Source organism: Schistocerca cancellata, chromosome 1, assembly GCF_023864275.1.
Source record: "Schistocerca cancellata isolate TAMUIC-IGC-003103 chromosome 1, iqSchCanc2.1, whole genome shotgun sequence".
In the NCBI taxonomy this organism is placed as follows: Eukaryota; Metazoa; Arthropoda; class Insecta; order Orthoptera; family Acrididae; genus Schistocerca; species Schistocerca cancellata.
Window position 1 is genome coordinate 861,567,735 of NC_064626.1, and position 111,927 is coordinate 861,679,661.

At 38.9% G+C, this 111,927-nt stretch overlaps 1 protein-coding gene and 1 non-coding gene across 2 annotated transcripts; one reads left to right on the forward strand and one right to left on the reverse strand.

Moving 5' to 3' along the window:
• Positions 1–15,347: 15,347 nt before the first annotated feature.
• On the reverse strand, positions 15,348–93,235 carry LOC126189329 (RING-type E3 ubiquitin-protein ligase PPIL2). The gene is made up of 11 exons (XM_049930934.1): positions 93,092–93,235; positions 92,774–92,984; positions 92,501–92,644; positions 92,188–92,353; positions 74,658–74,794; positions 69,418–69,541; positions 68,934–69,082; positions 31,317–31,468; positions 30,911–31,100; positions 25,189–25,325; positions 15,348–15,730 (listed from the first exon to the last, which is right to left on the reverse strand). Exons 1-11 carry the CDS (start codon positions 93,121–93,123, stop codon positions 15,646–15,648), a joined length of 1,527 nt encoding a protein of 508 aa, XP_049786891.1. The 5' UTR covers positions 93,124–93,235; the 3' UTR covers positions 15,348–15,645.
• Positions 93,236–109,428: 16,193 nt separating this feature from the next.
• Trnal-caa (transfer RNA leucine (anticodon CAA)) lies at positions 109,429–109,503 on the forward strand. The gene has a single exon. It is a non-coding gene; the product is annotated as a tRNA-Leu (tRNA).
• The last annotated feature ends 2,424 nt before the right edge of the window (positions 109,504–111,927 follow it).

A 111,927-nucleotide genomic window follows, 5' to 3' on the forward strand; every position in this document is an offset into this window, starting at 1 on the left:
CCAGATATGTAGGTACTGCAAAATAATAATGAATAGTAATAGCTTGCATTAATTTACACAGCAGTCTTGCAGACATAAGGAAAGTAGACAAGTTATACAGGGTGTCCATAATTAAAGTTCCAGTTTCAGAATGCTGTAGAAAGAAGAATGACACAAAATTTGAACAGCATATTATCAGTAGGCAAAGTGTCATGGAACAAAAAAAAAAAAAAAGTTTTTAACAAAAATTTTACCACTATATGGTGTGGTAAGCAAATTAATGCAAATGGTATTGGCTACTAATGACAGATGAATCACAATGCCATGGCTATGGTTTGAGTTACACATTACACCATTTGTACTTTTGATTGTGCACGACTGCACAAGCTCAGCACTCAACAGTTGTGGCACTGGTAGTTAGGTAAGCCCACCAATGCAAGGTTGCGCCACACTGGATGGGAAAAATCTTTTTTTCTGCCCTTAGGCCAAAACCTGCATAAAAAGGCAAAGTAACATTTTTATTTGTCCTAGAGCCAAAAACTGCATAAAAAGTGATATGGCATTGGTTTCTAATTGTTGTGAGACTGATGCAAGACATGTTCAGTATGCTGTCATTTTCTGCCACAAGTTGAAACTGAAAAGTAGCATGTTCCACAACATATTTGACAGTAATTATATTTTTCCATATCTTTCTCTTGTATATCTACTTATTTTGTGCTGTTAGTTGTAGCATTTTTATTGCTGTCTTTATTTTTTTAACCTTCTATTTTCTTTGTCTCTCCTTTCTTTAATACCCTTTCTACTTTAAGCCGATTAAACTTAAAATTCTATTCATTCTTTTATCACATTCTGTTGATCACATTACAATGGAAAATCTTTAGGTATATTTAATGAGTTACTGAATAGAGTAGACATAGCAGTCAGATAGTAGTTCTCTAGGCTCTATAAATAGTTACCAATTTAACTGCTACAAATCAACGGGAATGACAATACAGGGTGTACATAAAGTCCGATAACACTTTCAATTATTTATTGCACGAGAACCAAACGTTGCAAGATATCATACATATGTCATGTTGAAGAGAAACTCTGAAAGTTTTTTTTTTTTTTCCATGTATACCGCCACAGCGTAGTTTGATAATTTGTCGATAGTTAGTGCTAGCCGCAAACATGGCGAGTTTAGGTGTGGAGCGAGATTTCTGTGTGTTGGAATTCGACAAAAACAAGTGTGCTACAACTATTCAATGGATGTTTAGAACCAAGTACAGTAAAAAGCCACTAACAAGGAAGGCTATTTACAATAAGCACAACAGATTCGTTACGACGGGTTGCTTGTGCCCGGCAAAGAGAAGTGGATGTCCCAGTGTGAGTGAAGTGAATGTGGAGCGCATACGAGAGACATTCATAAGGAGTCCAAGGAAATCGGTGCATCGTATGTCCCGTGAACTTGAAATGGCTCCAATGACAGTGTGGAAAGTCATGCGACAGAAGCTATCTATGAAACCATTCAAATTGGAGCTAGTGCAGAAGCTCAATGTCGACGACAAAGACAAGGGTTTTGAGTTTTGTTTGCAGTTGCAACAATTGAATGAGGATGGGGATGGCATTTTTGAGTACTTAAGTTTTTAGCAACAAAGCCACTTTTCACTCTAATGGCAAAGTGAACAGGCATGATTGTCGAATTTGGGGTACAAAGCATCCACATGAAGGCCTCGAATTTGAGCGTGGTTGCCCATAGGTAAATATTTTTCGTGCCTTGTCACGTCGAAAACTGTACGGGCCATTCCTCTTCGCCGAGAGCACTAACAATGGATATATGAAGATGGTATCTGTTCTTTCGGACAAGTCTGAAAGAACAGATACCATTGGCGACCGTGTAGCTCTCTAGAATGAAATGATAATTAAGTCAAGACCCTAAGCTGCCGACTGGCATTGAAATACATCAACGGGGACAGTTGAAAATGTGTGCCCTGACTGGGACTTGAACCCGGGATCTCCTGCTTACATGGCAGACGCTCTATACATCTGAGCCACTGAAAGCACAGATGATGTGCGACTGCAGGGCTTATCCCTTGCACGCTCGCCGTGAGACCCACATTCCCAACTTAATGTCCAAACACTACATTTGTAGTGCCCCTGCCCATTACACTCATTACTCGTGGCTAACAATCTGACCAAGTCCCGTAAGAGTTCGGGCAATGCGTGCGCATCCGCACAGGAGGTGGTCAATGGCCGCTTAGCCTTAACTATATGAAGATGGCATCTGTTCTTTCGGACACGTCCCAAAGAATAAATACCATCGGTGACCGTGCAGCTCGCTAGAATGAAATGATAATTAAATCAAGACCCTAAGCTGCCAACAGGGTTCGAGTCCCGGACGGGGCAAACATTTTCAACAGTCCCCGTTGATGTATATCAACACCTGTCAGCAGCTTAGGGTCTTGATATAATCATCATTTCAGTCACTGGATATTTCTGCTTGGACATGTTGCAGCAATGGCTTATGCCTCAAATGCAATTGGACTCTCTGTTCATCTTTCAGTAGGATGGGGCTCCACCCCATTTTCATCTTAAGTTCATGGGTACCTGAACACAGAGCTGCCGCATCGATGGATCAGCTGTGCTACAGAAGGGGAAAGCTGTTTCATGAAATGGCCTCCTCAATCACCAGATCTCACTCTGTGTGACTTTTTTCTGTGGGGACACATTAAACATCTGGTGTACATACCGCCTCTACCACGTGATGTAGCAGAGCTCTGGGAGAGAATATGGGAAGCGACTGCCACGGTTGATGATACCATGCTGGGACGGGTATGGCAAGAATTAGATTACCGTATTGACGTCTGCAGGGTCACTCATGGTTCACATATCGAATGTTTGTTAAAAATACTTCCAGTTTCTCTTCAATATGCAATATGTATGACATCTGTACAATGTTTAGTTCTTGTGCAATAAATAATTGAAAGTGTTCCCGGACTTTATGTACCCCTTGTACTTTGGACAAAAAGCTGCTACTCTTTCAGTTATATTAAGTAGTTTCAGTTTGTTTGCTGTTCTTACTTAATACTTATATGAAAGCAGTGATAACTGTTATAGTAACACAATTAGCTACATGGAGTAAGAACCCTCTTAAGACTGGAACATTGTTACTTGTCACATTGCCAATAGCATCTTTCAGTTATTGAATACAGATGAGAGGATGTGTTGAACCAGTGGATACCAAACTTCATCTCTGACCCTTGGCATAATTATGTTGTCACACATGGCACCGTACACACAAATACAGATATATAACAGAGAACTGACAACATTTATCTTGCTTCTACATTGTTCTGTAGCATATCCAGAGGTGTGTAGGTCAGGCTAAAAGATGGCAGTTTGTTTGTGAGTTGTTGAAGCCAACAAATGTTGTCATGATATTCCCGTTATGGCATGTATTTCAGGCATATTTGTTTTTTATGAATGGTAAACCATGGTTTGGGACACTTATATTGATGTAATTAAAGAGTACCAGTACAATGTTGTTGTTTGAACATCTCTACAATCAGAAGCATTTAACAACAAGACTTGCAGTTAGAATTTTTAAGAGTCAAATGTTACCACTCTCTGGGGATCTTCCATGCATCATAACTGTATGGAGGAGTACTGGGATGGTGGAATTAATACATAATAGAAGTTCAAATGATCCACACTTCAAGAGGATAATTAATAAAAGCCAACTATATTTGGAAATCTGTTTTACTATCTCACACATCTCATGTAAGCAACATATCCATGTACTGTCCTATTTATCAATTACGATCTGTGCTATGTCATAACAGACTCCAATTCTAGGCTTTGCTATTCTGAACTCAAATACCATGAAAGTATATGTTATGACTTCAGTTCAACAAATCCACAACTTTTCTCTCTCATTGTCTTCTTGTAATATTTGTATGAATGAACATATTCTTACTGTCCTTGGTAAAAATAACTTTTCAACATTTTCATTTGTAAGTACAGCTCTAATAATATAAATAACAAGAATCATCTCTATGGCGAATCAACATCAAAGCTAATCAATGAATACTTTTATGGTGCAAAACTATAGTCTTGTTTGTTTGCCTAATACATTCAGGATACAATTTTGGTACAGTACAATTCTGTTGGGTGTGTATGATAGAAGAAGGAGGCTGGGAGATACAATTGGCTATTAGGAGCACTGACCTAGATGATCATATCTGTTGAATGAATCACCATGAAAAATTTGTTAGACCCTTACCTGTGAGATAGGAAAGAAAAGATTTTATACTGAGCCCATTATACTTCTGCACAGTTTATTAATGAAGACCAAAACACATCATCTCTCCTAACAAGCACCCATAAACAGATTGCTCTGGTAGAAAGAATAATGTACATCAGAGAGCCTACAGCTAAAATAATATGATAGTTTAGTGACCTTGGTAATAGAAACAGAAAATGAATTAATTACACCAAGAAAATCTAGACCATTTCTTTATATCAAGCAAGTGAGATACAAAACAGTGGGTATGACTCCTAGTCAAATAAGTGTTTCCCCACTAACAGAATAAATGAAGGAAGAGTAATATTTTGATACTTTTAAAAATCTAGAAAAATTGTTAACTTGGTAGTGCTTTTCCTGGATATAATGCGCCTGAAAACAGGTGGAGCGCATAATTTGACTAGAAAGGAAAGCAGAAGTGGGGATGTGCATGAAAATGTATTTCATAAAAGCCGCGGAGCACAACTCACAGAAAATTTAATGATCTAGATTAAACCAGTAACCTCCATGTGATACTGTTGATGATGATCAGTCTTTTGATATGGATGGAAAGCTTGTCAACCCTCTTGGTACTATTAAAGAGGAACAGAGTATGTGTCACCACTGTTTTCCTCCTCTTTCTTCCTGTCATTTGAAACTCATAAGAGCAGAACAAACATGACACAACACTGTGCAACACACACAGACATCCACACAAAACAGGTACACACCTGACATTTTGATGACATTAGAGGATGATGATGGCTAACCATTATCATTATGATTATCCCTAAGACAGACGTTCACAGGACTTTGATTGCAAGTGAACAATACAGAGACTTGATACTAAACGAAGATCACAGCTCACTTCTTGCCCTATTAATTGTAATCTGAACAAAAGATGGTTTAGAGTTGTATGAAATGCAAATGTTATGCAACATACAGCTAATGCCTGTGAAGATAAGAGCCCATATCTCTAACAAAATTATTGATAATTTTTTCAATAAAAAGTCTGCCAGAATTCGACTGAATTCATGTGGAGATGACGTGAAAATTGTGGAACAAAAGATGAAACTACTGACACGTGTAAGTGACAATTACCACAAAAGTATCACTTGGAAAATGAGAAGGAAGAGAAAGAGCGAAACAAGAGAAGAGTGGCTGAACTTCAGGGACTGTAAGATTTTGCAAATGACTTTTGCTCTTGTACTCCAGAAAGTTGTAAAAAAAGTTTCCCAAAACACACACACAGCAAGCACAACGATGTTGTTTCCCAAAAACGAGCTTGAAATCATGAAGACGGTAAAGAAAATCAAAAATAAGAAATCATCCAGTATAGATGAGGATCCAGTTTCTGTTCTGAAGGTATGCATAAACAGCATAAAAAAACTCATTAATGAGTGTTAGTTAAAATATTTTAGCACAGTGACTGAAGCATGCATCAGTTATGCTCTCACCAAAGAAAGGTGATGCAGACAGTGCTGAAAACTACAAGCCAACTTCCCTACTGTCTGCAGAAAAAAATTGAATCAACCATGAAAGATAAGCTATGAGCTTCGCGAATAAATACAAACTTTTTAAAGAAGTACAGTTTGGTTTCTGAAGTGGAAGTAGTACAATATCGGCCATTATGGAATTCACAGAAGTAGTACTTGAAGCTCTTGACTAATATAACGGTGTTACAGGCATATTCAAAGACTTGTCCAAGGATTCTGAAATCCTGACCATAAAATACAACTAAACCAGTTAGAAGCATTACGTGTATGAGGAATAGCAAACGAGTGGTTCCAGTCTTACCTGGAAAACAGAATGCAAATGGTGGAGGTAATTCTGCTCGTGGTCAATTTTTTTCTAAACCTGTCAGGCAAGAACCATACAGTTGTCCCTCAGGGTAGCATATTTGGTCAAATTCTGTTCTTAATATACTGTATATCAATGACTTCCCATATAGTATTAGACATGAAGAAAACTTTCTCTATTCCGATAACACACACACACCCTAGTTACAGAAAGCAATGAAACCATTAAGGCTGTTTATGATTGGGCAGCATGTATTAAATTAACATTTGACATAAAACAAATAGTACTCACTTCAGCATAACGAGGGAAAACAACTCTGTAACATTAAGCATAGATGATAAATCTATAGAGTCTTATGAGACAAAAAGTTTTGAGGTATAAATATGGATTGTCAATTAATATGGAAAAAACACACAAAGACACTGACAAAAAGAATGATATCAGCATCTTATGTTCTTACGATTCTATCATCAGTTTGTAAAAGCAAATCTGCTGTGGTGACATACTATTTCTATGTACACTCAATTCTTAGCTAACGATTCTTTTCTTGGGGCACAAAACACTGACACAATTTTTAAACTGCAGAAATGACTGAGTATCTCATGTTCATTGTAAAGAACTGTTTAAAAAACAAAGTATCCTTACTGCACCAAGTGAGTACATCTACGAATCTTTTGTGCAGATCAGGAAAACATTAGGAAGTATTTCAATAATAATTCTATACATAATCATGGAACAGGAGCCAATTTGGACTTACATTTACCAAGGAAAAACAAACTAAAAAAACTCAAAACAGCATTATCTTTCAGGGGGTGAAACTGTATACTAAATTGCCCATGGAAATGAAAACGATTACTTCAAATACAAAAAAAATCTCCCATGCCTTATCTTTCCAGTTTCCCACCACCTCCCCAAGTCACACCGTCACCACAGAGGAGCATTTCCCTCATAATTCAGTACCACCCCGGACGGAAGCAACTGAATTACATTCTCTGCCAGGGTTTCGACTACCTCTCGTGCCCTGAAATGAGAAATGTCAGCTCACTATACTTTCCATCCCTCCCACAGTGGTATTCTGCCATCCACCGAACCTACACAATATACTCGTCCATCCTTATTTCCACCCCCTTATCTCATGGCTCTTGCCCCTGAAATAGACCTAGATGCAAGACCTGTCCCGTACATCCTCCCACCACCACCTACTCAAGTCTTGTTACAAACGTCACTTCTGAAACCAGTAATGTAATCTACAAGCTAAGCTGCAAACACTGTGCTGCATTTTATGTGGGCATGACAACCAACAGGCTGTGTGACTGCATGAATGGCCTCCAACAAACTGTGGCCAAGAAACAAGTGGATCACGCTGTTGCTGAGCACGCTGCCAAACATGACATCCATCATTTCAATGACTGCTTCACAGCCTGTGCCATACGGATCCTTCCCACCATCAGCTTTTCTGAATTCTGCAGGTGGGAATCCCTGCAATACATGCTATGTTCCTGTAACCCTCCTGGCCTCAACCTTCGTTAGTCACTGTCCAAACCCATCCAGCCCCCTTCCCTGTTGCCATTCTAGCACTACACAGCTGTCATTCCAGCATCACACCCAGTCTTTTTACTTCTCTCTTTTTCCGCTATTCCCACTCCCCCCTTCCGCCTCCCCACCTCTCCCCTGCCCTCCATCTAATCTGCAGCACTTCACTGTCCACTGTCCGCCACCCCAGTCTCCTCCGTACCCTCACCCAGTCACCACTCTCATCATGCACTGGTGCTGCTGCTCGCTGTGTGGTTTCAGTTGCCTGAGACTGCAGGTGTGTGTGTGTATGTAGTCTATTGTTGACGAAGGCCTTACTGGCTGAAAGCTTTATTTGTGACAGTCATTTTATTGCGCCTATCTGCAACAGCATCTGCGTTATATGGTGAGTAGCAACTTTCCTTTTCATAATATTTTTACTTCAAATACATCTGGTTAAAAATCCAGCAAAAACATCTTCATAAATAAATCATACTACATGATTAAATAGTACTTCACCCTTTCAGTTCCATATTTTTTCTCAAGGAAGAAAATTTTTTCTTTAAGTGATAACGCTCTTAAGTGGTTTTTTAATGATTTTAGATGCAAGATTTATACAAAACTATGTACCCATTTTCAAAGCATACTTTCTACACTTGACTCCATTTTATGTACTAAAATAACTAATTATGAAATAGCCTCTATTACAATAAATAGGGAAATGATCATTCAGTAGCTACCATGCAAAATAATGATGATGATAATAATAATAATAAACCCCGTGGAGGCCCGGGAAAAGAATAGACCTCCGGTATGTTCTGCTAGTCGTAAATGGCGACGAAAAGAACAAACCACTAATAGTGCTAACCCCCCTTTTAGTGTGATTAGTTGGTTCAGGACAGAACTAATGAAGCCTCGGACAAGCGCAGTCATGGTCGGGGACGACGCTTGAACCTTATGCCCGTCCACAATGGTAAAGACACTGCTAGCCACACGGAAAATGATTTAAATCCAAATAGAGGTGTTTTGCAGGATATGCTACCTGCAACCACTCTAGAAGGAAAACAAAGACGGAGGATGAGATGGTCAGATGAAGTTAACCGACACCTCATGTTCTGTTATTACCACGCAACAAACTTAGGAACCAACACAACTGGATACAGATCACAAGTATATACAACATTTATTACCAGATACCCAGAAGTAAATTTTTTAACAGAACAACAACTAGCTGATCAGATCCGTGTAATAATAAAAAATAACAGGATACCCCAGTCAGAATTAGAAAACATCAAACAACAAGTACAACAAATACTGGAACAAAATAATGCGCAATCAGAAGAAGAAGAAGAAAATACAGTAATGGACTCAAACATCCCAGAGCAAACAAACAAAGAACAACACGCATCAATTAAACAATCAGAGAAAAACGAAATCTTAAGACAGCCACCAGAACATGCACAAATAGAACATGAAGTGACACACATAATTAGATATAGAAGAAAAATTTCAGCTGACATATATAGAATGCAAAGACACAAATACAGACATTAGACCATTCTTGCATAGACTACCAAATAACCCACAAGTCGAAACAACAATAACAACTATCAACAGTCTGCTTGTGTCTGTGTATGTACGAATGGGTGTGTGTGTGTGTGTGTGTGTGTGTTTTTGTGTGTGTGTGTGTGTGTGTGTGTGTGCGTGTGTGCGTGTGTGCGTGTGTGCGCGCGCGCGAGAGTGTATACCTGTCCTTTTTTCCCCCTAAGGTAAGTCTTTCCGCTCCCGGGATTGGAATGACTCCTTACCCTCTCCCTTAAAACCCACATCCTTTCATCTTTCCCTCTCCTTCCCTCTTTCCTGATGAAGCAACCGTTTGTTGTGAAAGCTTGAATTTTGTGTGTATGTTTGTGTTTGTTTGTGTGTCTATCGACCTGCCAGCACTTTCGTTTGGTAAGTCACATCATCTTTGTTTTTAGATATATTTTTCACACGTGGAATGTTTCCCTCTATTATGTTCGATCATACACAACAAAATAAATGAAAATACAACTATGGAAGAGTTACAACTACTGGTTTATATAGGAGTACTCACTACACTAAATATACACACTAGGCAGAGATCAGAACCAACCAACACACAGAAGAAACCCACAAAACCAGCATGGTAACACAGGCTACAGGTCAGAATAGAAAAACTAAGAAAAGACATCGGACAGCTAACACAATTTATAAGAAATGAAATATCAGACAAAAAACGAAAAAGGTTAGGTAAAATCTCACAACAATAAGCTATAGAGCAATTAGATGAAAAGAAACAGAAATTACAAGCATTGGCCAAACGACTTAGAAGATACAAAAAAAGTGAAAACAGAAGGAAACAAAACCAAACATTCAACACAAACCAAAAGAAATTTTACCAGACAATAGAACACACACATATTAAAATAGACAATCCACCAAACATAACAGACATGGAACACTTCTGGAGCAACATATGGTCAAACCCGGTACAACATAACAGACATGCATGGTGGATACAAGCAGAAACAGACACATACAAGATGATACCACAAATTCCTGAAGTCATAATGTTGCAGCTTGAAGTCACCCGAGCAATTAATTCTATGCACAATTGGAAAGCCCCTGGAAAAGATAAAATAGCAAATTTCTGGCTAAAGAAGTTCACCTCAACACGTTCACATCTAACTAAATTATTTAACAGTTACATTGCAGACCCATACACAGTCCCTGATACACTTACACATAGAATAACTTATCTGAAACCTAAAGATCAAGCAGACACAGCAAACCCAGCTAAATATCGCCCCATAACATGCCTACCACCAATATACAAAATATTAACTTCAGTCATTACACAGAAATTAATGACACATACAACACAGAACACAATTATAAATGAACAACAAAAAGGCTGCTGCAAAGGAGCACGAGGCTGTAAAGAGCAACTGATAATAGATGCAGAGGTGACATATCAAGCTAAAACTAAACAAAGGTCGCTACACTACGCATACATTGATTACCAAAAAGCTTTTGATAGTGTACCCCACTCATGGTTACTACAAATATTGGAAATATACAAAGTAGATCCTAAATTGATACAGTTCCTAAACATAGTAATGAAAAATTGGAAAACCACACTTAATATCCAACCAAATTCAAATAATATCACATCATAGCCAATACAGATTAAGTGTGGGATATACCAAGGAGACTCATTAAGTCCTTTCTGGTTCTGCCTTGCTCTGAACCCACTATCCAACATGCTAAATAATACAAATTATGGATATAATATTACTAGAACATACCAACACAAAATCACATATTTGCTATACATGGATGATCTAAAACTACTGGCAGCAACAACTCAACCAATTACTAAAGATAGCAGAAGTATTCTGCAATGATATAAATATGGCTTTTGGAACACACAAATGTAAGAAAAATAGCACAGTCAAGGGAAAACACATAAACAAGAAGATTACATATTGGATAACCACAGCGACTGCATAGAAGCGATGGAAAAAACAGATGCCTATAAATATCTAGGATACAGACAAAAATAGGAATAGATAATACAAATATTAAAGAAGAACTAAAAGAAAAATATAGACAAAGACTAACAAAAATACTGAAAACAGAATTCACAGCAAGAAACAAGACAAAAGCTATAAATACTTATGCTATACCAATATTGACCTCCTCATTTGGAATAGTGAAATGGAGTAACACAGACCTAGAAGCACTCAATACACTTACACGATCACAATGCGACAAATACAGAATACATCACATACATTCAGCAACAGAAAGATTCACATTAAGCAGAAAGGAAGGAGGAAGGGGATTTATCAACATAAAAAACCTACATTATGGACATATATCTAAAAACAAAGATGATGTGACTTACCAAACAAAAGCACTGGCATGTCGATAGACACACAAACATACACACAAAATTCAAGCTTTCGTAACCATCGGTTGCTTCATCAGGAGAGAGGGAAGGAGAGGGAAAGACGAAAGGATGTGGGTTTTAAGAGAGAGGGTAAGGAGTCATTCCAATCCCGGGAGCGTAAAGACTTACCTTAGGGGGAAAAAAGGACAGGTATACACTTGCACACACACACACACACACACATATCCATCCGCACATACACAGACACAAGCAGACATTTGTAAGGTAGACAATTTAAGAAAAATCTTTATAGAACGAGCAGAAACTAGCCAAATACACAAAGCAATCACTCATATAAATACATCGGCTACACCATTGCAATTTCATAACCACTTCTACAACCCTTTAGATCACATAACATCAACAGATACAAAGAAAGTAAATTGGAAAAAGTAAACACTACATGGCAAGCACCCGTATCATCTAACACAGCCACACATCGATCAAGACGCATCCAACACATGGCTAAGAAAAGGCAATATATACAGTGAGACGGAAGGATTCATGATTGCAATACAGGATCAAACAATGAACACCAGATATTACAGCAAGCATATTATTAAAGATCCCAATACCACAACAGATAAATGCAGACTTTGCAAACAACAAATAGAAACAGTAGATCACATCACAAGCGGATGTACATTACTAGCAAATACAGAATACACCAGAAGACATGACAATGTAGCAAAAATAATACATCAACAACTTGCCACACAACATAAACTAATAAAACAACACGTTCCCACATACAAGTATGCACCACAAAATGTACTGGAGAATGATGAATACAAATTATACTGGAACAGAACCATTATAACAGATAAAACAACACCACATAACAAACCTGACATCATACTCACCAATAAAAAGAAGAAATTAACACAACTAATCGAAATATCCATACCCAATACAACAAATATACAGAAGAAAACAGGAGAAAAAATTGAAAAATACATCCAACTAGCTGAGGAAGTCGAGGACATGTGGCATCAGGATAAAGTTGACATTATACCAATTATACTATCAACTAAAGGAGTCATACCACACAATATCCACCAGTACATCAACGCAATACAGCTACATCCAAACGTATCTATACAACTACAGAAATCTGTAATTATTGATCCATGTTCAATTACCCGAAAGTTCCTAAATGCAATGCAACATATACCGTACAGTTAAAAGGAAGTCACGCTTGATCAAGGTCCACGTCACTTTCCATTTTTAACCAGACATAACGTCTGAGAAAGGAAAGATGATAATAATAGTAATAATAATAATAATAATAATAATAATAATAATAATAATAATAACAATAATAATATTCAATTGTACAGTGCAATGTAGCAAATCAACCACATCCATGTATTCTGGTGGTCGTGATCTGCTGTCCTTTGCTATACTGACTTGCTGATATTTTCATAGAGATGCTCAACAGTTGGCAGCACTTGAACGTGATGGAAAATTTAGATGTTCGCAAGTGTTTCCACTGGGATGAAATACTTCCATAGCAGCTAAGACACAGTAAAAGTTAATGTACAGAATTGTAACCAGAGTGTCTGAAATGATGCAGTGGTTAATAATGAAAGGGGATACCTACAACATGTTGTCTCATTACAACACATGATCACCATCTAACAGTTTTATAAGGAAATCATGTGCCAAGATCAAGAGCGTATGATAGAAATTTCATGTTATTCTTTTGAGCTCAACATCTCACTTGGGGATATGCTGATTCAGTTTTTCAGATGGGCTGAAAAGAGGACACCAAAATGTGTGTGCAGCATAGTTGCATGCTTACAAGGCCTTGAGTCAAGTTTTCCGGACAGATTGGAATTGGTGTAAGGGGTTTGTGGTCCAGCAGTCACCAGTGGATATCGTTAGTTTTTCTCTACATCGTTGCACACACTATGTTTTATAGGATAAGTTATATGCACCAAATTGTGTGAAAATCAAAGAACATTGTGTAGAGATCAACCGAGCGAGGCGGTGTAGCTGTTTAAGATACTGACCTTATAGTTGTAAGGATGGAGTTCACTTCCTCAACAGTGCCACAGCCAAGTGACTGTCATGTCTTCATGAAAACGTATACTCCATGTGTATGTATATTTTGAGCTATTTGTTTAAATTATATTATGATAACAAAACTTACATCTTCGTAAGATAGTCCCTGGATAAATAAATAAATCACATCAATCAGTTAATGACCATTTAATTCCTGTAGGGTCATAAGATGATGTGGTTGGTTACATGATCAGAATACTGCTCGAGAACAAAAAGCAGTAGGACTGCTTTCATTACTAAGGACTATTTTTGAGGTGTTTTCATACACAACTATTGTTCACCCTTTAACCGTGTCCTTGTTTTTTTTTGTTGTTTTATCAAAAATAATTAATTCAGTGGTAATGGAGAGACAATTTACTAGAAGTGTTACCACACCCTCAGCTGGAAAATTCCATTTACAAGATGTGACAAAACAGTAGAACCCAGCTCAGACCACATGTCTGCATTTGTTCTTTCTACAGCTTAAAACTATTCTGCATGTAATCTTTTTGTGAGGCTACACTGGAATGTTGCCATTTTTACCTACCAGAGGAGTGTAAGAACACATTTTTAGGCCACTGTCTGATGACTGCCAATGAATTGTTTGAGCAAATCGCAAGTTGCTACAGCGAAACGACAAATTTATAGGTAAAAAAAACCGGACACTTCATTCTTTAGTACTGCAAGCATTCTCACTCCTGTATCAACGTAGCACTAGGCACAATGAATTAGCATGCTCATAGCAAAAAAATTTAATTTTTCATAAGAATAAGTGTTCACAATGGTTTCATGACGAAACAGAAAATATAGCTTACAGAAGAAGCCACATTTATGAGTGGTTGTAAAGAAATATGCAGGAAGACTTCTGCTTGCCTCTACATCCTCCAGGAGTGTTGAATCATATTTGCACAAGATATGAAACATAAATTTGTGCAATCCCCCATTCTGCCAAATTTCCACTATTGAATTGAAAGTAGTGAAAACACTAGATGGTTAGAACTAACCATGAATGCTTGTGCGTGTTACATATGCAACGTCTGTGTATTCGGTCATGTCACTGTTTCATAATTATATTAGGATAGTTGCAGCCAGACTAGCTATGCAGCTACCGTGTGTTATGTCTACCTGAGCCCTTCCTAATTGTGAATGAACCCCAGTGTCTCTCATCGAGGCCACATATCTGTCATGTCATCATAGGGTCTGACTTACCTAATAACCGGGCTGTGACCATCCACAAAACAACAGAATTCACAGTTCCTCCTCTGCTACTGCAATCACATCTGGAACAAGCTACGTGCACTCTGTATGCAAATCAGTCCTCTGCTGCATCTAAGAGAAAACTGCAGCACTTAATCTCTTCCATCTCACAACAATTAACACATATAGCCAGTTCTCTCTGTCAAACAGTAAAACAAAAGCTCCTGTCTTATTTCCCTTACGTTTCTTTCTCTTTATATATCTCAAACAGCAACACCACTTTCTTTCCACTCTCTCTTCATTACCTGGGTTCTATCACATTCCTTTCTCTCCCTCTCCTTCCCCTTCTCTCAAATATATTAGTGCCAGTACCTGGAAGTTTAAATCTGCCCAATTGCCTTTGTTGTTCTACTTTTCATGAATGAATGCCAATTGTGTTTTTTGCTTTCTGCTGTGTCTACTACAGATCCAGTATCCATGTCATATTTATTTCGATGTGTAGGATACAACATAAAATGTAAGACCTTATAACTAATGCCTACAGTTCATTACTTTACTGAGAATTAGCTACACATATTCAAAACAAGTAACATTTCATTTTTATTTACACATAAACAGAAAATAAATATTTTACACAAATCATATGATTGTAAAAAAGAGCATGAAAACTACAGGGGAAAACAGAACACCTCTGCTGTTTGAAGTCAAAACATTTAAAACATTTTTGCTCATAAATTGTCCTTACAAAGAGTGTTGGACCCATCTCTCAGAGTGAGCTTCGGTGCATACTGTACAAATGATCCACCTGTCTCCAACCCATTACTGCTTTAATCCATTGTGCCCATGTCATAATGGATAAATCCCAACTGCTGGATCACCAACTGCTGAAGTCACCAAAACTATAACCAATGTTTTTCTTCTTCTTTGGAGGACCCCCAGAGTTTTCTGCAGCATCATTCCTTTGAAAAAATTTAAAAATGGAAAATTTGAGGGTTGCCACAGTTACATTAATCAGTAAACTGGTAGAAGAAATGTCTTTTTTTGCAAGAGTTTAATATCTTATTGCTAGGAAAATAAGTACAGACAACAAAAGAAGGATCCAGAATGGAATAATGATAATATTATGAAAAGGATAGATTGCTATTCACCATATAGTGGAGATGCAATGCCACAGACAGGCAAAACAAAAAGACTGCTTTGGCTAAAAGGCCTTCTTCTGAATTAGATAACATATACACACACATATTCTACAAACACACCTCATACACACATGAGCATGTCGCTGGCTGCCGAGGCTGACCTTGGCTGCCAGAGACAGAGGTCTTGTGTGTATGAGTTGCTTTTGCATGAATTTGTACATATATGTGTCTAATGCAGGAAAAGACCTATTGGCTGAAAGCTTACTTGTTTAGCACTCTTTCTGTTTTGCCTGCCTGCGACTCAGCATCTCCATTATATGGTGAGTAGCAATCTATCCTTTTCATAATATAGTCAAATGAACAATATGTAATTTTCTTCCAAAGATTTAAATTTTGTTAAAATATTACATTTTTGTTTTGTATATCTAAAAAGAAAGATGATGAGACTTACCAAACAAAAGCGCTGGCAGGTCGATAGACTTCATGAAATCCTCCCCACTCCACCAAGAGTGTCTTTCCGCCGTCCACCTAACCTTCGTAACCTCTTAGTTCATCCCTATGAAATCCCCAAACCACCTTCCCTACCCTCTGGCTCCTACCCCTGTAACCACCCCCGGTGTAAAACCTGTCCCATGCACCCTCCCACCACCACCTATTCCAGTCCTGTAACCCGTAAGGTGTACACGATCAAAGGCAGAGCCACGTGTGAAAGCACCCATGTGATTTACCAACTGACCTGCCTACACTGTGAAGCGTTCTATGTGGGAATGACCAGCAACAAACTGTCCATTCGCATGAATGGACACAGGCAGATAGTGTTTGTTGGTAATGAGGATCACCCTGTGGCTAAACATGCCTTGGTGCACGGCCAGCACATCTTGGCACAGTGTTACACCGTCTGGGTTATCTGGATACTTCCCACTAACACCAACCTGTCAGAACTCCGGAGATGGGAACTTGCCCTTCAGCATATCCTCTCTTCTCGCTATCCGCCAGGCCTCAATCTCCGCTAATTTCTAATTTCAATTTGCCGCAGCTCATACCTCACCTGTCTTTCAACATCATCTTTGCCTCTGTACTTCCGCCCCGACTGACATCTCTGCCCAAACTCTTTGCCTTTACAAATGTCTGCTTGTGTCTGTGTATATGCGGATGGATGTGTGTGTGTGTGCGAGTGTATACCTGTCCTTTTTTCCCCCTAAGGTAAGTCTTTCCGCTCCCGGGATTGGAATGACTCCTTACCCTCTCCCTTAAAACCCAAATCCTTTTGTCTTTCCCTCTCCTTCCCTCTTTCCTGACAAGGCAACCGTTGGTTGCGAAAGCTAGAATTTTGTGTGTGTGTTTGTGTGTCTATCGACCTGCCAGCGCTTTTGTTTGGTAAGTCTCATCATCTTTCTTTTTAGATATATTTTTCCCATGTGGAATGTTTCCCTCTATTATATTCATAACATTATTGTTTTGATTGGAATTAAGTTGTATATACAGTGCAATACTGAGTACAATCTAGGTCAAGCAGTTTGCACTTAAAAGGAAAGGTCAGACAGTGCATCCCATTGATTTCCACAAATTTTGGCATACTAGTTGGGGATCAATCAAAAGTAGTATGGTTTCGGCTACTAGCATCCTTTTTGAAAAATTTGAGGTCAAATATAATAATGTATGATCTGTTCCTAATCAAACAGAAGTGTTACGACACTCGAAAACCCATTTCATATTCCCTCATATAATGAAAGTCATCAACTAGTGATGTTGCTTTTTTCCTCGGCAATGCTCAATCATCATGTCTGAGGAAAAACTTATAGATTTTGCCAATAAAAACTGAATTTTTATACTAGATTTGTCATGATCAGAAATCAGAATAACTTTTTTATTATCTGGATCTCTGACTACTACCATAGATAACTATTTGAGCATGCGCAATGTAATGATTTTCAAGATACACTGATGTAGTGCTCCACTTTTTTCCATCATATACTTTCACTTCTTAAATGCTGTTATTTCTAGTACTTGATTTTTTACACCAACAAATCACTTGTATTGCAGGTCTTTGCTTTTTTTCCACCAAGTTACCACCTCTTTTTCCTGTTTTGTCTGTTTTCTCATTGGACATTTATGCACACAGAAAAACTGTTTACTGACAACCAACAAATTAGTGGAGAGCATGAATGGACATAAAAGAACTGTCTTGTTCTGGGACCTCAGTATCCAGTTGCTGAACTAAAATATGAGTCAAAGGAGATGAGTGCCTGGCACACCACTCAGGACATTTGGATTCTCCTATCTGCTGGAGATGGAAACTCAACCTTCATAATATTCTCACATCACGACATTCTCCTGGACTCAATGTCCATTAACATAAATTCTCCTTCCCTCTTTTTTCTCTTGATTTTTTTGTTTATTATGTCTTATTTAAATATTTTTATTGCTTTTTACTTTTTCATCTTCATTGTCACCTTCTCAACTTCCCTATCTACTTTACCTCTAAGTTTTTAATCACATTACTGATTTCATTTCTCTTCCTCTTTATTCATATTCACTTCTCACTAACACTATCATCATCATCATCATCATCATCATCATAATCTCTGGACTGAAGCTGGAACAATGCTTACCAATTTACTGTCTCTGACCTCTTATTCTCTCAACACTTTCCCTTTCATCTTTGCGCCTCCTTGTTTTCACATCAGGTGGGTCCCTTCCACCCCTAATCATCCTACCACTCTTAATCACCCTATCCCTCTTTCTTTCTTGAGAACCAATGAATAGTTATGAATGTTATGATAGTTTCTTATATTTTTATGTGTGTTTATCAACAGTACTACGAATTTTCCCACTGCAGGACTCCAGCCATTCTTTCTTAAATGGATTTTCCTTTGTTATTAAAGCTGAATGAACAACTAAATATCTGTGGTTCACCTTAAAATGAGAATAAAATGCATGTCAATATATTTTTCCCCATTGTCAAATGAAAAATTATTCTCTAACATTAGCCATGACAATTTTGTAATGGAGAAAAAAAAACCACCAACAGTTATGTTCAATTATTTATGTGGGCTAACTGAACAGCTGAAATGTGATTTATTAGTCTCATTACATACAGTGCCAGATCATTAGATCTGCTGTACAGGACACACATCAAATTTGAAATGAATATAATGATTTACAAAAATACCTTTTTATATATGGTTTTAGAAAGTTATAAATAATAGATTAATAATTATGCAAGTGCATCTAATAAAAGTACATATAACACTAAAATATTTGTTACATATTAACAGTTTACAATTAAGAGTCTATATCTTTCTTCCTATTGTTAAGACTGCAAAACTGTCTTATATGAATTCTTCAACAGTGTAGTAACACTTTTCTGCTACAATGTTATGGAGTAATCTTTTCAATGAGCCAAGGTTCATGTTTAATATGATACTACACTGTAGTTTGTTATATATTTTTAGCCCTATGCACAGTGGTGTCTGAGCATAAAGCTTTTAATTGATGTGAGGGAAGTTCAAAGTTCTCCTTATGATGAGTACCACAGCTATGGTTGAAGCAATACTTTTAAGTTTACATTGGTTATTGTATACAAAAATTAAACTTTGAAATGTTTGCAATGAAGGAATGGTTAGTATTTTTAATTTCTTAAATAATGGGCAACATAACTCATTTTTATGGGCAGCACACGTTCCTAATGAATTTCTTCTGAAGAATTAATAGCCTTGTGCTGTTTGTAGAATTTCCCCAGACATTTATCCCAAACTGAATAACCAAACTGAACTAACTACCATAGACAGTCTTCCTTGTGTCCATGAGTGACACCAGATAAAATAAACATTGCAAAAGCTAGAGAATTTAATTTGTCATGAGGTATATATGTGTCTTCCAGTTAAGACTTTTGTCAAGGTCTAGGCCCAAGAACTTCACATGCCTTTTTTTTTGTCACCAACTGACTATTATTAGCTATGTTTATAGGCCCATTGCTGCAGATTTAGAGAAAACTGCATTATCTGGGTCTTTGCAACATTCAGTTTTAGTCAATTTTTATGGAATCAGGATTCAAGTTTTTGTAGAATATTTTGTACTCTATATGGAATTCTTTCAATAGTGTTTTATCATGACTGAATGAGCATCGATATCTAATGGTAAATCATTGACATACGACAAGAACAGGTATCAACTTAGTATTGAATCCTGCGGGATCTTTTGGAAAATTGTTTTCCATTCAGAGTAGTCGTTGACTGAATTCAGTGTTAAAATAATTCTCTGTTTCCTTTGTGTCAGATAAGAATTGAACCACGTTAATGCAGTATCCTTGTTACTGTAGCTCGTAGTTTGTAAAGTAGTAATGAGTGGTTCGCTGAATTGAAGGCTTTTGTTAGATCACACAATATTCCTGAAATCTTTTTGCCCTGGTCCAAAAAGGTGCTTATGTTTTCTGTGAATTCTCTGATGGTGTTTATTGCGCTAAGCTGATTTTTAGGTATAATGTTGTTTTCAAATTGTTTTGACACAAGTTTTTCCATTATTTTAGAAAAGACGGGGACAAGAGATAGAGAAAGATAGTTCCCCATATTTTCTGGGGATCCCTTTCTAAACAGTAGCTTTATCTCAGCATATTTTAGCACATTTGGGAGACACCCTTGTTCAAAGGGGTTAGGTTCTATGTGCCTGAATTAATGTTGTCCTTATGGGCTGTCATATTTACATCAGACTTTGTTACATTTAAAAAGAATTAATTGAAGGAATTTGACAAATAAACAGGGTTTACAATAATATCATAACTAATTCTTATCTGTGAAATTTCGGAACTTCTAACATTTATTTCCACCTGTGGCTTCACAAGAGAGCAGAATGCCTTTGTTTTATTATTTTTTTATTTGATTATAAAAATACTTTTTTTGCCAGTTTCTTTGTTGCAAATAGAACTCTCTTAAAGACAGTCTTGTAACGTCTAGGTTGAATTACAAAATCAGGGTTTCTATTTACTTTAGGCTCGTTGTGCAGCTGTCTTTTTTTTCTGGCACTAGGAACTCTTATTCCTGGTATAAACCAATTCAATTTACTCTTTACTTCTGAACAACGGAAACTCCAGGTAGGAATATCAACAATGTAGGAAAAGACAGATTGCTACTTACCACAAACAAAACACATTAAATTGCAGGCAGGCACAATTTAAGGACACTTATTAAAGCTTTTGGCCAGTAAGTGTCTCTCAATTAAGCCTGTCTGCAGACACTTATCACAAAAAATTCTAAATATTCTTTACTAAAATTCCTTGTCACATACAAGTCAGACTTCAGTTTCTATGTTTCTGGGAGCTCTATAAACAAAGCAGAGTGATCATATATTGAAGATCTAGGGAAAACTTCCTAGTATCATGAAACTGGTAATTTGGAAGAGTATTATCTATGCAGGTTGCTGATTGCAATTTTTTGTCTAGTGCACACAGTAAAGTTTACGTTAAACCCAGATTTCTGGATTAAATCACAAAATGTTACTGTGTCACTGCATTCAACTAATGTATATAAATTTGCAATCTGCTGCGATCACAATCTTTTACTTGCTTTCTTTCTTTAGTTTTTCTAAAATAGAGTGAAATTTGTCTACAAAAAGTTTACTGACCCCAGTGTGGCTCAACAGCAAACACACACACATGGTAGATAGCCAACTTAATGCAACAATGCGTATTATATCAGGCACAATCAGGCCAACTCCTACAGTGTGGCTGCCCGTTCTCAGTAACATAGCCCCTCCTAACCTGCGCCGTGAACACGCTCTGGTTAGAGAATTTCAAAAAATCATGACCAACCCTCAATTACAAATCCATGAAGATACTCATGATATCCAAGGAAACCGACTCCGGTCTAGGCATCCTCCACTAAAGACCGCACAGGCTCTGCACCAAACCAACTTTAAAATAAATGACCGATGGAAAGAGAAATGGGAGAGCAGAACAGCAGTAAACTGCCACAGTATGCCATGCATCTTTAGTAAACCAAAAGGATTTGATTGCCCCCGCAAAGTTTGGTCAACTCTTAATCGCATCAGAACCAACTGTGGGAGATGCGCCGACTTCTTACACAGATGGGGTAAACTTCCTTCGGCCGCTTGCGACTGTGGCGCTGAGAGACAGACGGTCAAACACATTGAGCAGGAATGCCCACTAAGGGCATACGAGGGTGACCCACAGGATTTCCTAATGGTGACCCAAGAGGCAATCGATTATTTATTATCTAAGCTGGACGTCTGCTTGTGATTGCTCTTCTGTGACTGTAAATTTACAATTGGCGGTGTCCTTATATACAAACTGTTATTTATTGCTCTGTTTATACATATGAGATTTTTTTAAATCGTGTTGTTTCTGTAATTTTTACTGTGATGTTATGAGCCATACGCTAAATAAATAAATAAATAAATAAATAAATAAATAAATTATTGACAGAACTTCCAGGAATTTTGTGAACTGATATTATCAGAGTATATAAATCATATAGCTCTACACAACAACTTTCAAAAATATATTTTTCAATTGGACAACTGAAATACAGGAGTCTCCACGAGATGTGTTGTTTCTACAATAGCTGCTGGTAAACTTAAAATTTTTGATTTTATTTAAAACCTCTATGCATTCTTTTGTAAACCAGTGTCCATTTAAGCATACTACCTTTATGAAACTTCCTGGCAGATTAAAATTGTGTGCCAGACCGAGACTCGAACTCGGGACCTTTGCCTTTCGCGGGCAAGCGCTCTGCCAACTGAGCTACCCAAGCACGACTCATGACCTGTCCTCACAATTTTACTTCCGCCAGTACCTCGTCTCCTACCTCCCAAACTTCACAGAAGTTCTCCTGCGAACTGGCAGAAGTACAATTGTGAGGACGGGTCGTGAGTCGTGCTTGTGTAGCTCAGTTGGTAGAGCGCTTGCCCGTGAAAGGCAAAGGTCCCGAGTTCGAGTCTCAGTCTGGCACACAGTTTTACTCTGCCAGTTGTTGTTGTTGTTGTTGTTGTTGTTGTTGTTGTCTTCAGTCCTGAGACTGGTTTGATGCAGCTCTCCATGCTACTCTATCCTGTGCAAGCTTCTTCATCTCCCAGTACTTACTGCAACCTACATCCTTCTCAATCTGCTTAGTGTATTCATCTCTTGGTCTCCCTCTACGATTTTTACCCTCCACGCTGCCCTCCAATGCTAAATTTGTGATCCCTTGATGCCTCAGAACATGTCCTACCAACCGGTCCCTTCTTCTTGTCAAGTTGACACAAACTCCTCTTCTCCCCAATTCTGTTCAATACCTCCTCATTAGTTATGTGATCTACCCATCTAATCTTCAGCATTCTTCTGTAGCAGCACATTTCGAAAGCTTCTATTCTCTTCTTGTCCAAACTATTTATCGTCCATGTTTCACTTCCATACATGGCTACACTCCATACAAATACTTTCAGAAACGACTTCCTGACACTTAAATCTACACTCGATGTTAACAAATTTCTCTTCTTCAGAAACGCTTTCCTTGCCATTGCCAGTCTACATTTTATATCCTCTCTACTTCGACCATCATCAGTTATTTTGCTCCCCAAATAGAAAAACTCCTTTACTACTTTAAGTGTCTCATTTCCTAATCTAATTCCCCCAGCATCACCCGACTTAATTCCACTACATTCCATTATCCTCGTTTTGTTTTTGTTGATGTTCATCTTACATCCTCCATTCAAGACACTGTCCATTCCATCTGCCAGGAAGTTTCAAAATCAGTGCATACCCCACTGCAGAGTGAAAATTTCATTCTATACCACCTTTATGTTTACAAATTCTGAAAGTATGACTTGCAATTCATCAATTTTAGAGTAACTGAGATTTGGACATTCTGCTGTTAAACTGCTTATATTCAAATGCATCAGAACAGAGTTTTTGGGTTTATTTATGATTTGAAGAGCATCATAGTTCCATTATATTTACAGTTTTTATTTTCGAAAGCCACTTCAGAAATTATTAGTTTCCCTTGCTTTTGGTGATTCTGCAGACATCTGCGAGCTTTTGCTTAAAGTCGTTGAACCTCACCTATTCAAGTGTAGCTCATCCTTTCCCAGACATTCATCGCTTAAAAATTTATTTGAATTAATGAAGATCACACCCAGCTTGTTGCAATGTTTCCTAATTCCACTGTTTATATACATATCACTTACCAAGCTTTTGTGCAAGATCCCACTAACAACAATTCTTGAACTTGTAAAAACAGTTTTGGTTGAGTGAATCAAGTTTTGAGTTTTCACTGATTATTTCTTCCTCTCTGCTGTTCCAAATGGAATTTGTCCCAACATGAATTAAAACACCTTTGCATTTGTCCTTTTTTCATTTCCACTTCATTCTAACTCAAGATGTTTTGAAAATGTCTACTGATCCGTTGCGATCAAAATCCAGGACGGACACTGATATCAGAGTCTGAAACTGTAACATTTTTCAGTGTGGAATTGCCAATAACAATAAATTTACTATTTTCAGTTGGGTTTGCTGCAATAATTTTATATTTGTCCTTTTTGTAGGTCACTGTTTTCCATTTGTTTACCGATATTCCACTGAATAGATTCTGTATGTTTTCTGCCACATTTCTCACATGTGCATCTTTACAGTTTTGTTTTGTATTTGGCTGAGAATTTTCTCAAACGCGGGATTCTGTTTCACTTAATTCCATTTTGTGGATTTCACACATGCAGGACTTCTTTTCTTGTATTAATCTATCATTTTCTTTCCTTGTAGCGAATATTTCAGTTTTTAATGCCTCAATGTCCTTTTGTAGCAACTTTATAATTTCATTCTTCGAGTCTTGTTGCTCATTGATCACCTGAATTTCAGGAACTGTTTGCTTACAACTCATACATGGTGTGCATGATATTATTTTATTGTGAAGTTTTCTACTACTTAAACAAAAAATAAATATGCTTGCTTGTATTCAATAATTAAAATAAAATGTTTCAGCATTTCTGCTTGTAAGTCTTTCATACAATTAATAAATTATGTGGTACTATTATTGTCACTGCAAGGGGTTTTATTTTTTAATTTTTTTTTTAAATTCAAGAAGTACTATTTATCCTTCAAGAAGCAGCTTGTAACTTCCCTTCCCAAGACTGAGTGAAACCTTTTGTAGATCTCTTATTCAGGAAAAAGTTGTTAATGGCACCAAAAACCAAGTCTACATCTACTATGACTATTCATCTATGGAAATGTGTGCTGATTTTTATCAAAATAATATACAATAAGTAATACTGTTACCGAAAAGATGACTTACTTTGAAATTTCTTCCATGTTGATATATTTACCAACACCTTCTCTGAAGACTTTAAGATTCCCACCTGCTGATTTTTTCTTCAGCTCTTTAGCTGCGGCTTCTGCCTTTCTGGCTTCTTCTTCTCTCTCAGCAATCAGCTGAAATAACAAAAACATTCTCAATGTTTTAAACCAATTTTGATTTTAGGATAAATATTACACATTCAGTGTGCAAAGTTTGACCAAATTCGTCCCAGCAGATAGAAACTGAGAAGCTGAATCAATTTCTAGGTCAAGGCTAGTCATAGAATACAATTCTCCTCTTCTTCAGTGTTGACCAACGCCTGGGTTTATACCAAAACTATATTGACAAGCTCTAACAGTTGTTGCTGAATATTTAAAAGGGACGATCAGTTTGGGCACCTCATAAAAGATATAAAAGGCAGGCTTCTCCAATAGGATCATACCTAGTACAGTACTGTGATGCTCACACCAACCTACAGAGTGAGGACAATTTTACTTAAAGGATAAACTCTGACGAGGTACACCCTTTCTAGCACTTGTGTATCACAGTCTCTGCTTCTCTCCTATCTTTCAGAGAGAGAAAAAATAAGGATGATTCCATAATGATGTTACAAACTTTCAGAGCTGATACAGAAGGGTAAATGTATCAGTTTTTAAATATATCAGTTTGAGGTAAGGGACTCTGGTCTGGAAACAACTGAGTTGAAAGTTGTTTTGATACCTCTAACAGCTGACCTCTTCTGCTGCAAGCTCTTTGCTTTCTGTATTTTTGCAGGAGGTAGTATGAACCAAAACAAGAAAAAATTGTCTATTGAACATGGGCTCTAAAATGCATACCTTAAAAGCTGTGAACACTAGTTCAGTAGAAGAGATGCATTTCACAGTTGCAAAGATTCATAGCTCTTAAGGGATGCAATTTAGAGCCCATGTTACTGGAATTTTTTTCCCCTTGTTTTGGTCCATACTACCTTCTCCCAAAATATGGAGAGCAAAGAGCTTCCAGTAGAAGAGATTCACTGTCAGAGGTGTTGTTGTTGTGGTCTTCAGTCCTGAGACTGGTTTGATGCAGCTCTCCATGCTACTCTATCTTGTGCAAGTTTCTTCATCTCCCAGTACGTACTGCAGCCTACATCCTTCTGAATCTGCTTAGTGTATTCATCTCTTGGTCTCCCTCTACGATTTTTACCCTCCACTCTGCCCTCCAATACAAAATTGGTGATCCCTTGATGCCTCAGAACATGCCCTACCAACCGATCCCTTCTTCTAGTCAAGTTGTGCCACAAACTCCTCTTCTCCTCAATTCTATTCAGTACCTCCTCATTAGTTATGTGATCTATCCATCTAATCTTCAGCATTCTTCTGTAGCACCACATTTCGAAAGCTTCTATTCTCTTCTTGTCCAAACTACTTATCGCCCATGTTTCACTTCCGTACATGGCTACACTCCATACAAATACTTTCAGAAACGACTTCCTGACACTTAAATCTATACTTGATGTTAATAAATTTCTCTTCTTCAGAAACACTTTCTTTGCCATTGCCAGTCTACACTTTATATCCTCTCTACTTCGACCATCATCAGTTATTTTGCTCCGCAAATAGCAAAACTCCTTTACTACTTTAAGTGTCTCATTTCCTAATATAATTCCCTCAGCATCACCCGAGTTAACTCGACTACATTCCATTATCGTCGTTTTGCTTTTGTTGATGTTCATCTTATATCCTCCTTTCATGACACTGTCCATTCCGTTCAACTGCTCTTCCAAGTCCTTTGCTGTCTCTGACAGAATTACAATGTCATCGGCGAACCTTAAAGTTTTTATTTTTTCTCCATGGATTTTAATACCTACTCCGAATTTTTCTTTTGTTTCTTTTATTGCTTGCTCAATATACAGATTGAACAACATCTGGGAGAGGCTACAACCCTGTCTCACTCCCTTCCCAACCACTGTTTCCCTTTCATGTCCCTCGACTCTTATAACTGCCATCTGGTTTCTGTACAAATTGTAAATAGCCTTTTGCTCCCTGTATTTTACACCTGCCGCCTTCAGAATTTGAAAGAGAGTATTCCAGTCAACATTGTCAAAAGCTTTCTCTAAGTCTACAAATGCTAGAAATGTAGGTTTGCCTTTTCTTAATCTAGCTTCTAAAATAAGTCGTAGGGTCAGTATTGCCTCACATGTTCCCATATTTCTACGGAATCCAAACTGATCTTCCCCGAGGTCGGCTTCTACCAGTTTTTCCATTCGTCTGTAAAGAATTCGCGTTAGTGTTTTGCAGCCGTGACTTATTAAACTGATAGTGCGGTAATTTTCACATCTGTCAACGCCTGCTTTCTTTGGGATTGGAATTATTATATTCTTCTTGAAGTCTGAGGGTATTTCGCCTGTCTCATACATTTTGCTCACCAGATGGTAGAGTTTTGTCAGGACTGGCTCTCCTAAGGCTGTCAGTAGTTCTAATGGAATGTTATCTACTCCCGGGGCCTTCTTTCGACTTAGGTCTTTCAGTGCACTATCAAACTCTTCACGCAGTATGATATCTCCCATTTCATCTTCATCTACATCCTCTTCCATTTCTATAACATTGCCCTCAAGTACATTGCCCTTGTATAGACCCTCTATATACTCCTTCCACCTTTCTGCTTTCCCTTCTTTGCTTAGAACTGGGTTTGCATCTGAGCTTTTGATATTCATACAAGTGGTTCTCTTTTCTCCAAAGGTCTCTTTAATTTTCCTGTAGGCAGTATCTATCTTACCCCTCGTGAGATAAGCCTCGACATCCTTACATTTGTCCTCTAGCCATGCCTACTTAGCCATTTTGCACTTCCTGTTGATCTCATTTTTGAGACGTTTGTATTCCTTTTTGCCTGCTTCATTTACTGCATTTTTATATTTTCTCCTTTCGTCAATTAAATTCAATGTTTCTTCTGTCACCCACGGATTTCTACTAGCCCTCATCTTTTTACCTACTTGATCCTCTGCTGCCTTCACTACTTCATCCCTCAAAGCTACCCATTCTTCTACTGTATTTCTTTCCCTCATTCTTGCGAACTGTTCCCTTATGCTCTCCCTGAAACTCTGTACAACCTCTGGTTTAGTCAGTTTATCCAGGTCCCATCTCCTTAGATTCCCACCTTTTTGCAGTTTCCTCAGTTTTAATCTACAGTTCATAACCAATAGATTGTGGTCAGAGTCCACATCTGCCCCTGGAAATGTCTTACAATTTAAAACCTGGTTACTAAATCTCTGTCTTACCATTATATAACCTATCTGAAACCTGTCAGTATCTCCAGGCTTCTTCCATGTATACAACCTTCTTTTATGATTCTTGAACCAAGTGTTAGCTATGATTAAGTTGTGCTCTGTGCAAAATTCCACCAGGCAGCTTCCTCCCAGCAAAATATGATATTTTGCCAGTCAGTATAACAGTATTTCATTAACATTCCTGATGATTGCTTCTTTCGTGAACTTACATGAAACTTGCTATGTACTATGCAACAAAAACAAAACATGAGATGAATTAGTTGATTACTTAATCAGGTCAAATTAGGGTTTACTGTCCTATTGATGATGAGGTCGTTAGACACTGAGCACAAGCTTGGCTATGTCTTTTTATAAGAACCATGCTGTCCTTTCATAAGTAGTAGTTTTGGGAAACCATAAAAAACCCAAATTTAGATGGTCTTGCTGGATTTCAGCTCTTATCCTTCCAAACGCAAAGTCCAAGTTTTAACCACTGTACCATCTCACTCAATGACTCTGGAATAAACCATTCAAAACAGCAGAGGTTTTTTTTTATGTATTTCTAAAGTGTGTTACTGCTGTGTTGGGATGAATAGTTCTGCAGCATAACATATATTGTCTTGCCACACTCACCAAAAACAGTTTATTGGATGAGTCAGGGTATGTATCCTAGGAATAACTATGTGTGTCTGTGTGAGTCTAGAGTACAAGTTTTCAGCATTATTACAGAAAATGGGAAAGGAGGAGGAGGAGGAGATTAGTGTTTAACGTCCCGTCGACAACGAGGTCATTAGAGACGGAGTGCAAGCTCGGGCGAGGGAAGGATGGGGAAGGAAATCGGCCGTGCCCTTTCAAAGGAACCATCTCGGCATTTGCCTGAAGTGATTTAGGGAAATCACGGAAAACCTAAATCAGGATGGCCGGAGACGGGATTGAACCGTCGTTCTCCCGAATGCGAGTCCAGTGTGCTAACCACTGCGCCACCTCGCTCGGTGAAAATGGGAAAGGTCAGTTTACTTACATATGACTGTGTTTGTAAGTGGGACATGGATTAGTTGTTGTAACTCCAGGAATGGTTGGTGTTCAGTGCTAGCATGAGGCAGTGAACACCGTTGGGACGTCCCAAAACAAATTTTTGAGTCTGGACTTCCTATCAAGTGACAGGAGACATTCAAATACATGGAAGAGGTTGTTCTCTTAGTTACAACCAATTAGAATTGGCAGTAGTAAGCAACTCTACTGCAGTGAGAGTCTAAAGGATAAAAGAACAGTTCACAAATATCTTCATGACAATGACCATGCACTTAGGCCCATGGCTTGTTACGCATGGTTTTTGTGAAGGTAGAATGTTGATGTGCATTGGTGGTAAACATGAGGAAGGAAAAATATTTAGCTGAAAAATTCTGTGACATCACTAAGGATATGAGCAGACTTTGGAAGTTATGCTGCACTTCCAGAAGAGAATCAGCATGTTGTTGAAAATGATGTGGTCATCTTCAACTTGTGCATTACAACTCGTACGAAATGTTACCCACCTCTCTTTTCCATCTCTCCAAACCAGTTAATCTAAATTTTTTGTGTGGGAAGTATTCCTCCAATACACCCTTTGGCCCAACAATCCCTCTGACATCAATCTCTACTAGTTACCATTCTACAAGCAGCTCCATCCTTCTTCCCCTTCCCCTGCTGTCCTCTCACTCATCAATATTTTACTCCTCACTGCTTCATCCTGACATTCTCATTCTGACTCCATTCATTATTCTAAAAGTCTATGAACCACTTCCACACAGTGTTTTCAGCTGTCATTCTCTCTTTACTCTATTCTGTATCCCCAACAGCTCTTACATCACTTTGTACAACACACTACTACATCGGCCTCCACCAGGCTGATCTCTTGCTAGTGCCATAATGCTTCTCACTGACATTGCCATCCCTCCTCCTCCATACCTCTATATGCTAATGTACAAATCAATGCCTACACAATACAGACCTCATTTATTCCATTGTTTGCATTTTCAGTACAGTGTAAAAATAAAAGTATTCAACACAAAGGTTTATTAATATTATGAAGAGTATAGATTGTTATCCACAATAAGGATGACACACTGAGTTGCAGACAGGCACAACAAAAACACTGTTACATAGTCAGCTTTCAGCCAAGCCTTCTTAAGAAAGGAACACACAACACAACACAACACAACACAACACACACACACACACACGACCACTATCTCTGACTTCTCCACCATGTAACAATCTTTTCTCCGTACCTGTCTGCAACTCAACGTGTCATCTTTATTATGATTAGAATCTATCGTTCTCATAATATTGTTAATATTCTATCCTGGACTTTCCATTGTTTTGAATACAATGGTTTAACATCTTTGGTAAATCTAAATAAACACTTACAAACTAAGCAAGCTAAAGAAATACTGGTGAAACCAGAATACTATTACTTCTTTTACAGTAATATACCTGTTCGTCTGCTTCTTGGTAAGGGTCAACAAATACTTGTGCCTTTTCAATAATAATATCTTCAATTGGTCTGTCTTTGTTATCCGTTTCAATGCGTTCCATAGCAGTCAAAGTATCAAGTCCACCAACAACTCTTCCAAAGACACTATGCTTACCATCTAAGTGCCGGCAAGAACGGTATGTGATAAAACTGTAAAACAAAGCATACATGTAATAATTCTAATTTTTTAATAATGTAACAAAAATTTAATTTACACATGTTTCGTAACTCTACTAAGTGATCCTTAAGTCACAAGTGATGCTAATCCTTCCTGTTTCACATTCTGTCATTTCAGTCCACTGTTAGTGTGGGAATTAATAGTTTTAATGGTTTACTGCAGATACTCTGTGTAAAACTTGTACTTACAACTGTGATCCATTTGTGTTTGGGCCTGAGTTTGCCATTGACAGTATTCCTCTACCAGTATGCTGGAGATTTGGTTTAAAATGATCTTCAAATGGCTTTCCCCAAATAGATTCACCACCTTGGCCAGTTGCTGTTGGGTCACCTCCTTGTATCTAAAAAGAACATGATCATAAATACAACTGTGGCATGTACTGTTCCTCAATCCCTTAATTGAAATATTTATCACATACTGAAACAACAACAGAAAGAAAAGGAAAAAAAAAACTCTTAACAAGTGGCTTTTCTTAAAGTTTAGGTTCCAAATGGACTTTATAATGTGTGAAAACCTTTGGGCTAGAAAGATGTGTAGGGACAAAAAATGTCACTAGGAAACGCATTCTGAGGGGAGGAGACACACAAACATATGCCAAAGTGTGTGCAACTAGGTCTCAATTTAAATATTCAGCAGCCAAGGGGTTGTAGTAGCTGCTCCAACTTTAACTGTGACTTCCATGTACTGAACCTGACAAAACACATTCAGCAACATGTCTGTGTGATTGGATAGTGAGAGGTATTGAGGAAAAACAAAAACAGATTTTTCAGTGTATGACTGATAGAATATCACAAACATTGTTTTAGAAGCAACCATAATGTATCAGGACATGACATGTTAACTTGACTTAATAAAACATTGCAAAGTGCAGCCTTTTTGGGTAAATTCAAGAGGCTTGTTAATATGTTTCTGTAACTTTGCTCAGTTGTCCATTTTATACAATCACTGTATTATTTAATCATAAGGGGAGTATTACAGTGGTTATCATGAACATGAATATTTGAAAATGGTTTGGAGCTCTTACTGAGCAAATAAAGTAGTTAGAATAAGTAATATTGGAAAATACTAATGAGTTACAAGAATACATCTATGAATTATGAGAACGAAAAGTAAAATTGGGAAAGGTAATGATGGAACTAAAGACTGATTGAGCACATTTTTCAGTGTGTTGCAAATTAACATACAAAATTACTTAAGACCAAATGCAAAATTCTAACTGAGAAGTATGGCAAGAAAAAAATGAAATAATATAATATTACATAGTGTTTTCTCATCCACAAAACAAGTGGGTCTATCACACCATGAGGTTTGAGTGACTTGCCCTTCCTTTTTAACACTTCCAGCCTATTGCTCTCTCCTTTCTGAGGAACGAACTACTAGTTCCAAAAACTTCTATAGTGTCACGTACTTCTCTCTTCTATTGGCACCACTAAATATTTCACTTCCTGAAATTCAGCAATGGCCAGCAATTATGTCTCATATGTTTATAATTTTTAAATATTAGAAGGGTTTGAAAATGCTAGTATCAGTTAATGATTAAATGAAAGAATAGTGGCAAATTTACAAGGGACATTTTTCTCAATTAGAAAATCAATGGGACAGAGCCAGTCCCATTTGCTATACTGTAACTTGGCACATGAGGAGAGAAAGGTGTCTTACTTTGAAAAAGTGGAGTTATGTTAATTGTACCAGTGTGACAGCCCTTCAATTAAAACAGATACTATGCTTTTTGAGACACATCAGATGGACATATGGTCAACAGTGAATACCGTGATGGAAAATATTCTGATTATAGTGTATCATCCTGCTTTCCTCAATCTCCACCAGCCCCTGTCTCACTCACACCAACCTCCACCGATGTCCCTGTGACCCCCACTTATGTCATTTTACACTCACACCAACCTCCACGAAGTCTCTCTTTCCTCTGTTATGTCATTCCCTCCAAGCCCACTCCTCCACATCAATGCGCACCTCATGCAACTCCCCCTCCTTGCGCCAGCCTGAGTTCACTGGTGCCATGCTCCTGTTCTGTGTGCATGCTGCCCCCCCCCCCCCCCCCCCCACAACCACAGTTTACTCACTTCCTTTCCCCCCTCCTCCACATCACCTTATACACACATAACAGTAGTACAGCTGCAGTTTCAGTGTAATGTAGTCACTTAGGACATTCCTGCAACCATCAAAAAGAAACTCAAAGTATATCTATTTAAAAAAGCGGATAAAAATTATCTTAATGCCTTTTTAAGAGACAGTCTCCATTCTTCCGATCTGATCACGTAAGCGTAGAAAAGTTGTGGAATGATTTCAAAGAGATAGTATCGACAGCAGTTGAGAGATATATACCACATAAATTAATAAGTGATGGGACTGATCCCCCATGGAACACAAATCGGGTCAGATCGATGTTGCAGAAGCAGCGAAAAAAGTGTGCCAAATTTAAAACAATGCAAAATCCCCAAGACTGGCAAAATTTTGCAGAAGTTCTAAATATAGCGCATACTTCAATGTGAGATGCTTTCAATAATTTCCACAACAAAACTCTGTCCCAAAATCTGGTAGAAAACCCAAAGAAATTCTGGTCAGACATAAAGCACACCAGTGGCAAGATGCAATCAATACCTTCACTGCGCGATAACAACGGTGAAGTCACTGATGACAGTTCCACTAAAGCAGAGTTATTAAACATGATTTTCCAAAACTCCTTCACCAAAGATGACGAAGTAAATATTCCTGAATTTCAATCAAGAACAACTGCCAGGATGAGAAACATAGAAATAGATATCCTCTATAGTACGATATTTTCCACATATCCACCATGCGTAGCAATAATATGGCATAGTCTCTGAATGAAATTACCCGAAACCTTTGACAACGTGTCTGGCGGAATGGCTTTACATGCAGATGAGATGTACTGCTTCAGCTGTTCAATTGTTTCTGGATTCTGGCGGTTCACCTGGTCTTTCAAGTGTCCCCACAGAAAGAAGTCACAGGGGTTCATGTCTGGTGAATAGGGAGGCCAATCCACGCCGCCTCCTGTATGTTTCGGATAGCCCAAAGCAATCGCACGATCATCGAAATATTCATTCAGGAAATTAAAGACGTCGGCCGTGCGATGTGGCCGGGCACCATCTTGCATAAACCACGAGGTGTTCGCAGTGTCGTCTAAGGCAGTTTGTACCGCCACAAATTCACGAAGAATGTCCAGATAGCGTGATGCAGTAATCGTTTCGGATCTGAAAAATGGGCCAATGATTCCTTTGGAAGAAATGGCGGCCCAGACCAGTACTTTTTGAGGATGCAGGGACGATGGGACTGCAACATGGGGCTTTTCGGTTCCCCATAAGCGCCAGTTCTGTTTATTGACGAAGCCGTCCAGGTAAAAATAAGCTTCGTCAGTAAACCAAATGCTGCCCACATGCTTATCGCCGTCATCAATCCTGTGCACTATATCGTTAGCGAATGTCTCTCGTGCAGCAATGGTAGCGGCGCTGAGGGGTTGCCGCGTTTGAATTTTGTATGGATAGAGGTGTAAACTCTGGCGCATGAGACGATACGTGGACGTTGGCGTCATTTGGACCGCAGCTGCAACACGGCGATCGGAAACCCGAGGCCGCTGTTGGATCACCTGCTGCACTAGCTGCGCGTTGCCCTCTGTGGTTGCCGTACGCGGTCGCCCTACCTTTCCAGCACGTTCACGTTCATCCGTCACGTTCCCAGTCCGTTGAAATTTTTCAAACAGATCCTTTATTGTATCGCTTTTCGGTCCTTTGGTTACATTAAACCTCCGTTGAAAACTTCGTCTTGTTGCAACAACACTGTGTTCTAGGCAGTGGAATTCCAACACCAGAAAAATCCTCTGTTCTAAGGAATAAACCATGTTGTCCACAGCACACTTGCACGTTGTGAACATCACACGCTTACAGCAGAAAGACGACGTACAGAATGGCGCACCGACAGACTGCGTTGTCTTCTATATCTTTCACATCACTTGCAGCGCCATCTGTTGTTGAAAATTGTAACTACTGTAATTTCGAAAGTTTGTCCGCCTGAAAATGTACTGTTGTCCCAAGCATATTGCAATAAATGGTGTATTTCTATCGCTGCTCGTTTAGTTTTTATTGCCGTTTCAAATATACCGGTCATTTTTGAAACACCCTGTATATACAACCACTTGCTCACAGAAAGATCCATACCTAAAGACTGGAAAATTGCTCAAGTCACACCAATACCCAAAAAGAGAAGTAGGAGTAATTTTTGAATTACAGGCCCATATCACTAACATCAATTTGCTGTAGGGTTTTGGAACATATGCTGTATTCGAACATTATGAAGTCCCTCGAAGAAAACGATTTATTGGCACTTAGTCAGCATGGATTCAGAAAATATCATTCTTCCGAAACACACCTCCTTATACTCATGAAGTAATGTACTATCGACAGGGGATGTCAAATTGATTCCACATTTTCAGATTTCCAGAAGGCTTTCGACACCATTCCTCACAAGCGTCTTCTAACCAAACTGTGTGCCTACAGAATATCACCTCAGTTGTGCGACTATATTCATGATTTCCTGTCAGAAAGGTCACAGTTCATAGTAATAGACAGAAAGTCATCGAGTAAAATAGAAGTAATATCGGGCGTTCCCCAAGGAAGTGTTATAGGCCCTCTATTGTTCCTGATCTGTATTAACGACATAGGAGACAATCTCAGTAGCCATCTTAGATTGTTTGCAGATGATGCTGCCATTTACCGTCTTGTCAAGTCATTGGATGACCAAAACGAATTGCAAAATAATTTGGATAAGACATCTGTGTGGTGTGAAAAGTGGCGATTGACACTGAATAAAGAAAAGTGTGAAGTTATTCACATGAGTACTAAAAGAAATCCACTAAATTTCTATTATGTGATAAGTCACACAAATCTGAAGGCTGTAGATTCAACTAAATACTTAGGGATTACAATGAAAAATACAATAAATTGGAACTATCACATAGATAATGTTGTGGGTACAGCCAACCAAAAACTGTGATTCATTGGCAGAACACTTAGAAGGTGCAACAGGTCTACTAAAGAGACTGCTTACACCACACTTGTCCACCCTATTGTGGAGTACTGCTGTGCGGTGTGGGATCCACATCAGATGGGACTGACGGATGACGTCGAAGTATTATCGTGCAGTAGGGGAGATAGTGCCACAGACATGATACGTGCATTGGAGTGGCAATCATTAAAACAAAGGCATTTTTTGTTGCGACAGGATCTTCTCAATTAAGCAATTAAAGGTCTTTACATGGATAGTCAGGCAGCAGTTAGAGTTGACGGTAAATTGAGTTCATGGTTCAGAGTAGTTTCAGGGGTAAGACAAGGCTGCAACCTGTCTCCACTGTTGTTCATATTATTTATGGATCATGTGTTGAAAACAATAGACTGGCTGGGTGAGATTAAGATATGTGAACACAAAATAAGCAGTCTTGCATATGCGGATGACTTAGTTGTGATAGCAGATTCGATTGAAAGTTTGCAAAGTAATATTTCAGAGCTAGATCAGAAATGTAAGGACTATGGTATGAAGATTAGCATCTCCAAAACGAAAGTAATGTCAGTGAGAAAGAAATATAAACGGATTGAGTGCCAAATAAGAGGAACTAAGTTAGAACAGGTGGACGGTTTCAAGCACTTAGGACGCGTATTCTCACAGATGGCAACATAGTGAAAGAACTGGAAGCGAGGTGTAGCAAAGCTAATGCAGTGAGCACTCAGCTACGATCTACTCTCTTCTGTAAGAAGGAAGTCAGTACCAAGACTAAGTTATCTGTGCACCGTTCAATCTTTCGACCAACTTTGTTGTATGGGAGCGAAAACTGGGTGGATTCAGGTTACCTTATCAACAAGGTTGAGGTTACGGATATGAAAGTAGCTAGGATGATTGCAGGTACTAGTAGATGGGAACAATGGCAGGAGGGTGTCCACAATGAGGAAATCAAAGAAAAACTTGGAATGAACTCTACAGATGTAGCAGTCAGGGCGAACGGGCTTAGATGGTGGGGTCATGTTACACACATGGGAGAAGCAAGGTTACCCAAGAGACTCATGGGTTCAGCAGTAGAGGGTAGGAGGAGTCGGGGCAGATCAAGGAGAAGGTACCTGGATTTGGTTAAGAATGATTTTGAAGTAATAGGTTTAACATCAGAAGAGGCACTAATGTTAGCACTGAATAGGGGATCGTGGAGGAACTGTATAAGGGGGGCTATGCTCCAGACTGAACGCTGAAAGGCATAATCAGTCTTAAATGATGATGATGAGGAGGAGGAGGATCTTCTCATGAAATTTCAATCACCAGTTTTCTCCTCCGATTGCGAAAACATTCTGTTGGCACCCACCTGCATAGGGAGACATGATTATCACGATAAAATAAGAGAAATCAGGGCTCGCATAGAAAAACTTAAGTGCTCGTTTTCCCGCACACCGTTTGAGAATGGAACGGTGGAGAGACAGCTTGAAGCTAGTTCATTGAACCCTCTGCCATGCACTTGATTGTGAGTAGCAGAGTAATCACGTAGATGTAGATGTAGGATGATATGGCCACGCATATATTCTGTAATTACCTCTGACATTGTCTGGAAGCTTAGCAACATTTCCTTGTTTATGTGCTTATCAGTGACTCAATACATTGTTGATCAGAGCTGGCGTAAGATGGAAAGCAACAGTCCGCTGAGAGTAGCCAGAACATTGACAGGGTTTGTTTACAAGCCTTTTACAGCACTATATCACTCATATATGTACACTATGATAATACCTTTTAAGCCTTAGTGTCTATGTGGGTTGTGGCAACAATGTACGCTATGTGATCAAAAGTACCCGGACACCTGGGTTAAAATGACTTGTTAGTTCATGGTGCTCTCCATCAGTAATGCTGGAATTCAAGTGGTCTTGGTCCACCCTTAGCCTTGATGACAGCTTCCACACTCACAGGCATATGTTCAAGCAGGTGCTGGAAGATTTCTTGGGGATAGGTGGCCCATTCTTCACAGAGTGCTGCCCGTAGGTGAAGCGTGGCACGAAGTTGGCATTCCAAAACATCCCAAAGGTGTTTTATAGAATTCAGGTCAGGACTCTGAGCAGACCAGTCCATTACAGGGATGTTATTGTCGTGTAAACATTCCACCACAGGCCATGCATATGAACAGTTGTTCAATCGTGTTGAAAGATGCAATCGCCATCTCTGAATTGCTCTTAAACAGTTGGTCTTTAAAACATCAATGTAGGTCTGTACTGTGATAGTGCCACACAAAACAAGGAGTTGTAGTTGGCACAACACATGCTGGCAGATGACATTCACTAGGCATTCGGCATATCCACACTCTGCCATCGGATCGCCACATTGTGCACTGTGATTCGTCACCCCACACAACATTTTTCCACTGTTCAGTCGTCCAATGTTTACGCTCCTTACACCAAGCGAGGTGTCATTTGGCATTTACCAGCGTAATGAGGAGCCGCTCTCGGCCATGAAATCAGTTTCCTCACCTCCCGCCTAACTGTCACATTTCCACTTTACTGTCACATTAGAAGCAGTGGACCTAGGGATTTTTAGGAATGTGGAAATCTTGCATACAGATGTATGACACAAGTGACACACAATCACCTGACCACGTTTGAAGTCCGTGGCTTCCGCGCAGTGCCCCATTTGCTCTCTCATACTGCCAAATAACTACTGAGGTCGCTGGTATGGAGTACCTGGCAGTAGGTGGCAGCACAATGCACCTAATGTGATAATGTGAAAAACATATGTTTTTGGGGGTGTCTGGGTACTTTTGATCACATAGTGTATCTAACAATGAAATTAAATGTCCAAGTAGCTTTGGACAGAAAGATTAGGGTTGTAGGTCCTGTTGATGACGACGTTACAAATGGAGCACAAGCTCAAAATGAATAAGAATGCGGAATTCAATTTTTTTTTTAAAGTAACCATCTCAACATTTGTCTTATGAGATTGATGAAAACCACACACAATCTATATTTAGTTAGCTGGATGGAGTTTGAATCCTGCCATATGAGAGTTAAGTGCCAATGGCACTGGACCGTCTCTCTTAGAGTGGAGAGGGGAAGAAAAGCACATCCAGGATGGAAGACTAAAAGCGTCTTAAGTGATGGCAATGGTATTGTAATGCTTCTGTTTGTAAATTTTGGTTTTACAAACATGTAGTTAGTGAGTTTGATAAACAGTGCAACAGAAGACTAGAAAACTGCATATCAGTGTGACATGCTGAACCTCAACTAGGCACTACAGAGCAAATGTATTGGTGGATTTAGACATGGTACCAATTTTATGTTGAAGATTAGTAGACTTATAAAATTTTTGATGAGTCAATCGGACAGAACACATAGGGCATATGGAAACCAGTTTGAAGAAAGAAATGGCTTCAAAAGAAATTGCATCAGGCTGGCCTCAAGTTTAATGAGAAGATGAATAATCTGCTGACTATCTTGCACAACTAAATTTCATTCAGTCAGAGAAAATCCATGACAGCTAAAGTGGGCCTGATGCAGCTGCTTTGTGTGTCTGACATGACTAAATAATGTAATATTGTGTATGTTTCCATGGCAACACCTCAATGTTGCACAATTCTAGGCAACTACGAGGGTAATCCCAAAAGTAAGATCGCCTATTTTTTTATAAGTACATAGACCTGTTTATTTCTACAATGGTTAACATCAGTTTAGAGCTTGAACACTTAGCTATTTTTCGACATAATCACCATTTCTGTCGATGCACTTTTGTAGACGCTGTGGCAGTTTTTGTATGCCCATGTCATACCAGCTCGTCGCCATGCTGTTCAGTAAGTTATGAACCTCTTCTTTCACCTCCTTGTCGGAGGTGAAGCGCTGGGACCACAATTAATGCCACAGGTACTGTGAGACTCTGAAAAAACTCAAAAGGGCAATTCAGAACCGAAGAGGAGGAATGTTGAGCAAGGGCGTACACATTCTCCATGACAATGCTCGCCCACACATCGCTCGGCATACTGTTGTTCTCCTGCAACAGTTTCAGTGGAACATAATCACCCAACCACCATATAGTCCTGACTTGGCGCCCAGTGACTATCACCTGTTCCCTAGGTTAAAAGAACATTTGGCCAGAATGCTATTCAGCATGACGGTGAGCTGGTATGACATGGGCATACCATGGGCATACAAAAACTGCCACAGCGTCTACAAAAATGCATCAATTATGTCGAAAAATAGCTAAATGTTCAAGCTGTAAACTGATGTAAACCATTGTAGAAATAAAGAGGTCTATGTACTTAAAAAATAGAAGATCTTACTTTTGGGATTACCCTCGTATGTTTCCAGTTAGTGTTGCGACAGCATTTTGCAATTCACAGTTCAAAGCTGGCAACAGTGATACTGCCTGCAAGGGATCTTCTCTCACTGAACTGAATATATGTATGGTACTACGCAGTAATTTACCCAGCATGGATTTTTAGAGGAACCTACAGTGTAACATGGACTCTGAAACGTTGCACAACTTGGCATATGTTACATATACAAATAATTGCCAGGGGTGAGAGAAGTGACAAATCCCAAAGAAATCTAAGGACCAACTGAGGAATGAATCCTGAGCATTTGAACTTGTAGTCTGACATTTACCAATTAGCCACTGAAGCATTATTTACAACCAAAGTATCATGCAATAAGATTTGAGGCAACTGACGAAAAAAGTATGTAAAAGTATTTGTTTGCTTTTTCAACAAACTTTCTCAACAACAAAGGTTTTACTGAACACAAATTAAGTACAAATATAGCACACAGAAAATAACAGATCTTGATTGTTCTTGAGCTTAACAGAAACAAAAAAACTTCTAAAGGCTGATATGTCTTAGTATTGAAAGTACTCTAAGAGATTTACAGAATAACTCAAACATCGGTGCCGGAGAAAACTGTAGCTCGGTCAGGCTAGGGAGCACTCTTTAATATGAACCACATGCCACACACATGCTGCTGATGCACTCACGTCAGGCACAAGATGCGGCTGAACGGAGAACAAAGATGGAACCACATTAGGAAAACAGCATGTTCATGCGCAAGACAAAAGCCGACAACTGGGAATAACAGGATACAAACCCATGTCTGGGAAACAGTCAGTTATCACAAGATTGTAATAAGTAAGTCCATTGGAGAGGACATAGTACATATCATTGAGCTGAGACACAAGAGGCAAAGACAGTCCACGATACTCCTTAAACCTGCCTTTGTTGTTTACCTATGTGACATGACACCAGGATGCCTAGAGACCAAGCAGGGCATATGCGTAATTATATCAATGGAATGACTGATACGACTGGCAGGATGACTGGAGTATTAGCCCTTGTAATTGCCATCATCAGCCACATCATCGGCTACACTTGTTGCAAATATAGTCACTTCTGTGCTGACATGCTGGTATTACTAGAGGTCATTTGAACTGATATTGCTCAATATTTGGTACATAGGACATCTGCAACTGAAAGGCATGATAATTTGGAGAGATCTGCTTCATTTGAATTAATTATTTATTCAAACCATGGCTGGTTTTAGGATTTTAAAATACCATCTCCAGTTGTATGAAATTATTGTATTTGGTAACACACAAAATGTGCTCAGGCCAGTCAGTGTAAGAGATCCAATCACTGTACGTTGGCATAAAACATCCGCCATCGAGCAGCCATGTGGTAAGAACACCAGCCACTACTCATATGAAAGATAGCCCTTCTTGCACCTCAGATAGGTGCCCTTTTACGTGTTCCTTTATCTGATTTGTTCCTTCTGTATTCAACTCACTTGATGCAGTAGCCATAGCTGGAAAAGCTGCTAGATCATTCTATCCTATGACCGAGAATCAAAACACAAATTTTTTCGAAAACTTGATGACATCACTGATTCACACCGTGTCTGTGTATTTGAATTCAAAGCATTCAGTGTGTTGAAAATATTGGGAGAGGTACACCAGCTCACCACACCAAACAGGATTATTATGACATTTACAATAATCAAACTTATTGTTGTCAGATTCAAAAAATTCAAGTAATTAGTCTTTGCTCTAGAATTATGGTAAGTATTTTTCCTTTGGAAAGCCAACGGACTTTGCTGTGGAATAACACCACTTTATGATCTGCACCCATCTCTTTGCACAGTTTCTCAAATACTCATGATTTTACAGGATTAGTTTCTACATAATTGAGCACTGAGAGAGAGAGAGAGAGAGAGAGAGAGAGAGAGAGAGAGAGAGAGAGAGAGAGAGAGAGAGAGAGAACAACTAACAACAGCATTTGAATGACATTAACTGAAAAATTTGCATCCACAGTTCTCACCGTCAAAGCCTCTCTATGTAAAAAGCAATGAGTAGTTACTGCTGATTGGTTTTTATTCCACAGAAAAGTTAGAAACCTTTTTATATTTCCTGTTGTGGTAGCAGCACCATCAGTACATACAGCAATGCAATTTGTCTGTTATCTTGAAATAAACACTAAACTGCAGCAAATCAACTCTAGTGGTGACTGTTTTCAGTTCTTGACAAGACAGGTATTGCTCAATAATTTCTGATTCAAAATCTCACAGATGATAACTGAGATTTCCCAGAAATACCGGTGCTTTCATCTAACTGGAGAGCAAATTGCGTGTTTGTAAAGTTTTTATAATGTTACTTTGAAAATAAAGTGACAGGTCCATGATGTGCTGATGATTAACTGTATCATAAGATGGAGGTAGTTTTGAAATCTGATCAACTGCTCCCCCCCACCCCCCCCCCAAAAGAAAACATAGCAACAGCAATTTATTTACACTCATTCTCAGAAAAAAAAAAAAAAACAGAACACATCGAACAATTACAGGTAGGATGTTCATATTCGCAGGACATGCACATTAGTATGATCTGCAGAAATGATTAGCATTTGAACCATGTTGGCCCGTGGGTTCAAGGTCAACACTGACATTGCAGTGCAACACCACCTACCAGTAAAACACACCTGCAGCTCTCGTTGTTATTATAAACCAAATTGAGCAGACATGCAGGATGCCTTGCAGATGTATGTGTGAAACGTACCATCAAATCAGTGTTTCAAGAGGGCGCATTATTGGCGTGAGACAGTGCGATGCATCCATCCGAGAAATAGCTGCTTGTGTAGCACAAAGTGTTTCAGCAGTGCAAAGGGTGTGTGTCGAATAGTTCATGGAAGGCTGTAGAACAAGACGAGATGGGCCATGTCGAAACACACAAACCACCCCCGAAAAGTTCGCCACCTTATCCAAATGGCATTCCAGGACAGATGCGCGTCCTCCTCAGCTCTGGAACAACAGTGTAACATATTGTACACTACCAGGGATGACAGTCGGTCACCATTTATTACGGCATGGGTTACGTGCACGTTGTCCACTTTTCCACCTACTTCTGATGAGTGTGCAGGAACATGCTAGATGGCAAGGGTGTGTGGAACGACATCACTGGTGACAGGAATGGGATGAATCCATGTTCTGTTTGTTTGAAAATGATGGCCGCATTTTGGTTAGTTTGCTGCAGACAGAGAGAGCGGCATCATAGTGACTGTCTTGACACAAGACATACAGCACTAACTCAGGTCTTATGGTGTGGGGTGCTATTGGGTGCAACCACAAATCACAGTTGGTTCCTGTCCAGGGATTGTGGCCAGTGTGATCTATGTGAATGACATCCTGCAGCCCATAGCCATACTCTTTTTGCACAACACCCCAGATGCCACTTTTTAGCAAGACAATGCACAACCACATGTTGCTGCATGATGAGTACTTGCCTTCTTGATGTCACAGGATGTCAGTTTTTTGCCCTGGTCTGCCAGATCACCGGGCTTATCACCAACTGAAAATATGTGGGGTATGATGAAATGACAAGTGCAATGCTGTGACCCAACGCCAATCAACACAGATGAACTTTGCAACCAGGTGAATGCAGCATGGATGGGCATAGCAAAGGACACCATTCATGCCTTCTACACATCAATACCATCAAGCATGGGACATGTTATCAGGGCCAATGGCAGACCCTCTGTCTACTAGGCAACAGGACACACAGAACCGAGGTGACTCAAATGCTAATCATTTCTGAAGAACATATTAATGTACATGTCCTTTGAATATGAATGTCCTATCTCTAGTTGTTCAAGGTGTTCTGTTTTTTTTCTGAACATGTGTGCACATGCTAGTAAAATAACCTCTTCACTGATGTTATGGGTTTTCTGTTTGTTAGCAATCATTTCAGAAATGTTATCACAATAATGGAAATTTCTGAATGGAACAATATGTAAAATAAGGTAAAGGCAACCCCACTCACCTACTTAGGTCCACATGTGGAGCACAGTAAAACATAACAGAAAACAGCAGTTTTCTGTCATGTTTTACTGTGCACCATGCACTGCTCCACTATAGGTGAGTGGTTGCCTTTCCCTTATTTTACATATTTCAGAAATTTCGAATTATACCAGAAAGGCTTTATCTGAGAGCTTTATTCATTTTTCCATCATGACAGGAGATGCGTGGATGGAAGTACACATATGTTGAAAATACTCTTGTGGTTTTTGAGAGATGCTGTGATGGTTTCATTCCAAATGCCTTTCCACTTTGTTATGTAACTCGGACCCATTAGACAAGATTTTGCCGCACACCAAACATTTCACTACAGGCCTGCCCTCCTCATCTGTCCCCGTAAATCTGAAATTTATATATTCTCCTTTATAGTGGCTCTTATGTTGAACTTAGCTTGATCCTTGTTTTACATTTTTCTCATTAGTAGACAACAATGATGGCACAATTTTTGTTTTCTTTTGAATATTAGTATATTCATCTCCATTATCCTCAGATGTAGAAGAGCTGTTGACCTCTAAGACTTACTTTTCCCTTATTACAGATCTGCCCACAATAAAAGAGTGCACTAGCTACTAGCAAATATCCAAAAACTACTGAAACTAGTATAAAGTTGTACTGAGCAGTGAAACGGATGACACATGATGACTAATTACCAAAAAATAAAGTGACTGGCAGTTAATGTCTGCCCTCTTATATACACAGCGAACTGAAAGAGGAATAATCCAGAATTTACAGAAATCCATTTTGAGAACCACTGACATTTATTACTGACACAGCTGACAATGCTCACAATTAGTCAAAGATAACAGGAGCCGCAGCAGCAAAGGATCAAAAGACTTTTTTGAAAAAGATTTGGAATAAGGGAGTGTTCATTTTAGGGTTGAATGCATAAAATATGTAATTATTATGATATGATACATGTTCAAATGCATATAATCACATATAATAATGGACGATTTCTTGCAGACTGGGCTACTCCAAGAAACAATTTGTTAATAATTTTTTTTATGATTTGGATATTTTATCTATGGAGGATTAAAAGACTTTAAAAATCTCAGGACGCACCTGCTATGTATTCGCGATACACCAATGTGTCATGACACAGTGATTGAAAAATATTGTCTTAAGCATTGAAGGTAACCTGGAGGAAACAGGAGCAGCAAAAATACTCACTCGTGTGGGGTCTGTGCAGGTTTTACAGTGCCATGACCAACCCTGGGTTAACATAGTTTTCAGTCATGTAAACAAAGAGCTGAGTAGACTGCTTTCGACTAAAAGTCTGATACATGTGCTGTGTCCATTGCTGCAATTGGAAGATGTGGATACAAAAATCACTGAATGCACCTCAATAGGATGAACACCACGTAACCACAGAGATGGAGAAGTTAAATATCAGAGATTATAGACACTAGCATTATTTCCACTTACAGTTAACATGAAGAATGGAGTTGCAATGTATGGATAAGTTGGACAAAAGTCAAAAATATTGAAACAAACAGTTTTTATGTCGATCAGAACCTAGAAGCATGTGGTTGTGAGATGTTACTGCAAAATATTTCTCTGGTAATTGTAACAGCTGGATGGTTGTTTTGGGGGTATAAATGGACCAAACTATGGGGTCATCAGTCCCTTGATCGTAATAGTCTACAGATTTCCTCTAGGAGACTTTTAGCTATTTATACGAAATCTAGATGCATTATTCAGCTACCTGCCAGACAAGAAGAAGTAGTTAATAGTTTGTCGAGATTGCAATGCAGACTTCCTAAAAGATATGGCGAGGAAAAATAAACAAATTTGGGTCTTTCAATCTAATTTCAGTAGTCAACTGTTCCACTTGTACACAGCAAGACAGTAAGACACTGACTGCTAACATTTTTATATACAGTTCTCAGGCTGAAATAAATAATGTGTACGTACACTCCTGGAAATGGAAAAAAGAACACATTGACACCGGTGTGTCAGACCCACCATACTTGCTCCGGACACTGCGAGAGGGCTGTACAAGCAATGATCACACGCACGGCACAGCGGACACACCAGGAACCGCGGTGTTGGCCGTCGAATGGCGCTAGCTGCGCAGCATTTGTGCACCGCTGCCGTCAGTGTCAGCCGGTTTGCCGTGGCATACAGAGCTCCATCGCAGTCTTTAACACTGGTAGCATGCCGCGACAGCGTGGACGTGAACCGTATGTGCAGTCGATGGACTTTGAGCGAGGGCGTATAGTGGGCTTGCGGGAGGCCGGGTGGACGTACCGCCAAATTACTCAACACGTGGGGCGTGAGGTCTCCACAGTACATCGATGTTGTCGCCAGTGGTCGGCGGAAGGTGCACGTGCCCGTCGACCTGGGACCGGACCGCAGCGACGCACGGATGCACGCCAAGACCGTAGGATCCTACGCAGTGCCGTAGGGGACCGTACCGCCACTTCCCAGCAAATTAGGGATCCTGGGGTATCGGCGAGGACCATTCGCAACCGTCTCCATGAAGCTGGGCTACGGTCCCGCACACCGTTAGGCCGTCTTCCGCTCACGCCCCAACATCGTGCAGCCCACCTCCAGTGGTGTCGCGACAGGCGTGAATGGAGGGACGAATGGAGACGTGTTGTCTTCAGCGATGAGAGTCGCTTCTGCCTTGGTGCCAATGATGGTCGTATGCGTGTTTGGCGCCGTGCAGGTGAGCGCCACAATCAGGACTGCATACGACCGAGGCACACAGGGCCAACACCCGGCATCATGGTGTGGGGAGCGATCTCCTACACTGGCCGTACACCACTGGTGATCGTCGAGGGGACACTGAATAGTGCACGGTACATCCAAACCGTCATCGAACCCATCGTTCTACCATTCCTAGACCGGCAAGGGAACTTGCTGTTCCCACAGGACAATGCACGTCCGCATGTATCCCGTGCCACCCAACGTGCTCTAGAAGGTGTAAGTCAACTACCCTGGCCAGCAAGATCTCCGGATCTGTCCCCCATTGAGCATGTTTGGGACTGGATGAAGCGTCGTCTCACACAGTCTGCACGTCCAGCACGAACGCTGGTTCAACTGAGGCGCCAGGTGGAAATGGCATGACAAGCCGTTCCACAGGACTACATCCAGCATCTCTACGATCGTCTCCATGGGAGAATAGCAGCCTGCATTGCTGCGAAAGGTGGATATACACTGTACTAGTGCCGACATTGTGCATGCTTTGTTGCCTGTGTCTATGTGCCTGTGGTTCTGTCAGTGTGATCATGTGATGTATCTGACCCCAGGAATGTGTCAATAAAGTTTCCCCTTCCTGGGACAATGAATTCACGGTGTTCTTATTTCAATTTCCAGGAGTGTAATTTTTCATGAACTGAATATGATGCACAATTAATGAAGAACAACAATATAGCATCTTAGAGCCCTGAGTCAGGTTCATACAAAGCAGCGAGGATTATTAATGAGAACTGGATCCAACGTTTTAAGAGTGAGCTAAAACAGGTGGTATGGGATATGTATAGAAGGAGATGCTAATGTCAACTTCAGTTTATTCCATGATAAATTTGTGTCATACTTGAAAGTTACTTTCCTAAAAAGTTATCCAGAAATTCCTTAAAAACAAACAAACAAGTAAGCCATGGATAACTAAGGGTACTGAAATCTCGCATATGAGGAAGACAGAAATTTATATAAAGGTGGCATTACTTGTATACTACAAAAAATACTGTAAGATTTTAAGGAAAGTCATTAGAATGTCAAGAAGTAAGTATGTCTTGACAGAAATTAATCCTTTGAATGCTGTAGATGAGTTAACTCGTCATGCTCCACTGCTCCCTGCCGAGGGCATGGTTAAATGCAGCCCCTCGGTTTTCCTCGAGAACTATTGATGTGTTTACGTGTCCCGTTCTGTACACCCTCTCACAGCTGCAGATGCGTTACTTGCATATCTTGGCAAATAAAAAAGTTTTGAGTATATCTTACAACTTATATACTTCTTTGCATGCTATGCAAAAAGCATCATTTCAGTATCTTAAACCATTTACGAAATATGACGATGGTTACGACCACATCATTCCTGATGCACAGAGAAGGAAATGGGTGCATTGCATGTGACCGTCCATCGGATATAAAAACCAGTAACTCAGGAACGAAATGATGTATCATTCTGCTCTCAATTTTATATAAAATTTTGATATCTTATCTACATTTTGCACACAAAGTATGAGCTAAAATCAATGATAAATAACGTTTATGTAATGCATTTTTACCTATGCAAACTCTTTAAAATTTTGTGCAATGGCTTTACTTAATTTGACACAGCACATTAACTATAACAAATTTCGAAAAGAAATTCAGTCTTTTATTGAGCGAAGATATCGGGCTGTGATATGTACAAAAATCAAATTTTTTTGCTGAATAGTTTTCTTAAAATTGGATCATAAGTAGCTCACAGCAGCTGGAATGCCATCTCTCAGCACAGGTAGAAGCATTAGGTAAGCAGTACAGCAACAACAAAGTCGCTCACAGCACAGAATGTAGAGAGCACATCTGTAGCAGTCAAAAGGTTAATAATCCATATAATAAACCTATAAGGGACATTGTCAAACACAAGGCAGGACAACTAGTCCACGTACAATGACAATGGTGTAACTGATAAATCAGAAGCTGAATATATGTGAGGGAGTTGGAAAATAAATTTCCCCTGTCGATTGTGGTCAGAGTTGTGTGTGAAAGGAAAAAAAAGAGAATGAGACATTTAAGATAAGACATATCTTTATTTTTCTACATAATTTCCAAGCACATTGAGAAATTTGTCATACCGCTTTATAAGCTTCAAAAAGCCTTCCAGGAAAAAATCAGGGCGTTGCATACGGAAGAAGTACTGAATGGCTTGTTTGACATCAGCACTGCTGCCAAAGCGCCTTCTACCGAGAGTCTTCTTCAAAGCAGGAAACAGATGGAAGTCACTTGGTGCGAGGTACGGACTGTAAGGCAGGTGGTGTAGACATTCCAAACCAAGAGTTGCAATATGGTTTTGCGTTGCCGTCACCGTGTGTGGTCTCGCACTGTCATCCAGCAGCAGAACGCCAGATCTGAATAGGCCAGGCCACTTTTTCTGAATCATCTCTTTCAATTTCGATAGAGTGGCACAGTACCACACAGCATTGATGGTTGCATCCTCCAGAAAGTCCAGCAGCAAAACTCCTGTGGCATCCCAGGAAACGGTGAGTAGCACTTTACCTGCAGAAGGAGTGCTTTTGAACTTCTATCGGACAGGTGATGATGGATGTTTCCACTCCATGGATGCGGCCTTCGATTCGGGCCTGTAATGGTGGACCCACATTTCATCCCCCGTCACAATCCAAAACAGGTCATTGCCAGATTCATGGTAATGCACGAGCTGTTCCAGGCTGAACGCCATGCATTGTTCCATGTGTGTCGGGGTCAGTTGGCAGGCCACCCCTTGTGCTGACACCTTCCTGTATCAAAGAATGTCATGGATAATCCTGTGAGCTCACTAATGTCCAATTCCAAGTTCTGCCGCTACTCCATCGATAGTGATACGCTGGTTCGCTTTAATCATGTCATCCAACTTCCTGACATTTGCATCTGTAGTGGCCGTGCGCGTCCGTCCAGGTCTCTGTATGTCCTGTACTTGCTGACGTCCGTCACTGAATTGCTGGCACTGTCTCCGCACCATTTGCCTCAAGGTCACACCTGACCCATACACCTCAACAAGGCGGTTATGAATTTCTGTGCCTGATACTTCATGTGCCCATTCATAGCAGATAACAGCTCTCACTTCCGCTTTTGACCACGACTTCAAAACTCACCTTTTCTCCATAGTTCCGGGAAAAGACTGAATGGCTGGCCTGCGCTTTGCACAGGCATTGTGACAGCACCATCTGCTTGATCGCGATCGACCTCTACCCAATGGTGTATCGGTGTCTTGCACGTGCACGTTCACCTGCCGTGTCGTCTTTCGCCCATATCACACAACTCTACACACAGTCGACAGGGGAAACTTATTTTCCAACTCCCCCTCGTAGCAGCAAACTGAGATTAAATGGTTCAGTTGAAGAATCAAGTGAATATATTAAAAATTTCTTTCCACAATTAGCACCAAGATTCTTCACCAAAATTAATAGAATTATAAAGAATTATAAAAATTCTAAAAAACCAATTATGATATAATGTTGATGGAATTTCAAACAGAATTCTGAAAAGTTGTTCGAACTTAATAAGTAACGTTCTTAGTGATATGTGTAATGCATCACTGACATGGGGTACTTTTACAGACAGATTAAAATATACAATTGTTAACTCTCTCCATAAGAATGGTGACAAAGAAGAACTTAAATAATTATTGTCCAGTTGCCTTACTGACATCTTTTTCCAAAATGTTTGAAAAAGTAGTATACGCAAGAACAGTCTCACATTTAAGTAGAACTACAGAAATGACTGTCTATATACCTCCGTGCAAGCCCCAATGTCAATTATCTTAAGCTCATGGCTATTATGCCAAATGTACACTGGTTTCATTCTGCAATTAGCTTTAAATGCCAATTCCCTAATTTTCTCAACAGAATTCCCCAAAGAGACTGTCACCTTCCCTCCAGGGATTCCCAATTGAGTTCCTGAAGTATCTCCACAATACTTGCATGTTGACTGAGCCTAACAGCAACACATCTAGCACCGTGTCTCTGAATTGCTATGATGTCTTCCTTTAACACAACCTGGTAGGGATCCAAACAGTCGAGCAATAATAAAAAATGGGTCACAATGGTGTTCTATATGTGGTCTCCTTTCCCGAAGACTCTCTCAATAAATCCAATCCAACAAATCACCTTTCCCATTACAATCCTTACATGCTCATTCCATTTCCTATCTTTCATTATTTTGCAACGTTACACTTAGATACTTAACTGACCTGACTTTGTTAAGTAGCACAATACCAATGCTGTATCCGAACATTATTGGACTGTTTTTCCTACTCATCTGCATTAACTTAATATTTTCCTACATTTAGAGCTGGCTACCATTCAACACACCAACTAGAAATTTTGTCTAAGTCATCTTGTATCTTTCTGTAGCTACTCAACAATGGCAGCTTCCCATATACCACAGAATCACGAACAAACAGCCGCATAGTGCAGCTCATACTGCCCATAGTTCATTTATGTATATAGAGAACACAGCACTCGTATCAGATTTCCCTGGAGCACTCCCGATGATACCCTTGTCTCTGATGAACACTTGTACTAAGTGCTATCATTTAAGAAGTCTTCGTGTGACTTACATATCTGGAAACACTCATATACATTTGTTAACAATTTCCAGAGGGACATAACAATCTCCAGTGGGGCACTGTGTCAAATGCTTTTCAGAAATCTAGGAATATGGAATTTGCCTACTGGCCTTCATCCACAGCTTGCAGGTTATCATGTAAGAAAAGAGAAAGCTAAGTTTCACAAAAGCAATGCTTTCTAAAACTGTGTTGGTCTGCAGACAGAAGTTTCTCCATCTCAAGGAACTTCATTATATTCGAATTGAGAATACATTCAAGAATTCTGCAGCAAACCAATGTTAAGAATATTGGCCTGTAATTTTGCAGTTAAGTACTTCTTGTAGACAGGAGTCAACTGTGCTTTTTTCCAGTCACCTGGGACTCTGTGCTTGGCGAAAGATTCATGATGAATGCAAGGTAAGAAAGGCACCAATGTCACAGAATATTCTTTGTAAAACCAAACAAAGATTCTATCCGGACCTGTTGACTTATTTGTTTTCCACTCTTTCAGCTGCTTCTCTATGCCAGGGGACCCTATTATGATGTCCTCCTTATGGGAGTCCATGCGATTTTCAGATGACGGAATGCTTGTATGATCCTCTTGCGTAAGTGATTTCTTAAGTATGAAATTTAAAACTTCTGCTTTCCTGTGGCTATCTTTTATTACAACACCACAATGGTCAAGAAGTGTCTGGATAGAAGCCTTCGACCTGCTTAGCAATTTTATTTAAGACCAGAATTTTCTTGGGTTCTCAGCAAGATCTATTGCTAAGCTACGATCAAGATCTATTGCTAAGCTACGATGGTGGTACTTGTTTTAGGCCTCGCGCATCAATATTTTTACAGCCACACAAACCTCTACTAACTTTTACCTGTCATTTGTGTGTTCTCTTCTTAACTGTGAGTGCAACAGCCTTTGCTTCCTAATAATTTCCTGAATTTTGTAATTAAACCACGGTGGGTCTTTTTCATCTTTAATCCGCTTAGCACAAGCTTCTCCAGAGTGCAATTTACAATCCATTTAAACGTTACCCACAGTTACTCTACTTCCATCATACTGCAACTGAGTGATGTCCATTCATTGTCTAAGTGCGATGCAAACAACTGCTTGTTGATTTTTTAACTTTATTAACCATCACTGTTATTTCACAAAGCAATCTGTCCGTACCACCTGCAGTGAACCCATAGATGTCCCAATCTACCGTCTGTCCGAAATTACTTTAGGACTGACACTTCAGCAGGAGCACGTGGCAGCACACAGCAAAGCTGCCACCTCGCACTTGGAGCACACGCGTGGCCTTATATTTCATTCAGCTCTCCCAAACAGGCAAACTGGTCACTTTATAAATATGGAAATTGCATCAATGTTTTCTGGAAGAGTTAAGCTGTGTTTTGATTTTAGTTTTATCTGGGGTAACAAATTATTACAATGATATACGTACAGTTTTAAGAGAATGCATCTTCTCATGACATTACCTAACTTTCAACAGGTGGGAAATTTTTTTTGTTATTGAAGTTAGTTGAATATGTTAAGCAAATGAAATCTTACAAACACATCATATTTTCTAATGTCTGAAACCAGGACTCTATTGGAGATCTCTAATGCAAGATAATTTAAGTTAAATATGAGGCTCAATGGTCCGCCCACGCATCAGCTACTAATCGGGCTTCCATACGGGAAGCACATCACTATAGGTTTGTAGTGAAACTGTTATTAATTTGTCTGATCTGCCTACTCGCCTACTCATTTGTAATGCAACAAAAAATAAGATTAAGCATGTTTATCACAACAGGAAAACATATCTTAAATATACCAACATCTATTGTTTAGAAAGAATAAAAGCGATACAGATAACAGGGCTTCTTATTACAGCAATTACACTGAAACAGATACATATATTTGTAGTGACACAGACTTAATTCCTGAGATGAAATACCTCTGGAATATTTTTACCACAGAAAAATCTCCAAACAGCCGTATGTTTTCAGATGTTTTTATTTAGATGCCCGATTTCAGCATCTTCACACCCCTATGCACTCCACGTACAAACAATCAGACATATCGATACTTGTTTAACAAGAGCCATCAATACCTGGATTCTGAGTATTCACTTTTGAGTGTTTACTGCAAATACTACCATCTCCTCCACCTTTCCAGTCAATGTTTGTATATTTAATGTTCCAAATCCTTATTTACAGCAAGTTCGCCGTCAATTACATCCGTCCCTTCCGAGGCCCGTTCTGTTTTTGAAAGCAGAAATCATAATCCACATGGCGGAAAGAAGGAAGTTAGACCTATTGGGGTTAGCTAAAATGAGATGGAAAGGAGAAGGAAGGAGAGAACTGAGGAAAGGCTACTGGCTGTGCTGGAGTGGAAATGAGGAGGGAAGGAGAAATGGAGTCGGAATAGTAGTAAGAGATCGATTAAAAGAGGAAATGAAGAGAATAAGTGATAGGATGATGAAGACCAAAATATCACTCAAGGGGACGACCACAGAGGTAATAAAAGTGTACATGCCACAGGTGGGTTGCACTTCTGAGGAGTAGCAAGAGGTTGAAGAGGAAATGCAGAAGTAGATGAGAAGGAAGAATATGATAGTAATGGGAGATTTAAACGCACACGTTGGAAGAGAAAGACAACGCTGAGAAAATGTGCTTGGACCAGGGGGTTGGAGCTGCCGAAATGAGGAAGGTGGAAGACTATTGGAGTTCTGTCAAATGAATAGATTGCTGGTTGGGAACTCTTGGTTTGGGAAAAGAGAGAAAGAGAAGATTACCTGGTACAGTCAAGACTTAAAAAGAAAGTTGATAGTTGACTACTTCCTGTAGGATAGTGAGATGAATAGGAACATCATTGACATTAAGGTAATACCATCAGAGGCCTTGGATAGTGAATGAACCTGAGAGGTACTAAGGATAATAAAGGGACAGAAAATCAGGAAAGACGTATAACGGTATGGAAGTTGAAGGAGGAAGAAAGCAGGCTACAGTACCTACAAGTAGTAAAGGAAAGCATCCCAAAGTGTGAACCAAAAACGGTAGAAGAGGAATGGGGTAGATTCAAGGGAACATTAGTAAGTGCAGAGGAGGCAATATGTGGGAGGACAAGCAATAAAAAGAGATGGAAAGAAACACCCTAGTGGAATGTTAAAACAAAGGATATAGTACAGAAGAAGAATAGGCTCGTTAGGGTATGGTTCCAGAAGAAAACATTAGAGACAAGAGAAGAGTATCAGGCAAGCAAATAAGAAGCAAAAAGAGTGGTGGTGGAGGAAAGAAGAAAGTGATGGAATAGTGGACCAGAATGATGGAGGAGGATAGTGAAGGTTCAAAAAAGGTGTTATATGGGATGATTAAAAGTAAGAGGAAGAACAGTATGACAGATTTTGCTCGAATGGTGAACAAACGTGGACAAGATGTAGAGAATAAGGAGGAACGGAAGTATATGTGGAAGGAGTATTTTGAAGAACTCCTGAACCCGAATGGAGACCTGGATAAGGAGGAACAAGCTGAGGAGAAAACAGAAGAGGAACAGCAAATAGAAAAAGACCTACATGGGGAGACTTGGAAGAGGCACTGGGCATGATGAAGGGAGGGAAGTCACCAGGTCTGGATGAGCTAAGTGTAAAGATGGTGAGAGCAGCAGGAGAGGTGGGGATACAATGGCTATATCGAGTAATGAATATTGTGTGGAGACAGATGATGATCCCAGAAGACCGGAAGAAGGGAATAATTGTCCCGATCTTTAAGAAGGAAAATAGAAAAGAGTGCAAGAACTATTGGGGGATAACACTGATGAGTCACTGTGCAACGATTTTTTGAGAAAATTTCTGAAGCACAAATTTGGGCAAAATTAGAAGGAAGAATGAGAGAAGAGCAACATGGCATCAGAACAGGAAGGTCTACAGTGGATCTAACTTTTGCTGTAAGACAACTGCAGGAACAGCACTATGAATATGGAATAGATCTACTAATGACCTTCCTGGACATTGAAAAAGTGTATGATAGTGTATGTAGAAGCAAAGTGTGGAAGCAAAACAGATTATTTGGAAGATAAGGGAAGAGTACCATGGAAGTGTGAGCTGTGTGAAAGTGGGAGGAGAAAGATCAGCTTGGATTGAACAGAGGAATGGGTCGAGGCAGGGAAGTGCACTTTCACCATTACTCTTCATTCTAGTGATGGATGATATAATGAGTACAGTAGCACAAGTAATTGGTGAAAGGAAGATGAAAGCTATGGTGTTTGCAGATGATCTGATGATTTGGGCGAATGAGGAGGAGGAAGTACAAGAGCAGTTGGATGTATGGGAACGAAAAGTACAAGAATATGGGATGAAATTTAATGTAAGTAAGAGTGAGATTATTATAACAACACGATAAAAGGAGAGAGGAATAATGGGAATAACAATTGGTGTGGAACGATTGAGGAGAGTGGAGAGTTTCACGTACATATGAAGCCTGATACAGGAATATGGAAAAAAATGACAGAGAAATAAACGAGCGGGAGAGAAAAGCAGAAGCATTTCGGAAGAGTGTCAAAAGCCTGATATGGAGCAAGGATGTACCCCAAATCAGTAAAAAGGTTATATACTAGCCATACTATGTCTCGATCCTGACATATGCATCAGAAACCTGGGTTATGAAAGGAAGAGAGAAAAGCGAAGTACAACCTAGTGAGATTCTTGAGAAACAGTATTGGAGTGACAAAGATAGATGGGTTAAGAAATGAGAGGATCCAAGAGTTAATGAAGGTGGAACCATTACAGGAGGAGATAGGGAAATCAAGGCTGAGATAGTATGGACATGTTAAGAGAATGGAGGAGAAGAGGATAAGGATACCCAGGATGAAACTGAAAGGAAAGAGACCAAGAGGAAGACTGAGAGACAGATGGCTGAAAGGAGTAGAGGAATGTATGCAGAAGAAAGGAGGAGACTGGACCGAGGTGAAGACAGAGAGACGGTGGCAAGACAGAAGACGATGGAGAGGTCTATGTTCCATACAGATCCGGCCAGAGGCTGGAAACTGTCCAAGATGATGATGATGATGTCAAAGACTGGAATTAGTTGCTGTTAATGCCTTCTCACTAAAATTTCAGAACTTATGACAATATAATTTTGTTATATAGGTACTTATGGATGTAAATTGCACACGCCAAATATGTACCTGAATCTGCCTGTAACTCCACTGCTATCACTCTCGCCGCTATGATGGATTCCTGAAGTGTCATGATCACTGTCACTTGTCATTTAATGAAAATATCATCTGCTCCATTGAATTTTCCAAACACGCTTCATTCTGCCATGCTCTTTCCATGCTGCCCTGTGTGTGTTTGACAGCTTCTCTTCCAGTCTTCAGAGCTGACATTACGGACAGCTTCTCTTTGAGTGCTTCGACTGTAGAGGGGGGTGAATTTATTATTATTCCTGACAATGCTACCTTTAATATGGGCCCATATTAATTCTATTGGTTTAAAATGCCAGTGGTATAACTGTACGCCCATGCCTTTTCAGTCAGTTCACTGATTTCATATAGAGGGAACTGCGGCTTATGGAGAGAGATTTTTTCATAAGCTGCTCCTTTTTAAGGTCATCACTTACATAAACACTATGAAGCTGAAAACACGCAATCATTTCATCCTTTCGGTTTGTCATAGTAGATGCCTCATCAACAACAGTTGAATGGTAAGGAGCACTATCTAGAGCAACTGTTGACTGTTTTTCAATGCTCAGTATTAGCAAATCTTCGAACCACTTTGTAAATGTAACATGGTTCATTTCTTTGTAACAATCTCCTGTTTTCTTTGATTTAAAAAGCAGGAGACTATCCATGTTGGAGAAAACCTTGTGAGGTTCCTGCATGAAGAAGAATAAGTCTCCCCACTCCCGTCAGAAGGCACTGCCCTTTTTCCTTTATCTGTGTCGTCTGTCCAGTTCTGCATGACAATGTGACCAGAACTGACCCACGTTTTGTCAAGCCATACCACTTTGTTAATATTTATACAGTGGATGTCTCTTAAAACTCAGCATCATCGTGCTGACATCACTGAGTACCACACAATGAACAACAGTAACAAACAATAATGGTAACAACAAATAACAGTAACAATAAATAAAAGAATAATTCCTACAACCATAAAAATTAACACACAGAAAGTCAGAGCTGAATGATCACAAAGGACAGCAAGCTGACTGCAACCAAAGCTCACTGCAAGCAGGAAGTGTTGTGATGTGAGGTGAAGGTTCGGTAATTTGGGAGTTTGCCGTGGCTGCAGGTAGTGTGCTACTGGTGAAAAGCAGCCCAGGCTTGCCATGTGGTCAAACCCCCCACCTCCCACATACATACACACCACTTCTGTTCTCATTTTCAATCCTAAAGCAATTTTGGACAGACTATATAATTTGCAGCATATCACAGATTGAATTCCAGCGATGTTGCTTGACTGAGAATGCTATTTATACACTCACTCATCAAATTTTACAAGTCGTAAATAATACTAAAATATTGCCAGCTGAAATTATTTGTGATCTTCCCAGTACATCTGATTGTGCAGATTATGTTACACTCTTAGAAAAACTCAGGTTTTATGGAATCAATACTTTACACACACAACTCGTGTGATTCATATTTAACAAACAGAATACAAAAAGTTGTGCTGAACAATTCAAACAATGTTGGAAGGCTAGAAAATTTTAGCGACTGGGGAGAAATCACAAAGGGAGTCCCACACAGTTCACTTTGGGTCCACTCCTATCTCAAATGTACGTGAATGATCTCCTACTTAATATTCAACAAGCAAAATTGGTACTTTTTGGAGACAATGCTAGTGTTATAACAAAGCCCCTTAGAGAGAAATCCACATAAGAGATTCCTAATGATGTTTTTCAGTTAATTGTTAGGTGGTTCTCTGAAAATGGACTCTCCCTAAATTTTGAGAAAACACTATATTCAGTTTTTTTTACAACAACGACAGCCTTAGTAACAATTGGTGTAGCGCACAAATAGGAGCCAGTAAATACTGTAGAATGCTCCAATTTTTATATGTACATTAACTCAATCCTGAAAACAAAAGAATCAACTTCCTAATGTATTTTGCATATTGCCTCTCAATAATATCACTCGGAATAATTTTCTGGGGTAATTCACTTAGAGAGAAATTACCGACTGCACAAAAGTGGGTAGTATGAAAAATATGTGGTGTTCATCCATGGTCACCATGTGGGTGTCTCTTCAAGGAATTGCGCATTTTAACTGTGTCATCACAATACATATGTTTGTTCATGAAATTTGTCATAAATAATCCATCAAAATTTGAGAAAAACAGTGATATACATACTTACAACACTGGAGGGAAAAATGATCTTTACTACTTACCATTAAAGTTGTCAGCAGCTCAGAAAGGAGTTCAATTTACAGCAACAAAAATTTGTGATCATTTGCCCAATACCATAAATTGTCTGACAGGTAGCAAAGCAAGTTTTAAATCTAAACCTAAATCATTTCTCCTGGTCAATGCCCCCCACCCCCGCTATTCCATGGGGGAAAAACTAGTTTTTAGGTGTAGTGACATGAGCAGGACTAAAATATTAACACTAATCATGTATCCATGTTCCATAAACTGATGTAGAAGGTAGACAGAGCAGAAGCAATGAAGAACGGAAGAACGGTGTGTTTCGTCATGGGATTGTTTAATGGTGTGGGAGCATTACAGAGATGCTCAACAAACTCCAATTGAAGACATTACAAGAGATGATGATGATTATTATTATTATTATTTTACATGGAGGCACACAACATCATGGTCATCAGTGCCCTGACGAAAAGTCAGCATACCATTTGCCACACGGGTGGGAACGAAGGTTGTCCCCACATGTGGAGCACTTTATAATGCATTTAAAATCTGACCCCCTTCCCCATCAATTTAGGGATGAGGCCTGACAGTTCACAAAATTTCACCACTCTTGCAACACTGGAATCAGTACCGGTGAGGATGGTGAGCAGATCTCCATCAAGACTATGGGCCGCCCTGATATCAATGTGTAAGATACACATTGCCAAATATGCTGAACTTAAAGTGGCACAACACAAACCTGGTGGATCCCCCCGCCAGAGGAAGAAGCCATGTGTTAAAGGGCTATGCCTGGTAAGCAGAACCTCTCTCCAGCAGTGAGGCCGACATGAAGTCTGCCATGCCTGTGTGGTTGATTTGAGCGACCACAGTTTGTTTTCTGTCACCTTCAACCATTCAGTCTCTCATTGATGCATGATGAATCTGTCAGAAAATGAGATGACAGCATGCAACAGGATGAGACACCGATGGACAACACTATACTGACTTCCTTTCTTGGCTGCTTTGTTGACCATACTGTTTCCCTGTATTCCAATGTAGCCAGGTACTCAGCAAACCACCTTTCCATGGTAAGGAGTCATGGATGAGCTGAATCAATGACATACTGCATAAATTTGGTGAAGTGTTTGTAGTGCACAAGAAACCTTGTACAGTGATGTCTGTGAATCCTCTCCAATGCCATCATAATGCCATGTAACTCCACATCATAATTTGTAAATTATTCCAGAAGACATACTTTGAAAACCCTATCTGGGGGAAACAGTGGAACCCCTGAGGACATTATCTTTCTGGGATCAATCTGTATAAACAACAGCAAAACTGTGATATGTACTTAAAATGGAAGAAAACAAAGCTGTAAAAATGTAATCTGGAGGTACAACGTCAAGCTAAAAATCACTTTGGGCCACTGAAGACACCAAGGTGGCAATGCATTCCATCCCTGATTGTATATTTGGGGGTCTGATACATACAGATCCTTGAGACAGTCAGTAAAACGTATCCCAAATGGCTTGGTCACATGGGGCCGGTTCCTCAACAGCCATTAAAAGTTGAGTGGGTGCATTGCCAAGGACTCATAATTACATTGTGCATAACGGAGAGGTTTACTATTGAAATTTCGAGAGCACTTTCTGGGAACAGCCAGACAACATATTACTCCCACATGCATCTCATGAAATGACCACAACAAGAAAATTCGACAAATTAGAAATAATACAGAGGCTTACTACAATCATTCTTCCTACACACCATTCACCAGGGAACAAGGAAGGGGGAAGGGGGGATCATTTAGCGGTACCAGAAGTATCCTCTGCCACACACAGTAAGGTGGCTTGTGGATTATGATGTAGATGTAGAAGTTCCACATCATTTTGATACAAGAATTGTTCAAATGGTCTAAGGAAATGTAACTAACTCTAAAAAGATCTAAAAAGTGACATTTGCAAATGGCAGGAGACCAGGTGGGGTGATGCAAAATCACAGGAGATTAGTGACAAATATAAAATTATTTATAATTGCAGCCCAAACACAGTTAACGAAGCTTAGATCATTGTTAGCACAAGATTTTGTAACTCTGTTGCTATCCTCTCATGTTGTGCTCGGCAAAAAGGCTGCACAGAGGACAAAAGGTGACTTCAGTATGACGCTCGATGAAAGGATTTTGAAAGTGCCATCTGAAGATATTCTTATTGTCTCTGGTGATCTTGGTGGTCATGTTGGTTCAAACAGGGATGGATATCAATGCCATAGTAACAATGGTGCTGGACACATGAATGAAGATGAGGAAAGAATACTGAAATGACGCACAATCTGCTATCACAAATGCCTACTTCAAGAAGTAAATGTCCCAGCTTTACTTACTACAGTGATAACAAAATGAAACCAAATAGCTTCCGTTCCTTAACAGTGATGTGGATGCAAAAATCATTCCAAATGACACATTTGCTACAGAACAGTGCTCAGTAGTTGTCCAAATGCACATCCAACTTCCAACTCATCCTGTTTCTGCAGGAGTACATGAGGGACCTGCTCTCTCACCTCTCCTCTTTACCATAGCCATGGATACAGTCACAAGAGATCTACAGAAAACTACATCCACCCTGCACATTACTGTATGCTGATGATGTGCTATTGGGCTCTAAGGATAAGACTGATCTGTAGTGTCAAGCCCAAGGTTGGGACAACCACCTTGCTGAAGTAGGTCTAAGACTTAACATAAAGAAAATGCAGTATTTCATCACAGATCTAAATAACACAGATTGACCTTCCAACAACAAGGGCTTTTGACTGCATAGGCTCAACAATTTCTGCTGCTGGAAATCTCTGTGTACAAACACAGCAGAGTGTGATTCAAATGACATTCTATGACTGGTGTACTCTGTGACTGGAAGGTTCCAGAAAGGCTCAAGTTGAAAGTATTCTGATCTGTAATACGTTAAGTTTCGCTGTATGGTGCAGATTGCTGGCCTTCAACAAAAGAAGCAGAACAATGTCTTGCCGTCACAGAAAAAGATTCTCAGGTAGACACTGGGATTAACACTGATTGATCATCTCACAAATGAGGAAGTTCATAAGTTATATGGGGTAACACCAATAGTAGACAAGATGAGAGATGATGGTTCACGCATGTTCTTAGAACAGATGCAATAACAGTGACAAAGACTGGAGTTAGTTTGAGAGTAAATGGTAAATGGCCAGTAGGATGACTTAGGCAGCAATTGCTTGACAAGCTGCACCAAGATCACAAGCTGTATCCTGATCAGGTACAAGATAGGATAAAAAGGTGACAGAGAGCCAATGCAGCAGACCTCACCTGTATATGGGACAAAAACTAAGGATGAATAAGATGGAGGAGGAGTAGAAGAAGAAGAAGAAGAAGAAGAAGAAGAAGAATGGTGAACTACTTGGTAACAGTACAGAAACTAGATTCTTAGGAATACGGTTACAAAGCAATTTAAAACGGAATTAGCACATAAAATATTTGAATGCAAAATTAAGCAAAAGCTGCCACCTACACATCACAATTAAATTCTGTTGTAAGAAAACAGTAAAATGTACTTATTCTGTCTACTTTCACCATCATCTTCAATATGTTGTTGTATAACTGAAATATGGCAGTTGAGTTGCACTGTTGGCTCAGTGTACTTGTGAAATAGTGTGTTGTGTGTGTGTGTGTGTGTGTGTGTGTGTGTGTGTGCGTGCGTGCGTGCGTGCGCACACGCGCTTTCCCGTGCCCATGTATCTGTCATTAGCTCTGAAGGAAGACATCATCTGAAAGCCTAGCAACATTTTCAGTCTAGTTTATTTACCTACTGTTGCATTCATCAACTCAGCTATTCTTTCCATTATTTAGGACTTTCACATCTGATTGTCAACCACTGGAAATTGAAAATGTTCCAAAAATTTCAGATCCAATGTACGTATCTTACATTAGCCTCACCTAGATTACCACTATTATTCAAAATATTAATTTTCTGATATACAATTCAACTAACTACCACATCATCAACAAATATTAAAGAAATGGAACATTTACAACTCTTAGAACATAAAACTTGAGGAAATGTTTTGCAAAGGGATAGTATAGATTTATAGAAGTAACGGAGTGACATTTTAATGATTAAAAGGGTCATCTAAGCAACACATCATATCCCTGTGCACATTGTACAAATGCCTGGTTAGTAGACAAAGTGCCAATTACATAAAGCAGATTACAATAAAAAATGAATTTGGATCACAGTGAACTCGAATCAATAATGTAACAAAGTTCAAATTGACAAGAAGTAAATAATAAAGGAATCTCCATCCACACAAAAAATTGTAAGTAAATAAAGTGAGTATGCACTCCCATACAGCTGATTTGTTTGATATGTAAGGTAAATTAATAAAATTATCGGCATTGCAAGTAATGAGTGCTCCATACAAATTTTTGGAGATGTTTCATAATCAATGTGAAAAGGTTTAGAAGCATTTCACAGACACTTAATGGGAGCATAAGAAAGCAAAATTTGAACTTCTTCAGTAAACAGTAAGTATGTTGAGTTCAACAGTAACCAATAATGATTGGGAACCTCTTACAAAAATGCTCTCTATGACTGAAAAGTAGTAACTGTATATTTTTATTAAATTCTACACATGGCAGTGTTCACAGGAGGATAAGAATATAGCTACTGAACACCCACACTGCATGTATGACAGCTGTGTCTGTGTTGAACCAACATAGTAGGTACTGTAAGTCTATCAGCAATAAAATCTGTACCAATAAGCAGAAAATGCAGATGTATACCTCTGCCTCCATCATCATCAATGGTTTCTTTAGGATTGAATAACAACAGTTCTAAAATACGTGAACTGTTGAAACTTTAGTCCACACACATAGTTACCTAAGTCCATTGCCAACAAATTGCAATAAGTACGTTGAATCATGCTCAGCAAACAGCTAAAAACATATCACAATCGCATAGTTGGCAACAGTATGTGTACGAGGTCAAATCAGCCACACCACCTGATGTCTGGACAGAATCTATCAATTTCTGAACAATGTATTTTCTACGGTATTGGCTGTCCAGATAATTATGAGAACATAAATGTTTTAAAACAGTACCACCTGAATATTCCAAATGCTGTTTCCCTACCATTCTGGGCCATGACGGTGAGCAGCATTCTGTGTACGAGAGCCTTAAGCACTGAAAATTATATAGTTTCTATTTATTGATTTTACAGATACTACATGCTAATTTAAAACCTTGTTCATTCAATCTAAGTTTAGTACTGCACAACATAGCAAATTCATGGGCTGGGATTATTTTCAGAATTAAATTCAAAATTAACTTCTAGTCAGTGAAGTTTCTACAAATAGCCCTTGGTATTCTAAAATGATATCCTTGCATATTTTATCCCACACTGTTGCCATCAATATAAACTTGTTCATAAGAAACTACAACACTGACTAAGTAAATGTATGAAAGAAAATGAGTGTCTTACCCTGCAGCACAGGTTTTCAGTTTGTTTCCAGGTTATGTGATACTTTGACAAAATAGGTCAGAATTAAATAGAGATTAAATATATGCTGTATGAGATTAAAAATTCTTCTGTGGACTCAAGAATATACAGTCATGTAGTGACATTTTCTATTACCATGGACATCTGACTTCCTTCTTTATGGCCTGAATTTTTTCTTTTTTGACTTTGACATTTCGAAATTTTTCTGTGGTATTCTAGTTGTTAGGAAATAAGTTTAGTCAGTGGTGGATTTAACAATTTTACGCCCCTAGGCACACAATCCCCCCCCCCCCCCCCTTAAGGTGCCGCCCATGCCTAGTGGGCCTATATGTAAATCCACCACTGGGTTTAGTATAAAGAAAAACCAGACCGAATAATATTATGCAAATTTTATTAATTTTTTTCAAAAAAACTGTACAGACAGTAACAAACATTACTTCATAAAAAGTGATACTCATAGAAATCGTTTTTTCTTTCACTGACACACAAAAATACTCTACAATGAGAACATTCAGAATGAGGCCTGATTCTATATTATGAACAGCACAGTTTTCACAACTACCACGACTTGCAACAAAATTTGGCCAATGAGCTCTGAGATTTTGGGTTCGAATTTCATTTGAAGGTGAAAAACCTTTCTTTCTTCTTTCCATATAGCGGAGATGCTGAGTTGCAGATAGGCACAACAAAAAGATTTTCACACTTAAAGCTTCCATCCAATGGCCTTTGTCAACAAGACACACACATACGCACGCAAGTGCGCGTGCGAGTATGCGTGCATGCACACCCATGAAAGCACGCGCACGCGCACACACAAACACACACACACACACACACACACACACACACACACACACACACAAACAAACAAACAAACAAACAAACAAACAAATGCAAAAGCAACTCACACACATGACTGCAGTTCCAGGCAACTAAAACCACACTGCGAGCAGCAGCACCAGTGCAGTGGCAACTGGGTGTGGGGAAGGAGGAGGCTGGGACAGGGAGGGAGAGGGACAGTATGGTGGCGATGGGAGACAGTGAAGTGGTGGAGGTTGGGCGGCAGGCAGGGGAGAGGTGGAGGGAAGTAGCGGAGAAGGAGAGAAATGGCTCATACCCCTGTAGTAGGCCTAGATGCAAGACCTCTCCCATACATCCTCCCACCACCACCTCCCTACTCCAGTCCGGTCACTAGCATCATATATCCCATCAAAGGCAGGGCTATCTGTGAAACCAGTCATGTGGTCTACTAGCTAAGCTGCAACCACTGTGCTGCATTCTATAGGCGTGACAACCAACAAGCTGTCTGTCTGCATGAATGGCCACTGACAAACTGTGGCCAAGAAACAAGTGGATAACCCTGTTGCTGAACACGCTGCCAAAAATAATATCCTTCATTTCAATGACTGCTTCACAGCCTGTGCCATATGGATCCTTCCCACCAACACCAACTTTTCTGAATTGCACAGGTGGGAATTTTCCCTGCAATACATCCTATGTTCCCGTAACCCTCCTGGTCTCAACCTTCGTTAGTCGCTGCCCTCACCCATCCAGCCCCTTCCCAGCTCCCATTCCAGCACTCAGTCTTTTTTTTTTTTTATTTCTCTCTATTTCTCTCCTTTTTCACTACTTCCCCCCCCCCCTCCTCCCCACCTCTCCCCTGCCCGCCACCCAGCCTGCAGCATTTCCACTGTCCACCATCCCCACCGTACTATCCCTCCACCTCCCCACTCCAGCCTCCTCCTTTCCTCCCAGCCAGTCGCCACTCTCATCATGCACTGGTGCCACTGCTCACAGTGTGGTTTCAGTTGCTTGAGACTGCAGTCTTGTGTGTGAGTTGCATTTTTGTGTGTGTGTGTGTGTGTGTGAGAAACAAAGACCTTAATGGCCGAAAGCTTTAAGTGTGAAAATCTTTTTGTTTTGCCTATCTGTGACTCAGCATCTCCTCCATATGGTGAGTGGCAACTTTCCTCCTCATAATATTATTACATTCCATCCTGGATTTTCCATTATTTGATTTCTGCCTTCTTTTACGGAGTAAAGAGCTGGGAGACGTTTCTTGCTTTGGTCTTCCTCTTTTCTTCAAAACTGTTTTACATTTTGTCAGAAATCCCTGAGTTACCATACACCCGAATTGAAGGAAAGCTATTCGTCCATTGAAATCTGACTATATAATGTATGAATTCACAAGTGTTATATCGATGGCAGCAAAATACAGGTGGTGCCAACATTTTTTAGCTTTACAGTCTGTCATAAATGGATTGAAGCATATCTGCTTTATCAATTCCATCCATATGTGAATTATAATCTCTAACCACAACTGGGGCTGTCATATCAACTTTTGTACCATCTTTTTGTTTCCGTTTTATGTTGGCTGTTTCAGTTCCATGAAAATTAGATAAAAAATATGCTCTCTTATTGTCTTTCCATCTGAAAAATGTAATTCCTTCTTCCGAAGTTTGAATCTCTAATTCACCTCTTAGCAGCTCTTGATAATTCTTTAGTTTTGGTAGGCAAAGTCTATTGGGATGCACTGTTCCACATGCGTATACACCATGAGCTTTTAGATATTCAAAAAGATTCAAAGAAGAGAAGTAGCTGTCCATCACAACTACATAATTATTGTAGTGAAGGCAGAATGTCACTTTCTGCACCACACTTCCACCAAGTCCGAACTTTTCTTTGCTGCTATCAGATGTTTCACCCTGGTAGACATCAAATTCATAGATTTAACCTGACATATATGCATGACACCAAAACTTGTACCCACATTTCACTGACTGTATTGTTTTCTGGAAGATTGTCCTTTGAATTGAACAATACTCTCATCGATACTCTGAATCTGATATGGAAGCCGTAGTTTCCGAAAGTTTTTGTTCAATGCTGTAATTAGCAGATGTACTTTACACAGTTTGTCTGTGTTGCTCTTAGGTATAGAAAGGTGATAAGCACATAATGGTTGATGCCAACATGCAGATGGTATTTCTTTCCCCATACATCAGAAGACAGAGACATAGTAAAATTTTACTGAGTTCTCTGTCAGATGACATTAGAGAGAGTTTTTATAGTTTGTAGTTGTTTTCGGTTGTGTGTTACTTATCAATCAGGTGAATCACAGACTGAAGTTGTTTGTGTCTCTCTCTTGTCATTATTTGCGTGACAAGTGGAACATTCAGATCACTATCACAACACCAATAATGAAGTTTTTGTGGCAAATGATGATAACAGCAGAAGAATTAAAGACCAAGAAATCCGTAAAGCTCTTCTTCAGTTATAGGCTGAATCTGTTTCCCCTTTTGCAGAATATACAGATTACTTTTAAAAATAATATTTTCAGTCATTTTGCTTGACAAAACAGTCAAAAAGATATGTTGCAGAACCCTTTCGGGAAAAGTATTGCTCGATCACTCCCTTTTGGAGTATAAATTTTGGAAAATCTGTTACAAACTTTTGTCTCCTAAATTTGCGAGAAACTTTCAGACTGTGATTCACAATTTTGGCATTTCTTTCATTTTCAGCAGAGGGAGAGTCTGTATTGTCTTTGTGACTCGCAGCTTGCTTTTTGCTATTTCCCTCTTGTAGTGCTTGTATATTGCTGCTTTCTTGTTCGCAGTCTGTCAGGTCATTTTCAAAATCACTACCGTCCTCAAAATGGGTTTCTTCAGCTTCTCGAGAACACATGGAAATATTCTCTTGTTGACTGGTGGACAGTGTGGCAAGATTTTTTGTTTTTTTGCACTTGTACACTGCTGCGTTTGAATTTTTCTAAAACCTGTTATTTATCAGAATCATGGCTTTCCTTATCAAGTGTACTGATGTCAGATGGAAAATCCTCCAGTAGTAATTCCAGTATCTCTTCATCTTTCAACTTTCTCCTCATAACCTGTCATGCAAAAACACAAATCTATAGGCTTGACGGGACTTACAAGTACCAAATTATCTTTACAAATTTATAATATATTCCGCTTCTAGTCAATTATTAGCATAAATCTACTTGCCGAATAACAGGAAAAAAAAATTATGAAGATTGGATTCTCACAGTAAATGCACGGAGTAAAAACTGAATGATCATCCTGCAACTGCATACAACCAAATACAGCGAGGACTGCGGGCGCTGAAATTCAAATTGCTTTGGTAGCACAGATAACACATCCATGAAAGAACTGTGATGCATTAACAATGTACCAAAGCAAGAATAAGGGGAGTGCTACATTTGTGTGCCAATTCAAATGATGAAGAATGTTTTACACTCATTTGTCTAAAATGGGACTTTGAAGTCCTGTCAGATCATAAACGATTAAATAGAAAAAAGATGTTTGCACATACCATGAAATTACGAATAGATCGATGAAACTTAGTGCCATCGTAATAACCACGGTTGGCCAGTTTCAGGAAGTTTTCACAAACTTTTGGCACCATATCACAATGAAGTTCCAAGTTCAATGGTCCCAGATTTGTTACTAACCGAACGTAACCTTAAAAAGAAATTTGTTCACCTGAATTACATGCACAAGAAAAATTTCACAACCAGAAGTCTTACGCGCTGGTAAATCTTCCAGGTTGTATGGGCATGATCCATTGAATGAAAAAGTTGCATGGACCATGAACATGACCATGGACCATGAACAATTTACATTTAAATACAAACAATACTTAAATTTCAGTGAATCATACTTTATCATATTTGAAGACAAGAACTGAAGCAAATTACATCTATATGATCTAGAAATACATGCTGTTACTGAGCATTTGCTTCATTCTTCTATTTAATTTTCCCTTATTCATTGGGGAACAGTTCTATTACACTTACCTTTCTTCTTAACACGCTCATAACGTACTACATCTTCATCAATAATAGCAGCTTCATGTACTGTTGTTGGTGCTATAGTAGTTGAAGTAAAGCCTGCAGCCACTGCACCAGTAGAGTAATGTGCCTACGAAAATATAACAAAATATAAGCTTAGAAAATAACCTGTAACACAAAAAAACCACATACATTAAATCTGGTAGGTGAGTGATGTTGCTCTGGAATGTCATGATGAACTGTTTGAGTAATTTCTAATTTCTTCCAACACATTCTAAAAATGTAGGCCCATTGATATACAGAGTGAACGAGAACTCCACCGATAAACTTTCAGAGGTTGTTCAGGGATACCTTCTGAGTATTTCGGTATAATGGACCCATCTTCTCCAGGTGCTCATTGCAAAGTAATAATGTAATTATGGTTTATTTGGTTTGTTACCACAGTCATTCTTGTTTCTGTAAAAGTACCTTCACAACACTGATGAGGTACATGATATACAATAACCAAAACACACAAGACAAATAATATGAGTAACGCAACAACAGTCAGAAGCAAAAGCACCATGTATGATTGGGCATTGGTTCAGTAACAGCTCAATGTAGTGTCGTGCTGATCTTCCATTGCAGTCTGTGAACCCATACACAAGGTATACATCGGCCAATTCTTCATCAGTAAACCTTCTATAGTACTGCTGTCTATCACTGTTAACATAGACTAGCACAGCCAGAAAACAAAACCCAAGACAAAACCGAGCAGTACTGAATGCAAACTTGAGGGCAACAAGTTGAAGAGAGCAATACTGTAGTCAACATCACGTAACATGAGCAAACAGAAACAAGATACACAGCACATATTGTCAAAATTTGCACTGCTGTGCACTATTTTCAGTGCAATACAGATAGAAAGCTAATAGGGGCAAGAAACTAAACAAAATGCAATAATTCCATAATGAGTTGACAGAGACTGTACGTCCTTTATACCAAAATACAACAGGCTCTGAAAGTTTTTTGGTGGAGTTCTGTTTCACCCTGTACAGCTATGAGTTATAGAAGTTTCATAAAATTTTTATCAAATTACTAAGTGGATAAATAGGTATCTTCAAGTGAAAAGAGACTTATCCAACATATCATCCTTCAGTTTTCTTGCAGAGGAAGATTCAGAGCCAGCAAGGCTTGTCTCAACAGCACACACATGTAGCAATTCACTAACATGATAGCATGTCTTGAGCATCATTTTTAGAAGTTTAAGAAATTTTACTTTCTATGAAGTACTGATTCAATATAAGTGAATATTTGCATCTCACAAGAAATGAGTTGATAGCATCTGAGATGTCATTTTCTTTGGTATTTATCAGTAAAAGCAGAAAACATATGTCAACTTAGTTGCCAAAAAATACAATTGATTTATAATGATAAAAACTCAGGACAGAGTACGTGGAATGCAGGTAATCTAAGTCATCGTACATTTAAAAAAAATCGAATGATTCAGATTACCCAATTCAGATGTAAACACACAACGAATGTTTTGGAATGAAGCATAGTCTCTAACTGGATTTTTAGCTAAAGCATAAGATATTTTATATGCTGATTTCTGCTATGACAGCAAGGTACTTATTGACTTGGTTCAGATCAACTGTTGTGTTTTCAAAAATGATATGTAGCACCAGCAATCTAACGTACCATTAAAGAGATTCAATATTATGAAATGGATAGTTGTTACTCACCATATAGCGCAGATGCTGAGCTGCAGGTAGGCATAACAGACAGACTGCCACACAATAAGCTTTTGGTCAGACTGTCTCTGGCAGCTTCAGCCAGACTACCAGAGATTGTGGGACAGTCTTTTTGTTGTGTCTATCTGCAACTCAGTATCTCCACTATATGGTGAGTAGTAACTATCCTTTTTGTAATATTGTTAAATTCCATCCTGGATTTTTTCATTGTTTGACTAAAGAGTTTCAGTAATGTACAAGTATTAGAAATGGTGGAAAAGGCTCTACTGTCATATTTGGCTTGGTATTCTGTGACTGTCACAGGAAAGTATAGCATTTTTACGCTATCTTTTTATTTTTTATTCTGGACGGAGACAGCAGTCATGTACAAGATGTTTTGCTTGTGTGAACATGTTGCGTTTTTCATTCTGAAAAAAGCTTTCACCAAATGCTACATGTATACAGTCTTTTCATTGTGCCTTTCTGCAACTCGTGTGCCATCTTTAAGGTGAGTAGCAATCTATCCTTTTCATAATATTGTTGATATCCTAACCTGGACTTTGATCTTTAAATTAATTGTGTGGTTTTAAAAAATAATAACAAATCAATTTACTACTTTATATGGGCAAACCTCACAGCATAAGCAGTGGCAACTCTCCCAATCATTCAATATGTGCAACCTTGCTCACACAAAACACATCTACATGGTAATCAGATTCTTTCCACACTCAGTGTAGCATGTCCTACGTGATGGTACGCAGTGCATGCTTTATCCAATCACACACTTTCTCAAGGGGCACGGGCATTGGCAGGACATAAACTCAAACCCCCACAGAAAGAAATTGAAGGGTGTTAAATCTAGCAAACAGGGAGGCCACAGGAGAAGGCTGTTGCAGCACATCCAATCCAGCTTTGGTGAAGAACACGATTAAGAAGCTCTTGTACATTCCTGTGAAATTGGGGCAGAGCACCGTCCACTTGCAAAATGTATCACCGTAAAGGGTGTTCTGCTGGGTTAACTATGAGGTTTCCAAAATGTCTTAAAATGAATTATTTGTCACCATCTGTTTGGAAAAAAAAGGGGCCATTGACTTTTTCACATGCTACCGCACAGAAAATGTTCACTTGTGGTGAGTCATGCTGATGCTCTATCAGCATATGTGGTTTCTCACTTCCTAGATATGGACATTGTATGTGTTCCCTTTGCCACTTACATGGAAGATAAGTCTTTCTACAAAACCAATATCCTCCATTTTTAACTGCAACTCTTCACAAAAGTCATGCCTTTCAACTTTGTCTGCCACTGTAATGGCCTGCACTAATCCCACTTTGTACAGTTTATAACATAGCCACTTACACAAAACCATAACATTTGGCATTTACAATTCCCTACTTGCTTTACAAAATGACCTGTGACGACTTAGATGAAATGCCTAGCACACTTTAACACCTACCTACGTTATTCTTGTGTGTGTGTGTGTGGGGGGGGGGGGGGGGGCACTTTCCTAAACTGTGCACAAAACTCTTGCTGCACTATGAACGCAGACCTGGTCACTTCAAAATGGACACAACCAAAAGTCTTTTCCTGTTGCAATGCCATCCTGGAAATAGACGCTACACCTTTGTAGTAAAGACAACATGCAAACAGTGGGTAGCACACCAAAAGCTTGGACAATTGCTGCTGTTTATGATGTAAGGTTAGCCTGTATAAAGTAATAAATCAATTTATTATTAATTTTTAAAACTGCACCATTCATTTTGAGAGAGAAAATCAGTACAGACATAGTCGAAAGCTGCTACCTAAAATGTATTATTTCATGTTCAGAGAATAGCTGAAGAAAACACCATCTATCTACCAGCCCACTCAGTATATCTTTGGGAGTGGATGAACAACCACATCTAAGATCTTACATAATAGTCAGTAGCTGTTGTTCTATAATCCACCCAGACTGGTACATGTGCCAGGCCTGTGAAGCCCTGGAAAAATTTACTGCACTGCTTTGTAATCAATTGTCACAAGACTAATAAATGAAAAGACAAATTTTGATTCCTACTGACGATTACAAATTTACCTACAAGTCTGTCACTTCCTCCCATAATTTTACAGACAAGTCATGGCTTACTTGCAAAAACTGTCTCTCCCCTTGAATTGTTCAGTGATTGAGCTCGCAACCTATAGAAGAGGTTTCAATAGTGACTTATTAAGAGTTTCTTGGAGACATGTGGAAGGATTATAGAAGAATAACAGAGGTTCTGCACTTGAATTCAAAATCTGCATACACATCTATTGGGACAAACAAGATACATAAATAAGCAGTTACTGAGCAATAACAGTTAGAGAGATAACAACAAGGATGGGGGCCCAAAAGCACCACTACAGCATCAGTGCACTGGCGGTCAGCTGCTTGCAGAACTGGACACAAGCACACATTGCTACAGGGACTTCTGAAATACTGCACATCACCTACAGATGCGATCAAATCTCATCATGAGTTTCCTGTGCACACCAGACTTCAAGTTACCAAGTCCAGTGTATGTTGCAACTACAATGGCGGCAGACTTGCACACCAATCATCACAGTGGACTGAAGCCAATACATTGTGATTAACACTGCCGAGTGACTCCACTGGTAAAAAGTAGTTCCTTGTAGCCACCTTGATTAGAGGAGTAGTGCTGACACTCCAGCAGCCTTTCAGGGAGAGTAGTGGGGAGTCTACTGCACTTTTAAGTTGGTCATTCTGCGTTAGCACCAGCCCAATGCTCCCACGAGAAAAAGGTCTCTTTTCATGGAATCAGAGCAAGTTTGAATGCAGTGAACACTGACTTGCTTTCCAACAAACATATCATCTTTAAACTATTTTACTAAATTTATTTCCAGAAATCTAAAAATTATGCAGACCTTCTCATGCTGTGGTCCTTTACTTCGGCAACACACTGTTCACTTTGGAATCATGGAAAAAATTACTTTCGTGGAGGAAATTTGCCTATAGAATTTAGCAGTTCATTAATTACATATGCAATCAAACTGTGAGTGCAGTTATTTGGTTCATAATCTCTTTTATAGTTTGATTCTGTGCTTAGATACCAAATTAATTAAATATTTTTAACTCTCTCTTACAAAGGGCTGGACACTAGAAAAGTCTCCATGTCATGGTGGTTTGCAAACAGTGGATGTCAATGCCTCCTAACGTAGAAAGAGTAGCTTCAGCATTTGAAATATTGGAATGTGCTTTACAGATCAAAATCTAAATTCAGTATCAGAGCTAGTGGTGAAACAAGACTGCATCAGTCTCTCTGCGAGACACAGTTGTGCTGCTGCATAAGTGCCTAAGCTGCTCATCCAATGAAAGTGATGAAGGCAAGGATTGTTGGTGAAATAGTGCCATGTGTGCTTCTGTCACTTCAAGTGAGTATTTCACAAAGAGTCATGTCTGACTGTTGCTGATGGCCTTTTTCATTCATTAAACAAGAAGAGTATGATACAAACGTTTCTACAATCACAAAATTATTGACACTTTACATGTACTCTATTACCGCATTAAATTTGTCAGCAACTTTCTTTTCTTCTACTTTAGTTTCAGGTGCCTTGTATTCACGATTCAGTTCATCCAAAATTGCCTGTGTTTCAGCATTTACAGTTTTCAGGCGTGCTGATGGGTCATCGTCTGGATCTGGAAACCGATAACAATAAAACAAGCAATTTTATATAATGCTACAAAATTTAAATTCAGGACATAAAAATCAATATTTTCAGCCCATTCTGATATCAAAAACAGTTAAAATACCTAAAATTTGAGATCTTTATCACAGCCTGCTAGTAGTTCTATTAAAGAGGACATCATACAAGGGCATGTTGAAAAGTAATGCATCCGAAGTTTTGATGAGAAAACTCTTCAAGCTTTCTAAATAAAACAAATTATATTCACATTCTACATCTTTATTCTTCTTGTCTACATATTTGCAGCCCCCTGCCACTAGTGAGCTCCCAATTGTAGTGTGTAACATGGTAGACTCTAACATAACTACGTGCAAGCATGAGAAACAATGTATTATAATCTAGTTTCAAATTCGAAGAGCTAGTCCACACATGGAGCACCTTCTCCTTCAGTATGAAAGTGCCAACAGTCCGACGCTTTGAGTTCACTGTCATCAATGATCGTCCATACAGTCTCAACTTGGCACCATCCGAGTCTCATCTGTTTCCAAAACTTAAAGAACATGTTCAAGGACATCACTTTGATAATGATGAATTGGTGCAAGCATAGATGAAGTGAAGGCTCTGTCAATGTAGACAAGAATTCTACAGTGATGGTATCAATGAACTTGTCTCTTGATATTAGTATCAGGTCTCCAGCCAGGACATAACATCATCTTGACAATATTTCGGGGGTCCACTTGTCCGGCATCTTCAGGTGAATAAGCTGTCACACTAACTCACTGGAACTGAAATCGAAGTGCAACAATAGTTCCTTTATACACCATCTGTAGGTCCAACCCGCGTGCCTAAACATAACTGCTCTCTAGTACAAAGCACGACAGCACACCAGTGGTGAAAACTCATGGAAACAATAAATCAATATTCTCGCAGAATAAGCTGAGTAGCACAGTCACCGTGGTGTAGTGGTTATGATACTAGACTGTTGCATGGAAGATTAAGGGTTCAATACTCACCTGAACCATAAAATTTTGATTTCTATATGCAGTTCAAGTACATTCTAGAAGTTTCCACAAATGTCAAGAATCATTGTAGTGGAATGTTCTATAACTGTATATATACCATAAGTGTTCTGACCGGAGGCAGTTCGCTCCGCGCTCTTGTATGTGCAAGTGCTGAATAAACCTTCGTTAGGTGAAGTTAGTGTTTGTCTTTCATCTAATTACACCTTCTTCTACGTGACATTATTCTGGTGGAGGCACTGTGTATTGGGACTTGTGATAGCGCACATCATCGATGACACAGTGGCTTCCATCAGGCCACGACAGAAGTGCCGTTTACATGGCTAGAAACCCAAGTTCGAGCCATATTCAACAGATCACAATCTATCGGAGACAGAAAAGAAGAGACATTACAATACAGCAACTGTGTGCCACCACATGAGACATCCTTCCGGGTTCTCTGGTGGCGATGGCCAACATCCAAACAAGTGGCTAAAGGTATAGCCAAATTTAACAAATGAGATGACACCGTGTGTTTGGCTAACACATTTTTCTACTTGGAGGGCACTGCCAAGCAATGGTATGAGATTAACAAGGAGAAGTTCACAAGTTGGGAAGTATTCCAGGCAGAACTGCACTAGTATTTCGGCGACACACAACGACAGAGGTGCAAGGCTGAAGATAAATTAAAGTGCAGGGCACAGCATCCAGGGGAAACTACAGCATCCTACATTCAAGACATCTTGGAGCTGTGTAAAATAGTGGATCCTAGATTGGAGGAGGAAGATAAGGTTGCATATCTCATGAAGGGTGTTGCTGAGGACATGTATCAAGCCCTACTCCTGAAGGAGGTTTTGACAGCAGACAACTTCAAAAAATGGTGCCAGTATATCAAGACAATACAACAAAAAAGAATTACACGCAAGAAGTGATTCTTCAGTTTCTCCCGGTGTATTTGTTGCTCGAACAGTCCATGGGTATACTGCCGGTTCATAGTGTCCAACGGGCACAATATTTCGGCGATCAGACATGTTGCCATCATCAGGTGCGCTGACGAACTGAGTTTTAACGGCTTCCATTTGTCGTATCGATGTCCGTTACGGAGGAAGAAACTGATTTCACAGGTGTTCTTTGTCAGATAGTGAGAGAGGAAGTTCAGAAGGCACTTGGATTGCACGGCGAGCAAAAAACTGAGACGCTTCAAGAAGGGAGGAAGTGAAACAGACATTGAACCCAATCTCTCGTTCTTCATTTCCCTCTAAAACGGTGAAAAAGTCAAGACCCAGGTGAATTTACATTTCTACAATGCCGCATGAGGGACCTGTTTGGGCATCAAGGAAGACTGACATCTGGAGGACCTAGGATAACCAACCAGTATGTTTCCACTGCAGACGACCGGAACATGTGTTGCGCTATTGTCAGGAAAGGTGGCAGATATTTGATGACAACTGCGCCAGAAGACAGCACACCGATCTTAGCCGACGCCAACTCCGGGACAACAAAGATGACCAAGAAGATGTGGGTGCAGGACAACGTAGGTCACCGTCGCCCCAAGGTAGCCACTAGAGAGGACACTCCCCAATACGCCAATCACGGTCTCCATCGCCACATAAAAGCTCCAGCCGATCACCTAGCTGCTGCAACCTGGAAAACTAAAGGGTGTGATCTGCCTTGGAGGTGAGGCCACCGAAGAGAAAAATTCTCTGCTGTCGATCACTTCAAAAATGACAGGAAACTACATTGGTGTCCTTATGGATGGCCGACCAGCCCAAGCTCTTGTGGACTCTGGAACATCATATTCAGTCATTTTGGAGAAACAGCATCACCAGTTTGCAGAAAACCATATTCCTCAACAACAAAACATATTTGCTGAAAGTGGCTAATGGGAAATATGCAAAACCTACAGGAGGATGTGTCATTCATGTGGGTACAAGTGGCCATACACAGCCCTTAGAATTTATCGTCTTGCAAGAGTGTAGTCATGACATTATTCTCGAATGGGACTTTTTGAAAGCTTCTCAGGCAATTATAGATTGTGGTCACTCAAAGATTATGCTAGACGAGATGAGATACTGTGGACAGGAAGATGCGCATCCGAGTGTGTGGAGACAATGTGTGCTGGATGAAGTGATCATTCCTGCAGTCAGTACTAGAAAGGTAACTGTCATGTGTCATGCCATGCATCAACCCATGGATGTTGTCATGGAATGTAAGAGAAGCATAACACTGAAGAATAACTTCGTCATCCCAGCCTCAGTCGTCTCGTTTAAGAACGGATTCAGTGAATTGTGGGAAGTTAACTGTCGCCGTGAACCGCAGATCCTTCCAAGGCGCATGTGCATAGCAAATGCTGAGCCATTAATCGCAGAACAGCTGAGTGTCGTAGAAACCTCCCATACAGAGTCTGTGGGCGAAATTAGCACTACCATTACGAGACAAAATCTTCTAGCTAGACTATCTCCAGATCTCACTAAGGAACAACAGAAGAAGCTACTTGCCATTCTTCAAGAGTTCTCTGAATGGTTCAATCCACAGGTGAAGAGCAAATTAGAGAAATCGACAGTGAAGCACTGGATTAGCACTGGAGACCATCAACCAAAATGCAGAGAGCATACCATGTGTCAGCAACAGAACGTCGAATAATTCGCGTCGAGGTAGAGAAAATGATGAAGAATGACATCATTCAGCCTTCGCAGAGCCCATGGTCATCACCAGTAGTTCTCGTCAGGAAGAAGGATGGCAGTTGGAGCTTTTGTGTTGATTATAGGAAGCTTAATAAGATAACTAAAAAGGACGTTTACCCTCTACCCCGAACTGATGATACACTAGACTGTCTGAAGGGGGCTAAGTTTTTCTCAGCCATGGACATGTACTCAGGACACTGGCAATCGAAGTCGATGAGGCTGATCGTGAGAAAACTGCATTCATCACCCCTGAGGGCCTGTGCGAGTTTAAGGTAATGCCGTTTGGTTTGTGTAATGCACCAGCAACTTTTGAACGGATGCTGGATAATCTTCTATGTCACCTGAAGTGGATGATGTGTCTTTGTCATTTAATGACATTATAGTGTTCTCATAGACATCTGATGAACATATAAAAAGACTGAGGGCTGTCAGTCCCTACCTTTTGCAGGAGGCATATCTTCAAAAACAGGAAGAATTTTAATGAGTTTTAATATTAAAAGTGTATTCCGTCCACCAGCTATGACTAGAGTACTGCTGGACTTGATGAAGGATGATTTGGTTTTGAGGACGTCCAGTGTCTACAAAATTCCCTGTGACTGCCGGGAACTCTACAGTGGACAAAAGATCCGTACGGTCCAGGATCAACACGTGAAGCACCATCACCACATGTGTTTATTTCAGTCAGAAAAATCTTTGGTCGATGAACATTGTCTTACTGAAGGACGTAAAATGCTGTGCGATGAGACACAAATGACTGCCCCTGTGTCACGTTACTGGGATTGTGTAGTGAAACACGCTACTGAAATCTAGCTATCTGACAATATCAGAAACAGAGATTAGGGGTATCCTCTAAGTAGGAGTTGGAACCCTGTTTTGTTTGACATTTAAAAAAGCTTTGTTTTAGTCATCAAAAAAAGTCAACAGTGTTGGATACAGATTTTATCATTTCTGTGAGTTTCCACCACTGGTGCGCTGCCATGCATTGTGTTACAGGGCAGTCACGTTCACGCACGTATGGTGGATGGTATGTAATGGAGCCAGAACTGTGGTTCGATGTCAGTTCTGGCAAATTAATGTGACTGCTTACTCACCTGAAGATGGTGGCCAGGTGGACTGCTGAAATTTTGGGTCAAGATGACATTATGTTCTGGCTGGAGAACCAATATGAATATCATCAGTACCATATCAACTGTTTGTCACCAGGGTGACTATGTTGAGAAATAAATATGCACACATAAAGAATACTGATGTAGAATGTTAACTGTGGTTGTTTTCTTTAAAAAACGTTTAAGAGTTTTCGCATGAAAAATTCAGAGGCACTACTTTCTGGCACATGCTCGTACAAGATTAAAGTGTCTCCAAATCATTATCAAATACACTGGGTAACAGGATTGTCAAAGAGTCATTAGTTTAATTTTTTAGCATTATAGAAAAATGACATAGGAACTTATTAAGACACCAGTCCAGTATTTGCCTGGAATGCTTTGAAAACATAAATACACATGTTGTAGATGAAGGAACATCAGATTTCATATGGCTATGCAAGCAAACAAATATTTTGTAGCTACAAACCATGGTGGAACATCTGTGGATATTTTAGTTGGTAATAATGACAGCCATGTTATGTTACTCAACCCATGAATAGTGCTGGTTATTAAAAATAGTAATGCCTGTACAGAAAGTTTTCTGTGTACTGCAATTCATAAAATGCAATTTGGTGGTTATGGTTCAGTACAGATTTGGGTGTCACTGAAAATGTTCAAGTCTTCATCTGACAACAACATTGGGGCATGGTATAAACAGTTTTAGATCACAGAATTGTGTTATTTAGCTGATCTGCACATGAACTTAGTGCTGCCCACAAAACCTAATTTTATGAAAGTGCTACTGTACTCATTTAAATTGTGTTTTATAATTTAATTTAGAATGTTCATAATTTTAATGATTGTCATTTTATAAGTACGACATTAGGAGGTGGGACAAAGGCAACATAACCCACACTAGCTCCAACTCTCGATTAGCACTTGCATCTTTGTAATTTTTTTACACTGAGTTGACACTTCATGACATTCTTATTTATAAGTTTAATGATATGTTCACTGAATGTTGTTTTACAAGTTCTAAGTTTTAGTGAGTGAACTTTCTACAAATTAACTTTTTAATTTTTCACCTTTTATAGCCTGATAATATAAAACAAAAACCCCGCCTTTTATGTTCATTTAACCTTTATTACAGATCTGATGAAGGCAGTAGTTGAAACAGTGCTATAAATAAAGAAAAATATTAATCAACATAGACAGCTTTATTGACAAGATACCTGAAATGATCACAGATTTGTTCTGGAAATTTATTTACTCTATTAACACAATCTTGCCAGTGTGTATGTTGTATCTGTGTACATTTTGCAAAATAAAGAGTGCTGAATGTGTACGATGACAGTTTTGTTACAATACGAGCACAGAATAATCACATACATCAGTTTGGAAAATCACAGTAACTTCTGACTATAATCCTAAAAAATCAGTATCAGACTAGCTGAGAACTTCAATCATCATTAATAACAGTGTATTAAGTATTAAGGGAACAAAAGTACAAACATTCATTCAATCTGCAGTTGTTGTAGGGCTTTCAGCTGTTATTGCACGTGATAGGGCTGAAACTTGCAGGGACATGTAAGGGTGATTAAGGATTCCTGGCTCATGTTATTTTTCTAACACACTAAAAAAAGTCAACACCCATAATGTTTACCCTAAGAGACGGAGAGAATGCATACAACATAAAAAGAAATCCTTGAAAGTTAATGTCTACAGTAACTTTTTGAATAAAAAATGTTCTTCCAAGAAAGTGATTGTTGTGTGTGTGAAATCCTATGGGCTTAACTGCTAAGGTCATCAGTCCCTAAGCTTACACACTACTTAAGCTAAATTATCCTAAGGACAAACACACACATACACCCATGCCCGAGGGAGAACTCGAACCTCCACCGGGACCAACCGCACAGTCCACAACTGCAGCGCCTTAGACTGCTCGGTTAATCCCACGCGGCGAAAGTGATTGTTAAAGGGCATGTCTACCATTACATGCTTCAGTATTTCTCAGATATTGGATGCATTAAAATTAACCCTCTACTATGGGTTAGATTAAAGAATATGATCTGGCAGTAGATGATGCTTCCCCTTGACAAAATTAAGTTTCTTCTTCCACTTGGATAGTCACCATAATTCAAACAGAATACCTATATGGTGCTGGGCCCTTGAAATCTCATTACTCAGTTCCTCTTTATGGGTTACATAAAAGGTATGATTTATTTATCAGACAAACATACGGTTCCTGAAGAGGGGCAGCCTTTTCAGTAGTTGCAGAAGCAACAGTCTGGATGACTGACTGAAATGGCCTTGTAACATCAACCAAAGCAGCATCACTGTGCTGGTGCTGCAAATGACTGAAAGCAAGGTGAAACTACAGTCATAATTTTCCCGAGAGCATGCAGCTTTACAGTGTGGTTATATGATTATAAATAATGATGGTGTCCTCTTGGGTAAAATATTCCAGAGGTAAAATAGTCCCCCATTCAGTTCGCCGGGCGGGGACTACTCAGGAGAACGTTGGTTATCAAGAGAAACAATATTGGTGTTCTACAGATCGGAACGTGGAAAGTCAGATCCCTTAATCGAGAGGTGGTTAGAAAATTTAAAAACTGAAACACTTGGTTCAAGAATCACGAAAGAAGGTCGTATACGTTGAAGAGGCCTGGAGATGCTATAAGGTTTCAGATAGATTATATAATGTTAAGACAATTATTTAGGAACCAGGTTTTAAATTGTTAGACATTTACAGGGACAAATGTGGACTCTGAGCACAATTTATTGCTTATGAACTGCAGATTAAAACTGAATAAACTAGAAAAGGTGGAAATTTAAGGAGATGGGACCTAGATAAACTGAAAGAACTAGAGGATTAGAGAGTTTTAGAGGGAGCATCTGGGAATGATAGACAAGAACGCAGAAAAGAAATACAATAGAAGAAGAATGGGTAGCTTTGAGAGATGAAATAGTGAAGGCACAGAGGATCAAGTAGGTGAAAAGACAAGGGCTAGTAGAAATCCTTGGATAACACAAGATATTGAATTTAACTGATGAAAGGAGAAAATATAAAAATGCAGTAAGTGAAGCAGGCGAAAAGGAATACAAACGTCTCACAAATGAGATTGACAGGAAGTGCAAAATGGCTAAGTGGGAATGCCTAGAGAGAAATGTAAGGATGTAGTAGCATATTCACTAGGGATAAGATAGATGCTGCATACAAGAAAATTAAAGGCACATTTGGAGAAAAGAGAACCACCTGTATGAATATCAAGAGCTCAGATGGAAAAGCAGTCCTACCAAACAAGGGAAAGACGAAAGGTGGAAGGAGTATATAGAGTGTCCATACAAGGGATGTACTTGAGAGCAATATTAAGGAAATGAGAGAGGATGTAGATGAAGATGAGATGGGAGATATGACACTGCATGAACAATTTGACAGAGCACAAAAAGACCTAAGTCGAAACAATGCCCCGTGAGTAGACAACATTCTGTTAGAACTACTGATAGCCTTGGGAGAGCCAGCCATAACAAAGCTCTTCAATCTGTTGAGTAAGATGTATGAGACAGGAGAAACACCCTCATATGTCAAGAATATAATAATTCCAATTCCCAAGAAAGCAGATACTGACAGGTGTGAAAATTACCGAACTGTCAGTTTAATAAGTCACGGCTGCAAAATACTAATGCGAATCCTTTATAGAGTAATGGAAAAACTGAGAGAAGCCAATCTCAGTACTGGAACTTATCTTAGAAGATGGGTTAAGGTAAGTCAAACATATGTTTATAGCATTTTTAGCATTATAGAAAGCTTTTGAATATGTTAACTGGAATACTCTCTTTCAAATTCTGAAAGTGGCAGGTGTAAACTACAGTGAAAGACTATTTCCAATTTGCACAGAAACCAGATTGCAGTTACAAGAGTTGAGGGGCACGAAAGGGAAGCAGTGCTTAAGAAGGTAGTGAGACAGGGTTGTAGCCTATCCCCGATGTTATTCAGTATGTTAGTCTGTATATTGAACATGGAGTAAGGAAACAAAAGAAAAATTTGGAATAGGAATTAAAATAGAGGGAGAAGAAATAAAAACTTCGAGGTTTGCCCACGACACTGTAATTCTGTCAGGGACAGCAAAGGACTTGGAAGAGCAGTTGAATGGAATGGACAGTGTCTTGAAAGGAGGATATAAGATGAACATCAACAAAAGCAAAATGAGGATAATGGAATGCAATCAAATAAAATCAGGTGATGCTGAGGGAATTAGATTAGGAAATGGGACACGTAGATGAGTTTTACTGTTTGGGAAGCAAAATAACTGATGATGGAGAAAGTAGAGACAACATAAGATCTAGACTGGCTATGGCAAGGAAAGCGTTTCCGAAGAGAAATTTGTTAACATCAAGTCTCGATTTAAGTGTCAGGAAGACTTTTCTGAAAGTATTTGTCTGGAGTGTAGCCACATAAGGAAGTGAAACATGGACAATAAACAATGTAGACAAATAGAGACCAGAAGCTTTTGAAATGTGGTGCTACAGAAGAATGCTGAAGATCAGATGAATACACCACGTAACTAATGAGGTGGTCCTGAAGAGAATTAGGAAGAATAGGAATTTGTGGCACAACTTGACTAGAAGAACAGATCGGTTGGTAGGACATGCTCTGAGGTGTCGAGGGATCACCAATTTAGTACCGGAGGGAAGTGCGGAGGGTAAAAACTCCAGAGGGAGATCAAGAGATGGCTACTCTAAGCAGTTTCAGGAAGATGTAAGTTGCAGTAGTCACTTAGAGATGAAGAGGCTTGAACGGGATAGAGTAGCTAGGAGAGCTCCACCAAATCAGTCTTTGGATACCACCTGTATCAGTAATACCAAGGAATCTCCTTGGTCCAAAATCTGGATTTTTGTAGCTGTCGTAGCTATTAAACCTAAAATTCTGAGCATATTTGGCATGAACTCAGTTACTGGTCAGTATGTCATAAAATTGGTAGGTGTGCTATAAAACATTCGCATGCGTAACACTAGCAGCACAGGCAGTATCCTATGGGAGCAAACTGTTCTGAACACAGTGCAGCGACTTTGTGAAGACAGCAAACTGTCACCAAAATTTGAACTGTCCTACATCAGCACACATGCATGGGATATCAAGCAATGCCTGATGTGGCAAAGCTGATGCGATCAACTGGTGCGACATTTTCACGTGAAGTGGACGCTGTTTGCGTTTCAGCTTACAGCGTCTGAAATTTTGGTCAGTACTGTTCAAGAACATTGTGTATTGTGGGACCAAAGAAATAAAAACTATAATAACCATTTAATATCATACCATGAATGGCAGGAAGTCGATGGGTTTATGAAAATTTCTAAATTCAGATGTTATACAACCGAAAGAACATTCGATCACCATTCTTGCCAAAGATAACCAATAGCTGTATCTATCTTTAATGTCACCTACAGTGTTTGTCCTTTTGGATCTTGGTACATATTATTCTTTAAATATATTTAGTCTTCCTGTTTCTACTGCATGTTGAAAGGAACAGTACTCAAAAACTCCTGAGTCTTTCGGTTGCATTCACCATAACAAACCAATAACTTGCATCAGTGACAGTTAATAATCCAATCAAAAAGAAGGATGTGTGGTAATAATACATTGATCCAGATTTACTGTTTGTTTAATGTGAGTGTGTTTCCCCCCAAATACTTCCCAAGACAGAGAATTGCCATCCGACCCAAAAAGTTTGTGCTATTATTTTAAAGTCATCTTCTATTGGTTTGGGCTTGCGCTTCATTATCGATATTGTCCATTTAGCTTCATAAACTTCTACAGGGTGTTACAAAAAGGTACGGCCAAACTTTCAGGAAACATTCCTGACACACAAATAAAGAAAAGATGTTATGTGGACATGTGTCTGGAAACGCTTAATTTCCATGTTAGAGCTCATTTTAGTTTCGCCCACCTATGCTCAATGGAGCACATTGTCATGATTTCATACGGGATACTCTACCTGTGCTGCTAGAACATGTGCCTTTACAAGTACGACACAACATGTGGTTCATGCACGATGGAGCTCCTGCACATTTCAGTCGAAGTGTTTGTACGCTTCTCAACAACAGATTCGGTGACCGATGGATTGGTAGAGGCGAACCAATTCCATGGCCTCCACGCTCTCCTGACCTCAACCCTCTTGACTTTCATTTATGGGGGCATTTGAAAGCTCGTCTACGCAACCCCGGTACCAAATGTAGAGACTCTTCATGCTCGTATTGTGGATGGCTGTGATACAATACGCCATTCTCCAGGGCTCCATCAGCGCATCAGGGATTCCATGCAATGGAGGGTGGATGCATGTATCCTCGCTAACAGAGGACATTTTGAACATTTACTGTAACAAAGTGTTTGAAGTCACGCTGGTACGTTCTGTTGCTGTGTGTTTCCATTCCATGATTAATGTGATTTGAAGAGAAGTAATAAAACGAGCTCTAACATGGAAAGTAAGCGTTTCCGGACACATATCCACATAACATATTTTCTTTCTTTGTGTGTGAGGAATGTTTCCTGAAAGTTTGGCCGTACCTTTTTGTAACACTCTGTATAATAGTGGAAATAACATTTTTGAAATTCTGGAAGGAAAAGCGAGTTAGCAGAACTGTATTAAATGAATTCAATTGCAGAACAGGTTTTATAGCATCCACAATATAATACACATTGCAGGTAACATTCGAGTGTATTCCTCGAAAAGCAAAGGCTGACATTTCAATTCTTCATACAAATCATGAAATCCGCCATGTATATGCCTTTCCAAATGCAGATTTTTAGTTGCACTTCTTTATAGTACACAATGTTTCTTCAGTATTTGATACTTAAGATATCAGTTTTCCATTAAAAAGTCTTTCCTCTGTCCATAATACATGTACTGTGCCGATTGGGTGGGGATGCTGACAGTGGAATATTGCATCTATTTCCACAAATGGCTCACGACTGATTGTCAGGTGCAGCGAAGTTGCACATAGCATGCTCAGGAAGTGCACTTTGCACTAGTGCACTCAGGTAAAATACTTTAACTTTCATTTACTCCATGTCACAGTGAGAAAATGTTTTCATCTCTGTTTTAAAACAATTCTGATATGTTAGCTACCTTTAGCACACACCAATACATCGTCTAAAATGAAACAAATGTAAAGCAGCCAGTGACCATATGTTTCATTGTAAACCCTTCAAATTTTATGTGATACATTGTTTAGAAATTAACTGTCACAATATGTATAACCAATATCGAAAATAAAACACTTCATCATCAAGGTGTGATGTGAAACTATAACAAACAGAAATCGATTTTGTGAGCCAATTACCTTCCTTAGAATTGGATGAGAAGCTATGTATAGTGAAGAAAAAGCACAAAACTGAAAGAAATGGTTTTAATTTTTTAAAAGAAAAGATTCTCAAAAAATAAAAATGGCCCTTGCTTCAGGAGCTGATGTAGCTTTGTTTCATTAACGTACAGTACTTTTTACAGCAAGAAAATGGGAAAACTAATTTTTCTCATATATCGGTAACGGCCACAGTGCGAATGGGCTGTGCACGTAGGACAGGGGCACATCATACCACTTCACATCGGATTGTTTGCCTATTCGTGCATTCCTGCACTGGACTGCATTCACTTCGGACTGTTGACACAGAACAAGGTGATACAGACAGTGTCATATAAAACATCGTGTTAAATCCCACTGACTTATTGTTTTAATTGATTATGTTATGCAACAAAGCATCATATTAAACCCCCGACATTACCTTGCAAATCAAAATTTGAAACCTATACAATGAAATTCATTCTGTGTGATGAGAGCAGGGAAGGTGGATTAAGTCTGGAATTTGGGAGTCAGAAGACAATGATGAAGAACAAAACAGATGATTTTACTTTACTGATGTTTTCAGCAGAAAGCTGTCATAGAAAGAAAGGCAGAGCAAGTTACATCTACAAACATTTGGAAGGACCAGGAATCTCCACTGAATAATAAAATTAAAAACAACAACAACAACAACTATTGAGCAAGTATCACTTTAGGTGAATAACACAGTGATTCATTCAACGAAATCTTGGCTGATGTCTGCCCAATTCTTGGCCCAATCAGCTAAAGCTCTATTGACATTACTGTACATTCTCACTTTCCTTCCTTCCATTAAGGGGAAAACCTACTGTGTTCTCACGTGTGCCTCTGATGCTAACAGCTTGCCTTCTCATTTAATTTCAACTGAATTGAATTTTCGTAATCATATCACCCAATCTACCTACAATTATTTTCTTGTCCTTTCTCCTTATTTATCCACTGGTGGGCAAATTTTTACTTGCTGCACTTCCAGCTGAATTTTCTTAACAGCAAACAATTGATTTTAGCAGTATTTTCAAATTCATTTCAGTGTTATTTAATGATATATTTCCTCATACTGTGTTTTCGTTTGTATTATTTTGAATATCAAAACACTCTCACAAATTAATAAGTTCCTGTCACCATTCACAGTTGAACCTGGGCTTAACTTGTAGGATAGTATCTGGTTCCTAGATTTCGGTCTCAAGAGGCTTTTTTGCTGATTTCCTCTGCTGTCTAGAATTTTAGTTTAGTAATAGAGGCAATTGCTTCCTCTATTTATTTTTCTTTTCTATCTTACTTTTTTGTGCAGTCAGTATCAGAGATGGCATACATTTTAGTTATTTAATGCAATTATTTCTATTGCCTTTTGTACTTTAATGCTGTTGATCACTGCTGATTCTTCTGTCTTCTGTGGTAGTCAGTCATCTCATGGGTGAAAATGTGTGCTGTGTCTTTTTTTTTTTCTCCCTCTTCCACATAAATTACATGTATGTAAGCAGAATGAAAGTGAGCCCATACCCATGAGGGAAACCTTGAGACTTTTATATTTTGAAATGTTGGTAGTATTTGAGATCGAGAATGGGGCATTTGGTTTAGTAGTCAATTATGCTAATCATCATACCAATGGAACACCTGACAAAAAGAATTAAATGGGCATTACACAAATATGACACTCTACATACTCTGGGCAATATCAAGGTGACAAAAAAATAGAAAAAAGATTCATGCAGAAGGTATTAAGAACAGGTATCAGAAATACAACTGAAATGAAGACTGATCATCTAGAAAGCTATTCACCACATACAAGCAAGGCCAGCTTTTACTGAGGTACATGAAAATATTGATTATCCAAGATATGCGCTGACACAGGGAAAGTATGATACAGTGACAAGTGATTTTTTGGGAGAATCAAATCAACACAATGTGAATGGCAGCCAGTTCCTTTTGTTACTGCCACATCAAAGAACAAAGGCAATTTTTAAATAATATCATGAACAACCTGCAAGTAGCTGACAAGAAGCATCACTGGAATACATGCACAAGCGAAATGTCATTTTCAAGAAAGTTCTTAATAACAAATCTTGCTTACCCAAATGTAGAATTGTTAGGATATGTTTCTATAAAAATAAAGATCATCAAAGTTGAAACTACAGAGAGAATGGACAATGTAAAGAGCACAGGGAAACAATTTTGCACATACACAATAGGTAAAATACACACATAACAGATACACCTCAAACATAGTGAGCATACTTAAGTCCATCAACTGTAGCATCTGACAAACATAATGGCGCTAGATTTATACACATTACGCAGAAAGATGCCATGGTGAACATAGCTGAAAAATTGCAAATATGTCAATGTGGAAAGCAATTTTCACATGCTCATTTATAATCCTAACAAGATATCACCCACAACTAGGAGGAGGATCTTGAGGTGCTTCATTAAAATTTTCCAATGACAGGAGATAAATGTTGTCATGCTGCATATCTTCAACAGCATTACTGAATACAATTTTGATGCTTTCCTATCTTCTTTCTCCTTACCACAAATTTCTCAACAGGAAGATCAGTAATCAAAGCCAGCTTTGAAGGTCCATGGAGAACAGTTCACGTAATACGCTTAGATTACGATTCTGTGATGCTTCATGCAACACAGACAAGCCTGCAAGAAATGATTGCTGCATTAGCCACCAAAGTCTAGAGTGGCTTAATTACAAGTACTGAAACTTTAACTGCAACTAACTTCTCCAAACACAACATACAGGAACAGAACTATAGCGGGGAAATAGGCTGACAGTACCTGTAAAATGTCAGCATCTGTATCACTGACAAACCAAATGTAAACAGTTGTCTTCCTGCAATGCCATCATGATGATTATGCACTAACCATCTGTTTATGTTTACTTCTACAGATTTTTTTAACATCTCTCCTTCATTTGGGTCTTCATATTGTACAAATCAACACTTAAAGTGGCTCTCCTTCCATTTCACTTGCAACTCTCAAATAGTTCTAATTCTAGTTAGATGCACCTGACTTACATGGCCAACATAATAAACTTTACACGTCTATGCAAACATAAATTGTAGAAACTAACATTCATATTGTGCAGCTTGGACAATGTAGAAACATTATTTACTAGCATAAAAATACATCAGCAATGAACTAGGATTGCCACAAGTTTCTCCAAGTGAAATTCCATGATTTCCAGACAAGTTTTAGTATTTTTCACTGATAAATTTTGAGATCTCAAATGTAAGTAAAGACATAAGTTCAAAAAAATGCAAAGACTTTTGTATTTCTCCCCCGTGTGAGCAAAAATCTTATGTACTAATATGAACATATTTTGTAATGAACTGTCTTTAGATGGAGAAAGCAAGCCAAATAGTATATGTGTTTCATTAAGGCCACTGATGTTATTTTATTTCAATAAAACAAAACACATTTGGTGACAAAAATACGCATTTCCTTGGAGTCGGAAGACAGATTTAATACCTTCACTGATTTCAGAAATAACCTCAGAAAAATGTATGTCTCTTGAAAGAAGTGTGTAAGGCAGGGAAGAGTTGAGTAAACCAACACTATAGGTGACCACCAATAAAATTTTGGTTCTACTATGTTCATTACTGTCAGTTATTACGTACTGTGTTATGTCTATTATTTTACAGGTATTGTGTGATTTTTCTTTCAGGAAATATTTGAGTACGTATCGTACAAACTGCCAGTGACTGCCACAATTTCCTTCTTATTGTTCATACTTTCTAATATATAAACTACTTTTGAGGTGCCAAAATGTACTAGAATAAATAAAATGTCTATAAAACGCCGCACTATGCAATGTGCTTGTGGTGAGACAATCGCAATTCCTGAAATCCATTGCCTGTGGCCTTTAGCCTGCCGAGGAGCAATGAAGTCCCAGGTCCATGGATAAACTATGAAAATCCACTAAATTATGCCACACACAAAACGATCCACCCAGAAGGTATATCAGCAGGACCAGATCTGATGGGCAGGGCTTGGACATTAGTAGGAAATGATGGGCTTCAGACTGACAGAAATGGTCTATATTTTTGGCCTGTCGTGGAAGTCAACTCGTGTGGCCAGCTATTCACGTGTCACAGACACCACGTTGACGAAATGAGACCACAGTGATAAATCCATGCAATAGATAACTTGTGCAAATACTCTGACAAACAGTGGTAATGAGGATAGGAAGCAACTCACCATAAAGATGATCGCAGATCTGCAGACATGCCTGTAGGAAAGACAAGCACAATCCCACAACTAAATTTTTGGCCATAGCATTCATCAGAAAATGAGAACACACACACAATCTCTCAGACACAACTCATGCACACTCGACCGCCTTCTCTGGCCATTGCATCAACAATCTCTGAGAATCCGAGCAAAAAAAACATTCCTCACGTCTCCATGCCTCTCATCAGCGGCTGCTGGGCTAGCGGCAAGAAGTGGTGGCAGCACTGACTGCAAGCTGGAGTAAGTGGTAGGAAGGGGACAAGCAATAAGAATGAGGGAGTAGGTAGTAGCCAGCAATGATGCATGACACCTCATAAACAAACCATTACATCTACTGAGACAAAAAAAAAAACAGAGATTTTTCAAGTGTTTTATTCAAATTTCCCTGACACGTTTGAAATTCCCTGATTTCCAGAACTTCTGGCAACCCTGTGAAACAAAGATCAGATGAAATCCCACAATGCTCTACAATGTATGATCCTAGTGGCGGGGTTCTCTTACTCGAGAAGTGATTCACATAGCCAGATACACGTATAACTGAACACTGAAACTTGGATTTAGTGCATAAACAAGCAGTCAGAAGTGAAAATGATATTGTTGCTTACTGCTAATGGCAATAAGAATATTTCCAAAGCACATGTGTATGGGTATTTCTCCTTTTATTCTGTCCGGATGGAATATGAGAATGTTAATTTTACCTGAATGTCTGCTCAACCCACAGTTAACCCCATACTAAATTTAAAACTATGTGAGGCACAGCAAGAAGACAGCACAGATGTTTAAAAGGGCCTTCTAGTGATTAGTATGGAAAGCATACTGTTTCTGTTTCAGTCTCAAACAGAAAGTGCACCATATTTACATTTCAGCAGCTATAAAACATGCTCTGTACCTAAGTCATAGGGCTTGGTAAGCAATGTGTTCCTTTAAGAAACTATTCTTCCATAAGCATTGATTATAGTAGCCATAAAAACAAATGTAAAGAGTTAAACTTTGTATTACAATTAAGAATGGGTAACTATACCATACCTTCATCTTCCACACTCAGATTTTTCTTAACATGGTAAAATTCTGCTATGTTAAATTTTTCAAGGTTGTTGGGATCCTGTATAGTAATTATATCCTTCCTCTGGAAAGCCTCATCAGTCAACAATTCCTTCCAGTTTTTGGCTTTGATGTTTAACTGTTCCACTGCCTGTTTATTTTATTTTTTTGAAAAAAAAAAGAAAGAAAGGAAGATATTCCCTCTTGTGCATGTTATGTTTGAGTAGAACAAAAAAAAAAACTTTCTCTGAATTTCAATTAAATTAAAGAGAGAAAATGAATTACAAATCAAACTTACCTCATGGGAAAAGACGTTTCCTGTTGTAGCTATAGCGACAATATGCGATTGCTTTGTAAAAGTCTTAAACAAAACAGGGCAGTGGTATTCACCCTTGGCATTTTTATGAAAATTCAACTTGACTAAACTTTTTGGGTCCAATGGCTGAAATCATAACATTAGTTAGCAATGACGATAACTGACAAAACAGCAACATGACAACTGCATGGTGTAAATATATATCACAATACCTAAGAAAAAGTCTGAATAATTTTGTGGTATATAGAATAATACCTTTCCTGTAACAGGATTACATTTAAACTTCTTTATGAAATCAACGATTGCCTGCAGCTCAAAAACGTTCCCGTCCTGATCACAATAAGGGTGTTCAAATGGCTGCAAACACAAGCAACAATGATCAAATGGTAATCGTCTGAAATTAGACGTTTCTGGACCGGATCGTTTTCCTCCATACAGAGTTGTCCATTCTGTATAGGTAATGTACCTAGAAAATGTGAACAATTGACCTCAAGATAATATCGTGATTAGCACAGTAATTTTTCCAATTAGAAGGTTTACATTTGATTCTGAGTTTAGTAAAACAAATATTACATCTTATCTTTTTGGTGCTGTCTTTTCCCCATTTTGCTTCAGTTCTTGTTTACGTCCGACCACAAAAACAACAACTTTATGAACAGTAAACACTTTTGACACAATTGAAAGTCGATTGCGTGATACCAACTTTACAATAACTTACTAACTTCAGGATTTGACAAGCGACAATTTAGTGTCGACCAACATGGCATCTTTTGCAGCAAATTGTAAAGTATCAACTACTATTATCGTGACTATAAGAACTAAATTCAGTCCAGCGACTGAGAAGGCATTCAAAGGCCAACCCGAGTTCCCTGTCCGCGTTGTAACGTTTGAGAAATTTGTGTTGTAGGAGGAAAACGAGAATTTGTACGTACTTTCGGTCTCATAATATACATAGTATACTGTGTAGGCCTCCTTGTGCAAACTGTTTGCTGATAACTTAAAAATGAATGGACCGAACTGAATCTTTCCTCCTGACTTTCAGTTATCAGTGATTTCTGTGAATGCTACTTTTCGGTAATTTTGATTATTAGTTCGATTTATCACAGTTTATAATCGCAAGTAACGAATTCACAACTTGCACTCCTTTGCAATATTGAAATGCTATTTCTGCGATTTAACATCGTATATGTTTCATTATGATTAGCCGGAAGTAGCACCTATGGTGACTCATTGCACTTTAACGTAGCGGAGAAATATAAGTAGGCCTATATCTGTTAACTGGTATTTATAGCCACGAAAGTCACAAATTTGAAGACTAAAAGTTTGTGAATAAAGCCTAGTTCACACACTCAACAAAAGAGGCGCCACAGCTAGTGGCATACTGCAGTTGCATGTGTGAACTCCCAGTATGTAGTGGCGCAACTTAAGAGACGCAACGTTTGTCATGCAACAAAAAACTCGGCTTGGTTGTGCCATAGGCTTCCACCACTGCTCCCTGCTGAAAGTGTTTAGAAACACAAGCATTCTGTCACAGTTATAGTGAAGCAATTGCAGCTGTACTTCATTAGTCGATTTCAGTGTGCACGTGTCTGTGTGTGTCTCTGTGTGTGTGTGTGTGTGTGTGTTGTCTGGGTTAGAGGGAGGGGGGAGCAATATTTGCAAACCAATGACCTTTCCCACACTCTTAAAAGATTTTTGGATGAATAAATAAATGAACTTAATATGTGTAACCAAAACAGCGAGACATATAAACTTGGTGATTTGTGAGACCAGGCATTATACACATTGTGGATTATATGCGAGAAATAGATACCAAGTGTGATGTGGCTGTTGTTAAACTAAAAATTAGTTATTCGAAATGCCTATATCAACGAATACAATTAGATTCTAAAATCTGGGAAGAGTGGTGTGTATACGGATGATATTTCCATGCCAGCTGTTGGTTAGTTTGCCACTGTACACAGAATTTTCGTTTCCGAGTGTTATTTCTTTTGTAAATATGTTTTCGGGTCCTGATTTATCCCTATGAGAAATCCATTTTCGGATTCAACAGTTGAGTTTTGTCTTCCTTGTATCTAACTCTTGTCACGGCTGTAATGCCATTACCTACATTACAACATTCATATCCGCACATATGATTTCAGTTGATGTCATACTGAAATCAGTGCAAGCACATAGAATTTATGGCGTCCTGTGTGAACGGTAGCTCACGATGCCACCACACAAAGCCGCAAACTGTTACGTCATATTAGTTGCCTGTGTGAACCCGGCTTAACATGATAAGATGTGTACCATACGTCACCAAAGTTACCTCACATTTCTTTGATTACCATTTGAATTTTTCCCTCAGAACTTTAAGACTACACCACAGCAGTAGTGCATCAGCGATATATCGTTACACCACCAGTACATAAAAATGATGGGCACGAAAACATATTCACTATGACATTGTAGTAGTGGAAAAGCAGTTTGTGATATGGTAGAACTGCAGCATATTGGCAGAATATAGTTGGTACTTGATAAGTGACACTGCAGAACATGAAATCAAATGAAAACTGTCAAAAAGTCTTTCCTAACTTATCCTTGGGTGAAATGTTTGTCTGGACGTTTCAAAATTATTTATTTTTCATGAATTAAAACCTCTGCTTTTGCTAAACGGCATGTGATAGGAATTTTTATTTTCTAATCCTTATTCCAAATAACCAAAACAAGTGAAAAACCATAATTTTATCCAGAGGGCAGACAAAAAGTTAAAATGTGTTGCACAGAGTAATCTACTACACTGTAGGCTAAGTGCAGACATAGGGGTTTGTTTCTGTGGAGGGTCACCGTTTTTTAGTGTCTCCTCTGCAGTTTCAGAAATTTAACATACCACCACTCTCGCTCTTATTATGGCACATTTGCCTACAATAATAATAATAATAATGTTTTTGTTGTTGTGATCTTCAGTCCTGAGACTGATTTGATGCAGCTCTCCATGCTGCTCTATCCTGTGCAAGCTTCTTCATCTCCCAGTACCTACTGCAACCTACATCCTTCTGAATCTGTTTAGTGTATTCATCTCTTGGTCTCCCTCTATGATTTTTACCCTCCACGCTGCCCTCCAATATTAAACTGGTGATCCCTTGATGCCTCAGAACATGTCCTACCAACCGGTCCCTTCTTCTTGTCAAGTTGTGCCACAAACTCCTCTTCTCCCCAATTCTATTCAATACCTCCTCATTAGTTATGTGATCTATCCATCTAATCTTCAGCATTCTTCTGTATCACCACATTTCAAAAGCTTCTATTCTCTTCTTGTCCAAACTATTTATCGTCCATGTTTCACTTCCATACATGGCTACACTCCATACAAATACTTTCAGAAACGACTTCCTGACACTTAAATCTATACTCGATGTTAACAAATTTCTCTTCTTTAGAAACGCTTTCCTTGCCATTGCCAGTCTACATTTGATATCCTCTCTACTTCGACCATCATCAGTTATTTTGCTCCCCAAATAGCAAAACTACTTTACTACTTTAAGTGTCTCATTTCCTAATCTAATTCCCTCAGCATCACCCGACTAAATCGACTGCATTCCATTATCCTCGTTTTGCTTTTGTTGATGTTCATCTTATATCCTCCTTTCAAGATACTATCCATTCTGTTCAACTGCTCTTCCAGGTCCTTTGCTGTTTCTTACAGAATTACAATGTCATTGGCGAACCTCAAAGTTTTTATTTCTTCTCCATGGATTTTAATACCTACTTGGAATTTTTCATTTGTTTCCTTCACTGCTTGCTCAATATACAGATTGAATAACATCGGGGATAGGCTACAACCCTGTCTCACTCCCTTCCCAACCACTGCTTCCCTTTCATGCCCCTCGACTCTTATAACTGCCATCTGGTTTCTGTACAAATTGTAAATAGCCTTTCGCTCCCTGTATTTTACCCCTGCCACCTTCAGAATTTGAAAGAGAGTATTGAATAATAATAATAGTAACAAAAATATATCGTATGTTTTAATATAATAATTTGCTTATATTAGCACTCAACAATCCCTTTAGCATACATTCCAAGAAATTGCAACTCAAAGAAATACAGTTTGAAAAACATTTGTCTGAAAATTTCAGTTTTACATTTGGCACATAATTTAAGAAGTACAGATGTGTTCAGATTATTACACTGAAAATTATTTTTGATACTCTTAAGTTTTCTGGCATAAAAATAGGGAGAAACGGGTAATAATTGACTTGTTTCAATCATAATCTAATAGAACAGTCGCGACACTTCATCTCGATTTTGTTGCCTGCTGCTTCAGCAGTGCACCAAGTTGCCGGTAAGTTAAACTGTTGAGATCGTTATTTTAGTTTGTACAATGGTTTTTACAAATGGGAGCATAGCGCACCTCAATAAATTGTAGCAAGAAGGAGAAGAAGATACGACATCTGTCTTTTTTTAGGTTTCCTAAGGACCCTGTGAGGTATATACCATCATGTTACTAAACTGTATCGTTACAATTTGCTTGCAAACTAAATGTATATTGGTGATTAATGTTTCGTTGTAGGAGCAGAAAATGATTAGTGAATAAAAGAAGAGAAGATCCTATCTCTATAATAATTTTAGGTTTTGTCTGCTACACGTCGAATAAAACCAGTTCATGAATTCAGACAATAATAAACTCGTGTGGAATGCAGTTCACCAAATTGTTTTACATTCCAAATAAGTCACATCAACTCATGATGAAGAGGAAACTGCCAGAAAGGACAATCCGTCTAAAGCTGCAAAACAATCTATGGCCCAGAAACAGCCAGTTCAACTCTCCATATATCAGTGCCAGATTAATCAGAATCGTCAACACCGACCTGCTTTGACGATGAAGTGGTAAAATTAAGTGCAGTTATCTGTGTCTACAAAAAGCGTGTGGAGTGTCAGAAAGTGCAGATCGCTAGACTTCGTGCAAAACAGTTACAGGTCAAGGAAAGTGCCTATTATTTTAAGTACAGACAGCAACAGATACTGTACCAGAAGGATCAGAAGGCCAAACCAATTTTGAAGAACTATAGTATCACCATATTCAAAAAAGGTGCCCTTGACTTGTTGTTAAGGCAGATTAGGAGGCCATCTGCAAATTGGAAATTTATTACATTACAGCACTCAGGCATACAGATTTTGTGAGAATGTTTTATGTTACCATCAGTGTGTACATTGCAGAGGTATGTGGAAGGCATACAAATTATATGTGGGATTAGAAACAATATGTTCCACCTTTTAAAGCAGAAGGTACAGCGCTTCTGAATGCTGATAAACTAGTGCATATGTCATTGGATGAAAAGTTTCTAATGGCAAATTTATCGTATTACAGCACTTCTGACAGTGTTATTCGCTTTGAGGACTTTCGTAAGTTAAGTAGGAAAGGGATACAAAACAAACATTATGCTTATGATGCATCTGAAGTTCTCCTTTATCGCCGCTTAGAGCGCTAGTGTCACTCCAGCTGTCAAACGTTAACAACTTTAACAGCAGCGAGTGTCGTGACTGTTATGTTAGACTGTGATTTTAATGGTCTGATTTATGTCACGAAGTTTCTCTTCCAAGCAACTCACAGATCACTGAATTTTTCACAGTTGGTAACATTTGTCATTTTCCCTCCAAATCGTGTTGGTGTTAGTTGTCTGTGTATATGTTTTGAAACTGTGTTTACGGTAATGTTTTATGTTTCTGTGGTGTACTTCATCTTGTTATTTTTTTCTATCAACTTATTGTTACATTAACAAGACATATATACTATAGCTTGTGAACTTGCTTGTTCTTAGTTATAGGAATAAATCGTGGAGTTTCAAGAGAAAGTGAGGTTATGGGGGAGACAAAAGATGTTTCACCTCGGAAGTTTCGGCTGTGGTAGCACTTCTTGCTGAAAATCGTTATGCACAGCAAGGAATTTCTGACAGAGTGAGAATATCGCAAAAACTGTCAGCAGAATCAAACTTTCCATGCTGACAAGTGGGGAATACAGGCCAAACAGGAATGGAAAATGTGGGCATAAAAGAAAACTCTGTCCTATAACAATGAGAAGACTTACGAACATGGCAACAATGAACCATAAACTTACTTCTACATTCATGAACCAACAGCTGAAAGGTTTGGCTGTTGAAGTTTCCCTGGTGACAGTGAGGAGACTGTTTGAATGTGGTTTAAAGGCATGCCAACGAAGGAAAAAACAGAAAATCACACCTGCCATGAAACCCAGAACACTGCAGTGGGCTAAACAACTTCAGGAATGGACGAGTGAGGACTGGTTAGGGTATGTGCAATGACATGGTAAATTAAGTGGGTATGATCTCAAAAGTTATGAGTTTCGACTTGAAATTATGATATTTTATTGATGCTGAAGAAATGCGCATTTGAATTTTGGGGCTGTTGAGGTCTCCTATGCTCCTATTCCCAACTTTTCAAACTTGCAAGTTTGTACACATGCTTCAGTTATGCTTCAGTGATGAATCTGTATTCACTATTATGGAAGAAAGCAGCCAGTATGTTCGTCGCAGAACTGGAGAACATTTCAAAGCTGAGCTAGTGCAGCAATGTGTGATGCATCCAACTTCCGTTATGGTCTGGAGTGTGATGCCTGTGAAAGATCCTGGCAGATTATACATTGTTGAAAGGACAATGAGGCAAGACCAATACAAAGAAATCCTTGGAAAGGAACTTTTCCCCCAAATAAATGAGTGGTTTCCTAAAAAAAAGATGCCATTTTTATGCATGATCTTGCCACAAAGCCAAAAGTGTTTCCAGGCACTTGGATGAAAAGCAACTGAAAGTGTTGCCTTGGGCAGGGAATAGCCCTGATATGAACCCAACTGAAAGTTTATGGGCTTTTGTGAAAGAGAGGATAAGGAAATTTACAATAACTACCAAACAAGATCTCATGGAGAAACTAGAGTAAATCTGGTACCATGGCACTAATATTAAATGTCATGGGGAAAGTTAATAAAAACTATGCCAAACATAATAAAAATGTTGATTAAGAACAAAGGCATACGTACAAAGTATTGAATGTATAAATATAATCTGTATGCGGATGTAAATGTGTAATAAATGTAACGTTTTGAAAAAATGTCTTTAGTCTAATAATTTGAACACATCTGTATAAAAGCAACAAATGTTCACTAGTTTGACCACACCACAATTTACATTACACAAAATTGAAGTGAGAATGCACCATTACGATTATTTCCGTTAGCATTACGCTCATGGACATCGATTTCCAGATAGTGGCTTTGCGAGAATATAAGTGAGGGGGATAGTGGTTCTTCCAGTCATTTTCACAGTGGGAATTCAGTCTTTCTACCTTTGGTTTTTTTTGTTAGCAGGAGCAGGTGCAGTCTTGTTCTTTATGTTTTGGAATACTCAGCTGCCTGTTGCTTGTTGGTGCTAGCTGTGGACTCATAAACTGTGCTGAGCTTGTTGATGACAGGAAGCAAGTTCAGCCTGCGAAAAGACGTCTTTGTGTGGTTGGAATGTTCTCCACACAAAGGCAGAATGCAAGCCCATACACATGGAACAATATTCAATGTTACACAAACATGGTAATTTACTAGTTACAAGTCACTTTTATTCACAACTGGAGTTCATCAAAGTGCTTCCCCAAAATATTATTCTCTAAAAATTAACTGATAAATTTGGACATAGATACATGTAAAAATATAAAATCATATAATTTCAAAGAGCATCTTCCCCAATTGGATGAATCTGAGTTTGCTAGTGCTCCAAATACTATCTTTGTACTGCACAAACTGACATGTTAGGGGTATCAGTCCCTCAGTTAGCATACATTCTACAGGGTCCTGAAAAACACTGTTATTTTTATACGCACCTGTCAGTCAATGGCTCATGTCATTTTAAAAGTAATTAGACATTAGTAGTAACTCATGTCTATTTGAAAATAAAGATTAGGTAGGGGCACTGACGATGCTGCATATCATTTAATACTTTCTACTCGTATCCATAAATGACATTACCAGTAGTCTATTTTTGCAAAACAATATGCTGCAATGGTTTTGACTGTCGTCCATTGTTGTCTTTGTTGTCCACAAAGTTAAATGTGCACTGCATTATACATTGGCAATAGTGCTTACTTACTATCTGTAATACAATGAGTGCTTCCAAGAGTATGCTACAAGGCTACAACAAATTTCGTCCATTCCCTGAAAACTGCTAGGCTCAGAATAAGAATCACACTCTCAGTAGATTTCTGTGTTACCTAACCAATTCTCGGAAATTTTATAAAATTCAACATTAATTTCCAATGAGTCTTTTTAGCCTGTGTCAGAGATTTCGCCACTGTAAAAAGGAAACTAAGGAAACAGGACAGCACTTCTTGCATGTTGTCACAGAGGTTGTTATTACCAGTTCGAAATGAGGTAAATTTCTCATTAGAGAGAAATGCTAGACTTCAAGTCATGGTGGCAGCTTTAACACAGGAGAACCAGAGTTTTTGAAAACATTCAAACCAGTGGAAGGCAAGGGAATATGACATTCTCAATCAGCACTTTCTCACATTCTGTTTTCGATAACACAAGAAAGAGTTGGATAACAGCTTCTATAAAGATCAATGGACTGATTAGTCACACTTTCTGTATGAACTGTCTATGTGATCCATTGACTGCAGCAGAAAAACTAGCTTATTCATCAGGAACGGTTACAATTATGTCTAATACAATCAAGGACTTGAAAAAAAATTAAATGTTATTTGTATGATGAACAGTTATCTCTCTATGAGGTGATTTTGACTTGGCCTGTAAGGAACAACAGTCAAGACGATAAGTGAGTGGTCTGTCAGACACTGGTAATTATTGTAAAATGGTGCAATAGTATTGTGAAAAGCAGAACTGTATATGTTACGCTATAGGCAGTCAAGATGATGTTAATATGAACAAAATGAGTGTGCAGTTTTAGTATCTTTTACATGTATTTTTTTAAAGAAAGGCATAAGTTTCCAGCTTTTATTCATTAAATGTTGTTGTTGTTGTGGTCTTCAGTCCTGAGACTGGTTTGATGCAGCTCTCCAACCTACTCTATCCTGTGCAAGCTTCTTCATCTCCCAGTATCTACTGCAACCTACATCCTTCTGAATCTGCTTAGTGTATTCATCTCTTGGTCTCCCTCTACGATTTTTACCCTCCACACTGCCCTCCAATGCTAAATTTGTGATCCCTTGATGCCTCAAAACATGTCCTACCAAACGATCCCTTCTTCTAGTCAAGTTGTGCCACAAACTTCTCTTCTCCCCAATCCTATTCAATACCTCCTCATTAGTTACGTGATCTACCCACCTTATCTTCAGCATTCTTCTGTAGCACCACATTTCGAAAGCTTCTATTCTCTTCTTGTCCAAACTAGGTATCGTCCAAGTTTCACTTCCATACATGGCTACACTCCATACAAATACTTTCAGAAACGACTTCCTGACACTTAAATCTATACTCGATGTTAACAAATTCCTCTTCTTGAGAAACGCTTTCCTTGCCATTGCCAGTCTACATTTTATATCCTCTCTACTTCGACCATCATCGGTTATTTTACTCCCTAAATAGCAAAACTCCTTTACTACTTTAAGTGTCTCATTTCCTAATCTAATTCCCTCAGCATCACCCGACTTAATTTGACTACATTCCATTATCCTCGTTTTGCTTTTGTTGATGTTCATCTTATATCCTCCTTTCAAGACACTGTCCATTCCGTTCAACTGCTCTTCCAAGTCCTTTGCTGTCTCTGACAGAATTACAATGTCATCGGCGAACCTCAAAGTTTTTACTTCTTCTCCATGAATTTTAATACCTACTCCGAATTTTTCTTTTGTTTCCTTTACTGCTTGCTCAATATACAGATTGAATAACATCGGGGAGAGGCTACAACCCTGTCTTACTCCTTTCCCAACCACTGCTTCCCTTTCATGCCCCTCGACTCTTATAACTGCCATCTGGTTTCTGTACAAACTGTAAATAGCCTTTCGCTCCCTGTATTTTACCCCTGCCACCTTCAGAATTTGAAAGAGAGTATTCCAGTTAACATTGTCAAAAGCTTTCTCTAAGTCTACAAATGCTAGAAACGTAGGTTTGCCTTTTCTTAATCTTTCTTCCAAGATAAGTCGTAAGGTCAGTATTGCCTCACGTGTTCCAACATTTCTACGGAATCCAAACTGATCTTCCCCGAGGTCGGCTTCTACCAGTTTTTCCATTCGTCTGTAAAGAATTCGCGTTAGTATTTTGCAGCTGTGACTTATTAAACTGATAGTTCGGTAATTTTCACATCTGTCAACACCTGCTTTCTTTGGGATTGGAATTATTATATTCTTCTTGAAGTCTGAGTGTATTTCGCCTGTCTCATACATCGTGCTCACCAGATGGTAGAGTTTTGTCATGACTGGCTCTCCCGAGGCCATCAGTAGTTCAAATGGAATGTTGTCTACTCCCGGGGCCTTGTTTCGACTCAGGTCTTTCAGTGCTCTGTCAAACTCTTCACGCAGTATCTTATCTCCCATTTCGTCTTCATCTACATCCTCTTCCATTTCCATAATATTGTCCTCAAGTACATCGCCCTTGTATAAACCCTCTATATACTCCTTCCACCTTTCTGCCTTCCCTTCTTTGCTTAGAACTGGGTTGCCATCTGAGCTCTTGATATTCATACAAGTGGTTCTCTTCTCTCCAAAGGTCTCTTTAATTTTCCTGTAGGCAGTATCTATCTTACCCCTAGTGAGACAAGCCTCTACATCCTTACATTTGTCCTCTAGCCATCCCTGCTTAGCCATTCTGCACTTCCTGTCGATCTCATTTTTTAGATGTCTGTATTCCTTTTTGCCTGCTTCATTTACTGCATTTTTATATTTTCTCCTTTCATCAATTAAATTCAATATTTCTTCTGTTACCCAAGGATTTCTATTAGCCCTCGTCTTTTTACCTACTTGATCCTCTGCTGCCTTCACTACTTCATCCCTCAGAGCTACCCATTCTTCTTCTACTGTATTTCTTTTCCCCATTCCTGTCAATTGTTCCCTTATGCTCTCCCTGAAACTCTCTACAACCTCTGGTTCTTTCAGTTTATCCAGGTCCCATCTCCTTAAATTCCCACCTTTTTGCAGTTTCTTCAGTTTCAATCTGCAGTTCATAACCAATAGATTGTGGTCAGAATCCACATCTGCCCCAGGAAATGTCTTACAATTTAAAACCTGGTTCCTAAATCTCTGTCTTACCATTATATAATCTATCTGATACCTACTAGTATCTCCAGGATTCTTCCAGGTATACAACCTTCTTTTATGATTCTTGAACCAAGTGTTGGCTATGATTAAGTTATGCTCTGTGCAAAATTCTACAAGGCGGCTTCCTCTTTCATTCCTTCCCCCCAATCCATATTCACCTACTATGTTTCCTTCTCTCCCTTTTCCTACTGACGAATTCCAGTCACCCATGACTATTAAATTTTCGTCTCCTTTCACTACCTGAATAATTTCTTTTATCTCGTCATACATTTCATCTATTTCTTCATCATCTGCAGAGGTAGTTGGCATATAAACTTGTACTACTGTAGTAGGCATGGGCTTTGTGTCTATCTTGGCCACAATAATGCGTTCACTATGCTGTTTGTAGTAGCTAACTCGCACTCCTATTTTTTTATTCATTATTAAACCTACTCCTGCATTAAATTCATTAAATACATTAAATTCATTAAATACATTACCAAAATAGAACATCAGAAATTCAACACATCAACTTCAGCCCTGATGTGTAAAATCGTGATTATCAGTGTCCAATTGCAGGCAGAAATCCAAGAGCACAGGGAAGTGGGGGGTCATAGGGTAATGATTCCTAAAATAGTATTTTAGTAAAAGCACTTCTAAAGTATATTTTTAAAGGGACTTAAGTCAACTGATGCACATTTGAATCTTGTAACATAAAAATGTCAATAAACATACGTGCATGAAGTTTTACAAATTACACTGTCTTTTTTAAAAAAAATTCTCACAAATGTGCATCAGTTGACTTAAGTCCCTTTAAAAATATACTTTAGAAGTGCTTTTACTAAAATACTATTTTAGGAATCATTACCCTATGACCCCCCACTTCCCTGTGCTCTTGGATTTCTGCCTGCAATTGGACACTGATAATCACGATTTTACACATCAGGGCTGAAGTTTGGCATAAGATCAGTTCCAATAAATAATTTACTGTCTTGACTATCCCTTCTGTTAGACTTACAATTTTATTTGGTGACTGATAGGCAGGCACTAACATGAGTTGGTGATGACAAACAGTTACAGTATTGTTATGTTGTATAGTTAACTGAGGTGGTAATATTTGCATATAGCCCTGAATCTCATTATTAGACATGTGTCTGCAGAGAGTCACACATTGAGATCTGTGTCCTTTAGATATTATTTAATCTCCAGTAAGTGTATACATATATAATTACACAATATTGAAATTCCAAAATAATATTTTTAACAGCTCATTAAAAAATGGTTTGCAGCTTTATAGGCCATCCTTAGTTAACTTAATACTAAACAGACAGTCCATACAACATTGGAGACAGTTCATTGGTGTACAGAGACTGTTTTTGAAAGATATGTGACATTTTACAACTACACATCTATGTGTCTATGTTCCCCCTAGTACTGACAGGATAGTCCATAAACTGTATGTAGATGAAACTTGCGATATGCAGTTTTGCATTCGATAGTTATCCAGCATTGGCTACGATCCTCATGGTGAAGGCAAGCAATGTATCCCAGACTGAATGTCATCTTGAGATTGTTTTGCTGTATTTTGTGCTATTTTCCTTTTGATGGTGTCATAGGTTTAACAGTTGTGGTCATCGTTTCTTAACAACTTTTCATTCAAGAATTTTATGATTCTGAGAAGCAGGCAGGGAATACAGTCTTGATTCTTCTGCTAGTAGATATTTCAACAAAGAGATACATTACAGTTAATTTACAATGGGATGGGGTTGGGTTGGGTTGTTTGGGGGAAGAGACCAAACTGTGAGGTCATCGGTCTCCTCTGATTAGGGAAGGATGGGGAAGGAAGCAGGCTGTGCCCTTTCAAAGGAACCATCTCAGCAATTGCCTGGAGCGATTTAGGGAAATCACGGAAAACCTAAATCAGGATGGCTGGATGTGGGATTGAATCGTCGTCCTCCCGAATGCGAGTCCAGTGTGCTAACCACTGCGCCACCTCGCTTGGTACAATGGGATGCATATAATGAATTATGATTAACTGAAGGCAGCTGTCAATGACATTGTTTTGCAAGTGAGAACATATAATGTATTTTATAATATACTGTCATATCAGTTGTTAAGAAAGCTATGAATTAACAGTGTAAAATAGCTACTCTATAGAGTTTTATTTTCAAAAGACGTATTTTATGCCTGAAAAATTGCATCTTAATTTTTCTCACCACATATAGAATAGAACTCTGGAATTTATCAAGTAGTTATTAAAACCTTTCACAAAGAAAATCTAGAAATTTATTTTGGAAATATGTTGTGTAATAGAGAACAATTACCCTCACAGGTATGATGTTAGACAAATAAACATTGATTTCCATGTGCAATGAAAACTTATGCATGAATACATAACACACAGTTTTGTCGGCTGATGACAGTCATATTACATGTGGAAACATCTTACTGACACAATGTGGAGCCAGCTGTCATAACAGTCAGAGAAGCTAGATGCTGTTAATTGCCTGGCATCATGTCTTTTCCTCCACCATTACCAAAGAGACTGAAGAATGACCAGTAGATGTTACCAAGGTTGAAGAACAACCAGTAGATATTACCAATTGTAAATTCCTTTATTCTCAGTCCATCGATTCAATGGCTAGGTTATCAAGTACTTCATCATTTACTTAAATAACTAGATGTATGGCAAAGTAATGGACTGCTATTGTTCAGTTATGTAACATATGTAAGGAAAGACCATCCCTCTAGCATCAGATGTGTGAGTTTTAGATGGATATAATTAAAAAAAGACAAGACATTACTAGAGATTGTAGATACCATATGAATAAAAATATATCAGGGTTGATAATAAAATTGATATCTCCTATATGTTAGCTTCCTTCTTCATTTGTTATAACTAAGAGCCAAAGTGCCAACATGTACATAAACATATTAAAATGCATTTTTGCAATTCGTTTCTTTAATTAATGAAATAATGTACATAACTATAGAGCTGATGGGAATCTCGTTCTGTCTTTGGAAAGTTTCTTTTTATCACATGATTTACTGGGATCAGCTTATTATAAAATTTGTAAAGACTTATCAGTATTTTGGTAGTACTGTGATATTTGCACAGTGTGTTTTCACTCACAGATTTGAAGCTATTCTTCATCCACATTCATTCATTCATTCAAAAATGATTTTTGAACGACTATTCATCATTTGCACACAATTCTTTCATTATGATTTTAATGTTTTTGAGGTAAATTCAATGTTGAACTCAATATTTATGTGTACACTACATCTTTGTAGTAACTTATCTAAGCTCTTGAACTAAATTCAACATCATTGGTATTCCCAGATGAAATATTCATCTGACATGGCCATACTCGTAAAATAGCAACTGTCCTCTGAGGCTGGCGGTGGAGATATGTATGTATATGTTTTTAATGAATTTGAAAAACCAGCTTAACCCATTAAATCACGGTGCTTCAGTAGTGTCTTTGAATATTTCATACTTATTTCAGTATTTTCAAGAATATAAAAAGTTTCACTTGTAATCTGGAAGATTCTTTATATTTATAGCCATGTTGAGAGAGTGAAAAATAGCGCATGAAATCCCAGACTCTCAGTTTTGTTAGTGTTTAAGTATCTGTTGACTATAGTTAATATAGATTAAAGCTAAAATTTTTAGTTCTTTCATTTTATATCTGATGTGACTGCACGTGCAATATGTAATATGGACAGGTATATGTCAAATTGTTATTTATGAGAAAGTCCAGTTAAAGCCTTAGATGAATTTTTTATTTATCCTCTTGATTACAATGAAACATTTAGATTTACTGGAAGCTCAGGCAATTGAATGTTATCGCTAACTGAAGTTAGGACAACCCCACATAATTAAAAAAAACATTTTGAGGTTATCAAGGGCAGAGGAGATATTGTTATAATTCATTCTAAGGCAGAAATTCCCAGTTTTCTGGTTCTTTGTTGTGGTCTTCAGCCCAGAGACTGGTTTGATGGTTCAAATGGCTCTGAGCACTATGGGACTTGACATCTGAGGTCATCAGTCCCCTAGAACTTAGAACTACTTAAACCTAACTAACCTAAGGACATCATACACATCCATGCCCGAGGCAGGATTCGAACCTGTGACCGTAGCAACCACGCGGTTCCACACTGAAGCGCGTAGAACCACACGGCCACACCGGCCACCCAGACTGGTTTGATGCAGGCCTCCATGCTACTCTATCCTGTGCAATCTTTTTCATCTCCCAGTACCTACTGCAACCTACATCCTTCTGAACCTGCTTAGTATATTCGTCTCTTGGGCTCCTTCTACGATTTTCACCCTCCACACTGCCCTCCAATACTAAATTGGCAATTTCTTGATGCCTCAGAACATGTCCTACCAACCGATCCCTTCTTCTAGTCAAGTTGTGCCACAAATTTCTCTTCTCCCCAGTTCTATTCAATATCTCTTCATTAGTTATGTGATATACCCATCTAATCTTCAGCATTCTTCTGTATCACCACATTTCGAAAGCTTCTATTCTCTTCTTGTCCAAACTATTTATTGTCCATGTTTCACTTCCATACATGGCTACACTACATACAAATACTTCCAGAAACGACTTTCTATCATCTGTCATCAGTTATTTTGCTGCCCAAATAGCAAACCACATTTACTACTTCAAGTCTCTTTCTTAATCTAATTTCCTCAGCATCACCCGACTTAATTCGACTGCATTCCATTATCCTCGTTTTGCTCTTGTTGATGTTCGTCTTATATCCTCCTTTCAAGACATTGTCCATTCTCTTCAACTGCTCTTCCAAGTCCTTTGCTGTCTCTGACATAATTACAATGTCATCGGCGAACCTCAAAGTTTTTCTTTTTTTTTCCCCATGGATTTTAATACCTACTCTGAAGAATTTACTCAGAGTAAATTCGGAAAGAAATTTCTGCTAACATATTTTAAATTATCTGAAACAAATTAAGTTATGAAATAATTGACAGTAAAAGTGTGGACCCTCATAATGTCGATTGCCTTGTGTACATAAACGTCTGCAAGATTCTGAAGTTTGACTATATATTTTTAATGTTATAATCTTTCTGGATCAGAAAACACCTCTTACTAATTAATTCAGCCAGTAATTAAGATTCTGAATAATTTGAGGAATCAAAAAAGATTTATTTCAAGATGGATACCATATTCGTAAGTAGGGGATTTCAGGCTATTGATGAATAATAATGTTACATATACTGTTATAATTTACTAACTTGAAAGATTTTTCATGAATTAAATAACAGTAAATTCTTAGAGTCCATGTAAAACAGTAAGATCCAAACCAGCTCGTATTCAAATCATTAAGTATTTTCTAAAATCACATCATATTCTTACACCTGTCCATAAGCAGCCACCCCTTCCCCAGAATCGCCAGTTTTCAATTGGCGGGCAATGATGTAACTTTACAGTGTCAGCATGAAAGTGCTTATGATAGGCAAGCATTCAGGTAACATCATCACGTTGGTTTGATTGACAGTCTGTGACCAGCCAGCACACAGACAACATCTCTATGTCTAAGCATGTATTAAATTCATGGTCAGAAGCTCTCCTGTGCAGGAGAGCTTCTGTAAAGTTTGGAAAGTAGGAAACGAGGTACTGGCAGAAGTAAAGCTGTGAGGACAGGGCGTGAGTCGTGCTTGGATAGCTCAGTTGGTAGAGCACTTGCCCGCAAAAGGCAAAGGTCCCGAGTTCGAGTCTCGGTCCAGCACACAGTTTTAATCTGCCAGGAAGTTTCAAACCTAAGACCATTCACATTGCTCTTCCCAGTACACATCCAATATCCCCCATCAGTCCTGCTTGGTAAGGGCCCAACATACTTGAATAATATTCTAGGATGGGTTGCAGAGTGATGTTTAAGCAATCTTAATCATAGACTGGTTGCATTTTCCTAGTATTCTACCAGTAAACTGAAGTCTGCCCCGATTTGTATATATTAGTCCTTCCTTTTATTGCCAACTAGTGTTTAGATACCAGACAGAAGGGAGTTAATGATGAGATTCTCTGAGCATTTTCGGTTTCAGAAACCAATTGTGGCTAGTCAGTGCTTGTAATTGCAGAGGAAAATGTAGACATGTTGATGGATATGAATTGAGTGGTCATGAATAGAATATTTTACAGTGAAGTAAAGAATGGATAGATATAACAAACAAAAACAGAATAATTAGTTACTCTAAAATAACATAGCAAAGATGAAGTCATAAAAAGTGGCAGATAGTAACAGAAACGGGATTAATCAAAGGGAAAGAAATATTAGAGATGTTGGCTAGTAGACTGTAAACAAAAAGGATGAATGAAATGATGGCACAAAGAAAAAATGCAAGTAAACTTCAAGGTAAAAATAGAAATATTTTTGTTAGGACATGATTATACGTTTTGAAGTGGGCCAGGAGTTAAAAACATGCATATCTGTCTATTAAAAGGTGAAGGAACATATCTTACTTTATAAAACTCTGTGTACAGTACAGAGGATGGGGTGAAATGAAATTGATGCTGTTCACTGAAGTAAATCCTATGAAATGGATTCAGTAAAATGTTAGCTTCAAACAAAATTGTATGGTGCGCACGGTAGCCTACTTGTAGTTCTGTGAAAGTGAAATAGGTAAATAATGTTAGTACTTGATCATTCACTTAATCTCATTGTTGAAGTAGAATAAGATAGGACAAATGTGTTACTGAACAACTGTCTCATGCATTTGGTGCTCAACAGCTTATAAATATTCCAAAGTATGTGATATGCTTATGGAGCCTGTCTGACTGGGTGTCAATGTGGACACTGCCCAGTTTGGATTTTCCTTGTCCAAAACTGTATGGACTCTTAGCATATCTTGATAGAATATATCACCAGCTTATCAGAAGTACTGCAGCGAAGAAATCACTATTTTGCGCTAGGCAATGTCTGCTTCTTGGTGGTATTGTGAAATCAGAATTTTATACATGAGAGTGAAACTCAGCGGTCTGCATAACTGCACAAAGTTTCTCGAGACTAATTTCAATTTGCCATCGAGAAATTTCGACAGTGCCATTTAGTAAACTCATGGCTCATAAATTATGTGGAGACAGCCTGTGTAAACAACAATGTCATCTGGGAAGAGTGCAAAGTGAGTACTGATACACTAAGGTTAAGTCATTTGTGCAAATAATAGTACTTTGTGAGCCCTGTCCAACAGAAGAATCTTTATTTCCTGGTTTTCTAGGCTGGTATAAATACAATTTGAAAAAAGTATTTCATGCTTTGAAAGGTTATTGTATGGACAAAAAAAAAGAGAACATGAACTCCCAAATGCATACCTTAAAAGCTATGAGAACTTATTCATCTTTGCTACTGTGAAAAACATCTCTTCTACATCTAGATCTTTGCTATTACGAACGACTAAAGAATGCAGTAAACAAGTAATCAAACATATGAGAACACATTATTCCGTTGCTGTGAAACAGCAAAGCTTCTCATATAATGTGCTTGCCATTGCAAACGACCTGCACTAGTGAGCCTTCGCTAAAAGTGGTGCTCATTATAGTGTCCATTCATAAGAAGAAATGATTCTAGCAAACGTTTTAGGGAATCATAGAATCTGTGAAAAACTCCAGGTTGGTCACAGATACACTGCCAGGCACTGATGATGTGTTACAATAGTGTTTGTATATCATTAATTGAGTAGCCTACACCGAATATTTCAAGAGTCCCCACAACCAAAAACAAGGGTTAAGAATGGGGGAGTAAGCTGGCCAACATACAGGACCTTCCCGACCAATTCATTCAACATTAAATGTCTGTGTGAGGTGTTCCCAGACATTTCTGAGAAAATGGGCTACTGCTTCATCACACATGAACCACAAAATCAGCCTTTGTTGGAATGGTACCTGCTCTATCAGAGAAGGAAAGTCATTTGATGCCTTGCACCAGTCAACCTGTTTGGCAATATGCAAGGTCCTATCAGTCTATGGATGTGTGTGATGTCCTTAGGTTAGTTAGGTTTAAGTAGTTCTAAGTTCTAGGGGACTGATAACCACAGCAGTTGAGTCCCATAGTGCTCAGAGCCATTTGAACCAACCTACCAGTCTATTGCAAATAATTTCTGCCCATGGATTCACTGAAAATCAGCACTCACAGTTTGCTTCTCCGACTGTATGTGGAT

Bases quoted from the DNA above. Each gene is read 5' to 3' on its own strand.
- LOC126189329 (XM_049930934.1), bottom strand. From the start codon at position 93,123: ATGGGGAAAAGACAGCACCAAAAAGATAAGAT. The intron at 74,795-92,187 runs GTATGGTATAGT...ATCGGTTTCCAG, and splicing joins TCTGAGTGTGGAAGATGAAG to ATCCAGACGATGACCCATCA. The intron at 31,469-68,933 runs GTATGTGCAAAC...TGTTCTTTTTAG, and splicing joins GATCTATTCGTAATTTCATG to ATACAAGGAGGTGACCCAAC.